At 44.7% G+C, this 144,179-nt stretch overlaps 1 protein-coding gene across 1 annotated transcript; it reads right to left on the reverse strand.

Moving 5' to 3' along the window:
* Nucleotides 1–11,087: 11,087 nt before the first annotated feature.
* Nucleotides 11,088–104,332, reverse strand: LMX1B (LIM homeobox transcription factor 1 beta). Its single transcript, XM_015879497.3, has 8 exons — nucleotides 104,194–104,332; nucleotides 103,790–103,976; nucleotides 18,889–19,121; nucleotides 15,751–15,929; nucleotides 14,971–15,048; nucleotides 14,508–14,574; nucleotides 13,459–13,620; nucleotides 11,088–11,725 (listed from the first exon to the last, which is right to left on the reverse strand). The coding sequence occupies exons 1-8, from the start codon at nucleotides 104,330–104,332 to the stop codon at nucleotides 11,568–11,570; spliced, it is 1,203 nt and encodes a 400-aa protein (XP_015734983.1). The 3' UTR covers nucleotides 11,088–11,567.
* Between the last annotated feature and the right edge of the window lie 39,847 nt (nucleotides 104,333–144,179).

Raw genomic sequence — 144,179 nt, forward strand, 5'->3', positions numbered from 1 at the left:
AACCTATTAGTGGCACATTAATTCCAGCTTTCCTTTTCATCCACTGATATGGAGGGTCAAGAAATCTTGCAGAAATTGCTCTCTTTAGGTGCGCAGGTTTCAGACACGGGCTGTGTCACCATTTGAAGCAGTTTTTTCCGATGCACCCCTGGAGCCGCCTGTTAGTAATCTATCTTCAAAGCCACTTTTGTTTCTCTCGACCTAATGTAGAGATCCCAGGGCTTCTCACTCATTATGCTAATGAAAAGAGGCGATTAGGTTATCCAGGTCTTTGTGGTTAATTCTGCTCAGTCACAAGTACTTTGCCTGCTTCAGTAAGCAGCAGACAGGCAGTGCTGTGTCCTGCAGGAGCACCATTGCCATCAGGAGTGTAATTACTCAGTCCTAAAGCAAAAAGTTTTCTCATAGCAGGAAGGTGTAGAGAAAGATAAAAAACTGTACGGGCTTAATGGGGAGCACTTTTGTGTGGAGCTTATCAGTGGATCCTTACTGACGTTATCTGACAGCACAGGTGTGAGGGAACCCACAGCTGATACAGGCTGTCTGATGGGCAATAACTCACTGTGCTTTGCTGGACACCAGTTCACTTGTTACAAGTTGAACAAATAAAGAAATTAAGAAAGCTTGATTAAGTAGTTTTGGTAATGAGGGAGGGGTGGTGAGGAGTTTAGGAGAGACCTGCATGTCTTTGCTGTCTGTTGGTGTGGGTAATAACCATTACACAACACCCACAGACACACTTCCTCCTGCAGAGAGAGTTCATGGTAATTAAGGAATGAGTGTGTTAAAAAAAAAAAAAAGGAGCATTTAATATTCCATGTTCCTCATTTTAATAACACAGACTTGTGTTGTGAAACATCCTCCTTAGAAAAGCATTAAAGATGGTGGCACATGTCCTCGGCTGCAGCAGGATGATCCCCATTGCCCATGAGCAGCTGAGGGAAATTCATGCCTAGAAGTGTCACAGCTTCTCTTTATGAATTCCAAAATGGTGTTTTTTAATACCAAAATCAGGCAGCAAAAAAGCTAGAAGTACTTTCTGAAAAACTTGTCTCAAGGCTGCCATAGTCCTGATATTCCCAGAAGGAAGTTGACTTCTTATGCAGGAAATAATATTTCAAGTAGAAAACAGTAAGAAAGCCTTCAGACCTTTTTACACTACCATGTATTAAAAAAACAGCTCAACTCTACCAAAACTATGAGAATTCTGAATAAGTCATTTATAAAGTAAAATATAACAGGATACAGACCAATTTTTGTTAAAAGAGGGAAGGACAAAGAAAAGCAAGAGATAATGAGGAAAATCTGTGTGTCCCTGACTGAAGACATTCGTTTGAGTGCTGCAGTCAGGCCTTCCAGCTCTGTTCACAGCTCCAATCGTGTCAGTCTTTGTGTCGCGATTATCTGCCAGTCATTTGAATACTTTTTCCTTTGGACATCACTTGACTACATCAGGGTCCAAGCAAACTCTCACTGTCTCTGATGCCAAGAATGGGGTTGGTGTTCACCACCAGTGACTCAGTGACCAGCTGGCACAGCTGGTGGGCAGGCCTGGTTTACATTGTGTTTTATGTCACCCTCCACTCAGTATTATTCTCTTTCCTCTCCAGGTTGGAGTGAAGCTCTGGTCATCAACAGTAAGCAACACATCTCACTTGTAATGTGATCTGCATAAGCTGTGATGCCAAAATGTTTGGGTGCAGCACAATGCACTGATGTGTTGGCCAGGATGAGTCCAATCTCAGCTACTGCCATAGAGAACAGCGAGATCCCAGTGAAAAGTGATGGACCAAGGGGACAACCACAATGGGTCTTTTCTGAACTTAAGTTCTTCTACAGCTACAACCAAAGGCAAGATTTCTCTTTATTCAAGAAATCCATATAATTCTCAAAATATGAGGGAAAAATATTTTGAGAATGCAAATGGCAGATGTCACTTTGATAAGTAGTACAAGTCAAATTCATTAGTGGTCTTTAAAAGAGAACTGCTTTGGTTTCCTGTCATAAGCAAACAAAGAAATTCTCTGTCACTTCTCTCATTTTAGAATATACATTAAGATTCTAGTTCTAATGTCCGTGTTCCTTTGACAGAAAATATACCCACAGTATCTTAACAGCAAAATCTGGTTTTCAGAAAGGAATAGTTATCTGAGAACATGAAAAAAAAAAAAAAAAAAAAAAAAAAAAAAGAGAGAGAGAAAAGAAAAGAAAAGAAAAGAAAAGAAAAGAAAAGAAAAGAAAAGAAAAGAAAAGAAAAGAAAAGAAAAGAAAAGAAAAGAAAGGAAAGGAAAGGAAAAGAAAAGAAAAGAAAAGAAAAGAAAAGAAAAGAAAAGAAAAGAAAAGAGAAAAGAAAAGGATCATTTTTAATGAGTAATTTGTTTATATTTGTTTCCAAATAAAGGAGAAGCAGGTTTACTATTTAATAGCATTTAATAGTTTATTTAGTATTTAATAGCATTTAATGCATCATCATTTCATACAGCGGGGTCATATTCACAACGATTCTTTTATGTTATTAAAATATTGATAAAACACTAAACATTCATTAGTTACACCAATTCCAAGTGCACAAAAGGATGAACAAATGTGTTTTCATTATGAGAGGTAATAATAATTAAGAGTGACAGCACCTTATCCACAGGATCTGCCTCCCAGCAGCAGTTTGGCTGATAAAAAAAAACAGAAGTTAAGATAAGGCAGCAATTATTAAGACAAATCTTTTGAAGGGCTGTTTGAACTCCTGTGTCCAGCAGATAATCTGATTTTACAAGGTGCTCCAAGGCGGGATAGGCTGTGGGAAGCAGTACCCAGGTGCAGGCCTTCAGCCCTTTGCACCGGCATTTTTACCTCTAGCCATTTCCTCGGTCTCTTCTTCTTTTGTTTGCTACAGCTGTGGCATATAAATCAGTCTTCATTTCGTCTCACTGACACCAAAGAGAAACACAACACAAACAATGCAGAACAGCAAGTCCCAAATGTATTAATCTTATATCTTTTTTTTCTCTTTCCCCCCTGATTCCTTTCACCTTTCTTTTGGGGAGGTTCAGAATGACTGTGGGCAACTCAGTAATTCTTTCTTCATAAATATTACATGCACGCAGAGCATGAATATCTGAGCAGTTAACTCTGACTTAGGTGAAACCAATTGCTAATGGCAAATCATTTTTCCTCAGTGCCATTCCACCAGTAACAAGCACGAGGGGGACAAGATGATGCAATTTAGAGGTGGACAGTAAAAGGGAAAGAAGGTTTAGACTGGGAACAAAGAAGGTTTACTGAAGGTTACTGATCAGTCCTTCCAGTTGAGTTCTGAGGTGGGAGTTTTAGCAGAAAGATACCTGTGTTCAGCAGCTATGTGGGTATTCTTAGCAATTAAATTAGCAGACACTGAAAAAAAAGACTGCTTATGGCCAATTTTTATCATGTCATTGAGCTGCTACATCTTGGTGTGCTATGCCCTGTGCAATGACGTACACTTCATGTGCCCTGGTGGCGCAATTGGTAGAAGTGCCGCTCTGCAGCACAGAGGCTCGAATCCCGGGGGTTGGACTTGATGATCTCTAAGGTCCCTTCCAACCCGCACGAGACTATTACTATTACTATTACTATTACTATTACTATTACTATTACTATTACTATTACTATTACTATTACTATTACTATTACTATTACAAACTGCAGTGGGAAAGAGCAGAAAGCTCTCTAACATCCTCCCCCTGCGGTGCACCATATCCCCAGTGGTAAAACAGTGTCTCACTGTGGGAAAGGACAGCGTGGCTTCCCTCTGCCCAGTCCTATTTCCCCCGTGCATTCCTTTCCTCTCATTGGTTCTTGCAGCCACGTGCTCACAGCACAAGGTGGATCAAGCAACTGTTCCAGTGGAAACCACTTACATTTTGATCCTTCATGGGATGGTTTTCAAGCCAAATGAACTCACACTGCTGCACATGGGCTGCAGAAGATGTGCTGAAAGACTGTGCCTGGCAGTGGGGGTGAGATCAGGGCTGCCCCTTTTAGTGATTTCAAGTCAGGTGTAAAAATGTGTCTACTGACTTTTAATAATGAATAAAAGTTGTGACTTTATGCTTGAGGCATAGAAAAGAGATGTAGTGTCTCCAGACAACAGGAATAGCAACTGGTAGTCAGTTGAATTTTACTGCTTACATTGTCCCAAAGACATCAGCATGTATTGGTCTCAGATTTGCCTTTATTGGGTGAATACTTTATAATCCATTGATAATAGTTATGTACACTTGTCTACTTTAGAATCTCCCTCCTCTCACTTCTGTTTTGCCTCAAGAAACAATCTTGTTGGATTGCTTTGAAACCACTGCAGTGCACACATTGCATTGTCAGGGCTTCTGCCCCACCAGCCCAATCCTGGGCACTGCTGCAGCTGCCTGGTTCAGGACCTGCCCTGGGGTGGGTTGTGCTCTGCAGATGATGCCCTCTGAGCTCCTGGGCTGGCCTGGCCATCCACAGTGTGTGTGTGGCACTCACAAGCCTTGCTCAGCCAAACAAGCCGACAAACTTTCACCTTTGGTAGAGGACCCGCTTCTCATTCCAGATAAAACTGCAGTTATTCACTCACTGAAAATACTGAGTGCCACATTAGCAGGAGTCTGTGAAGCAGGTGAAGAGAGGATCGCTCCTGAGGAATTCAAATGCAAATCGTACACCTTTGGACAGTTGTGTTGAGCCTCTCCCAGTCCACTGGCTGTGCTTCTGCCATTCTTCCCAGTGAATCTCGCAGATCACATGGATCTGCTGACTGCACAGGGCAACCTGGAGCCACCTGGGATGCTTAGGGACCCCACAGGTAGGTGGTATTGGACAGGGCTGTAGTACTGCTTTGGTCCCTGTGTGCTGCCTGCACATACCAGAAACAACTGGCAGCTGAGAGGGCTTTCTGAGTCCAAACATCAAGGATACTAACACTCTGTTTTCCAATATGAGCACTCTGTGGCAGGGACCAACAGAGCAGCACATTTCCTCTGCCAAGGAAGGACAGGAAAATGTTGTTTGAGTTGGCTTTATTTCCCCATGCTCAGCAAGCTTGAAGAGCAGAACCTGCTCAGGAGACAGTCCAAGAATACTGGGCAACAGTGAGCTGTCAGTTGGGTTTTCCTCATTCCCCTGAAGCTCTGTGCCTAACTGCCTTTCCAAGTCAGCAATACTGCTTACTTTTCACTTAAGGATAAATGGCATTGCTTAAGATAGCAAAAAATAACCACATGGCCATTTCTGTGACACATAACCAGAGCAAAAGAGGTTAAAAAACTTTGGCCCAGGCTCTCCAGCTGGGAGTTCTGGAGCTGATTCACTTTCCATACCTGTGTTTGCTCCACTTTGCTTCACTTTAAAGAATACATCTTTCAGAAAATGTTCTTTTCTCATACTTTCTGATGAAAATCTGGCAGTTTGGGTCATAAATTTTCAACTTGAGATGTTTTACTTTTATCTCTGGAAAACTGAGCATATTTTTTCTGTAGGTGAGAAACAGCACTTAATTGTAATTCTCAGCTTAAAAATAGTTTCAACATAAATCTTTGAAGGAAGCCTACTAACAGTGTCTAAGTTGCCTTACAACACAACTAGGCAGACAAGATCATATCACAGCTCTTTGGGCGATAATCCCATTTCTGGTTGTTGTCAGCAGCGAATGTGCTGTGTCAGGGCACAGGCACAGTGGGGTTCTCTGAGTAATCCTTCCCTCCATGGACCTCCAACCCCGGGAAGCAGCAGGACAGCTGGAGGCTTCACCCAGGGTACCATTAGTGGCAGCAAATAGCTCTTACCTCCGCAAGCTTATCTGACTCCTGGACATCCACTGAGGCTGCTGGTCTCCCCAGCAGGCAGCAGCAAGAACTAACTCAGCATTTCCCTGAAGCAGTTCATGAGACATCAGAAACACTGGCAATCCTCTACAGCTCTGCTACTCAGTGGATCAAGCAGGTGGCTCCACATCACCCAGCAAAAACCAACGCAGTGCCCGGCTGCAATGATCTCCTGCTTTTCTGGCCTGAGAGAACAGCGGTGCCATCCCATCCCCCAGTAGACAGAGAACACACTTTCAGTCGGCAACAGCAAAGAAAGAACTGCACTCTGAAAGAAACTCCTGCATTGTTTACAGGTTGCTTTTATTTACAAATATACTGAGGTGTAACCTCTCTCTTTTTTTCTTTTTCTGTTTTCGTTTCAGTGTCTTTGTGTGGGTGGGTGTGTGCACATGGGAGGAAGCAGAATGGTTGAGAAAGTCACGTCTTGTGGCTGCCAGGTCATGGTGGCAGAAAATAAAATCAGCAAAATGAAATTTAAAAACACTAATAAATAATTTAACAATGACAAGTCATTAAATAATAAGAAAACAACAACGATCTACATACATTATGGTAGCTTTTTACCAACACAGAAGGAAAGAAGGGGGAAGCTACTGCAAAAGGCAGATGGTTACGTATGGAAGAGCATATTCATATTTTTACAAGTTAAACAAATTGTAACAGACAGCTACAAAATACTACATTTTGATAACATAAATACAGAATATATAAATATACAAGTAATACAGCCATACATAGCTAAAAAATAGGGTGTTCACTTAAAAACAGAGTTCCCAATGCAAAATATCTGGCAGCCCCTTCACAGTCACTGCTGAACAGAACAACGGTGGCAGAACCAAGAGGACGTGGGCCATGTCCTTTAGGAAGGCAAATGACTGCCAGTTTATTGGGGCAGGCCTCAAGTGGGCAAGGCTGTGCCTAAGTCCCACCAAAGCCAACACCTTCTGTACTTGCCCAAAGGGAAGCACGTGCCTAAGGAGCCCCCTAGTGAGACAGATCCAAACCTGAAGACCTGGTACACTGCAGTGGGTGCAGCTGTTGTCTGCCTGGTGCCACCAGGTGAGGAGGAGGGCTGGCACCGAGATGGACCAGCACATGCAGGAGCACCACATCCATGGATGTGGGAAGCACATTGAGCATTTTGAGATTGTGTGCAGCACTGCCCTGAGCACTTCAGACTTGGAGTCCTGTGGCTCCTGCTCCCGCAGCTTTGTTGTGCTTTAGTGTACTCTCTTTCCTTTCACTTTTGTGGCAAAATTTGGGACCTGTAAGAGCTCTTTCCTTCCTCCTTGCTTCTGCTGTTAAGTTTTAGTAACTTTTTGGGGTGACCAGGATTACTGATTCAAAAAAGGCGCTCTCACAAACCCCAGCTTGCAGCTCCCTGGCAGCATGATGGAGAGCTGGGCTCCTGGGGCACCTGGGAGGCCTTGGGTGTGCCTCTGATCCCTAAGGTAGCTGAAGGGAGTTCTAAGCAGAGTGGGAAGAAGCAAGTGGGTTCACACCACCCCTGGAAAGGTATGCCAGCATGAAGAACCTTCCCCACACAACGATGGCACATTGAAACGGCTGTCAATAGAAGAGCACTGACCTCCTTAAAGGTCATGGGAGTATTCATCAGACACAGCTAAGGTAGGTCTGAAAAATCTACTCATCAGCCATCGTGAGACTGGAGTGAGTCGTGCCGTGGGCATGGTTAGCAGAGACTGAGCCAAGTGGTCTGGATGTTTTTAACAACAGATTTTAAAGAAGAAAATGAGATCAAAATTCTTGGGACGCTGTTTCAATCTCAGTGAGTGTGACCACTGTATTTTACTCACAACTGTAGTTCATGTTGTGACAGTGAAACAGATCTACTACCAGTCCCTAAGCACTCAGAACACAGGCTTTATTCCATAGTGCTTTGGAAAACAGGGGGCTGTGGAGAGCATGGTAGGAATTGTTCCCTTGACACACAGCCATGCAATGAAGCACACTGCCACCCAGCTGAGAGCCACTTGAGTTTGGTGACTACCCTGCTCAGAAACCACTTATGAATGCAGGAAAATCTGTGTGCTATCGTGGCTTTTAAAAACAGATCGGGTAATTGCACAGTAAAGACCTCTGAGGAAGATGTAGCATAGTGTATTCACTCTGATCTCACAGAGATCTTTTTTTAAGCATTATTGAGCAAACACTGAAACCTAATTAATCATCTTTCACTTAATTGCATCTTGTCACCACTTTAGCTTAACATGTATTCCTTGCTTAGCCAAAACAACATGATTGAAGCACTGTGAAGAGCTCACTTGATGCATTTGTATTAGAGAGAGGTTAATTTCCTAGGGAAAATGATCACTGTAAGGTGCATATAATAAACTGCTGTCGTGACCTCTAGCCTCCAAGCTCCCATATGTGCAATCATTGTTTGTGGTTTCCGTGGAAATTCCAGATGTTAAGAATTTTTGGCAAGGGTTTATCAACTTGACTCAGTATAAGATATTACTGTGATATGGCCCATTAAGCATTTCACTTTTACCTGATCAGTGACATTTCCCTTGCCAATAGAAGAGTAAAAGAAAAATCAAAAAGGTCAGAGGTTGCTGTATAATCCTTTACTGCGGGTCCCAGGTTAAAACTACAATGATCACAGTCCAGTCGGATAATTCATTCCACAAAAAAAAAAAAAAAAAAAGAAAAGAAAAGAAAAAAAAGTGACATTTATTTTGTTTTAATGAACTTTGGCCTTTGCCAGATATAATGGGTCTGCTGGAAACCTTCTGCTATGCATTCCTTTTCTTGACCAGCAGCAACCCACAGTGGCAAGGGAAGCATTATGCATGCCAGAGGGCTCAACTGTGTAGTGCGTGTGGCACCAGAGGTGGAAGAATACGGGAGAGTCAACAGCTGTGACACCATCACACAACACTGAGGGAAAAGTGATGGTATGTACAGATACACTGTAGTGAAAGAGAAAGAAAAGTTGGCAAACAGCCATCTAAGGAACAACAAAGGATTATGGCTTTTTCAGCTATCAAATGGGATATCTGATCCTTTTCTTAGAAATGGGTTGTATTTTCAATGTCCAGGACAGAAGCAGAGGTAGAGTTGGGACAATGCAGTTTTGCAGGTCACATTATAGCTCTCATACAAGTCTCTGTTTACATTAAAAATGCCATTTTGATTCTGCCAATAATGAGGGACAAAGCAAGATTTGTGTCTAGTTTATAAACCCAGTGTGTTTAAGATGGTGAAGATGTTTTTTTATGACTCTAAAGGAGCAGAGGAGGAGGATGGGGGAGAAAACATAATGACACCATTGAGATTGGTGGTTACAAATGTTTATAATGTACCATACAAGAAGTGCTTGCCTTCTGCCCTGCAAGCAGTACAGCTCACCTGAGTTCTTCATAAATATTTACTACCATGCAGAGTTAAAGGAAATTCTTTATTTTAATACAGAAGAAAAGGGAAGGATGGGTAAGAAAAGAAAATTCTTCCTATTTCAAAACACATCTTGGTGTTCATGGCCTTCAACTAAAAAGCCACGTCCCTATCGGAAAGTGAGAGAATGGTCACTAGCAAAAGCACAGGGGTGTAAAGGCCCCAACTCCTCAGAGAAATGAGATGGGCAGCTGCAGGGAGGGGAGCATCCTCCAGCACCTGTGTGGGGCCAAGGGATCCTTTGGGCGCTGGGAATTGAGTGAAAGGCAGATACGGGTATGGCTGCCATGCAGCAGCAGGAGGAGTCTATCTCCAGGTCTGTGCTTCACTGCCATACTGTATGCATGTAGTCTTCTCCCCCAGTGCTTGCCTCACCTCCATAGAGTGAAGCTGCATTAACTTATCTCAGAGATAAAAGTTTGCTTTCTTAATAAACCTCTAACACTCATATGAGGTCCACGTTTCCATTCTGGAGAGGAACATGAAGGTATTTGTTTCCTCAGGGCTAGCACCCAGTCCTTGCCATCCACTCGTCCTGGGCACACAGAGAACAGTTCTGCACCAGGAAGATGTGAGCAGCCTCAGCAGAGCTGCCCAGCAGGACAGAGGTGGATGCAGCAGGTGCTTTCTGCAGGGCATGCTGCCCCTCAGCCAGGGCCCCAGGAGCAACCTTGATACCGTGAGCATGCTGTGACCCTGGGAGGCTGCAGCTGTACCCCACTGCCAGTCCTCAGCCCAAAGTCACCCAGCACGCTGGACTTAGTTTTGGCTGTTACGGTCAATGCAGTAAAGGCATTTAGTTCAGAATGGGTCTATCCTGCCAATCTTTCCCCATGAGCTCTTACGGAACACACCCTGTAATTACTGATATTACCCTGGCAAATTCACCCCATGAAGTTTGCTCCGCTAAGAACCATGACTGTACTTGTCTGCCTCTCCATATTATAATTATCACCAGGCAATATTCATAACTATGCTATTATTATTTATGATATTTTATGCCCTATGAAAATCTATATGACATATGCTCAGACTTCAGAGTCTGAGATGATCAGACTTCAGCTGGGACATTCCCTTCATTTAAGCACTTCTTGTTCCTCCATTTGCACTTCTAGAAGGTTAGTTGGAGTATTTATTATAAATATAGGAGTCAGTGTGAAACCTGCAGGCATTCAATTTGACTCAATACATCCAAACCTCTCACTGTGATCTTTCCTACTTTTTTTCCCAGTTGGTGCACATTTCAGGACTTCTGATGGCTCAGGCTAGAACTATATACCATAGATTCTTGCTGAGGCAAGACAATTAACTAAAGGAGTGCTTAATTATTCCAGGTGGACAATGGAGTATAGCACATTTATGCCTCATGCAAAACATAAATAAACAGAACAGAATGAACAACACACCAGCCAATCATAGTCTAGACTTAAAATTTGGCACTGAAATACTTACAAACAAAAGTAAATGTTTTATTCTCACACTTCAGAAAAATTAAATAAAACTCTGTCTTGTAAGCACCTTTAGTTTCAATTATTTAAGATCAATACTAATCTAAACGCCTCTGTCCCTAACATGCATCTCATCTCCATGGTCATAGACCTTTCTTGTTACAAAATCACTGGCTTTCTCCACAAATATTACTGGTAACCAGTTTCCTCAGTACCATATGTATAAGGGCTATAAACTAATGAGCAGATCTAGGTTATGTAGAAAAAGTGTAGAAAGGAAACAAATGTTGAACGTCACATTTACATTAAATTCTCACAGTTCAAATGGCAATTTATCCACAACATAGTATGAATCATGCAGTAAGAAAAGGGAGGAATCTCCAGTTTCTTTGATTTATTTGTCATATGGTTGACTGATGTCAGTATCAGTGGCTTAAAAAAAATTTAAACATCCAAAAGAAAGGAAGAGAGAAAGGAGGAAAAGGTCTAACTTTCCGCAAAATCCATTTCCTTTACAACGAAGAGCTCAAACCAAACCAAACCAAAGGCTGCTGAAGAGCAGAGTCTTCTGTTCCTTTCATGCTTCTCTCTTGGTCTGGTGCAAGCTGGGAATCAAGGGTATGTGACTGATGGATATGTTTTGTTTATATATGCATGTATGTAGGTTGGTAGGTACTGACAGATGCACGTACATACATACATATATGCACACAAATGTAGTCTTCCTAAAAATGCTCTTTGCAGTCCAGAGGCAGCAGGAGTCACTGTGAAGGAAGAGCTGGGCAACATATGGCTGTAGAGTCTGCACTGGAAAAAGTCACTGGCTAAATACACGACGGCTGTTTGTTTTCGTTTATTTTCATGAGGCGAAATACGAGCTCTGCATAGAGTACAGCCTGTCAATGGGGTTTCCTACCCTAGCCTGCATGGAGTTAACTTCAGAAGAGGCAAGAAAACAGTCGCTCAAGCTAGTTAAAGAGGTATCACTGTCGATATCATGAAAAATGGAGTCGTTTCCTGCAAATGAAATGTATACATTAAGCTGTATTCTGTGCAGCCAGAGGACACAGTACACACGGATGCGATGCTTGTATATAGCACACTGCAGCAACAGGGAATGCTTCTGGTCTTGTTTTTGCATGTTAACGTAATCTGGCTCTAAGGGTCTGACCTATAAAAAGAAAGGCTAGAAACCAATCTTCAGAGTTCAGCTGGCAGCAATATCACTTAGAAATGCGGAAGCCTGCCAGTTTCTAATATATATGTCAGTCAACAGCAAGCCTTGGCTGATGATGTGAGCAAACAGTGTCAGGGGAGAAGAGGGCTCCTGGTGTCCCATGAGCTGTGACTGAGCACTTGTGGGGGCTTAGGGCAGGAACCATTGTGCCCACAGTGGGAAAAAGTGGCCTGAGCACCATAACCAGTAATGGGCTTGGTTTACACGTGAGGCAAAAGGGAGGCCGACAAGGGCAACTGGGCCCAGATGGAGGCCCAGTTTTCCTGTACTCAAATGAGCTATAGTTGTAAATATGCTTTCCTTTCAGAAAATTCCACACTTTGTGGGCCGGTTTGGAACACAGCACCATTTATTTCCCTTAGCAACTACAATTTCAGCTTATTTCGTATTTTAAGGTACCAGAAAGAGCTCTAGCTCGAGTAATGTGAGCTTTAGGAAAGTGTTACTCTGGTTTGTTTTCCTTACGCATTCATTTAAAATGGCTTTGTCTTAATTCCTGCATTGATTTTGGAACACACAACATGCCTCCAAAGGAGTTTTGCTTAGAAATTGCCAAGCACATTGTTAGCAACAAAATCACAAGTCATCTAATACTCATTTGCACTTCAAATATCCTCAGATCCCTACAGTATTTACCAAATTGCCTGGCAAGCACTGTGGTCTTGCCTCAGTGGAAAAAGCAGTCATACAGACCCAAGCCAGATTTCTTGTTAGTCTGTGCAATCCACGCTCATGACAGTCACGTGTTTGTGTAACTGCAATGAAGTGCTCCCAGTGAACACAAAAGAGTCTGATGTAAACAGGTCCCCTTTGTCTATGGCAAGGCCAATTATCACAGGCTGAGAAATCCTCTTAAATTTTATTTAAGTGCCACACTGCAATCGTTCAGAATTGATTATTAAGCATTTAATATGCTTGTGAAGCGTTTAGTGTACCTATTCACTTGATGCTGCATGGTAAGGAAAATGTAAAAGCAAACCATAATCTTGATTTTGGACAAAGAATATAATTATGCAGGAGCAATGTCCTGTGGTGACATATCTCTCGATAGCTCAAGAACAAATCCATGCATGTGATCTGAGGGATCTTTGAGAGGTGGTTACTTATTTTTGGATAAATGGATCACTTCTCTTTATTAGACCACTTTTCAAGGCACTATATTCCCAAAGCTTCTAGGAAAAAGGAAATACTTGTGAGGAAGGTAAAGAAATTGTGTCACTGTTTATTTTTAGTCTTGGACAGTGATTTAAAAAAGTGGAGCTGGAGAGATAATGTTGCTTTTCTTTATCATTTATCAAAACTATACTCTGTAGTAGTGTCCGGAGGCTGGGAAGAGCCCTCGTCTACCCTTCTATGTGTACATGAAAATACACATAAAACTGACCAGTAGAAACTCCTTTGTACAAATCCCGGAAAAATATTGTAACAGCAAGTAACTCCGTTGAACCTTTGGAGTGTGAACCAGCATACGAACCCTGCTATTTCTGATGCGGCAGAATGATGCATGCCTTACCATAAGGGTTCATGTGGTCGCCTGGCATTTGTGGAGGGGTCAGACCCTGCTGAAATGGGTCTGTGCCATAACTGCTTTGATCCATTGCTACAATCTGCTGCTGTGGTGGTGCAAGTGGTGTGTACGATGTCATCATCCCTTCCATTCGGTTAGACATTACTTCTGCAAAAGACACAGGAGGGCACCGTCACTGCTTAGCAACAGGAAGGCTGCAGATAGCACTGCTGGTGACATTACTGAGCATGAGAGCACAGTGAATACAGGTTGGTGTCCGTGCCTTCCATAGGTGCATTCCTAATCTTGTCTGAGACTACAACTAGTAAGGGCAAAGACCCATAACTCCTGGACCACATCCCCCACATCTGGGTGCTGCATCATATCTTCCCAAAATCTCCTTCTAACTGCTATAGCCCTTACATTCTCTAATGCCTGTTGGTGCCAGACTAATACTGCTAATGCAGCAACAGTATTGTAACCCTCTACACTGGAGCAGATGTCATGTGGAACAAACAATATGTTTCCTTAACAGCAGCCCCTCATGCAGCTCACAGATTACAATCCTAGGGTCATGACAGCTTTTCTGCCCTGCATCAGGAGAACTCGAGGCTGCAAAGTCTTGAGATGCTGCTCTTCAGCAGCAACCCTGAAAATGCCGGACATGTCCTGGCAACTCTGCCCAGGGCCTGGGGCACAGGAGAAGCTCCCCATGATACTGCTGAGTATGGTCCCCCCTCTTCATTAGAAAATAAAGCTAACTTGAAGATCTCTATAGAGTGAACCTCCTGGAGATTTCCTCCAGTGTAAGCTCCTCTGCACTGCAGATTTCTTCCAGGAAGGTACTAGCTTCTGTGTAAGCACCTTGATGGTCTGAGAAGAATCTGGGAAAACATACCACAGTCACTCAGACACAGCTTCCACAGGTGATGGTACATGTTTGTGAATAACCTGCATGGCTGTACTGAGACAGTATGTACCCATGTAGAAATGGCACTTTGAGAAAGCTTGTACATTCTTTCCCCCTTGCTCTGCTTCCATCACAGATCCCCTACCTTGCCCTAGTCGCTGAGAGTTTTGTTGCTCCTGCTGCTGCTGGTGCCTTCGTGCTAGTTTTTTCATCTGAGTAAAAGAGGAAGAACAGAACAATCTCATGGGTCTGAATGGAACCTTTTTTTTTTTCTTCCAAAATTCTCTGCAAACATCAAATCAATTAATATAGACCACTTACATTCATGCATACACCACTCTGGGTTCAGTTTCATTAATAAGCTTAAACATTTCTGTTTCCAGTTCCTATTTGCAAGCATAATTTACTCCCAGTGTTGTGGTGCTTAGAGGACATGAATTTAATGTTTGTGTTCTCGTATGGATGTAGGTAGAAGCTCATGCAGAATGTGCACGGTTCAGTCCCTTGGATCTTTGTGATATGTTCGACATCTTAGGGGGTGGGGAGAAGGGAGTCCCTGTTGCAGAACAATTTGTGTTTTACTTTTGAGAACCTGAGAAACAACCTACCTTTGCTCTTTGGTTTTGAAACCAAACCTGGACAACTCGCACACTGAGTCCCGTTTCAGCTGCTAGAGTTTCTCTGACCTAGAGGAGGAGATGTTTAAAGCTGTATTTTTTTTCCCCACATCTAGCAAGTTACATTCTGAGGAAGATATTTGCATTTACAATAAATACTGCAGAGCATTTACAATAAATACTGCATGCACAGAATTATTTTTTAAATTCCTCATATTTTTGCATGGTTTGTGCAAGTTCTGCCCTTCACATCACTCATTTCATAAATAATAAACAAATATTCTGAGCATTATAAAATGTTATTAATCATTTCATGATTTTTAGTTTACCAATAAACCAGTTCTGCATGAAAAACTGCACCTTTCCCTAGCTGCTATCAATGAGATAACACCATGATTAACTTTCTTTAAAAAAAAGGACTTGAAGGACAAGTGGTAGGACCAGGGCTGTGCATTCATCTCCCCAGAAAATGAGTCCTTCTGTGGTGCAAAGAAGGGCGTGAAGTCACTTTACCCAGGCTCTGAAAGTCCATGACTGTGTTTTACAACAAGCTAATATGGCGCTTCATAGGAATCAGTCACTGAGCTGTTCTACATAATCAAAAATGACACAGATTAGTGTCTTGGTCCTCAGACACTTTCTGGTTTCTGCATCCACCCCCAACTGCCTGCTGCAGCCCAGGAAGGGGCAGGGGCCCTTGTGACCTCAAGCTCTCACCCTGTGCACTACCTGGTGTGAGAACTGAATGTAGGTCCCTACTGAAGCACCTACCTTCCTACAGGGCTTGGAAGACACTTCAAAGGATGCTTTGAATGCTCGTCTCTGCTGCGTAGTGAGTATTGTCCTTGGTCGTTTAGGTCTCCTCGGGTCCTTCCCATCATCACTTCCTTTTCCTTGTGCTACCTGTCCTTTGGTGGGCTTAACATCTCCATCCTCATCATCACTTTTAACTGGTAAAACATTAACAAGATACAAAACTGTTTGTGTTCCACCAGGACAACCAGGTGTTTGAGAAGTTCTCTTCAGCTGCGAACACATCAACAGGTCAACTACTGTGTTTATCTGCAGACCTACATTTACTATGGGCAGGAGGAGACTATCTTAAATCCGTGTGTATGGCATAAATCAAATTCCACAAAAGTAGAAGAACACTTCTTTCTGCTTAATATATGAGGGCAAGGGACAGATCAGGGGATGTAAATTCAGAATATAATGCAGTATTCCCAGAAACTGGGCACAGAGAGTGTTGGTACCCTTCTACCATCATCTGATTCCCTCTGTGCTCACCTGCTGACACTACAGCAACCACACTGACTAACACGCCTTTACCTTCACAGAATAGCAGCATCTTTTCACTCTGCATTGGGTTCACAGAGGTGCCACCGTCCCCAAGGCTGAGGCAGCGAAACAGTGTGAGTGCAAATATTTCCAAATCCCTTAAAGTCTTTTTAGATAAATATAGTGTAGATTCCAGAAATTGTTCTATATATTTTGATGCTCTGGAGATAATATGAAATAAAGTCTTTTCCCTGTCACTTCGGTGTACTTTCTTTGTTCATTACAAGCTATCAATATGTGTATGCACAAATTAATCTTTCTTGGCAAAAACACAAATACATATGTGCTTATGTAAGTAGATTATTTGTATTTTGTACTGTTGGGCTATGAATATTCTTACAACCTGGTGATATTATGTGTGCTAGTAAATTGTACTGTGAAATTTCATTCTCAGTGGCAAACATGGAAAAGTAAGTCCGAATTCTGATATGAAAAACAGCTTTTCTATTCAGTATATTTCATTTCAACAGACTACCGGGTTGTTTTTTCCTACCAGAAAACATTAATGTACTATTCTAGGAACCTCAACCTTAAGAAACGCACTGCAATTTTGATATACTCAGAAATTACATTTGGGGAATTAACAAATTAGACTTTAATTCATTATTGGGTCTGATTATTATGCACCTAGCAATCTAATCACCTTTTACTTTAATAAGCATCTTTTGCCTAATGATTAAAGAGAAGTTCAGTCATTTTAATAACCATGACATTATTAACTTTCCAGCAAGTCATTTCTAAGGAAAGGTTAGTGAAGATTAGTATTGCTCATTGGAGAGTTACTTTTGTGTCCATTGGATAAATATTTGATTAGAGAAGGACACACACTCAGCCAGGGGTATGGGAGATCATTTGCTCTCATGCAGGCACTTAGGAGAAATGTGTTTTCAATGCATTTGAGAATGGGAGACAAAACATCTCATTTAATTTGTCAACTAGTTTTTCAGGTTCACGTCTGGCTAACAGAGAATAATGGAAAAAAAAAAAAAAAAAAAAAAAAAAGCACCTCCAGGAGTAAGAAACTCTCCCTTGTGCCAGTAGAAAATGAAATTGAAAGCAAGTTTGTTTTGTACTGCTTCGGCAGCTCACTGCCCAGTTGATCACAAAGTTCAAAACCCAGGAGTGAAGGAACATGCATCCATGCCAGACACAGCCCTTGGAGGCAGGCAGCTGGCAACAACCTCCAGTCCTGGCATGGCAAGCTCACACTCGCTGGTGGAAGAAGCAGAATCACCACGCTCAGCCTGTAGGGCTGGGCACAGCTCCGCTCTGTGCTTTTCAAAGGGGTTTGTTTGGATACAGACTGCAGCAGGTTGCTGAAGCTGGACTGGCAGAACAACACGCTGAAGGGCAAGTAGGAAACTCAGGCACCTCATGCAAATGCACAAACAGCCCAAACCCTGTGATATCGGGATTACAGAGCAAAGCATTCATACTCCTGCAAATACAGCAAGGCAGTAAATAATGAGAAATGGTCTGGTCCTGCACATCCTGCTGACACAGCAGTGACCTTTGTCTTGTTGCATTCCCGACACAAAAATATAAATTTGAGCATGTGGTGAATATGGCTCTTGGATTAGAGACAATTATAATAAAGACAATTACCGTGCCTATTTTCCCATAAACTACAGGCAAAGATCCAAGTTATTTGTCTGCTTAATGGAATGGTAATTGTTGATTTTCTTGGACATTTTCTTGGGAAATAAGTGAGCAATTATGATAACTGGCACCATAATGCACACACACAGTCTCTAGTCTTGGGCTCAACCAGAGCACACACACAAGAAGTTTCCAGTCTCAACGAGAGTACATGGCACAGAAAGGAGGAATGCTGTTCCTCCTGTTAGTGCCTGAGCCTGACAGGCAGCCCTCACTGTAGCTGTGGCCAGATGCTCTGGGTTTTGGACTGGGGAATCCAGACCCAGTGTGTGATCTTTTTATTGTGTACCATACTGTGCTCTCAGCCCCAGCCACACAGCAATCAGCTTTGCTCACTCTTTTCAAAACTTTCCCCTGGAGGTGGTGGGAGGACAGCAAGTGTTCATCCCTCCCATGTTGTGGTGATCTTGGGGAAGACACCCATCAGCTATCAGCTGGGAGAGCTCAAGGGCCTTCTTCAGAAGCTCTGCTTGTACAGCATAGTGACCTTCTACCTGTTTTTCTGGCTTGCTGTTGAAAGTATATGAGCACAAGATTCCCTGATATCAGGGCAAAAATATTTTAGGAGGAAAGAATGCCTGTGGAAAAGAGTAGGCTTTGAATGAGGTCTCAGGTAACAGAAGTCGGTCTGATTCACATGCTGTGATCTCACGGAAACACACAGCATTGACCCCTCAAGAACCTCCAGCATTTTTTCAACTATACTAAGACAGCAACAAATTAAGGAAAGGAACAAAGTCAGGAAGAACAACTGGCAGCAGGGATTTTTTGCTGTGTCTGCTAAGAGCTGTAACTGGATGAATGACAAATGCATATCGAGAAAGTGGATGTGTAAACAAATGTGCTTTTCTGTAAAAATGTTCTGCAAACTCTTCCAGCTTTTCCAGCTGGTTTAGGGGTGGGAATGCTCACCTGAGTCGGAATCGTCTGGGCTGACGGAGCTCAACAGGTCCTTCTCTTTTTCATAGTCACTTTTACAGAGCAACTGCCCTTCCTTAAGAACAAACTCATCCCCTTTTCTCAGCTGTCGCTCACAAACACAGCAACAGAAGCAGCTTAAGTGGTAAACGCACTCCAGGGCTCTCATCACAAATTCTGTTGGGGCAATTTTTTCCATGCAGCCACTGCACTTGGCAGCAAAAAGCCTGCAAGAAAGAGAGGCAGAAAAGTTAAAGGGAACATCAGATCCACACACTGCATGAATTTAAATACATCAAATGGTTTAATTTAGCTACAGATCAGATTGCCTCATAGTTTTGTAGATGGGGGACTTGCATTCTTAGTCTTGGAAATATCACAGTTTATTCAGATCAGCCATTTTGGACTGCAGATTCCCAAACTGCCCATGATGGATAAAAATATCAAGATTTGTTCTCATCCCACTACTTTGTTCCCCTTTAGGATAAGAAACATTACAGTGTTCCCAGAGTCTGGATAAGTTTCTTCAAAACCAAACTTATTTTAATTCATTTTTTCGAGGAAAGGCTGAGCTGGTCTTTTCTTTATGCGGGCACTTTGATTTCAGAATATATTTCATGAATCTGCCTTTCTGGTACTGCGTGTGTCTGAGGAGGTTATAACAAATGAACACAGAAACAAGTAAGGAATCACAGTGCTGTTGCTGAGCAGATGACACACATGTGCGATCACAAAAATGCAACCGATAAAGAGAGGAGTGAAATAGCATGGCTTTTCTTTGGACATTGTGCTATTCCAGAACAACCTGTTTCCAAAGTCAGTCCTGTGCATTTTAAACGGTATGAAACATCCTTTGGCAGAGACATGCAGTGATCCAATCTGCTAAATTACCACCATAATCACAGGCTCTACAATATACACTATATTCCAGCCTAGTTCTTATTAAACCTTTATAAACCCCTTCTTTCATACATCATTAATTTTCTAACATAAAATTAGAATGATATAGATTAATTTTATTTTGCTTTTCTAATGGCAACTGGGAATCTCCCTAAGTGAGCTTTTAGGAAGACGGCTGCTTCAAATAAAGATGAATAGCTAAGTTACATCCCTGTACCACACAGTGGATGCGGTAATTTGAAATTCAGTGGCTTTTATGGCAATGCATCAAAGCGCAAGGTGCATTAATATTTACATTCTTTCAATGAAATTAACACAACTGCAGTGATGCATTCACAGGAAAAAAGGAGATTCTACATTGGATGATGGTGTGTGATGATTTTTTGTTTTGTTTTCTTTTCATTCTCAGAATGATCACCTTGTTTATGAAAGGCAAATACAGGTAATTTTCGAACACTCAGGCTGTGGTACCTTCTGAGCCCTCCAAAGCCTCCATTTTGTCTGAGCTGAGAATATCCAGCAAAATGGCAGTCGGTGGCTCTTCAGCAAAGCAATGAAGTCACAAATAGGCAAGAGGGAAAAGAAAACGGGAAGACATTTGCATACTGCATGCAAAGAAAGGCAGACTGCCCGAGAACTTGTGTGGCTTTTATATCCCTACCTTTTGATCTGATAAAAGAAATCTACTGTAGTAACTATACTGATTTAGTGCATATCTTTGCACAACCAGAGATACAACACAACAGTTATGCATTGTACAAGTCTCAGAAGGAACACTGAGCAACTCCTTGTGTACACAATGGATTAAATTTATTAAAGGAAAACTGATGGTGTTCAGGACCAACAGCCACTGCTGATGAAAGGGCCACTTAATTTCATACTGTCTGCTGGGTCCACAACTTCTCTTTGTTGTTAGATGCAAACTTCAACAGCAAGAAGGAAATGTGATTTTACGTTCTGGCTACTAAGCATCACAAGAATACCACAATGCTTTAGCTAGCAACTTCCTATGCAGGAAATATTTCTATCTATGCACAATAGCATATCTCAAAGGATTAAAACACAATGGAAGAAAAAAAGAGCAAACAGATTTTAAGCACTTAAAAAAGTTGTTTCTGTTTAACTGCTTAAATCTATTTGACTCAGTTTAATTAAGCTTGTATCTTTTGTCTGAAGACTGTTGTGATGATGGAGCACTCTTAAAGAATCTGAAGATTAGCAAATCTGGTGTGAAGGCATCCGGCTCCCCTAACTGGCATCAGTTCATTTATACTGGTGTGACAGTTAACCTGTGCACGCTTCAGTAAAACTCAATGGAGGGCTATCAGGAGGGATGGGACAGACCCTACATGTGGTAGCTGCTCTGCTGGGCTGCAGATGTAACAGCCTGACCAGGAAACACTGCTGCATTTCTGTTTCTGCAGTCTCCAGGTTCCTGACTTCATCTGAATTTCAAATCAGTGCTACAAGCCTGAGAAATCTGAGAAAGAAATTCAGGAAAGCAACTGCAATCCTGCAGATACCGGCACTGATCTGTCTAAAACCCCTTGTGATACTGCTGTGATGATGATAAAACCCAGCGTTGCAGTCGGGCTGTTAATAAAAGTACTGCTGAAGGATCAGTGTACTTCGGAGGCTTTCATAGAAAGAGTTAATACAGGATGTCTGCTCCACCACTCCCCTCTGTAGGCATACCAGGGAGGCCAGGCTCTGAGAGACACTCAAAGAATAAGGGCTTTTTCTCTTTGAAAGAAGAACCTAGAAGAGATGCTGACTCTAAGAGACCGTGCATTAAGGCTTCCTGGACTAAACATTTCCTACTGCAAATTCACTGGAGCAGCACCAGCACTACATGGGCAGCACTGCAGGACTGTACACCAGGGCCAGGAGAGCCCAGGCAGAAAGGAGCAGGCAGAAACCTCCCAGCTTCCCCTCTGAGCCGAGCAGAAAGGGCAGCAACTTCTGTCGGAGGGCTGTGAGAGGCCAGACAGGGAAGGCCAATGCAGCTCTTCTGCAGAGAGTGCATCAGCAGCTTGATGTCTCTGAAGTTGGGGTTGGACTGACACTACAATAAATGGTGCACAACATTAGATAAGACAGCAGCTGTCTCCAGTTCTCTCCCAAGCAAACTGCAAAATCTGCCACTTTTGAATGAAAGTGCTAACACAAATGTAGCACTGTTTAGAAATGATTTTAAGGAGGAAGGCATATACTCCCCATCACATTTCCCAGCTGGAACACAACAATATTCTATTATCTTCTTATCCTTGTGCTACAGAGCGTATTGTTTATGTGACCTGTGTTTTCTATGTCATATTGCTTTATCACATGGCTTTTCTTCCTCCTTGTTCTCTAAATAAAAGATATCCAACATGTACATTGAGAACAGTTCACGTTATTTATCGGCAATTGACTGTTGCCAGGAAGATGGTTCCTTCACAGTAATGTTTCCAAAGACAGTCTTTTAGTTATAAAGAAATATATTATTGTCAGTGTACTATTAAATCATTCAAATTAAGGTGCATTTGTCTGACAATTCTGTGTTGCTTTCATATCCTTAATTGTCCCTTGTCAATCTATGAAAATCTCATAAACCTTGCTTGGGTACTCTCTGCATTATAGCAGGCACTCACACGTCTTACACTGTGTTGGATTTAATTCTGTGGTTATAAAATTTTCATTGCGCTTATCATTTAAAATGTTTATAGGTGTTTTTTAGCTTTCAGAATGTAACCCAGGGTTATGCACTTTTTTTGGGGGGAACAAGGCAGTCTCACAACAGGAAACCAAACTTGACAAATGACCAGACTTTGATATCTGTGACCTAAAATACTGCTCATTAGACTGTTCATTTTATAAATGAATGGTAATAAACCTGTTGAGAAGTGTAGGATAGCAAGAATACTTCACAGATCACCCATTTGTAGGTTTTAATCAAGGCACCACATTTGATGAGGAGCATGCAGATATCTACACAGAGACAAACACTCCGTCCCACTCAACCACATTTAAAGAAATATTTCTTTTGCTTTCTCTACATTTTGCAAATAATTTGCATAGCTATGACTTTTTACCCCCATGGCTGATTATCTCCAGCTCTCGTCAGTTAATGTCAAACCTCAAAATCCTTGGACTTGTTAAAATATGTGGAGAGTGGAAATCAAATGCCTTTATTAGAAGCCCCAGGAAATCTCTGACTCCTAAGCACAACGAAAACATTCCAAAGAAAATTGTTCAAAGCAGACAAAGGAGAAAAGCAGAACAAGAAACCTTGTTTTGAATCAGCGATTGCAAGAGTTTTATAAATAAATTCTGTTGCCTGGACTATTTTGAAAGACAACTCAATAACTTCAGAAGTTTTTAAGTGTGTTTGTCTCCATGCCTGAAACACTTTGGAGATTCAGCTGAGCTCAGGTTTGGAACAATGGCCTGTTTGTCCATTCAAGTATTTGTAATGGGGAAGTAAATTCACTGGGAAGTAAATTTACAGTACTAGATAACAAAAAAATATTCACCATTTTAAACTGGGCAAACTTACTAAAATAATTTTGCATTTATCGCAGGGGCAATGAAATACTAAGACATGTGGCTCCGTCTTTAAACAGTAGAGGAAAATGTTCACCAGCGGAAGAAGCCATAAAGATTTTATTTGTTAGGATATCCCTGTGAAGTCAGGCTGAATCAGTAATCCTTAGGAACAACCACAGTTACATGATCCATTGTGCCTTACTGCATGGGCACAACCATCTGGTGTTTAATATGTATCACTGATTTATTATCTCTTGCACAGCTATCTCGCCGTAAGCTTGACCCTGATATGTTCCCGAGAATCGCTGTTCTGCTGTTTACTCTTATAATGTCCTGACAACCCATGCTTTACCTTTCTATTACTCATCCAGGTTCTTCATTTCCTCTTGTTTGTGGACAAACATATTTTAATTGTTTTATTATAACTAATTTAATCTGTGCTGAGAGATCTCAACGTGCAGTGTGAAATTTGCTGTACACGTTAAGTGTGGTTCAAGAGGTTTCTTGTATAGGACTGATGTATAAAAATAGACTCATTCAGTCAGGTTGTTTATTTACTGGACCTCTGCTGCGAAGCAGTAAATAGGAAGTTATTAACCGTTATTTGATATATGCAAGAGGACAGATGTAGCTGTCTAACTATCAGAGACGTTAAAACATTTTCCTTTCTGTGTTATTCTGCCACTGTGTGTTGCAGTAAACCGCAGCAGATACCTTCATTTTCTTTATTTAATAACTAGGCAAAGATGGTGGTCACAAGCTTTTGTTAATAGCATAGGTAGAGCCTCAAGCTCTGATACGCTTCTTTCTGATAATAGCTGGTATATGACATCCCTATCGTGCCTATATATCCAGCTGGGAGTTCACTTGGCACTCGGAGAATAAAATATGTTAGAGACAAAGTAAAATGCATTATGCTTTTCACACAACTGAGTTTTATTAAGGAAAGAAATTAAATTACTAACAAATAACATCTGTTACTTCTTAGTCAGGAGAAATTTTGAAGCTTCTGTGATCTTTAGATGACACAGAATGGGGAAAACACTCTGCATTTTTTTCAACTATAGGACTTGAATGTTTTTGTAGCACCTTACAGCTCGCGGGTGCACATAAAAAAATGACAACCAACTTTCTTGGTTGCACTAAATCCTGAACATCCGAAAAATCTCACATGCACCACAGCAGAACAGAAATATCATTTTATGATTTGGAAAAGAAGAAACTAAAAGAAAAAAAAATAGAAACCAATCCATTTAAAATATTTTCCCTGCAGAAAAAGTAATTACGTAGTTTATTAAAGCCAATTTCATAGATGAAACTTCAGCAAAATAAAGCTAATTCCCTTTCACTGAGATGTAATAAAGCATGCACAAAAATTAAAAGTTTCTAGAAATAAAAAAGCAATATACACAGGGAAACTGAAACAAAAAAGCCCACCTTCTTCTAGTGGGAAGGCTAAGGAAGGCATTTATGAGCCTCCTGTCTGCAGGTACTGCGATAAGATTACTGACCACTAACAAACACTGCATTTAAAGATGTGGGCAAGTGGATTTCTGCTTTCAGATGTGGCATATCATGGCACCATGGTTATTCCCCATAAACACTTTACCCTCATGTCCATGAGGAGAGCTGTGGAGGTAACCCTACTGAGACAACACAGTCCCACCATGCTCACACCCGGAAGCCCATGGGAACTCGAGCTCCTGCTCACCAGGCTCCACTGCCTGACCCAGATGGTGAACTGTGGCATCCACACTACCAAATTAGCACCCCTTACTTGGGATTTCTTTCCTAGAGGAACTTCACAGAATTACACAATTGCAGGGGTTGAAAGGGACCTCAAGATAATGTCCAACCTCTCCGGCTAAATGAGGTACCCTACAGTATGGTACACAGGGAAGCATCCAGATGGGTCTTGAATCTCCACAGAATTTACATGAGGAAGGGGTCCCATTTGACTGACCTCAGCCTTCACGTGGCTGCTGAAGCTCCCTGCCTCACAACCCAGGCCCTGCCCCACAGCAGCACTGCACAGCCCCATATGGTGGGCCATATTCCCTCTGACAGCTCTGGGACTGAGCCCACAATTCTGAGACTAATGAAAAAGAGGCAACTGATTGCAAAGGCAAATCGCCAAAGTAGGGACAGAACGATGGGAAAAGTTACGTCTTCCTTTACTATAAAGTAAAACAAAAAATGTAAAGTACAGAGGAATTGCTCGCTTCAAGCAGAATGTGACAAAATGGATTCTTCTCTTTGCTTAATTTTCACCCCTTAATTGACCATTTTGTTTGACTGCCTTCCATCACTGCCACACAGCTCTGTTTTATAGCATGTTTCCTTACAATGCTTTGATGGAAAAATTTATGAAGAATCGAATTATTGCTGTTAGAAGGGAATTAAAACAATTTTTCATTTACAAAGTCACTGATATTGCTCTACTGTGCTCCACCTTTGGGAATCCAATTGCTTTTCCCAGCTACTCCCATTCCTCTTTATAGCACGGCAATTGCACTGTACAGATTATGGCTGCAATTTTCTCCTAATCTGTTCTGGAGAACAGAAACTGTTATAAAAGTTAAGGGCTCCAATTGAATTGATAAAGTCAGGATTGCAATTAAGAAGCCTAATGGATTAACAAAATACAATGATTTTGTTAGAATAATATTTTTAGGCAGCACAAACATTTGGGAAATAATGTTATTTTATCTATGAGTTTAACAACAAAAAAAGCTAAATGGGTTTCTGTTATGCTTTTTGTATAACTTTAAATTATATCAAAGTGCTATGAAAGCATAATAGGTTTGGGGAGTTTGTATTTCTGCTGGAACTCTGCTAAGCAAGTTCATTATGGGCAAGCAACATTTCCCCCATTTTTCTTTATTTGGATTCAATTTCAGTTACTTATACATATTACACTAAATCCATCTTTATGCACTACCTGTACAACCTCACTGATTTCCAAGCACACAAAATGGCTGATGCTGTGTACATGGAAGGCCTCATTTTGTAAACCAGATCTGTGAGAACTGCTTTCTTCAACATGTTGAATATTCACTAGTCTGATAAGAAGTCTTATCTTTCTTGTTCTCTAAGTGGCATACTGAATTTACAGTTGCCTTTGAATTTACATTGCCAGCAACACAGTGAAATTCTTCTAATGTAATTTTTGTATGAAAATTCACCCTAAAGGCTCCATAAGCAGGGAAATTGTACTGTTGGTGATTCACTGCTTTGGCCTTCACTTTTAAAGAAAAAAATAATCGTGTCAAAACAATTCAAATGTAATTTCTAAGTTATTTCTTGGCTGGCAAGAATGACTTAGGGAAAGAATTTATACAGGGCCTTTCCTTTCAACTGAGAGCATTAAGAGGAAGAAACGTTATTTGCCAGTATAAAACAAAATAACTTCCTGTGCCTGCCGCACTGATGCTGTACAAGAGCTTGTGCCCAAACCTATCAGCACAGCCAATTTAGAAACTGATTTGCAAGGGAAAGATACCTTAGTCCTGTGGTGTTAATGTCTTTACAGTGGGGGGTCTATTGCCAGCTTCTCCAAACTCATCAACACAATCTATTATTAATACCCAGAAAGGCTTTATAGTATCTTTATTGCACAAGGCAATGAAAGCTCCGTGGTGTAATCTGTTATCTATATTGCAAAAACATGTGAAATAAAACAAAACATAGACACTTCATAAACAAAATGTTTCATCTGTTACAACTCTCTGCCTCTCCTATATATAAAGCAGTAGGGTGCAGGAAAAGCATTCAGAGAGATTTGCTGTTAGATGTGGGAGTGCCTTCGTTTTAAATTTTATTTGTAATGTGACAAACTTTCATCTGAATGAAAATTTCTGCTTCTTTTGCTGAGATGAAAAAGTCTCTGCAGAATTAGGCTGTGTTTGATTTGGAGAGCAAAGGAGTTTAGGAGCAAAATGCAGCATCTAAAAATCTAAAAGAAAGCTCTTTGACACACAGCCATGAGCCAGTAAATGCAACTTCAGCATACAACTGTGGAGAGATGAAGACAGAAGCCGAGGCCCCCACAGAGGCAGGACCAGGTATTTATGTCAGGGGCATTGCCATGGCAGGAACTGAAGAATTTGTCTCTAGTAAACAGCAGCAAAAATAAGTGTCCACAGGCATTTCCCTGAAGGCAGCTTTTCCTTTGGGAATCATTCAAGATCAGAATTTGAGCAGAGAGCTGGATCTTCTGCTATTGATCTAAATATCTGTATTTGATATGAAAAGAGCAGAATTGTCCCGCACTTAGACTGTTGGAATAGACAGTATTAGAAATATCATTTAATAGCAAATAAGTAAACATACAGCTGATAAGATTTTGTTTTTAGTAGATCACAGCAGAAGTGAAACAGAGAAGGGGATGGAAAGGGCACAGTTTTGTTTAGTACTTGATCTATATGTGTTTGCAACACAGAAAGAATAAAAAAACCTTTAACACAAAGGCCTGTGTCTTATTTCCCAAATGGCCCTTCATTATTTGCCTGTAGAAAATAAATTGTTCTTTTGTAGCGTTTCTCTTTTCAGTCAGAGTGTCAACTATTATTTTTCTATTTCCTCTTTTTGTCACTTTGCATTATTTTTGGCGCTGTAATTCCCATTTGTTCCCACTCCTATCTTCCTCTCTCCTATTGTTCCATTTTTTAATCCCCAGTTTTACTCTTCTTCAGCTCTTTTTTGGCCCGCTCTCAGTAGGGTTTGAGAAAATACCCAGGCGTGACTCCCTGCTATAGCAACCACACCTCCCCAGGAAAGCCACAACAATCTCTTCGGGAGGAGGAAAGTCTTTCACAAGCTGGCAGCAAAAGTAAATCCTTCTTCAAGGAACAAGAAGGATTAGCGGAGAACAGTGGGCTGCAGACTTAACCCTACCCCTCATTTCTTTAGAGCACCAGTCACTCAGAACCCTGCTGTGATGTACAATTAAACAGAACTAAAAAAAGTCCTGAATGACACAAGAGCCGGATTGTGTAAAGGTTTAATTCCACTTTAATACCTTTCCAAGTTCAGAACTCAAAGATAGCAATTTAACCCAAGAATCCCCATCTGAGCATGAAAAGTTGCTGTTTGTCTTACAAAAGTCCCTAGTATATTCTGCTGTAAATCATGGTCTATTAGCTTGATCCTTAATGGATGAAAACTTATTTTTCGCCCAATCATCTCTACATAGTTTCTCTTTACCGCCATTCTCCCACAGATTTCACTCATCTGATATGGCAGATCAGCAAAAACATTCTCCTGGAGGCAATATTTTTTTTGAAAATAATAAATTAAAAACAAAAACAAAAGGACCAATGGAAAAGGACCACTGAGAAGAAAAAGAGAAACTCAAGACAGCCAAGGTGTGCCCAGAAATGCCTTAGAAATGATCATTTCTTCTCGTAGTATGGACTCCCTCTTATTAACATCGTGTCAATTACACATAATTAATATAATATTAAGATGAGAAACATGTAGCTCTTTTAACACAGGCATTTTTGAAGGCTCCAAATATCTGATTCATCTTCTTTATGTAAATACATGGATTTGACTAATTATTCTAGAATAAACAATAAATATACTTGCTCTCTAAGCTGAATTCTTAGGTTAACAGAGAATTATCAAAATCTGCTAACTTCTGTCAAAATACAGTCAATTGAGTCCTGCAGAGTTAGTTAGCTATCAGCATCTGCGTTTGTATTTGGGATTTGGTATACTAGACTGTCTAAACACACAGATAAAGAAAGAAGCAAGGCCCTGTGGCATGGCCAGACTCTTCTTTCACCTGGAACATTTGCACATGTTTTAAGTAATTCTAGCATTTATATATATCATGCAGGACACTGGCACACGTGTGAAAATGAAATCCCATTAGATACCAACAACATTATTAGGCATGCAAAGAGGATTACTTCCTTAAGCTCAGAGGACTGAAAGGCTCGTCTAAACATTTTATTAACATTTTCAGATTTTTTTTTTAATTAAATGAAAACTTGTACGTGCATTAAAGCTGGACAATATTGCTTAACTTTTGGTTATGTGTATGGATGTGCATTACGCACACACATTCATCCAGATTGGAAAAAATAGAGATGCCTTTTATAGAGAGAAGGGTCCAAAATCACCACCATCTTATACATCAATACCGTGTACTTTCCTTTGGTAAAAAAAGAGACTGAGAAAATCCTGCTCTGGTTGTACCGAACTTTTAGTAGAAGTAGAATTAAGTTTGCTCACCAGTAATTCTGAGGTTCTTAAGTTCATTTGCAAAAGACAAATACACAGGGGCTGCTACAAAAGTAAAGCCTCCTGTTTCATTATGTCAGCCTATGACATCAGAGGTAGATGTTGGTGAGACGGCAGTAGGGGCTGAACCGTCCAGCCAGTATTACATTAAATTGTGTTGCTGTGTGACAGATGGCAGCAGAGGAGCAGTCTGACAGAATGGCATGGAAGTGCGTATGGAGCAAAGGTGGAAAAAAGTTGCACCCACTGACATCCATTGGCACTCGCTGAACGTTTAATGGAGATCACACAGTGGATGTGAGCACAGTGAGGGGTGGGTGGTAGTTTCAGCAGCGGTGACAGCAACAGTGGATCATCTCTGGTGGTACAGATAAAGAATGTGGCATGGAAGCTGTTGTTCATTGCTGGAGAAAATACTCATGCTTATGACTGCTGAAAAAGAATGCTTCATAGCTGAGAATTTACTCTATGAAATTGGGCTATTGTGCTCTTTGTAATTTCCATTGAAATAAAGAGGAGGCATTACTTTCAGAGCAATCTGCACAAAATGATAAGCTGTGTATCAGTCTTTGCTTTGAATAGTGAAATGAAGAACCTCTTTGATACCAGCAGGAATAGCACTGGGACTTCATTCACAGATAAGAAGTCTTTAAAGATGTCTGGCTCCATTGAGGGTCTATCCAAAATCTATTTTCTACCGCTCCCTCAAAAAATCAACATTTAAAGTGTAGTCAGAAATCTGCCAGTTTGTTGTTGGAAGGAAAATGTTTCCTTTTTTGGATCTCTCACCAACACATCTCAAGTCACAAAACAGCTTGCACTGGGAATTTTGCTAATTCCATAGACAGCACTCCAGCACATAGCAGATATATGTTACCTGCTAATCACGGTGGGCAAGTCAGATGGTCAGATGGAAGGGGCATGACTGAATGACACATTTATTTTGTTCTCATTTCACTGACAATAGCTATTAAAATATTTAAGACTGCTTCTAGTACTGCACCAACCAGTCAGGAAACACAGGAGCTTGGGTGTACAAGTTAATGAAATATGGTTGGGTGAGCATAAGCTCTTCATTTAGACAATAACTGTTACTGCTGCAGTTTCTTTATGAAAGTCATAAACTCTCCAAAGAAAAGCAGGAGCTACTTTACCCTGATGGTCTTTGACTCTCTCTCACTACCTGCTGGCACAGTTAGAAAGTATGAACTGCCTTTGAACAGATTAGGACCAAGTTAAAGTGTGACGTCTTAAGCTTTCTCCACATGTTGCCAATGATTTCCAGCTAAAGATGTTACCCTCATCACTTCTGCCACAATGATAAGAATCTATAGCTCACTCACTTGAGGAGATAAAAGAGGTTTAGCTGGAAGCATAAAGTACTCTGACCTGCTAAGCTGAGTGGCTGGCTGTCCCAACCCAGCTGATTTTTAGTTCTACAAAGCACAAAATCCTTATCATTAGGGACTTAAGCTGCTTTTTATTTTGAGACAAAAAGAATACTGTTTATTGGCATCCAACTCAAACCAGCTGTAAACAGTTGCTTTGATGAAGCAGCAGCTACAACTTCAGTATGCCTGAAGGCACATACCCACTGTGTGTCAATCATTAAAGGAAGAATGTAAGGTGTATTCAGGGTCAAAAGAAGGCCAAGGGACATTTAAGACCTCAGGGATCCTGGATAGCCAGTTTGTTGTTTAGAACCTAAAGAAAATTTTAAAGTATTCTGCCGTAGGACCTTTATCTCAAGAGGAAATTCTGTGGCTCGGCCCAGCCACAAGATAACCCACAGAAACAACAGACTCACAGACTTGTAGTGTTAGGCTTTTTTCCCTAACATGACTGTGGAAGCAAAAGGAGGATTTGACAGAGGCTAAATGGTGAGAGAGTGCTATACTCATTATGTACTAAGGATCTGCAGTCTACACTGAGGACTTTGATAGCAGAAGTCCTGCTGGTTTCTATTTATACTGAGCCACAGACGTGCAGGGCACTTTAAATAATTTTAACTTTTATATTAACCCTTCCTGTAACTTTTTTCTTTCATGAAGAATGATTTTAATGACTGTGAGAACTATTAAGTCAGAGATGCCCAATTAACAATTTTGCTGTGAGAAGCATAAGGCTGTTAATTAAAATAATAATTATAATAAAAATATAACTTCCAGAACCAACAGCAATAGCTCTGTCATACACTTGTCTGTACAATTATAAATCCTCTCGTAATTAGATACATGCCAGGAAAAAGCCCAGACCTGAGGACAACTGTCTTAGAGTGCCCACACACCTCACAAATTCTGTCTGATAAACAGGAGGTCTTACGTGTAGACTTTGAAGAGTTCGTCGGTAGAAAGGAAATAGTCCCATTTTTGTCATACAGTTCACAGTGACAGTTCTTTTGTGCTTCCTGTAGAGAGCTAGTCCAGTTACACTACTTTAATCAGACTTGGATTAGGTCTCATGCAAACAAATGCACAAATGAAGGGTTTCTCTAATATCCCTGCTAGTTTACACCACATTTTAAGGTCTTTATTTGTACAATAATATCTACCAAACACTTTCAAAACACAGAAAATGTACAAATCCTGGCTCCAGAAATGTAAACTGAAGAGAAGGAAGCGGTAGTGGTTGACAGGTGAAGTGGCTCAGCTGTTGAAAAAAAGGCCACTTCTGACAGATTCCCCATAATGAAGTTCACACCATCTCCTAATGCACATTGCAACATTTACTCCTGCCAGCATGAAATTCTGTTTCCCATGAAGTCAGAGAAGAGATTTGCCTGAGAATGGGGGAATGGGAAAGGGCACACTCCATTGGAAAGTTCCCTGGTGGTGTCCTTCTTGAAGAACCCTCACAACAGACCAACTGAGAGGTTGCTTCCTGTTTTTAACCAACAGCTTGAAAGATGGAGCTGACTATAGAAGTTATGTACTGTTGGGGTTACAACAGCATTAAGGACGTGCTATGAGCCAGGATATGTCAGCAGAACACAGAGTAGGTAACAATTTGTAAGCTCTAAGCACAGACCTGCCACAATCCAACACAGCTATGATTCTTACTGGAATGAAAAAAATTGCCTGTATCTGGAAAGCAAAGCCATTGGTGACAACAGCAGCACCTGCAGCACCTAGTAGCAGCTATTCAAGAAAAGCAAACGACCCCTTTGTTTACTGGGAAAAAAGCTTTTCAGACCCAGATCAAAAGAGAATGTACAGCTCCAAAGCTCCTCGGGTTTCCTTGAAGAATCTGAAGTTTGTGTGTTGAGGGCCAGGTGATGTGAACAGCTCCAGGGCTGTTTAATTGTCAAGTGCCTGTTCTCTACACAGATGAGAGATTCCCAGTGCATTCCTAATTCTAATCGGTTGTAGTGTTTTCAAGCCATCTGAATAACTTCCACCCAAGAAGAGCAATAGAGAAGATCAGACACCCACTCTTTTATGTCAAAGTACAGCAAAAGATATTTCTGTGCCAAATGCCCATGTTCATAACAAGGATGAAATAACCCCATCTCCTGTAATAGCTGATTTTTGAAACACAGAATGCAAACTTTATACCAGTTCTTAAAATCAGATAAAGAACTTGTATTTCTCTCAGTGGTTTGTATTAGGCTCTAATGCCTGGAAGTCCGAAATGGTTTTGCATCACTGTATGATGCTGAGGCTGAGCTCCATCACCCTGTGACACAAAAGAGCTGTTCAGATGGGGCTCCTAACAGCTCTTAGCTGTGGGGTTCTTGCCCTTGGTGCCATCCCACCTTCAACTCCCCACAGGCTGCTGTCACCAGGAAGGAACACCAGTACACAACTGCCCCACTTCCCAGCCCCATGTATTAACACAGACAAAAATATGCAGCATTACAGCTGCTATTCTGAAACACTCAGAAGCACAGGGAAGGAAATGCACTGACTGCTCTTGGGGGGTAGCAGGGCCAGGGCAAGCAGACACCTCTCATGGAGAGCCAGTGCCTGTGGGGACCAGGAAAGATCCCCAACCCTTCACCAGCTTCAGGGCAGAGTGGTGTAGGCCTCACACACCTGTTCTCCCTAAGACTAAGCTGGACGAAGTCCCACCAGCTGATCCACATACTGTATGTGGAAATAATTACCAAGGGCCAACCTAAAGTGCCCTTCGTGGAAGATCCCCTCCTGCATGCCCAAATGATCTCTTCGTAACATTTAAGTAAAAAGTTCTCCGTCATGTCACGCAAATCCCAGTGCAGAAGCTCTCCATAACCCAGCGTCATGTTTCAGGTTCAGCCTCCTCAAGCAAGGCAATGTGTACAGAAGGGATATGTCTCAGCCAAGCAGGCAATGATGGGCTACATCCAAGTGGAGCTGAGGAAGGGCCTAAGATGGCATCCCCAGCAGCAGTAGCACCCTGGCAGGGGTCTACAAAGGAATAGAGCCCAGGGATCTCCTGCAGGACTCTGCCTGGTTGCACTAGGGACAAATCCAGCCCAGACAGCACCAGGCCTCTGCTTGGCACTGTGCTCCTGGCCCTGTGGCAGCGAACCACTGGCACAGACAGTTGGTGCCTCAACACTTTGCTCCTGCAGCACTGCCCAGGTCCCCTGATGTGTCTCCATTTGTAACCCTGCTTGTCGTGCGTGGCTGCCTGCCACTGGTGGTGTACCTCTCACTTCGGGAGCTGCATGACATTTCTAGCCAGCACAGTCATGGATAACCCAGCCCATGGCCCCCACTTTTAATAGCCAAGATTCAGCTACACAGCTAAGAAAGACAGAGGCCCCAAGCAAGCCCAAGGCTCAGCTGCCAGCCCAGAGGCTCTCTTCCACTGTCCCTAGAACCCTTCAGACCTCGTCCACAGAAACATTTCCTATTGCTATGCTGGTGCTCATCAGGCTTTCAGCTTCTGAACGTTCCTTCAATGCATCCGCTCCTCCTGGGTATGCTTCATACCACAGTAATTGCATATAATATTTTGGGTTTGTATGACAGCAAAAGACAGTAGAAAGTTTGCAGCACTGCTAGATTATACAGTGAAAAACACTTAAGTACACAGCATAAAAAATACATCTTTGCAATTTATTGTTAAGAAGTTTTCATGCATAAAGCCTCAACATTTTTTCCTTTTTAAAGAGACAGTACTTCATCGTTATTGTCACATTGATATTTTTATAGACCTACTCCAGTGATCTATAGGAAAAGCAAAGCAGACAGCTCTGTATTTATGGGTATATTTTAAAAGTCTCTTATATTTAACAACTGCATTTAGCTGTGTTAACTGCAAGTTGCAGTAATAAAGGCTCTGCACACACTGATGCTAAATTAAAAAAAGTTCTGCTGTTCAATAATACATAGATACTGGTTTTTCATTACTATTTAATATCATTTCCATTTAGTTTATAAATAATTGTAACTAGCTAATGAAACGAAATAAAACCTGCCTGCAACCCATTCCCTAGAGCAAACTAAACTCCTCTTTTTAAAGCTTCTTAATCACCGCCCAGTTCTTACAAAATTAGCATAGTAATGGGCTTTAAATTGAGCCTCTTTGTTTTTTAATTAAGCTCCCAGCAGGTAAAAATAAAACAGATTATTGAAGAATATGCCAACACTAATAGCCTGAAACTCTTCTGACAATTAAAAAGATCCCATGTTAACCCTTTTGAGGAATCCTACATGCTAATTAGTCATTCTGAAACCCAAATCCATCAATATTCCATCTCAAAACACTGCAGAGTTGAAATGGCAGAGCTGATCTGTACCGGCACAAACGACCGTTTCCAACCAAAAAGTGATGCGAAGCCCTTCACGGCGCCAGGGCTGCCCCGTGGGACAGCAATTACATAACCACAAGCGATCGCCTCACGGAGACTAATACTGCAGTTTCTATGCTGCAAATGTGTGGGGGTGCACCCACACAGCCTGAGCTGGGGAAAGCCATCGGATGATGATGCTTTGATGTCATCAGCCGAACCCCCACCGTGGGCTGAGTCTGCGCGGGCAGAAGAGCGTGGGGCAGACGGTGGGTGCAGGTGAAGAGAGAGTGGCACAGAGCCCGTCGGCACCTCTCTGCCCGGCACTGCTGGCGACCCGCGGCCCCGAGGACCCCCGCAGCCCCATCCCCGCACCTGCGGTGCCTCCACCTCACGGCCCTCTCCTCCGCCCCTGTTCCGAGCTCTTGGCTCTGCTACAGCTCGCTCTGATGCTCAGACAAAGAGCCCCTCTTTCACTCTTTTTAACTCCAGAGCTCAGTGTTTGATGATGCCTCCTTGGTGCCTCTGCTGCATTTTGTACAACAAAATTAACTGAATGCCAGAGTTAGCAGCCCTGGTCAGAGTTTCAGCCTCTGACGCTTATTTGAAGTGTCTGCCTAGCAGCCTGAATGCAGCGAGTATCCCAAACATGCCTGAAAGACAACTATTCTTTTCTGCTTAGCAACATCAAACTGCCCCAGAGGCAAAGGTAAATCTTCAGCAGAACCACGGCACGGACAGCAGCGATTCTCTGGGAAAATGTACCAGATATTGCTGGCAGCCTGGAAATGAGAACGGCGCAGTTTCATTGATTAGTTTTCTGTCAAATATTTGGAAATCGCTTTCTGAGTCCCACATTTTATTTTCAGTGTCTGATTCGAGCGCCAGTGTCAAGTGCTGGCTGCGATCTGCTTGCATCCAGCCAGGACCATTAATCCCTCACTTTCAGGAGCGCTGTGTCCATCCAGAAAAATGAAATCAACAACATGAAAAGACCATTCACTTCCAAGTGTGCTGATCACTTTGCGTCCTTCAGAGACTAGCAGTAAATGGTACCAAATGCTCCTGTGTGCTCTGAAAAAGCCTGCCAGGTCCTAAGCAGCTGCAGTAACTAGTGTCAGTTGCTGCTTTATATTTCACCCTACACTGTGAGGATCACAGTGATGGAATTAGGGACCAACAGACAATGTGATTGGATTTAAGGGCAGACTGCAGCCGTACTCACGCTGCCTTCTTTTGCTGAAGTGCTTAGGAGCCTGTGATATGTGTCTTAATGTTTCATTTTCAAAGATAAATGATGCTTCTTGTGTCTCTTAACTGATAGCAGATAATTTGGAGAAAGAAGGACATGGTTTACTTAAAATGGAATATAAATTCATTAGGCGAACACCATCGTTTGCCCTCTGTGCAGAGAAAAGCATTACAAACTTCACTGGGAGTCTCTGGACTGTGCCCTGACACAGATAAATATCACCAGCAGAATCACTCAGAACAACGTAAATCCATCACAACTGAATTAACTTCCCCTGCACTACCTGGGAATAGATCACACATAATTTATATCAGAACTAGAGGGGCTGGTCTGCAAGACGGACAAGATGACCGTTAAGATTTTCTTAGATGGGATCCTCATTCCTACAAACTCTTTTCTCATCACCTCTGCTGGACCTGATGAAGACAGTTTATGTGTACAGAAATGGTAATTCCTCCCAAGACTATTTCAATTACAGGGAACTGAAACTCTGGGAATGTATTTCTCCAAAGCAGAATGCCGCAACATTGAGAATAACCTTGCAACATTTTCAACACATCTGGCTGAGAACAGCTGGAGAAGCAGCACTCATGCAAATGTTTTATCTCTGTGCTTAAGGTTTGTGAGCTAATGCTGTGGCTCCAGGGAGCCTGGAGTGGACTCCAGCAACTCAGTGCGGCATTTTGCAAATTGCTGTAGAACTGACTTTTGAGGATGCAGAATCCACTGCAAGCAACTCACCTCCAACCACTTCATTCTGAAAACTTCCCAGGATACTGAGGATAACAATTCCCTTTGCCTATGAGATTTACTGTACAGATGTCAGGCTGGAAAGCATGCGCAGGTATATCTTGCATTACATATCCTGTGCAATGTTACTTGAAACAAGCTGCTCTATGAAACTGCTAGCATAACCATCTTAAAGATATACATTCATTCCAATGCATTGCAATGGCAAAATACAAGAGGAGCTGAGCACAATAGTGCATTTTAAAAGATTTCTCCCATCTTTGACTTTTTTTTTTTTTTTTTTACACACTACATGAACAATCCCTCTCCTACCACAGAACCACTGAAAATAGAGAAAAACTTTTCCCACGTTGAATCTTGGTTGGTTTTCAGCTGTGTCTGCAGATGGAACCACAATGAGCCTAGAAGCTTTTGCTCTGTGTGTACAGGCTGTTATCTCCACCAGCATCTGACCTTTTCCAAATGTGATTCAAGATGACCTTTTACTATTATTGCAGCAGTAAATGCATTTTTTTTTCCAAGGTATTCTCACTGGAGCATGCTTTACATTAGTAGTTGGGATGCATCTGAAAATCCAACTTCTCTGCTGTGTAAGGTTTATTAACACAGCTATCTCTATAGAGATGTACAATATCATATGAACCTTATATGAAATGAGCATTACCATCAACGCACCACTATCAAGCAGCACCTCTCAATGGGCAATGCAGCTGTCCAAACAATTCCTGTTTCACCTCGGTGGCATATAGGTACTTGTTTACTCTCTTCCAGCAGAATACACAGAGGTAATTCTTCTGGATTTCATCACTGTCCCTTGTTTTATGCTTTATATTCAACCTCTCAGGAAATCAGAGAAAGGTATTATTTCCTAACAAAAATATCTGTCATCTGATCGTTGCTGGCAGCTTCCACTATTTTTTTTTCCCCTCAAGTGAGTGCTTTTGTTTAATGTCCTTTTGGTGGGAGTGTATTTTATACTGGCAAAGTGCAATATGGAAGAATATCCAACTATCGCCTGCTGAAAGCTCACACCACCCTTTGTCTCACAACGAAGCTGGACTCAGTGGTTGCTCAACAGAAACAAATAAAAGGCTGCACGTGAATTTTCTGTTTGAGAGTCTCGACAGATGAAAATGTCAGTCCAGAATAAATGTTGCTGACCAAGGTAAGGGATTCCCCAGTAACTTGAAAGTTCATTCATCAGAAGCTACCAAACCCAAATAACAATAATAACACGAAAAGAACAGTGCTTGGGTCCTAACATCTGAACTCTAAAAAGATCACATGGAAAAGCATATCTGAAAGCAAATAAGATCAGAAATCAGAAAGCAGTGCCATAGACTTCATTTTTTTTTTCCCACTAAATCTTCCTTCCTGAATCTACAGGGTTCAGCAATAAATAAATACATAAGTGCAGCCCTGACCATTCCAGACCACAAATTCAGAAATGGTCACAAAATTCATTTCTTCAGTGCACATTTTTAATCCCATCCGGACTCTAGCTATGAAGCCTTTGTACCAACCATTGCCTCTCCCTTCACCTGGATAGCACTGGTGGGGATCCACTGTATCTCCTGTTCTGGACTGCTCCCACTCTTTGAGATGCATCCTTCAATGAGACGATACATCAGTCAAAGCGCAGCGTTGCAGTCTCATTTGGAATACAGGCATAGTTTTTTATTTCTGAACCCTGACAATGCACAACTGGAAGAAAGACTGCATGGCTTCAGTAGTTAATAGCAGAGCAGAAATGAGCATTTCCCAGAGGCTCTGGAATGATGCTGGAATTCAGACTATGCCAGTATCATCTGTAAAGGAGCTCCTGGATTGGTTAAGAAAAGTCCATATCCTTTTGTAAATAATTAGAGGGTTAATAGATCAACAGTGCACCTTTCCCAATGAGCCCTTATTGACAAACAGTATTGAATTTAAGAGTATAATGAAAGTCACCAACAATCCCAACAGCTATAAAACGGAATTGTTTGATTCTTACAGAGATGTCCTGGGATGACAATGACAGAAAACAAAAAGAATGACATTTAAAAGGGAAAGCACCTGATCTGATATTATGAAGATGCAAATAGCTCGATGCACGCCTGCAGATTTGCACTCTAACGCGAGTGCAAACCAGCTAATGACTTGCCAAGAGCTTCAATCATTTGTAGGTTCGTGATAAATTATGTAAAAGCTCATCAATATCTTTCAACAAAATCTTTTCTTGATAAGGCTAAAGCCCTGTTTAGTTTTGTTTTTTACATCATGTTAAAGACTAGGGCTATGAAGGCTACAAATGCAAAAAAGACACAAAGTGGTGACAGTGACTTCTTTAGTGGTAAAGGGATGCAGAAGTGAATCTCACATAGCTGCTGGTGTTAAATGCATGGCCTGGAGCAGGAAGATGATTTCAGTGCTCAGTGGCACAGCCTCCACTTACATGCATGCTGGAACACTTCTGCCATACTATAATTACATTGTACCAAGAAAGGTGAAATCACAAAATAGAGGGAAATATATATATATAACATATATATATATATATATTCTGTTCTGCCTCTTTGGGAGACAGCAGAGACCTGCCTGCTCAGTTCATGTGTGAAGGAATTATGCCCATACTGTCTGGAGGAAAACAGAAGCAGAGAGGAGAAAGAAGGGTATCAGTTATATTCTTCAGTCAGAGAACACCAACACTAATGTAGTATTTGTGTCCGGTTCACTGAACGCTGTATTCCATAACCAGGCCAGGCCAAGGAATTTTTTGTGATAGCAATTTTCTGCTTTCCTGTGTCATGCAGTGCCTAGCACAGCAAACCAGGATTGCTCGTGTAATAAACATGATCAATAGTACTGATTTAACCAAGCAGTCAGCATGGGAAAACTGAGGCTTAGGAAACAGAATTGCTACCCTTGAGTTTTGAAGAAGAACTTAGAGTTGACTGATGGAATGGACCAGCAGCTGTATAAAAGCCTGCTCCATTGGTTTCCTGGTGCAGAAATGCCAGCTTCGTTTCTGGTGCTCATCTGTAGCTCTGCCCCACTGACAGTTACAGACAGAGCAGCCCTATGGGTCCTCCTGTTTTTCTCATGAATTGTATAATGCATCTTTCATCATCAGTTGCCAAATGAAAGAAATGGTATAGGATAAGTATAGATGGAATAGAACACTCAGTTCAGAACAGACATTTAGCCCCAGGGTTTCTTTTGCTCCCACAGACACTTCACATATTCACATTTCACAGAGTGTATCAGTCAAAACTATCACCTAATTGCAGTAATGATCTCTCGGTTAAGAGCAAACTCTTGGCAAAGCTTCAAGCCCTAATCATGTCAACTGACTCCAACCACAAGAAAACAAGTACCTTTAAAGGTGTCATTTCTTATAGCATGACCATTACTGGCACCCCATGAAGCACACATGCCACATCTCTAAGTCCATCCTCCCGCTGACCCATACCAGCCCCTGGAATTCTGGTTAAGACAACCATACTCTGGACAGTTTCGTGGCTTTCACTTGGCAGCAACTCAGCACAGTTTTAAATCTGCAAGAAGTTTTGTACATCTGAAATGGATCAATTAGAAGTAGTAAAATACCTCCTATCTCAAGTCATTTTCTTCAGTGTTTCCCTATTTTTGAAGCAGTATTTTCCATTTAATTTTTGTCTGTCTTAAATGATCTGAAAGGAAAATAAGCTACAATGAATATTTTAATGAACTTGGCATTATGCAAATTGGGAAGTTTGGACTGAACTCTAAATTAGCTCTCAGCTCCTGGAGGACTGCTCATGTGATTTCCCACCTACTAAACACTGACCCTTGGCATTCTTCTGCTCTGGAGGAGCTGAATGCAATTCTTGACAGGCAGAGCTCACAAGGTAGGCTATGGCTTCAGAAGTCAGACTGGGAAGCAGACCTCCTTTGGCTGTCAATGCAACTGTTATATTTCTTTTTTTTTTTTTTTAATCTGTCATTGTTGGTGACAAAGAAAAGAAGAATGAACACTATGCAATTCCCACACTCCAAACAGTAATTCTGATTGATCTAACTGTAATGTTGTTATTTACTTTAGCAACTCTGCCAACTCATCTCACAAAATGATAGGAAAAAATCAATGATTAAAGTCATATTCAAATCACAAACTCAAAGACTTGCCTGCTCCTGCCATGCAATTCAGGAATGTGAGTTAGAGCACCTGAGTGTTAATACAGCCCTGCAGAAACCATCTAAACACATCTCTTGACCCAAAAGTGAAGCAAACTAAATAAGTATTCTTAAGGAACTCTTAAAAATTATGATTACTTACAGCACTCAACTTATCTGCAACTAACAAACATTCCAGGCCTGATGAATCTCCAACTCTTCTTTCTGTTACCTACCAGAATTAGAAGTACAATACACTTAATTTAAACCATATTTCTGGATGCTCTAAGTGTTTTAACAGAGCTGAAAGGCTTGTCATCTTGCAGAAAGCAATTCTATATCATTATTCTATCAAAATTCACAGGCTCTAACAAGCAAAGTGAAAAACAAATTATGAATATGTTCTTCCTAGCATGTACATTCCTCCTTTAACACATGCTTTCTGGAGCCTGTGGCAGACTTTCTACACAGCATGTTACAGAACAGCAAGATGTGTTTGCTACAGGTATGTAACTTAAAACTGTTTGTAAGAAACATCCTAAACTTGTCCCTTTTGGTAAATGTGACATCTTTACAGCATATGCTTAGTAAATGAAAGCCCTGGGAAAGGGAGGAAAGTCAGGATACCTCCCATATAACTGATTGTAAATTCTTGGGCACCAGGTTTATATTCTTAATAACCTACTAGTTAGACTTAGTGTGTCTGTTCCATCTAAGTCAATTTAAATGAGGTGTACCAGATACAGTACATAAAGTGTTTCATACTTGTGGAGATATGTTTAACTATTGTTTCTTTAGGAAAAATCTAATAGCTAGCTCCATTTAATCACTGTCAGATGTTCTTCATGTTGCAAGTGGTAACTTCCTTGACACAAACTGCTTTTAATCAGGAACCCCCAACATATCTCACATACATTTCAGACTGACTTTTGTGGCACATTAAAAAGTTTTTATAATATTTTTTGTCCTGTTACGGTGGTTTACTTTTTGCTTTATTAAGTACTGTAGGAAAAGCTCTGCAACGCAACTTTGCAAAAAGCCATGAATTCCATGGGGCTTCATAAAAATTAAAAAAGAAATGCAACCCCCACCTCCAGTAAAAGCTCTCTCCACACGTACTTGGAGTCTTGGTTAATAAAACCAATTTTGTCCAACTGGTGCAAAACCTAACCATGAGCCCGATGGAGTGTTACCATTCTCCTTGATCTAAAAGCTTGTTTGTAAACACATCTCAGCAGAGAACACACAGATGCAGCGCTGACAATACCAGCTTTCAAACTATGTTCTTTAACTTCTCTGACTCGAAAAAGGCAATCAGAGCTACCCCCCAGTGCGTGATTAAAAATACGCAGGGGATAATCTAGCCTCCGAAAAGCTGGAGAAAAGGTGGTGTCGAGACCGGTTTGAAGTGGCCTCCTTAATAGAAAAGGACGGTCCCTTTCTGTGTACATCATGATTTGCTTTGGGATTTCTGTTGTGCCCTGTAAGCCTACAGGATATTACAGCAGCTTTTGTGTCGCTGGTGACCCAGCTGTTCATTATTGAAAAATTCCACTGCTTGATGCTGAGGGCAGGAAGGCTGACCCCTCATCTTACGGACGTTACTATCTTTCAAAAGATACAGGATTAAAGGGTTGGGCAAAATCTGGAGGAAAGCTATGTCTGGTTTTCTGTGTTTTCGTTGTCTTTCACTATATTGGCCCAGAGAGGGATGTTTGTACAGGATTTAATTAGTTGGAATCAGGCTGAGATTATTGTTGAGACTATTTACTCAGCAAATCTCCAGTCTGAGCCGGAGCTCGAAATGAGTCTGAATAAGAAAATCGAGGAGTGCTCCGTCTTCCTGCTCATATTCTGTAATGAGCAGCAAGACGGGGTGTGAAGGGTCTGATCATGTGAGATACGAAGTGCCCTTCGTTCCCACTGGGATCAATACAGCATGGGGGGAACTATCATTATCTCACAATTGAGCCCTAATCAGTTATAAATAGCAAGTGAGAAGATCACAAAAGCCCCTGAGGTTTAAGAACCCTCACTGTATTCTCTTGGGAAGCACGGCTATAAAGCAAGTGCATGATACAGCACAAGAAGCAATAAAAGGCATTTCTTATCACTGCTGCAGTTGCGGTTGCAGGGATCCAGTCATTCTGTACAAATCAAGTCTTTATAATTAAAAAAGATTAGAAGTAGATTGTTTTCTTTTTACATATTTCTTTTATAAACTAAAGCATCAGTATTTGGATGTGAGATTTTGTCTTGGGTGGAAAAAGATGCATTACGCCTTCTAGATATATGTAAGGTAGCTGGAAGCAGAAGCTGGAGATACAGTCAACATGGAAGAAAGCAGGACACAAGGCTCTGCAGTAGGCCAGGAGCATCTCAGAGCTCACAGCATCTTCACAGCTGGGATTCCCCTGGCACAGGGAGGGAGGAGATGCAGGCATGACTTTCCCTGGGCCTTCGTGTCCAACACTCCTCAACAAAGCAAAACTCTGAGCTCTGTATTTCAAGAGGAGATAGTACCTCTTGGGAAGACCCGTGAAGGTCAATGAGCTGCTGTTCATACTTGTGCAGGGTAATACAGGTGCTTCAGCCACAATGTGTAAACACAGAGATACCAATGTATTTTCTGGGGTTCTGAAGAGAGCAGAAGTGGTTCCTCCATCAGCCCTTCTCACAGTGCTCCTGCAAGCATTCAGGTACAAAGCAACCTCAGTACACTCAGTTATCAGGTGTACTTCATTGTAGAAGGATCCCTACCAATATCATGACTGGCCATTTGTAGAAACAGCTGATCATTGTCTGCTGTATTAGAGAAGGCACTGAGATTGCTGAAAGAAGAAAACAGCACAAACCTCATCAAAGAACTACTCCTTTGATTTATTAGGCTTGAAATCCTGATGATGACCCAGAACCAGCTGCCAGGATCTCGCATCTCAAACACTAGATAAACCCAACTATATCACTGCAGCTGAGAATGCACAGAAATCCAAAGATTTCTACCATGTAGGAAGATTTTTAAGGTGAAATGGCGGTTCTGTCGGTTGCACTCATTACTATGGCATTAACCTGGGCCTGCCTGTGAGAAGAGAGGAACATCCCAGTTCTGCAGATGTTACCAATCCTGAGGCTGCTCGCTGCAGTGGGGCAACAATCCTTCCTGGAGGCACGAGGCCCCGTGCTGCCTGGCTGCGCTCCTCAGTCCAAATAAGATTGTTTTAAAGTCACACGCACCAGACTGAAGAGTAACAGACACAGAGAAAGCAAATATTCGAGTTCCAGCGGGTCCTCCCTGGTTGGACCCCAGTGACTGCCTGCTCCAAAAGACAAAATGCTGTGACCCTAGCACACAGTAAAATGCATCCAGCACACTGAGCATCCCTTCAGCTACTGAAAAATTAAAGCAAGAAGGGGGAGGAAATTTAAGTGTAGCTCTTGAATTCTAACTTTGATTTATGGATTTGTTTTGGTTCTGAGTGAACTGGCATTGACTAAAAGACTTGTTGTCAGCAAGCATGCTATCAGCATTTTTCCTTTAAGGACACACAATCTAAAGTAAAAGAATAAAGACAGACCAAGATTGATGTTGTAGTTTTTGTTCGCATGTTTTGGGTTGTTGGGTTTTTTTTGCAGTTTCCTAGTAATGGTGTATTAATAAGCTCTGCAAGCTGTGGGAGCATGACTTTGCAGGCAGGTTTGCCTGGAAAGGCGGCAGAGGGACCTCTGCAGTGCTGGAGTGAGGTCCTGCAGCAGAGCAGGGCATAAGGGTCTCCTGTCCACCCTGCAGCTGCTGTGCAGTGCTGGGAACATCCCCAGACCTTTGCCAACTGTTCTCAACATGTCTGGCAGCTCACAGAGCCTAAGGAAATGGATGCAACATTTATATTACATGGTTACATTATCTGCTTGCTGAAACCATGGCCTCCTTGTGCACTCAGACTCTTCTTCCTTAAGAATGGAAGAGAATTTGAATAGATTCGAGTCTGAATAACAGTGAGATGCAGCAGACAATGAACCAAAAAACCTCTTTCAAACATTTTAATAGTGATCCTGCATGCAATGGCAGTTATGAATTCTCCCTGAAATACACTGTAAGCTTTCACAATTATTATGTTTTTCTGAAAGTTGGGGGTCTTTGTTGTTATTGTTGCTTTGTTTTTTCTTCTATCAGAAATGCAGATTATAGAGGCAGAGCTGCAGGGCGCAGCTCACACACAGACCCTGCTCTGCTGCCAGCCCTGCCCTGATGCTGGAGTAACTGCTTTACCCAATGACTTCCTGTGCTATTCAAAAAGTACAAGCATGTAAAACACTTTGTGTATGTGAGGAAACTTAACCTCTTCACAGAGAAAAAAATGTACATATTCTCCAAAGTATAAGTTAAGAAATTAATTATGAAGGTTTCTTTTTTTATTCAAGTAGCGGGGGGAAAAAAAAAAAAAAACACGATGATTTTGAACAAGGTAAAGCTCTGTGTAGAATGGCTCATTTAAAATAACCGTGCCACAGAGGTTCACCTATGTCCGAGCTGCAGTGAAATTCAAACCCTTCTGTTTCAGAACTCTGAGACACAAAGGAGCACAGCAGGAACAAAGCACAGATTGTGAGCCGCCGCTGGGCCACGCTCACAGGTACTGGCGAGATGCAGGACCACAGGAAAGAGCATTAAAGGCAGTTTGGGGCTTGAGTGTGTGTGGGACATGGGGTTAGCATGCTTTGGTAGACACAGGTCAAGCACAGGCACAGCACTTCCCCAAGGGAAAATAGTTTTTTGAATCCTTTCCTCTTGATGCAAACAAGACACCACCAAGCATCCTCGCTGCATGATGGCTGTGACTACTGCAATGATGGTACAGACCAGCAGGTGAGAGCCCCCTGTGCCAGCCCTTAGTCCTGGGACCTGCCAGCACCCCGTCCCTGCCAGCACCAGACCTTGTCCCAGAACAGGGGGCCTCGTGAAAGGGATGGGTGAAGGAAGAGCTGCACTGGCAGCCCTGCCTCACACAGCAGCTCTGGGCTGAGGGGTATCTTCCCCTGCACCAGTAGGTGCACCCAGCACAACGCATCTGTCCCCACAGTGCTGTGTGTGCAGTGCCCACACACCCTGTGGAGCAGAATGCAGTCCACCTGCTCAGCGCTGGGGCTGCCTGCTTATTCATCAGGTGAGCAGAAAAGATCTGCAGCAAACACTCATTTGTCCCGCTTTGCAGCCACACTTGCTCTTTTGTTGAGGTGACACATGTAGGAACAGGGCATAAAATGACAGATAAAGTGCAAACGCTGCAAGTGTCGCGCTGTGCTTTGGGAGCTCAGCAGGGCTGCGCACGGCAGCACGCAGCGCTCATGGCAGCCGGCAGCTAATGAAAGCCCTTCCTCCTCTTTTTTCCCCCCTTTTCTCTCTTCTTTCTTTTCACAAATACCAAACAGGCGGTTAAAAAGCCCTGATCTGATAGCATCGTCCAAGCTGTGTTGTACCTTGAGAAAATCAACATCCAAGCTGTTGACAGTGTGATTTCCCTATCGGCTCATCCTGCCATGAAGAGCAAGCAGGGCCAACATTTTTGGTGATTTATAAAGAAAACTGTTTTCACAGACAGAACATGAAAGACGCAAGCTCTAGATTACTACTAAGATTAGCATGCAAAAATGTATTTGAATTTCTGATCAGCAGGAGGCTTCAAAGGGACCAAGTGCAGATTAGCAGGTGTTATGTGAAAAAAGAGAGCTTTTGTGCTACAAAGTTGCACTAGCAAAACAAATATGTCTTTCACTTTGAAGAGCTGGGGAGGAATTTGTGGCCACTGCCATGGAAACTCAACAGGCCCTACTCTACAAAGCCAGATTTTGGAGACAGAAGTGCTGTTATGTCTGTATGCAGCTGAACACAACCTGTCCCTATCAGAAGGCTGGTGGGGAAAGTAAAGTTACAACGTGACGTGATTGCAACACCTTTGTTTATTTCTGCTGAACTTCCATTATCTGAAAAAGTGAACTGCATGGCAAGCATTTGCCTTCAATAATGGAGCCTCCAAAATTACAGAAATTCAAAGAAAGAATTCAGTTTCAGAGAATCAGAATTTAGTTATAGAGGACTTTGGCTGCCACTAACATTGAGCTCAGTTTTCAAGGCTGACAGTCTCACCCCAAAATTGTGCACAATTAATCTTCAGTTATGTATCTTTTTCTGCTTCTTTTTTCCATCATCCAGTCTCTGCACCATAACTAAATGGTGCTCACACAAATCACCAGGCCCAGATAAGTTAGAAATGTTCACAATAAACTCAAAGAGACTGTGCTCAAACACTTACAAACCTACTTCCTTGCACCCTCCAAACCCAGTGCTCTGCTCTGATGTTCAAAGTAAACATGGGTGAATGCCAGAGCCCCTCAGGTATATTCTCCATCCTCAGCTATCATATGCAGCCTAAGTGTTCTCAGAGTGGACAGAAGACAAAGCCTCCTTCCAGGACAAGGAGGAATAGAATGGCAGCACAGTGGGCTAACAGCAAGAGGTGGTGAGAAAGACCCCTCTTGAGGGACAACAACAGTAGGACAAGAGGCTCACAAACTGCAGAACTTCCCAGGGGAGCTTCTCTTGTAAGCACCTGTCTGCCTTTCGCTGCCCAGTGTACCTGGTGCAGGCTGCAGACATTGTTTTATAAACAGAATGTGTCCATGATAATCCAGTTAGTCCACCACTAACTCATCCCCGTCAGCCCACTTAAAACACACAATTAATTAACTGATGCCAAGATATTACGCTAAAGGTCATAGTATCTCACATATTTCCTCATAAAGTTCAGCTTTTGCTTACCAAACAGTCTGATGGAATCCATTATGGGATTTACGACTGGGAGCCTGCTTGAAAACTGATGGTGTTCGGGGCAAGACCAACTGTGAAAACCACAAAGCCCCCAGTGCTGGAGCCGTGTTGCCTCCTTCCCCAGGAGGGCACAAAGCTCTAAGCCCACACAACCCACTTTCTGTGCTCACACCTTCCACTATACATGAAAGCACAGGCTGAATGCTGCTGATGTTCCATTCCTGCTTGGGGAGAGCACAAGAAACCTGACATCTGATATTGCCTTATACTTACAGGTGAGAGTAGTGAGTGCCTGGTGCTCCCACAAGTGAAATTTCGAGTGCCTCAAATGGGGTGCAAAATATAAAAGAAACAAAGTTTTCAAAGACTTGAAAAGACAGACTTAAGAAACCCCTCCAGGGCCAAAGGGTCAGCAGGGGACCAAAGCCAGCGCTCCTGTCTGCTATACTTGTGTTTCAAGAGTTAGATGAGGCTGCCTCCAGGCACCCTCTAAAGTGAAGTCAAGATTCTGTGCAATTCTCCTACAGAAGGATTTTACTTTACAGACTCCCTGAGGACTTTCTGGCTTGGGAGTTTTGGCGGTGGAGGTTTGTGAGGACAGCTACTAGGGCAGCTCTACTTAAAAGCAGCGATCCTAGAAAGCCCTGGACAGAAGGGATCCTGGCACCATTTCAGACGTGAGGCAGAGTTTATGCTGCTCTCATAAAACCGATCCGTGCTGGTTTCCTACTGTCTCAGATAAGAAGTGGTAGAAGAGACACTCCTTAGACACAGTGGTTTGTTTTTTTTTCATTAGGTTCTTTTTTTTTCCCCCCTCCTATTGAAAATATAAATTGTTTTTAAAAAAACCCACACCACAAAACACACCAGTGTCAGAGTGAGAGAGCTCTGTTAAACATACAAAAATGCTCTACTGAATTAAAGTAAGAAAATGTTCTGTAGAGGGTGGGAGCAGCAGCAGACATCAGATACCAGCTACCAGCGAACAGCAACAGTACAACAAAAGTCACTTGGTGTACTTGCTAGAACACATATTTGCTGCCTTAGATCTCATTTTTAACTTCCACAACTACTTGTGCAGGAATACAGACTTCCTTTCCAGCTTGACTTACCTTAGCCTACTTCATTCATATTTCAAAGTATGCATTTTGCCCCCAAGAAATCTGGCAAAAAAACGAAAGTGCTGTCCTTTTCTACTTGTTGGATACTTATGAAAAGACTCACAGTATTAAAAGCTAAGGAACTGGTTCCACAGAATTCCACTGAGATAAAGCACACCATTTGCTGTAGATATTGCCTGAATTTCAGTATCATTTGTATTCAGTTTAGAGGAAGCAAAAGCTTTTGTTTTTAAACACTAACTGGTCACATGCTTGGATACACAAAGTAAAAGGCAAACAGCACTTTTAAGTTTAAAACACCAAAAAAATGCTTTCAAATAATAACCCTTGAAGCACATTTCTTACAGGACAAGCAGTTGCAAATTAATCACTTAGAAACATTTTTGTAAGTTAGCAAGCTAAGATTTTCATCTTCCTCCACATCATGAATTTCTGAAGCCACTCCTTCAAGCGTAAGCACGAACCATACAAACACACTGCTTATCTATGTACAATAAAAGCGAAATGCAGCCTCTGCATTTATAGCATCTACATTCCTAGCACAGAAATATTTAAATCCATACTTAATTCTAAGATAGATATCACGTAAGAAAGATAATCAATTCAAAAGCAAAGATTGTAATTTTAAAGTATGGATTGGAAATGGCTGGGAAAATTATCCTGAACAGATGATGAAGGAAATTTTACGATACAGATCTAGAAGTTGAGGGAACAACTTCCAGTCAAATGCCAAGGGTTTACATTGTTAGTTATGTAAAACAGCAGAAGACAAGGCAGCTGAGTCTGTAATTCACAAAACCCTGATGAGTGTGGTCAACCTCCTGAAAGCTATAATTTATTATCAGAAATGTCACGCCTACACAATAGTCTTATTGTTGATTCATTAGGTAATTTCCCTTGAAGACCAGCTGTTTCTAGTGTGGTAGGATGAATAATGAGGAAGATATTCAATGTTCAGGGTACAAATGACAGACATAAGGAGGTTCTAACACCACCAGCATCCCACTGCCTACGGCACTAGCTCTGTGCTAGAGGGTAAAGGTCCTACACCTCCCACTTGCATAGAAAACCTCCCAGGTGTCAAATTTGCTCAGAGGGCAGGTTGCTGTGCAATACCTTCAATAGAATCAGGAGACCCATGTGATATGGCCAAGCAGGCCTTGGGCTCATTGTCACCTCCTATTTCCATTGACGTGCCCTGAGGGCAGACACTTTCTCCTCCCAGCAGACTCCATTTATTCCCAGGTGCTCCGGGGAGCGTTTTGCCACCAGTGTAGCTTGCAAAAGACAGCCCTGGTGGCTGTGCTCTAGGCAAGCTTTTATCCTGCTTTCCAGAGGTGCCTCTTTTTTAACCTTAAGCTAAATACAATCTCGGTAATAATTATTAAACTGTAATTTACTACAGCTAGTAGTACTATCTGCTAGTTTTGTCGTTGTTTTATTTTATTTTAAACAAATACATTATTCCTCCCTCAAATGATCCCTGTGAGGTCTAAATCTTCATCACGTAAGTAGCCCTGCAATTAAAGTGAGTTAAATTCACCAATAAGCAGACAAGCACCATGTGCTGTATGGTTGGTGTTCATTATGCTCAGTACATTAATGCTACCAGTTTGTCAAGTCTTTTCATGTTACAGCCACTTAAACTGCATTAACCAAGGAAAAAAAAAGAAAAACTTGTCTGAAGCTGATGATTTGCTCAGCCCTTTTAAGTGAATCCCAAATGCAACAATCAGGTGGAGCCGCTTCTTTACTTTTCAGAAAATATTTATTTGCAAACACAAATGCATACTGAGTGTCAGAGGCAAAGCTCCGACACGGCACCTGATCAGAATCGCTGCTGCTTTTGTTGTTGCTGAAGGCTGCAGCAGGATGGGAGTCTGGAAGATGATGGTCCCTCCTCTGGTAGATTCAATATAATACGGCGCTGGTACTCACGGGCTGACAAAAGGCACAACACTCTCATTTAAATGTAAAAAAAATAAAATAAAAAAATTGAAAACAGTTTGCCTAGTGCTTGCTTAAGCTCTAAAATGGCTGAAGAATAATTCAGATTTTAATAATCCGTCATTTACAATTGTTCCTATTCCTGCTACACTTCCCCTTGATTGCAATTAACTTAACACTTCTAAATAGGCTCATCTCTTTGAAAAGCTAGAAGAAATCCAGCCAGTAAATATTCCTTAAATATTTTTTCCTTAGTAAGGTATGCCTACATAGCACTCTGCTAATGGTACATAAAACATACAGCTGATTTTCCAGCAAAATTCTATCCTACAACAAATAATCCAGTAAATATCTAGTAAGGAAATCTTCAGAGTGCTGCTGTTGAGATAAAAATCAAACTATGGTCTTCACCTACTTACAGAAGGTAAGTAGGTACTACTACAGAAAAGGCAGTGTGCTAACAGCCTGGAATTACAGGTGGCAGATGAGCCGACTTTGTAGCATGTCAGCACTGCACTACAGTTCAATAACTCCGCATCCTCACACCTCAGCACACACGTTCTCCTCCCCCACAGTAACAACATCAGTAATTCTGTTGCTTTTAAACTGTACCCTTACAGGCTTTAACTGAAAGCAAATCAGAATATTTTTGCCATCTGAAGAAAAGGAGTGTGAGGACACTTTTTTTCCCCCATAACAAAGAGGAATAATGGTCTCTAACACAACTGCCATAGCTGACAGGCAGAACCATTGCCCACCCCTGCAGGTCATGGGGACCGTGGGCCTCACCAGGCAGCTCTGAGTAAACTTTCCTCCACACCTGAAGCCCGTCAATGTTAAGAATAGATTTCAAGTGTCATTAAGATATCTGCATAATTCACGTCCTAATCCTGCTTTCCTTAGGAGAATTTTAAATGTGAAGCTGCTCCATGTCTAAATGAAGGTATAGCAGAGGGACTTGTTCTAGGTTTAGACTGCTAGAACTCCACCTGTTTCTTTCCTTTAGTTAGCCTCCTTAAATGTGAATTCCAGTCCTGGTTTCCTGAAGCCATGTCAGGAACACAGCAGCTCTGCCACACAGGAAAGCACAGCCACTGTGGTATGGACTGTGGGCTCACATCTGCTGCCTCCCCACACCCAAGGAGGATGAGGAAGGGGCTGTGGACATCGGTCACTCTCTGAAGCTGCTCGCAAACTAAAATCCTGCTGTGGCTGTGATTTAATTTTGCTTCATTCTGTCAAAGAAAGCACAGCTTGGGCATTTGTGATTATGGATAATCCAGCTGTTGGCATCTGGCTGCACTTGTCAGAAGTCTCAGAGCTGAAGCACCTCTCTTGTACTGTTAAGCTCCCTCCCATGAGTTACACCATTTGCTGACACAAGATCAGTAATGCTTAAAAACTAGTCCTTTCCCCTTGGCCATTTCGCTAAGCAGTCCATCTGCTGACTTCTGGGAGGAGACTGCACTGTGTTTCCAAAGCAGCAGACCCATTCCTATTTTCTGGCCCACCAGATTTTCAGGGTCAAATGATTGGCACAATTCCTCCATAAAGAAAATATATAAACTGTGCCCTACTATGGAAAATTCAGTCTGCAGAGGTGCTTTTTGCAATTAACAAAATCTTGTCCGCAGCACAGTTTTAGAATCTGATTATCGTTCTACATTTATCTTACGCAAAGTGGCTGACATATAACTGCAAAATAATGTGATAAAAACCATTTATAATGCCAGCTTATTCCAGGTCTTTCTCCCTAACTAGTTATGACAAGGTAATAATGCTGGTTATGCATTTGTCTGACTTTAAATTGGTTACTTATAGCCATGATGGATGAGGGGAAAGATCACCTTATTCTGAAAAGAAGCTCTTGATTTCTGATCTCATTTTTGCAGATAATGAATTATATCTAATTAGTAGGTTCCAAATCTAATCAGGAGGGAGAAATGTTGACCCAGACAAAGCAAAAGAGGGAGAGAAGGTTTCCTTCTATGGTTTGGTTTGGTTTGTTTATCTCAAACACCCCATCAATATAGCGTTGAGTAGAGGTGAGCACACTGGATAAAGATGGAACATTCTGAACGTTCACTGTTTCAACAGTTTAATAAAATTCATCCCCACAGATGTATTTTTTTCCACTGAGAATATAAACTGCTTATTCACCACTACTGCTGCTCTGTTGTATTTTTTCAGGAACAGGACGAGTAATTACTGTCATCAGTGCAAGCAAATCAGACCACGAGTGAGATAAATCAGTCTCGATGAAATGTTACAAAACGGAGTCAAGAAAAAATTCAAGCCGAATTTTTAATAAACAAACAATTTTTTGAAAACATCCAGGAGGAAAATTTCTAATAATCATATTTTGCTCTTATCCATAACTGCAGTTTTCCGTAGTAGGGCCAGAAGGTTAAAGGGAACCCACATACAGAAGTGCTGACCTGGATGTCAGTCAGTCAGCTGGACAGTGAGTGACACCAACTCTTGAGGTGCTGCAGCTGCTGCCAAAATAAATCCTTTTTAAAAGCAAAATCCTAAATAGATCTTAAACGTTACGAAATATTCCTAAAATTTTGATCCATTCTACTTAACTACAATTTAAACAACCCTTAAATCTACCAAATAGCTTAGTCTTAAAAGGACATCACTTCCTAATCCTTATTTACGGCCCGGAGATCCGTCCCCGGCCGCAGAACGCTCAGGCTGATGTAATTACGGAGCACCAGCTCTGCGCTGCTCTGCCCGCACCTCCCGCCCCTGCAGCCCGTGCACAGGTGGAGCTGCGGTGTGTAACGATGTCTGCAGCAGCAGCTTTTCCTAAAATGAAATGGTACTGGGAAAACGTGAGGGAGCGCAGAGCCGAGCCCGGCGATACTGCAAGGCGAAGCGCTCGGGCCGCGGTGCTGACCCGAACGGCCCCGACCCGTCCGTTCCGCACGCTCGGGGCGGCTCTCGCCAGGCAGAGGGCAGCCTGGGGCCTCACCTGGAACCCGCAGCTGTGCCTCCTGGAGATGAGCTTCCCCGCTTCTCCCGGAGCCTTTTGCTGAGTGTATAAAGCAATCCCCAGAGGGTTCTGAGCATTAACAACCACGGCTCCCTAAGCCCGAGGAAAGGCGAGCGACAAAAGGCATGCAAGATGCGGCTCCAGCACACAGCAGGGCTCGCGCTGTGCCTGCAGTGATGCCCCGGAGCAATACGGCATCGGCTTGCAGGGATCCGAACATGTGAGAAAACAGAGCCGTGGCAGTGATTTCCCATTCATTATAACCAAACTTTTCTGCAGCAAAAGGGAGATGCGACCAGAGGCCCTAAAGCACAGTGGGCTGTTTGACATTCCTGCTCCTGTGTGGTGACACTGTGGGTGCAGAGGAGCTCTCAGGAAGACAAACACTGTGTGCAGCCTGTGAGGATGGCTGAAAGCTGCTGAGCAATTTCTGCACTTCCAGAAGTGAGTGGAATTTTGTGTGGACTATTAGAAGTGAAATCATCAGCTGCGCCAGTCACTACGTGACTCTTGCTTCAATCATAATTCGAGTCTTTTCAGTGCATGGCACCCTGCATTCAAATCACCATCCATCCCAAGGATGTTCTGTCCAACTAGAAATCAGCTTCATGCAGTCAAACTCAATGCAAGAGACACTTAAAAATCCTAATGTCTGCAGATGGAGTGCAGGACTGAATGAACAGGAGTCTGCCTAGCGTCCTCCTTCATACTGCTTTTAACCACTGCCTTTAATGGTGGTTGCAGGGCAGGACAAATCTTTTCCAGGCCTATTCAGTTTGTTCATAGGTGTATTCTGATAGTTTTCCAAAGTTGTTTTCCAAAGCAAGTATGTTAGTACTAAAAGACTGGGTGATTTGCCTGCAGATTTCCCCCACTTTGTAAGACCTCCCAATCGTTCTAATGCTAAGGCCTCAGAAGTGTCCAGTGCTGAACTGCATTTACTCAAAGAATCACTAAGGTTGGAAAAGACCACTAAGATCATCTAGTCCAACCACCATGCCACTTTGTCTTCTGCAGCTTAACACAGGTAGAGGCTTTTTTATTAGCTGTGTAGATACACCATGGCTTGTCAAGCACTTTAAGTCCCAGCATATAAAACACGACAAAGGAACGCTTACAATTTATAAGCACATATTCTACAGCCATGGCAGATAAGCTGTCATTTACTGTACTAAAATAGCCAAACAAATGGCTTACAGACCATTGCAGCTTCATGGATAAAGCAACAAAAGCTCTCCTGTTATGAACCTTAATTTTGTATGTGTGCTGCAAAAGCTATTGTTGGCTTAAATCTGTCTGTACAAAGCCTCAGCCATGGGTACTTTCTCAAGCATCTGAAAAGTACAGCGAGATAGCCATAACAAGCTTTGTTGGGTTAAAATGGATATTCTGAAAAGAAAAAAAGAAAAGCTCTGACAAAGTCTCTGGCAGATGATGATCTCTGCAGTTCCATCCTTTGCTTTCCTCAGTTACTTTGATAATTGCTAGACAAAATGAGTACTCCTCCAAGAAAGAGGATTCAAGCAACCTTGGTGTCAGAGCTTGAATGGATATTTTCTTTCTAAAGAATAAGTTAAATATAGGCAAATCTAGTCCCTTCTCTTTTGGGGTGTTAAATTCTACTTAATGCTCCTTTGCAAAAACAGCGATTTTATCTCAAAGCTTCTGCACTTTTTATTCAGTTCTCTCAGCAGCTGGCTATTCCAATGCTACATGTTCTGACAGAAGTTTCCTAATGCTTAAAACCAACTTCAGGCCTAGAACTATTTTAGCTGTGAACCCAGTTCCACCACCACTTTCTGAAGCACTGCTACACCAGAAGTTACCTTGGTATCGGCAAAGGCACCTGACCGCTCTTGATCTTAAGTCCAGATACTGCTGGCCTCGAGCTGCTGGAGATCAGGCATCTTTGGGATACACAGAGTTTGGGTTGGTGCTGTGTGGAGCCAGGGGATGGTCTTAATGATCCTTGTGGGTCCCTCTGACTTGAGATATTCTATGATCGTAATTAAACTGAAGAAATGTCAGGACAAAGGAATTCCAGCTACGTTGTTAGGAGCGCTCAGTGTTTTGTTTTAAATAAAAATAAGTATGCTTTAAAAGTTTATCAAGCTTTTAACACTTATTTTTGGTAATACGCATAAAACGTCTGGAACCCAATAATGATGGCAAGGCTGCCCGTGTGCTCCTAGGTATTAGGTTTGCATAGTTCACCCTGTTACAGAGGACTGCGAACATTTAGTGTGCAATACCAGTTTAGGAAGAGTCGCGTTTGCTCACCAGGCAGACTAGTAAAATGATGGATTAATAGGACTACATCTTTCATCTAATGAGGTTAAGTGACCAGTTGCAACTATGCTTGTTTCTCAGGCAATACCAGTTTCATGGAGCTCATTTTTAAAGCCAGACAATTCCGTTTCGTCTATTTATCTATTTATTTATGCATTTCCAAAATCACCGCAATATTTACTCTCTGTTATTAAACTCCATGTGTCAGGCACTAATGGCCTGTAATTATCTTTGAAACTGAATTTGATGTTGTAAAGCTACACAGTGTAGACAAGAACCTTAATGACGAATGTCAGTGCCAGGGCTGCTGGGAAGATTTCATCATGCGAAACACCATTCTGCCTCTGCAGTTTACTTAGAAAACACACCTGCCATGCAGAGCATAGGAAAACAGCAAGCGTTGCTTCCAAACTAGACCAGACCAACCCCCAAATACCCCAAGCCTCTCCGTTAATGAATTTCAAACTGCCCTGATAAAATAATGTAGAAAAGAAAAATTACTGTTAACAATGCTTATCATCACAACTCGTACTCAGCTGCCTACAAAGACATATTGCAACACTTTCTTATTCAGCAAAATAATTTACAACACAGTTCGACAAAATTAGCATAAATTCAGATGTCTGTGAGTGGTATTTCCTTTGTTCTCCTCAAGTTTGGCCAAAACAGCTTGTTCTATGTCATTCTTTTTGTGAACAAATGGCTGAGAGCTATCGTTGCCAATTCCCCATTATTTCCCTTTGCCCTTACTCATTCTGTCTTCATAGAGAACAGAAACCCCCCTAGCAGCAGGAGCACGCTGTCATTAATTCAGTTACCCAGGGAATTTCACACCTTTGCCAGGCCCTCTACGCTTCTCATTTCACTGCAACCTAATCTCAAATGGATGCAGAAAACTGTGAAGAAGGGCAGCTCAAGCTGAAGGCAGCAATTAAATGATAATTAGGGCTTTACTTCGTCTTGTGATTGATAGAGGCTTACTGGGCCCAAACTGCATCTTGTCATACACTAATAGGCTAGACAAGATACTCCACTCGAGTCTGAAGGATTTTGTCTTATCTCAAGAGAGATAATCTACTCAACAAGTAATCTCCTGCCTGTGGTAAAGCAATGCTGTATTTACGAGGCCAGTATTCTTTATGGTTCAGCTCTGAATGTGCCCTAGGACTTCTGCGAGGAGCAGTGGAGGCTGCAGCTTTCCTTTTGCATTTTCAGGCATTCAGGCATCTCTCCCAGTTCAACCAGGAAAGGTGAATCAGCTGATGTGTCCTGCAGCATTCCTCCGGCACAGATGTGCAAAAGCCATCGCCTCAGAGTCTCAAAGGAAAAACAAATTGAGCTGTTTTTAATCTTTACTATTCCTGAGAAAAATTAACCACATTAGAAAGATCAAATCCAGCCAAACACGAAGTGGGCAGAAGCTGAGGAGAATACACTGCCATGCATCGTCCGGGGCCACACCGTATTCTGTGCTGGCTCCAAGTCTGCATACTCCACTGTATCATTTGGGCCTTCGTAGGCCCAATTACTTATTATAAACAATTCAGTTTATCTTTATCAGAATCATTATCTAAATTGGCTACATGACACACACTGTTTTCCTAACTGCACTCTTGGGAAAATCTGCTATAAAATCAGTGATTTTGTACTTTGTAATTATCCCTATATGGGCTATAAAGCATTACACTTGTGTTTAAAATAGGTATAAGCTAGCATTTTCCAATGCTCATAATGGAACATTAATTTGACCTCAGAAAATAAAATACAGCAAAATATTTGGTGCAGTCAATTCAAACAGTTTTTGCAGCAGCCATAGCACATCTGCTGATCCGATTCCAAAAGCAGGTAACTTGTTTGTGATGCACTTGATTTTTATAATAAAGTTTTGCTCTCTTGCTTGATTTTTTTTTTTTTTCTCTGGGTGAGGCAAAGATGACTCAAGGTCGTGTCAAGTGAAACATGGCCCTAGTTGGCATCGTCGTCTAGAAATGAGGTGTCAACAATAACAGCTAACAGGATTGTACTCCCAGTGTCATTAATTTTCTCTTTCCAGTATCCTCCACATTTCCTGTTGTAAAAATGCTGGCCAATTTTTCCCTGTTGCTGACTTTTGTTTTCCTTACTGTTTTGAGAAATTCCTCCTTCCTCAGAATTTCTAAAGCCATTTCACACTGTGCCAAGCCAGCAGCTCTCCCCATGATTAAAACAAAACACTTTAGTTCTAAAGAGCAAAGACCTAACCTCCCATCTTGCACAACATGAGGTGTCCCCAGCCTCCCTTTTTAGCTGATTCTGCTTGCTTGACGTACTTTCAGAAGTTCAGTAACTAGCAGTGGAGGGGTCATGTTTGCCCTCAAGTTGCTGCTTTTCATGCTTGACATGTTTTTCTACTGTCCGGTCCCTTAGCTGCTGCAGGGTCACAAGGATGGAGAAAAAGGGTGGGGGTTACAGAAAGGGTATTGTATTACACAAACCCCAAAAGGTTTTGGTTACAGAATGTATATTGTCCATGCCTATTGGGCTTGTGGAGAAGTATCAAGTTCACCACATTCTCATTTGGAGACTTTGATCCTTTTTGTTAAAAAGAAGCTGCTTAGAATTACACTGCAGAGCAAAGAAATGAATCAGTTGTACTCACTCACCCAGCACTAAGGAATGCCAATATTTCTGTTAGCCAGCCCAATCCTAGGGAGATTTACCCAGCTGCACAGAGGCTGGAAGGAGCTTAAGTCTATCAACACAACCACAAGCTTTCCCCTCCTTTCAGAAAGGTCCAAGAACCTTTTATGTTGCCTGACTTTCAATGATGCAGAACCCCTTCACACCACTCTAGAAATGCATGAAATGCCACGCTGCTTTCAAGAATTTTTCGTCTCCTTTCGAATCTCCATCTATAGCTAAGGTAGCAATGGGAACCAGAAGCACGTGGCTTCAAGATCTCCTCTCCCTTGTCTACCAGCGATCACTCAGGCATTCCTGCTTGTGCAGGACATCAGATACAAATTTCTATGGAATCACCAGGACAGCAGTAGCCATGGTGTAGACAAGGCCCTCAGAAGATGTTGTAATACAAATAATGGTAGGAATGACAGAAACTGTTTTTTTCTTTTGCTGTGTAATGCATTTAATTGCTTAATGAGTGGGATCCTGGCTCCCAATTAGTCTAATGCTGCAGGTCAACTCCTAATTCAAAGGACAGTTTTTTGCCAATACAAAATAAAACTACATCATCTAACATAAGATGAAGTGTATTAATGCTTCTACTTTTACTGCTTTAGCTCAGGTGACTCACATAGGACCAATTAAATAACCAAAGATTGGCTGCCTAGAAAAAATGCCAACATCTATTGGCAACCCTTTTCTCAACCCCCCATGTATTCCTCCTTTGCCAGCAGCAGCCACTACAGCAAAGCAGGCCGGGGAAACAAAAGGAAAGCTGATGATCTCTAAAGTCTTTTCCCTCTGGGTTCCCCAACCAGGACACTCACCTGAACTTGACTGAAGAGTTACAGTCACCTGGTAGGGCCTTCTGTTTAGTGACCATAAAATAAGCTTTTTTGCATTCTTTACTGCAAAAGCACACAACACTGGGGAGAGCTCAGGGAAGCAGCCACAGCAGAAATCCAAACAGCTCCTCCATGCCGCAGCTATTCTGTGGGAAGTGTTGCTCCTTGTGAATGGGGTCAAAAGGGACCCAGGAAGGCATAACGAAGTGTTAGCTGATTTTTCAAGGGGCTCTGTTTTGTTGCATTAGCAATTTTCTACAGCATTAAGCAGTTTCATGGTGCATTGTACTGTGTTGTCTGAAATGGCGTACAGACTTTCTTCAGGCCAGATTTGTGGAAAGATGCAAGTCCTTAAATACAATGATGGGCAAAGACAATAGTAAGAAAATACCAGCGACTCAATGTAAATTTCCTAATGCAACAGAACTGATCCTCCTGCAGCCTCACCAGGAGCCCTGCTTCACTGAGCTGTTGTATTACAGTATCTGAGAAAGAGTCCACATCCATATTAATCTCTACCTCTATCTGCTTAACTCTCATTCCCTCCTTCCTTTTCCCTCCCTCCCTAACACCCTACATTTCTTCCGATATTAATTCTTTCCTCTTTTCCTCCATTCCTGTCCTCTCTTAACAATCTCACTTCTTTATTTGTTTTCTCAGAGAAAATTTCTAGTGATAAGACCAATCAGCGTAGCAATCCCAGAACAGCAGAGATAGATTTGGGGTCAACAAAAGTCTCTTCACACAATAAGCGTAGTATATGAATTTCAGTCATTGTTTTCAGTGTAATTTTAACCCCATCTCAGCCAAAATGCATGAAAGATAGTCACATTCATTAAAAAAAATAAAATAAAATAAAATAAAATAATAATAATAATAATAATAAATCCAAACGTTAAACGCAGAGAAAATGAAAACATTACCAAAGGTGATACATCACCTGTATGCCACCAGTAGTACTCTCGGCTTTTAAGAAACAGGCCGTGCCATATCAGTTCTTGCACTGATGAAATACAACACACAGCTAATAAGTGAAATGGTAAATATGCACAGTGCATCTGGGCTCCCCTAAAAGATAGAGAGCGTCACCTCAGTACAGAGGAACTCCACTGCACCTGTCCTATCCTCTTTTTACAGGTCATGGGGGAGAATGTGGAAGCTTCTGCAGCATGATGGGAAAGACGAATATTGCTCAATGTTGGGGTGTACATTCATGACATGTCTAATAGTAATAAAAGTAATAGTAATTTCATTGCTGTTTGAGTTCCAGTGGCTGAAACCAGCTGGAATAAAAGTTTTTGCAAAACACTTTATAGAGTTTGTCATTGCCAGTCTCTCCTTTTTATTTACTGGCATAGTCCTAAAATTAGAGTCAGCTCATATTGGGAGAGTAGAAAAGCACAATGACAAAAAAGCAGTTTTAAAAATATCTATTTCAGAATGTCCAGTCCTGCTTATTTCATGATTATTAGAAATTATAGTTGGATATCTGTCACAAGAACATTTCTCTTTAACTATTAAACCTGACTTTACAGATCAAGCTTTACAAGGTGTAGCAGAAATGCTAAGTCGTGGCCTGAAGCAATGATGGAGCACCTGGTGGGAAGGCACGGTCAGCCCAGGGAGCTCAGGTGCATGCAGTACACTGAGTGACTGGACAGGCTGGAGCCAGGTTCCTGAACTCAAACTGATTTCACATAAGGAAACCTACCTCATACCTGCTGGATACAGCCCTTCGGACTTAGAGCAGGAAAGAGGAGGAACTCTGTGTTCCAGAGAACTGTGGAGTAACTAACATCAGAGCTCTAAAGCACCATGTCACAGTGACATTAAGCTGCCGACCTGTGCAAAACATTGGACGTAGCATCCAGCGCTGTGCTGAGAGCACAAAGCAGAGTGATGCTCCTGGAAGCTGTGATGATGGTAAGCTCCACTGTGCCTCCCACAGCTGAACTCCACAGGGTGTGGCCTGTGCCCCAGCTGCTTTCTGGGATAAGTCTTGGACATAAACCATCCTTCTCCTTTGGAAAGGAGCCTAGGCACCAAGCGGGAGATGGAGCCATACAGCAAAGGCGCAGCAGGAACATGCTCCTGGACACACAGAGTGCTCCAGCTCAGCAGTATCCCCAAGGTCTGCATGGGAGCAGTCAAGGGTGGAAGCCAGCCTTGCACCACTGAGCTACCAAGTGTACACTGTGCTCAGGACTGAACTGTATGAGTGTTTTTACTGCATTCGGTGTTTTCTGCTGAAATGTTCAATCAGTCCTCTGGGTGCACTTTCTCAGGCCTTATCCATCCTACTAATCTGTTATAATGCTGAGGAAGCAAATGTGCTTATACAGCTGACTGTCTTCTCACAGCAAACTGCTGTGCATTCAATTACATTGGCTAACATCCTCTGAACTCCAAACTAGGTGGGTGAAAGCAATCGGGAAGGCTCAGATTAAACAGTAACAAAGCTTTATGTTGTTTCTGGGCTGTCATGTCCTAGGTACTGAAAACTGAACTTTACTTAATATTCATATAGTTGCTGTTTCTCTCACTCTCCATAAGAGGTGGGATTTTTCTGCACCTAAAGGTAATATCTCCATTTCTTATCATCTTGTAGAGAACAACTTGACTATAAATTGAATTAAACAAAACCAAACGTCCATTGTGGAGAAGACTGTCCTTATTGCTAATCCACATACAGCCTTACCATGTGACAATTTTAATAGGCAGCTTACCCTTCCCAGCAAGATAAAGTTTGAATAAAAATACATTCAAAAGGATAGAAAAGTACAACATGAATAAAGAGCTGTTCACTGGAAACAGTCCCAGATAGAAATCCCTGGAAATGTCATCATGCACTGTTTGTAGATACAGCTGTACCCATATCTCTAAATTACAAATGATAATGAGGTGTAAAGATTTTATCAGATACCTAGCCTCCTTGAAAGGCCTTTGTGTGTTGACTGGTGTAGTCTCATATTAGGTGGTAGGAATTTTGTTTTCTTTTCTAAGTGGAACATCAGATTACACAGGTCTTATTTCACTGCTGATTGCAGTCGTCCACTTAACATCTTGACAGATATTCAAGAATGGAGCAAGGCTGGTGGCGCTGCCGAGTGAGGCGTGCATTCATCTATCATCTGCTAACAGAGCACTTGGAGGGCCAGCCCTGATGTCATTATCCTGCCTCTCCCCACAACTTGGTGGTAGTTTTTAATTTCTGCTAACTAGGTTTGTCAACCACTTTGTGACAGAATGTGAGCTTTAGATCCCAGAAACAAAAACATCAGCTGAAAACCTTCGACCTGACTTTCTCACAGGCCAGAGCTTGAATAATACAGTAGGTTTGTTTTTTTAATATAGATTTGTTGGAGAAATGGCTGTGTGATGCTTTGTCCTGCTTCCAGTGACTGCTGCTCTTGTATGCTGCACTGTTATTTTTGCTGCAGGACTCCAGGTGCCTCCATGCAGCCTCTGCAGGCACTGATCACTCAAACCCACTGCAATCCAACAGCACTGCCTGTCACTATGGTACAAAATGAGTGTCCTGCGAGATACAAGGACCCCAAGGAAGATAATGTGGTAGTTAAGAGTCTCTCCTCTACATGACCACTATTGTTTTTACCATCTAACACGTTCAGAGAAAATACATTTTAGGGAACATCACCTTTGCAAAGATCTGTTAATAACAGAAAGAACTGTGAGATGACTTACAAATACAATCAGTGCCTTTTGCTGTTACCAAACACAGTTCAAGTAGTAACATCAATGCAGCCACGTTCCAGAGAGGCACTGAGAACCTGTGGGTGGGAATGAATCACATCCAAAAAGCAAAATGGTCCATCGATCAGTGTGACCACTGAAGGGCTTTGTCACAGGGCTGGTTACTCTGTACCCATTCATTAGTGACTTTGGCACCTCATTCAGTCTCATTTATGACTTCTTATTTTTCTACTTGCTTACATTAGAAGAGGAACTCTCTTGAAACTCTTTAATGTTCTGAAGCTCACAAACCACAAAGCATGCTCTATTTCTGGCAGCCGGTAAGATTTATTGCACCGACTGGCCTTGTGTTCACACCTCTGTTGACAGACAGAAACAAACTCTTCAGCATTCAAGAAACAGAATCGTTGCTTGCCAGCATGTAACTGCACGGTTTGACTTTTACTGGACATTGTAGGAGAGTAAGGTTTCTCAAAAACCATTGTCTGTAAAACAGACCTTAACAAGAAGCAGCGAGACTTGAAGCTATCTGTATAAGTGAAATGGCTGTTGTTCTGCCCGTGTGTTTTCATGTACCACGCAGTGGAAAAACACATTTGCTTCTATTTGAGGAACACTCAGTAAAATCATTAAAAGCCATGGATGAAACCATATAACCAGATTTGTTTCCTTGTCCCACTATGCTTGACATAACAAAGGGCATATTCTTAATATAAATAGATCACGCTTGCACAACACTATTCTAAATAAATCTGGAGCTAATGTAGTTTATGAGATACACTGAGAAGGTTAAATTGTTTCTGACTAGGTGGTTAATTAAAGGATTTATTTTGCAATTGCAGAGGACCCATAACTCATGAGTTACTGCACAATAAAAGTGTTGTAGATGTGTAAAATAACACCATGATTAACTCCCCCAAGCCACCCCGGCCCATGCAGTTCTGCGCACCCCTTCTTATCACCAACAGCCCAAATCCAACAGCCAAGAACTCCCACCAAACTGCAGCTTGGGTGCCTCCATTCTTATTTTTTATTTCTTTGGTTTATGGCAGGGATGGTGTGGTGTTCACAGGTTTGCAGCTGAGTAAGTGGTTGGCTCAGGGCTTCCCCCACCCAAAGAAAAAGAATGTGCAAAGGATTAATGACGAAGTAAAAGTGATATGGAATAGAAAAGAGGAACCAGTCCAGTCAGACTTCTCAGAGATGGTCCTCATTCTGTTCCTCAGTCAAAGGACTCCTGGGGATCTCCGAGCTCTGCAGCAAAGCCTCCAGCAGAAGACAGCACATTTGTATTTTATTTGTCAAGGTCCAGCATTTGCTTCACCATTTCCTCACAGCAATCTTAGCATTGAATGGAAAGTGACAAAGAGGAAGTGTTGGAAAAATAGGACACAGATTTCCTTTTAGTTAAAACTCTGATTGTTTTGGTCCATATTAAAAAAAAAAAATAATTTTCCTATATATTTAGTCCTCTAAAATCCATGCCATCCAGCTACCAGCATTAATGATGTTAGGGTGAATTATAAAGAGAAATCAAATTTTCCATAGCATTTGAACGCCATTAAAATGCCAAACAATAAACTACCAGACTGCAAATTAGATCAGTGGAAATATCAAACACATTGCGGTATAAAATCCATAATTGCATTTAGCGCTTTAGCTCCCAGGGGACAGGCTGCTAAAGATCATCACCGTGCCACATATGAGAAGCTATTGACAGAACGATAAAAATCGACAGGCTAACCAAATAAACACTGCAGGCTTCATTAAATATTCAGCAAGTGAAATTTGACTATCATGTGCCTTTTTCCCCGCTAGATGCGTCCTGCTGCAGCGCTCAGACTTCTTTCTGTGACAGCAATATGTGGCGCCGTGCCCTGCAGGCCTGAGCAGCGCAGGGCGAGGGGACGCGGTCAGTGCCGTCAGGTACAGCGCCATCAATAAGCGCGCTGTGGCTCAGACAGGGTTATTATTCTTCGGAATACATTATTAGCCTTGGCCCCAGGAATATCTGGCTCCAAAGACTTTAATTAGAGAAAGTGTAACATCCACCAAAGTTAAACACTTCCTGAAACAGGGACATCTCATCCCTCATGAGATGCTCCTTTAAGAAACTCAGCACTACAACTCCTCTTCCTCCTACTTGACTGTGCGGTCCTGCACAGCCTGGGAAGGACAGGCCAAGCTGCATAAGGCTTGGCAATGCTCAAACGAGCACACGTATTTACAGAGCTGTAGAGCACGCTGATCAAGCTACCCACTCTAAATCACAGCCTATCAGGACCACAAAGTGCTGCTGGGCCCGGCCCTGGGGTGCTCCTCCTCTGCATGGCTCTGACCCGAGAGAAACACAGTTAGCTTTATACAGCTCTGGCTTTTACACTGCATAAAGAGATGCAAAGCAAATGAGCATCCCTGACAGAAGACAGGATGGTGTTAATTCTGTATTTCATTAACCAGTTATTTGTTGTTACTCTCTCGGATTACCTGCTGTCAGGATAGGAGCAATTGTGGGTAATACAGCCACTCTCTTGGGGAGCGATGGGCAAAGTGAAGCCGTAGGAGTCTGGCACAGGTGGAGGGGCACAGAACAATGCAGTGTACTTTGGAAGAAAAAAAACTAAGAAAGCGTAAATCCTGAGGAGTTCTGGCTCCTGCATGAGGACAATACTGAATGGACCTGACCTGAAAAAAATGAGCAACAGAGATTTGGGACAGAGCACGAGTAGCTGAATCTTTCTATTGAAAATATTTGGGGGTTGTGTTTGTTTTTAATTATAACACACATTTTAAATTCTGGAAATTGCTCCTGATATCCTCTCAAGATCCATTTTAGTCCGTTTGCATGATGATGTTTGTGGAGTGGCATGGATACTGCTACAACAGGAAAAAACAACAGAAAGAAGGCATGTTTCCTCTCTCTGTTCCTACAGGCCTTGAGACTGAAATTAGAGCAAATAAAATGTATAATGCATGCTCTGGAAGCACCCAATAGGGTTATAAGCAGCCATTCCCTCTTCATGGAGAAAAAGTTTATGTAAATGACTGATGACAGTGTTATTGTGTGAGGAATATCAATGGAGTAATTACAGTTACATAGCTTGCTGCTGCTCTGCTGCTCTAAGCCTGTGTTAATTTTTCACACCACTCCCCTGGGAAAGATCTCAGTGTGCTCCTAAGAGCAGAGCTAATAATCGGAGCTCTGAGCCACTGCCGCTGAAACTAGCCCCAAGGTCTTTCTGAGCAGACTGCTAAACACTGACTGTCTCCCCAGAGAGAAGAGAACAGAGATAAAATGATTAAAAACTGCCAAATTGGACTGGCAATCACTTGGCCATACTGTCAGCCCAAGACAAGACAAATCTCAGTTATTTTTTCTTTTGTGAGCTGGAAAACTAGGATAGCACAAAGCAGCGTGGCTGCAAATGGAGCAGCAGCCTACCCACATTTCAGGTCCTCACAAGCATTGTGTCAACATCTGCAGACACAAATGATGTGTCAGTGATTGTGTTTAACACCAACACAAATCAAGAATCTGAGAAAACCAATTTCTATTTAGGCCTACTGGGACCTCTATTATTATGAGTCAACTCCACTTGTTTGATCCCAAGAATAATTTTAGGACTGAGCAGATCACAGACTTGATAACTGCATCTCACTCTATAGGAACAGTCCCCTGAGATTAAGTTCTGCTGGTACTATTTGGCCCAAAATTTTAGACAACTTACGTACTCTGGTCAGCTCTGCAGAGTGAAAGATTGTACAAGGATTAAGCATCAAGATACATCCTGAACCTCATCCAATCTGAAGAGCAGAAAATGTCTGACTAAAAAGTCAGCAGAGGTGTCTGCAGCCTCAGCTGTGTGAGCAGCTTGAAAGCATCCCAAAGCCACATCTGATGAGCAGCAAAACAAGGAACCACTTCCTACTGGGCTGGAAGAAATACTCCAAATCAAAACAGAAAAGCACACCACGATCAGCCTAACAGATAGCAGGTGACAACCACAGCAAAGCAGGTGTGCAACATTGCTTTAAGCTGCTTCAAAAAGGAGCATCAACATTTCCTGACACTGGTACATAGAAATATAACAGCCCAAAACAACCATGGACAATCTCACTGACCTGATACACAGCTTTGGTTTGCAGCCCCTGCACTAGCTGCAACTCCTGCGTGCATCTGGCCAAAATCAATGTTGACATATCTCCATTGATGTAACTAGACAGAAGGACAGCAACCACAGATCCCTTCTACCTTCCAATGACAGCATTTTTAGCCTTAATAAATTGCATTAAATCATAGGTGTGGGAATCAGCATTCATGTGACCACCTAACCAAGCCCTGGACTGAACTCCTAATTGTAAAGCGGCTCATGTATAGAAATAGAAAAACAACAAACATTCTCAGTCTGAAGCCAGGGCTGTCTGATTCCATCCTATCTGTCCACAGAAAGGAGATGACCCAGGGGCTTCCCTTGTTCCATTGCCCTTCTCCCCACCATAGTTTTTCCCCAAGCATTTATCTTTAAGCCCATTACCTTCAGAAGGGGAAGAAATCTGGCAGGACTGAACACTGGCAGCTGGCTGGGACAAAGCTGGGCTGCAGGAGGCAACTTGCTCTGATAAATCCTCAAGTGTTTTCACCAATACATCCACTGCCACGTCTGCTTCCCTACTACGTCATTTACAGGACAACTACCAGAAGCCTCCAACAGAATTCCACAGGAAGGAAGATGATCATCTCAGCTCAAACTGCTTCTTTCTAGGACTGATACAATCTTCCCTGTGTTAGATTGCCTGGGCACTGATGCCTGTCTGGGGACTGCAGCACTCACATCTTACAAAATAATGGAGCCCACCTTTTATGGGATACCTTGCCAGCCTAAAAGCCCTGCCTGGAAACTGTGCACAATACCAGCTTCCTTGAGTAGGCAATGGGCAAGAGAGAATGGGTTTGGTCCTAACAGAGATCTGGCTGTAGGAAACAGGCTGTAGGAAACAGGCTTTGAGAACCTACACCTGAAGAAGAGATTGACGGATAGAGGGAAACAAAGCAATCACAAGACAAATTTCACTGTGTTTTCATCTCACAACAGCTTCGGTGTTAGCGATTTTGCTTTCAGCTCTGCATCACAGACGGAGTGGGCAGAAAGCAGATTAGCAACAAACCAACAGTTTTACAGAAGGAAGGTCTGTGGTGAGTCCTGCCCCACTCTGTCCAGCAAAGGGAGGCAGAAAGACACCAGCAGAGCCATGCCCTGCGGGCTGCCCTGTCACTCTGAAGCCTTGTGATGAAACACAGACCCATGAATTAGCAGTGTGCATTGCTAAACTCCAAGTGCAGTCTCTCCAACATGAAAGCTGGGGCTGGACCTCGAACAAGTGAATGAACTAAATCTACGTCTAGAGTAGAGTATACTGCAACTATTTAATAAGTTTTAATATATTTAACAGATACCTCATTTAAGCTGACTCCTTCTGATGTGTCTCAGTGCCTTGTCTGACGTGTCCCACAGGCCTGCCCCAGCTCACCCAGGCTGTGCTGAAAAGCCCTGCCCACTTCTTTAAATGCTACGGCTTTTGTATTTCAAGAGAGTAAGACAACCAGAATCCTTTCCCATTTCAAACCTAGTCTCATATGGAAAAAGAGCAGAACCAGGCAAAACCCAGAGCTCTGCCAAGTCCCAGTCATTACTTTTGATTATCTATCAGTTAGAACTGATGTTTCCTGCCTGTAGGAGAAGATGTTAAGGCACCCAAACAAAATTCAGGAATTATATGACTGCATCTACAACCCTTTTTCAGTCAGCTAAGCACACGAATATACACCTACACAAATTACTCAGTAAAGGGTTGACATGGGCATATGTTTGCAGGCTGAGATGAATTCCTAGAGCCCCCTCCTCTCTGTGTTTGTGCAGTGGGAACTGTTACAGCTGTTACAGCGTGGGTTCAGCATGGCCGGTTTCCACACATCCCTCACCTCACATCTTCAGCCACACACAGAGGTCATCTTTCCAGGTGCACCTTTCCTTCTGCAGTGAAAACAACATGGGTTCTGTTTACTGTATTTGTTTTCTCATTTCCAATCGGAAACAAATTCCACCAGGATCTGAATTTGCACACCAAGTACACCTTTTTCGCATACTAAATATTATCTATACATGATATGCACTTATCACACACTTAAAGGACATCCTTATGAGCAGAAAGTCACAATGTAAACAGAAAAACAACTTTCTATTTCAGTTACTATAGCCCCAGATGCTTTCTCTGTTCTGCAACACTCCAGACATATATGATTAAAAAGAACATACCAGGTACTACAACTATTAAACTGTTAGATACAATTTACAATGGCAATAATCCACTTGTCGTTGGCCTTTGCTAAAGCTAACCAGAAGTTTGTCAGATATTTAACAGCACATGAAGCAAACTGAGCTTGTGACTTCTCAGCTATTTCTTACACTCGCTTGCTTTTGTTTGCTCAAGTTCATAAAAATGTGAGGCTCGCAGGTATGGTGTGTTTTATTTGTAGAACTGTTCCATTCTGCAGCAGGGTCTGCACTGCAGCCCCCCATCCATCCCACTTAGCCCCCTGCATGCGGTCACCAGACTGAACCTTGCGGGCATGGCCACCAAGACCTGGCCTCACAGAGCAGAACAGGGAGTTGTATTCACTTTGGTAGAGACATTTGAGAAAGGAAATTTGTGGGTGTGCATTCACTGAGAGCAATAAGATCTGAAGGATTTTTCTCAAGGTCTACAACAAGAGCAAGGCACTGCACCTGGGTCGGGGCAATCCACGTATGTTTAAGGACTGGGAGAAGAGCTCACTGACAGCAGCCCTGTGGGGGACTGGAGGTTCTGATGGATGGAAAGCTGACATGAGCCAGCAGTGCATGTGCAGCCCTGAATGACAGCAGCATCCTGCATCAGTAGTAAGGTGCCAGTTGGGTGAGGGAGGGGATTGTCCCCCTTTGCTCTGCCTCACCTGAAGTTCTGCAGCCAGGCCTGGAGCCTCCAGTACATGAGGGATGTGGAGATGCTGGATTAGGCCAGAGGAGGGCCATGGGGAAGCCCAGAGGGCTGCAACACCTCTCCTATGAGGAAAGGCTTTGTTTGAGGGAGGCTTTGTTTAGCTTGGAGAAGAGAAGGCCTACATGTATTGTCCCTTCCAATACATGAAGGGAACATATAAACAGTAAGGAGTATGACTTTTTACACAGCCTGATAATGACAGGACAAGGGGAGCAGTTGTAAAACTAAAAGAGGTGAGACATAAGCTGGATGTGGAAGAAATTCTTTACCCAAAGCTCTGAGGCCCTGACACTGCTGCCACAACAGCAGCAGATGCCCCATCTCGCTGGAGGTGCTCAAGGCCATGGTTGGGGACCTGGGCAGCCTGAGCTGGTGGGGGGCAACAAATGGTGGCAGGGGAGGACTGGGGGACCTTTGGTTCCCTTTAAACCCAACCATTCTGTGATTCTATGGCCTAGGCTGCCCTACCCATCACAAATAATGTGTTGCCTTGGTGAATGTGTATCTTTCCCACAAAGCTGAAACAGTTCAAGCATATGACAGCATATATAAAGTTATATTTGCATCCCCAGAGGGGCAAGTATTAGAAAAGGCACACAAGTCAGCCGCCCCATCTCAGAGCCCCCATAGCAAGACACTGCTTTGGACAGAATCAGACAGGGGTGAGAACAAGACAAAGCCCAGATGTTTTCTCGTTGCAAATCCCTGCGCTCAGTTTGTTACCTGCCAACTTCGGCTGCATTCACACAGAATTTAGCCCAGAACTTCCTGGCAGTTTCAGCTTAACAGCAGATCCTTGGGCTAGTAATTCTATCAGATGAGAAGACTAGTTTACAAAATGCCTCAACTTTCAGAATTTATATCTGGAAAGCTGATAATTTAGGGCTTGACACCACGTGCAAGTCTTGCCTGAGCAAGAATCCCAGGGAGAGAGTCTGCGTGGTGTAATCATTTCCTGCTGTGAGGGCACAGTGTCTGGATCAAGGCTTGCAGCCGACACGCTTCTGCCTGACATCAGGCTACATCAGCTGCCTCTCCATGCCATCAACGTGATCCTTCAGTCATTCCCCATCATCCAACTTTCTCTTTAAGTGGCACAAGTATCATTGTATGAGCTTTTTTTCCTTCTTCTTTTTGCTTTGGTTCTCAGAGGAATAAATAGTGAGGTGCAGATTTTACTATGCTAATGAAATAAGAGCACTACAGCCCTCTGAAGCATGCAAGCCAAAGTCTGAGGGCAGTGCTAAAAACTTCTCCCACAGGAAAAACAGATACAAGGCTGGCTTTGAGAGTGGGCGTCTTCTACACTAACCACCGCATTGTCAGAAAACCACAGCTGTCCACCACATGAGCAAACTCCAATGCAATTGTGCAGGGGTGTGCTGACAGTACAGTGCCCACAATGCAGCGCGCCCAGCGTGCTCCACTGCAGCAGGGAAAAGCTCTGCGCTGCTCTGTGCCCACAGCCTCTCACTGTGAAAAGAGCAGCACTCCCAAGGACAGAGTGCAAACTGGGTAGCTGTTCTACAGAGAGCTTTCCTGTCTGCCTCCCCAAATTGATCACTGAGGTACAGAAGCACCTCTTCAGTTTACTCTTTTCTTTTTAAAACACAGGAAGTTCTTTTTTTTCCCATCCCACTTCTTTTCGATTCTCCTCTGTGCAGCACTCCATCCCTGCACACCTTGCAGCACGCCATAAATACTTCCTTGCAGTGTAAAACACCAGCTGTGTGGTTCCAGGGGGATGGCCTGTCCCCGGGGATGTCGTGCCAAACCTCCCTCTGGATCAGCTGTTTGCCCTCTCATATTCTTACTGTATAAAGGAAACAGCTTAAATGTTTCAAGGAGAGGGGAAAAAAAAAAAAAAAAAAAAAGGAGAAGGGGGAGCCCACAGATCATTATTGAAATTAGTTTAGTAAACAATAATCATAGCAATAGTTAATAAGCACAGCTTTTATGGGTTAAGTAGGAAATTAGATCCGCTGCTCCATTACTATTTTGAGTGAGAAAGCAATGATGCCTTTAATTATGCATAGTCTGCTTTATTTGAACAGTGTTGGCTGTTGCGAGGGAAATAATCAATGTAAACGCCTCCTGAGGTCGCTCCTGAGGCAGACGTGAAATGAACTAAGTGAGCAGAGCAGTGTGTATAATCATATCAAGCAAATCCCCAGGTACCAGCTCTAGAATCACACATACATATGATTTATACACTCTCAACAACTCAACACTGACACCCCGAGCCATTCTAACACCAGACCTTGCACATTGCTTTGAATTGTATCTGCACATGACAAGTCACATTTTTTGAAGTTGGAATTAATTCTGTGCATTTTAAAATGAAGAAATTTGACGTGGAATTCAGCAGAAATCCCACTCAGCTACAGATCATGGGAGAATCTCTGTAAAACAGCTCCTGTTCCAGGGCTTCGGAGCAAAACTCCCACCATCAATTTTTCAGACTGAAGATAATCTTCAGTAGAACCTCAGTGTGAGGAGAAGTTTAGAACCAAACCATTCCCTGGCGAGAGATAAAAGCTGAGTGGCGTCAGACTGATTCTTATGATTTCTATATTGCTATACTGTTTGTCCAATAAGCAAGTTTTGACCTGAAATTGTTTATGCAGCAATCCAACTTTAAATAAATAAAAGTTTGAGAGTTTAAGTGAATATTTGAAGTACGAATCTTTCTTTTTAGGGTGAACTGGCAGACACAAATCAGAACCAGGAAGGAGATACCACCCAAACCAGGACCCTCTGACATTATTTAACCTGATCACCCTTCAGTAACTTGTGTACTGCGGTGGTGCTGCAGCCCACCTTTGTCTGTGTATTTTATGGCTGTGAGAAGACTTCGCTGCAAATTACAATTCAGAGAATCTCCAAGAAACTGCAGTGCACGAAATTCAGCCGTGGAATCACTTCACTGGAGTTTCTTCCAGCTCCACTAGGAAGGAATTTGCTCCAGTATTCCTCAAAAACGGACAAATCCTTTCCTTACGCCCCGCTGCATCAGCACGAGGGACCGCTGAACGCACCCGGACAGCCCATCCGCCACAGACACGGGGACGGCATGAGCGCCGCGCCCGGCAGAGCCCGGAGCCGCTCCGCCACCCTGCGGCGGGCATCGCTGCCGGGGCCGCTGCCCGCACTGCCGCGAGTCCGCACCGGCGTCACTGCCGCGGGAAGGTCAGATCCGGGCTGATCTACATCCCTGGGAACCGAACTGCTTCGGTTTGTACGCTGTAAATCATACCTGCCAGGGAAATAATCCTGCCACTCCCCTGCACAGAGCCCGAGCCCGTGATGGATCTAGCCACGAGACCCAGGTATCCCAGCTCAACACATCCATCACGCATTGGAGATGGCACACAAGTCCTCTGCAGAACCATTTTTTATAGCCACTTGCTGCAAGAACTCTTTCCATTAACCCCGATGAGCTCATTTGCTCCTGACACATCTGACGCAAGTGTGAGAAGGTGATGTCGCACCTGTGACATCATCTGTATCACCATGGAGACAGAACATCCTCAGCTACAGAGGACCTTCCTGAAATTCAGATTTCTGTAGAGCTGGAAGCATACACAAGTGCTGCTCTGAACACAGAGGTTGAAAACATGCGAAGAAACACAGCAGGATCTATAGCTGTGTATAAGTTCTCCTTCTGAACAGCAAAAGGCTATTTTGGAGATAGGCCAGGCCAACCTGCCATAGGATGCTGGATGATGGTGTGTAGGAGGGTCTGCACCACACCACCTGTACCTGGCACCAGGTGCTTACTACGTGCAGGAGCTTATGTGCTTCCTGACCAACTACTAGCTGTGCAAAGCAAAGTCTTCTGCCCTGTTAAATATTCTGCTCTGGTAATTGCACTCCACACAGTTCAGAAACTCTGCTGAACTACAACATTTAAGTTTTATTTTTCCAGAATAAAATTCCTAGGCCATCCCTGCAAGGCCTTCTGTTCTGAAGCAGAGAGAGTTGAAAAGGTATCTGCTCACAGCCAAACTACCATTGTTTGCTGAGCAGTTTTCTGACGTTTCATTGCTGCTAGCGGAGATGCCATACCATCGGTACAAAGTTTTTCAGTACACATTTGGATGTTTGTGCATAGACATCTGTTCCCCACTCCAAATGTAAGATTTCTGCAGGTCCCATATCCATGTGTTAAAGAGAGTTTGATCTTTCACAGAGACGTGCACCGGCGTGAACTTCACCCTAAGGAGTTAAATCAGCTTTTGCTATGGAAACTCACATGATAAAAATAGATCCTCCTGCTCCAAAGGATTTGTACTGTGCATGATTTAAGGGGGCTTATTGAGCTATTCCGTGCAGTTTGTTTTGTTGCACAGAAAACATTTATCAAAAATTTCTTTCTTTCACCAAGATTCGCTTGAATAGGTTCTGCTGTACTGGCCATGTTAAGAGAAAACATTACCATCTCTTCCAAATGAAAACAGCAAGCTTGTGCTTCTCAACATTTTGGCTAAAAATAAAAGTTCTATTTAGTAATAGCATATGGTGGTCTATAATTATTATACATAATCCTCCAACCTGTCCCTAGGCATTAGTTACCATAAATCTCTAACAGTGAGTCTGAATAGTTATCCAGGATAGTGAAGAGTATTTCAGGTGACTTCAGATTTTTCAATTTCACAAGCAGAACAGAGAGCACCAAAATACAGTAAGAAAACCTACCAAAGAATGTATGCTATTAGTTACTTGTCCCCTGACCCTCCCACATCTGACTATTCAATGTTCTTCAAATCAAAGTGATTTGATGTTAAGTCTAGAAAAAAATATATTCAGCACCATGATTCCTAAGCAGAAACAGAATGCAATATCCTTAAGAATATATGTATATAAATGTTTTGGACATATGAAGAGAAATTGCAAGTACAAAAGCACATCCAGTCAGCACAGCCCTGGAATAGAGTGACCAGCATCAGTCCCAAGCGGAGATCAAGGCAGTGGCACAGAAGCTACACCTCACTAGCTGACTACGTGACATTGAATGCTGATCATATAATCTTTCTGAATAAGAGCTATAATATTCCCAAATCCTGACCTCTCACTTTACCCCTTTATAAAACATAGAGTACATAAAACAATACACAAAGTGTGAGCACCAGTGAAAACGATGCATCTCCTTGCTGCAATGCTCCAGCATGCCTGCCCAAAGTGCTGTAACAATGGGCTTTGTCAGCATGAGCAACCACAGAATGTTGAGATGCTCCAGGAGCTTTGAATAGGTTCCTATGCCACACACACAGCTGGAAGGACCTGAAATTCTTGCCCCTGCCTTGTAATAATAATAGGGGCAGAGGAGAACAAGGTTTCCAGCCCCAGGTACTCTCTGAAGCCAGCCCGTCTGCAGGACGGTGTGTCACAGGCAGTGGCAGCCCTCCACCTGTTTTTCCACACTGCCCAATTGCAAAGCAGGCATTCCCACAAATTTATCTGTAGGCAGAACTTGGGGGATCATTCAGCCATACACACAAACATCTGCACACACTCACATTTTCCAGCCTCTTAAAGAAAATAAATTGCATGAACGTCATGCATATTTTAAGCTTAAACCCTGGGGGATTTTCAGACCAAAAATGCCTTAACCCAAAAACTTTGTGTTTTCCTTGCTCTCAGAAACTCAGAAGAATTCATATACAAACGATGACAAATACTTCATTCAAAGAGACAGTTACTCCCCGAGCAGAGGGAATAGGGCCAGCTCAAGTAGTTAGAAGGGCTGCATGCAGCTAGCCCCTCTGCTTCAAGACCACAGGAATTGTTTATCACTGAGACTCTCCCAGGCTAATTGAAACCAGCCTTGACTTTTGAACCTGCCAGCACTAAAGAAATTTTAAGTGTTTTCTCCTACTGAGATTTAGCCTATGGGACTGCTCATTGCTCACCCCACAGTCATTTTCAGTTCATTTTATTTCTACCTTGAATTAATCCTTACTCCAAAAGATGCTTTAAGCAGTTCTCCAGTAAAATACTCCATTTATAGGATGAAAAATGGTGAGACTATGTTGCATACTTCTAAGGGAAATGATGCTAAACAAATTTGAATACATACAATAAGGACTTCCATTATAAAACTGTTTCAACAGTATCTTTGCGGTCTACATTTAATAAATGTAACTTAGTGACATTTGCAAGGTACAGTGCACTCACTCAGGATTTTTACAAGCTCTTGGAAGCAGAAATTTGTGCAGAGAATTGGAAAGAGAGGCCAGCTCAATCTTGAGATTCTTTTAACATTTACAGAAACTAGCCTGATCAAACATTGGCATCTACAAGCAGATTTCCCTCCACATCAACGTGGAATGATTTTTTATTTGGGTGCCAAAATAACAGGACACAAATGCATGACATCTGCCTACAACAAAACATGTTGAAAAATATCACAACCATGACAGACTGCTGCTAACATGCAATCCACAGCATTATCTCTGATGGAGATACTGATATAGGTCACGCCACCAGGTCCTGGCAGGCTGACATCCCAAGCTCTCTTCTAGGTCTCCTAATCCCCCCAGGACACTACTCAGCGCATCACAGATTAAGTCAGGACAAGCAGGCAGGCAGCAGCACATTTATCTTCTCTGCAAATATCAGCTCCAGAAAAGATTCCACAGATAAGACAAGTTCATTCAAATTCATTCATCTGAGAATAGAAACCTGAGCCAAAACTAACACACATTTTATGCTTATTTACAGACCACCAGAGACTAAAGGACTCACCAAGGAGTTTACAGGTATCTTCTCTGCAACAGTTAGGGAGATGTCACAGATTCATTTTCCTGGGAGGTTTCATTGCTCACCAGCCTCAAATTTAAACTCCTTCCCAGGACTCATGCTCTTCTCTGGTTCTGCCCACATCCTTAGTCACACTCTGGAACTAACCTTCAGCTGTGGAGCAGCAAGGAGGATGCTCTAAGCCTGCTGGTGTCTGGACAGACAATCTGTCCTGTTACAGTAGTAACCAAACTACTGCTAGCCTGCAGGCTCTAAAAAACGATTGCACAATCTCAAAAAGGGTAATAAAAAAATAAATAAATAAGTTCCTGAGCTCACTTCAATCACCTACAAAAGAAAGGACTGACCCTGACCCAACCCTCTCCTTCCTACTATCCACCTTTCTTCAAGCTTGTCTCTTCCATGTACAGATCCAGTTGTCCAAGAACCTCATGGAAAAGAACATGGAACTGCTATGCTTCTCCTTGTGGGAAGGACATGGGGAAATAAACAGAATGCAGCAGACATCAGTCATGCTGCTTGCACATAACTAGATGAAATTTGACTCTGGAAACTCTAAACGTTGAGATGTAACCATGAACATTAGGAGTTTGAGAGGACTGCATGTGTTTGAACCCTGTATGTCCTAAGCCTCAGCAGTGAGTGCTGGAGCAGGAGCTGTGCTGGACAGAACACTGCCCAGGGATGCAGCTGAGGCACACAAGGTTGACCACATGGAAGCATGGCTAAGGGTGTGCTGCTGGCACACCAGGCCCTGCTCACCGCTCTCACAGACATTAGTACAAACATTCCAACATACCAATGGCTGTTCCCTGGTCACCTCACCAAAACTTCTCCTAACAGGCTGCTGGTTCTGCTGCCCTTTATCAGCAGGAGTAACAACTTCTAAGAGCTCTGCAGGCCACGGTACCAGTACTCTCTACACATGCCAATACTTTAAAACGATGGGCACTCCCTCTTGACAGGATACAGGAATGCTTGGGGGCTTTGGATAAGCTCCTGGAGCTGGAACAGCCATGTCAGCACGGCACTGTGCCCAGGCTGAGAAATGCGGGGGTGTAGGAGTCAAGTTCACCTGGAAGTGGGACAGGGGGTGAAACGACTTGGGAAATGCTGACAGAGGCTACCTGACACTCAGCTTATCCTGAGGAAGCCACAGGAATGCCTTCACGCTCAGTATCACACAGAATCAGCCTAGCAGGCTCACACGTGCATGCTCATTCTTCCCCTGGGACCGGAACACCCATCACCCCACATGTGGCAGCAGTTCCAGTGCCAGCACTGATGCACCTTGAGCTTGCATGAGGCCAACCTGCCCAACCACCTCCTCACAGCCTCATGTCTTCAGCCCTTACGAAGGGCAGAGCTTCACAGCTCCAGCCATGCTGTAGAATTCGCTCACCTGCAGCCAGAAGGTGACTGCAGGCAGCCCCACCTGGACACTCATGCAGACCCACTCCAGCAGGCACAGGAGTCACCAGTAGAGCCTGAGCACAGCCAGTGCCACCTGCAGGGACAGCACATCCAAGGCACTGCACTCATGGTGAGCAGTGGGTGTGGAGCTCAGCCAGGCACCCAGCGTGCCCAGCTGCCGCAGGAGGAGAGAAGCACAACCAACTCCTCGTTTGGCAGTGCTTTAAGAGAAAGTTTTGGCTGCCTCTGCATTCTGTGAGAAACTTGATCTTGTCAGCGTGCTAGGCGTGCTCAGCAGCCTACCACATCGACCCCGCAGGGGTGGAGGAGCACCCCCCTTTCCAGGACCCCATTGCAGGCATAAGCAGAGATCCAGGCAGGACAGGCACCTTAAGTCCCCCCGGGTGGGCTAGGAGAACATGCTGCCGTGTGGCTGCTTCACTCCTTGGGGTCAGCCCAGGCTCTGGCCCAAGCTACTGCCTCCACTTGGACCCAATGTGAGATTTGACCCTCTCACACACAGCAGGGTGATTTTGCCCCATTATTCCTCTTGAACAAACTGTTTTCTTGGTATGTGCAGAAGGCCCAGGGCCTGCCCAGCACAACATCCCAGACCACGTGCCACCATTGCCACCAAACCAGCCCTGTGTGTTCCATCCTTTGCTGGAGCAGAGGGACTGCTCTGAGCTCCATTTCTGATGCTTCTGAAGCTCTTCAATGACTCAACTAAATCCCTGCTAGAAAATGAGAGATATAAAACTATTTTTTATTCATTTAAAACAATCACATGTGTTAATTATAATTACTAAAAAACCAAAAAACAACAACAAGAACAACAAAAAAAAACACACCTCTGTATTTATACTTAATAGCAGCATCTTTATTGGGGGCCTGAGAGTCCACACTCATCTGATGGCCTTTTCCAGAAGGGCTGTGCTAGATAAAGTCACATGAACTTTATGCAGTCTTTGCCCTGCTTCAGTGAAACTACTGCAGACATGCACTGCTGTGAGGGAAAAAAATATCAGCTGTAAAAATGTGAAGTTATGAATCTAGCTCTATAAAGTTCCACATAACACAAACCAAATTCAAAGAGCAGGCAAGAAAATATCTTCTAAAAATTCTTGCCTTTTTAAACCCATTTTCTTCCAGTCTGTGTGCCTCTAGTTGGCAGCCAGCTTAGTACTGCTCCCTACTGTCAGTGCTACTACAAACAGGAATTTACAGCCTTCCCTCCATTCAAAAATCATCACAGAGCAAATTACTAAGTAATAACATATCTGTTGAAGTGCATCCTTTCTACTGGTCAGAGGGCTCTGCATTCACTGTAGGTAATCATAGCTGCGTACATCTTTTTCACTTCTCTACCTCATCAGAATTCTGTTGTTTTTGTTGTGGTTTTTGTTTGTTTACTTGCTTTAAATGCACACTCTGCTTCCTAAGCCAACAGTTGCTCTGTTATCTGCCCTCAGCCACAGCAGGCTGCTTCCATGCACTGCCTTGGACCAGGACCCTGATTACTAAATGCACATCATGAAATTCACTTCAAAGAAAAGAACAAGAGTAAATTCATTTTTTGTTTTTCACTAGCATGTGTATAAGCAAAGCTTATTCAACAGAGTGTTTCAGAAAGGATATGCAAAAGCATAATTTTATAACAAAAAGCCAAGGTTAATGTTTCTCACACTTTTCTGCACAGAACGCAGCAAGTTCTGCACAGTGAAGGAACACCCCAGGCCTAGGAAAACCAAATGATGTGCTACAGCATTATGGCCAGAGCAGTGCACTCACATCTGCCTGCTGGAAGTCTCCATGATATGGGAAGATGTGCACAAACCCCTTCTGAGAGGAAGATTCAGCTATTTTCCACTTCTTGGCACAGCAGATGGTTAAATCTTACACTGTCCTCTGCCTACATGGACTTCTGTGCATCAACTAATAACAGCAATGCACCTTTTAGATAGGAAGCAGAGGATCCAGGTTTTTTTTTCCACAGCAGGCAGGGCAGTTAAACAGTGACCCAACCCTCCTTACCAGCCCTAGCAGGAGCACTACAATGCCTGGTACTGCGTGGCACAGACATAGGCAGTGAGCAGAGCCTTTGTGGCAGCCCCAGCCTTTTAATGGGACACCCGTTCACACATTATTCCACAGATCCACCTAAAACTCTTTCCCCTCCACATTTCCAATCCACGGAAGTTTTGGGACAGCTTTTATTACAGCATGTGCTAAGGCCTCAAATGTAAAACAACATTTTGAAAAGGCAGCATCTGTCTCTGCAGGCAGGAAAACCCTTCTGTTACCACATTGAACTGTTACACATAGCAAGAGATTCGGCTCAAGCCATAAACTCTTGATCTTCCCTCGAAGGTCTCTACTTTCACTTATCAGCCTGACATCTCACAGTGGGGCCACCTGAGCAGACCGCAGGGCTGGCTCCAGGGCCCGCAGGCTGCACACAGACCTCCAAGAGAACACGGGCAGACGGAGGTGGCTGGCTCCCTGGGACCCTCCAGCACAGTTCAAAGTGACATGTTTCAAACAGTCCTTTCCTCCGTACCCCATTGCCTTCAAAGCACAAACAGCTTTGTAGCCTGGAGAATGTGAAGCATTCACTTGAGGATGCACTGCAGTTGCTTTTAGCTGAGCACAGCTCTGCAGAGCCACTGCTATCCCACACGTTTCCAGGATTTTTCCTGAAGGTGTTTAAAGCTGATGCCCTCGTGCTCACCATTCTTTGATTTTCGCCATCTCACTCCTGCCAGATCCCTGCAGTTCTGTCGGAGCTCACATGCAAAGAATTTTAAGCAAAAATGCAGTAACCCCAAAATTAAAAACAAAACAAAACAAAACAAAACCTCCCCTGCAATTGGATTCTGAAGCTCGACAAAACTTCTCTGAAGTAGAAAATGAGTTAACACATAATTAGGGGTTTTCCCAAAGAGACTGAATAATTTATGGAAAGTTACTGACATGTTTCTGACATGTTTAGTCCAGTTACGCCTTTGTACAATATTAGTCTGTGACATCACAGCATTAAAATACAATGTTTTCAAAAGAAAAATCAGTTATTGTGAAGCCAACGGCATAGAAGCTCCAGAAAGTGCTAAACTTAGAGCATTTTCCTAAATCATTATTTTATAAAAGGAAAAGAAAAACATTCCTGGCTGCGTGCAATGTGTGCTGAAGTTACAGGATCCCACTTGTAACAACTTTCCTTCCCCCTGTCACAGCTGAAATTAACTGCACTCACAAGGAGGCAAATGAACAGAACCAGAGCACTCTGCCTCCGTCATTTAGCAATTTGTTACCAAAATCGTTCACTGAGCAAAGACCTGCCTCGCCAGTGGTGGAAAAGAGTAACTCCAGCTCAGAATGAATGAGCTTTCTGCACTGATAAATGGATTAATGGAGCTCATACTTTGCAGAGAGCTGTAAAAAACAAAACACAACTGTACTTAAAGAGAGGGTGCTTCTTTCTATGTGAAGATACAGACACTGTTTATCTAATGGTTGGAAAGTTTACAAGAAAACAGCAAACTTCGTGCTGTGGTTGTTGAACTGAAGCAGTACTTTACTAGAACCAGGTTTTTTCGGTAATTCTGCGGTTGTAACAACTATTTTCTTTACATACTACTATAGAAAAGGGACTCTTTTCAACTTAATTGAAGACACTATCAAGAGTAAATATACTGGGGCTTTTAATAAAAACAGTATGAGGAGAACATTCAAAGCTAAATAATCAGAAGCAATTTGTGTTCATGAGCAGAATTATGTGTCATTTTTTTCCCTTGCAATGCTCTGTACTGGATCAGTTTTGAGACTGTGGCAAACTTTAAACCTATCTTAAAATAATGAACAGCAGTGAGGGTTGAAGATAGTTTGAAAAATACTCTGGAAAGAGAAAACATATGCCACAGAGTGTGGTGCAAAAGTCATATTTCATGCATGACTTTAGAGAATGTTAATAAGGATTAGAACCATACTTCAGCAGAATAACAATCAGTCAAAGAAGCGTAATTAATTTTTCCTTAGATCTCTACTAGACAAAAATACAGGAGAGATAGCATTGTTGCCTGTGGATTTCACTATGGCTAGGAAATATAGCCTTTAAATACGCACCGTAATCATACACTAGAACTGGAGTGTAGTACATGACTCATTTGCTTTATAGTTGTTGGTTTTATAATATCATGAATCCAAAAATATTTTAAACTTCAATTTTTTCCTTTGGCCAATAAATATGATTAAGATAATACATTCAAAAACATATGTAAGCTGTGTATGCGGGACATATGGAAAGCAGATGTGTTCTTCATTTACATATGACCTAAAAAAAAAAAAAATCAGCTGATTACCAGAGATGATACTTAGTGAAGCTGGTTTAGGCCTCAGAAGCACTGTTGCTCAGTACCATTTTCAAGCAGGCATTTTGCTTCTCTCCTGTCTGAAACCCCCTGATTTCAATGCTGCAGATACTGTATCCTTGGAACAGCAGCTGTACTGCTTCTCACAAAACAGTCCAGAAATGGAAAACTAAGATCATTTGTTTCTAAATAAAAATGTTATTGACAACTTCAAATATTAAAGTGTATGTTCCAGCACATGTTTACAAAACTTGAGCTCTGCCCTTGCTTATGCTCTTTCATCCATAATGACAATAAAGGCCACACTCCATTATAAGCCCAACAGTGAATACCAAAATCAAATGGTAAAGCTGTACCAGTCTCACTGGTGCAAAAGTCATGCTGGAGTGATGATCACTTTTTTTCCAAAATCAGAAATGAGCAGAGAGATTTTGTTAATTATACCCCTTCACGGTAGAGGATCTCTAAGCACCACAGTTTCATTTTACATCTTCTGGCTACACCTAGTAAGAAAATGTTAACATATAAAAGAAGTAATGAACAGCTTTGTTGAAGAGGCTCCTCTGTTACATCATACAACCAGGAAGGTACGTTACCATGTTAGCCAGTGGCAGCACAAGAAGTCAAGACTGGATGCAAAGAAATACTGGATTCCTAAGCATTCATAAAACAAAAAGCAGTTTCTGGTCTTTTTCTGAGAAGAGATGGTTCAAACTGCAGGGGAGGCCGTCAGAGTACAAGGCAGCTTTTCCAAAACATAAAGCTAATTGAACACAACATTTGTAAATGAAGACACTTCCCCAGGCAGAGACTTGTCACTGTCCCAGGCTCTGATTTCTGCCAGGTTCCAGAGTGGCAGCACTGCAGGGAATGCAGCAGTTGAGCCCTAATGCAGCCCTGCTCTGCTGCTGCTCTGTGCACTGCACGGCTGCCCCAAAGCCAGGCTCTGTGCTGGGCAGGCAGCAGCTCCAGCCGCTCCTCACAACCCCTCCTCACCTTCTTTCCCAGCATGCAGCAGACATAAAGATCCTCCCTCTAAATAAATAAATAAATAAATAAATAAGTAACCCACTTTCCTCCTCCATCCACTCCATCCAACATGTAACCCAGGATTTAGTTGTGCAGTGCAGCAGTGGCTCCACAGCCCTGCAAAGCGAGCCCACCCACAGTCTACTGCTCGGCCTGTGCTGCTCCTCCAGCCCTGGGGTTCCCTCAGCACACAGCCAAGCAGCAGGGCTGCTCCTGCTGCTAGCCAGCCATTAAGCCTCCAGCCCAGCACTCACAGAGGCTGTTTCCCCAACTTGGACTCCACAGCTCACATCACTCTCCTGTTACTCATATATGTGTATATGTTATCTATATAATGATACACTGTTTTCACAGCACAGCTGAGATGTAAAATCCCAACTAATCTCTACTACTGAGATACTGTGAGATACTCTGCCAGGTCCCAGCCACACGCCAGGGCTGGAGCTGAGCATTTGGTGCTGCCTGTGATTTCCCTCCACTTCTGCAAGCAGAGCCTGCACAGCAGCAGTACACAGGCAGAAGAGGCCCTACTGCTGAGATGGGATCCTGAACAATTCCTCCTCCACCATCCCTCCACCAGTATTTTTCCTTCCCTGTCCCAGAATCTGTCCTTCCAGGAAATCTGTCTGTATCACACAAGGCAACAGGACATGCAGTTATTGTTGGACTCTTGTCCAAAAACTGTTCCTCTGCTGGCTCTCCTCCTGCTGCAGCTCAACCCCCACCACATCCAGGGAGCGCAGCACACACAGCCGAGCTCTGCTGGGGGTAGTGGGACACCCACAGCACAGTCCTTAACAGACTCCTGAAGAACGACAAACCCACCTCACTTCTCAGAGCTATCCGATACAGTGAATAGAGATTGTTCCATAACAAATCCTAAAAATGCAATCCTGTGAGGTGAGACATCATGGAAAAGGAAGAAGGACTGCAAAAAAGAACCCAGCCTGTAGACTGTTGGGGGCCTTCCCCTGTCATCATCAGCGACCTCCTGATCTGAAACATCTGCATTGTCTTACAGCGGTCATCAAGACCCACTGTCCCTCTGAACTCCAAATGTTTCCCTTCTCTGCTGTTCAATGCCTCCCTGGGTCACAGGCCCTCGCACACAAATCATTTCAGCCTTTGGAGGGGGCTGAGAGGCTCTGAAATTCAATCCCAGAAAGTTTTTTTTTCTTTTTTCTTTTTTTTCCAAAAGTTATTTTTCTTTCAATGAGAATGCCTTAGCATTGAGTGCTTCTTATGCAGCACCACCTCCTCAGCCTCCCGCGGGTGGACTGCCATCCCTGTTAGCTGACCCACTGGCTCAGGGAGCGGAATGGATCTGGTGGGTGTTGCGCAGGGCCTGCTGCCAGATGCATCTCTGATGAGTGTAGAAATGCTGCACTGTTTCCTTGCAGAGTAGACATGTTAGTTCTTACTAAATAGCATCCAAGCTGGAACCTTCACTGGCTGAGCTACTGGCTTGTATGCACAGATACAAGGAGCAGCAAAGAGCCACAACATTTCATATTAAATCCATGAGATAAATGGGATCTCACATGGCTTTCTGAAGTATTCACATCCTACTAATCACTACTTTGATTTGCAGTTAGCATTTCTGTTATGTTTAAATATTCCTGATTCTCTGAAGTTAGTCTTCAGAGCAAAAACTCTGTTTTACCTTCCCTTGTCCCTAGGCACGCTCTGATATCACACTGGCTGCTGCGATTCAGCTATTAGCTAACTGACCTTAAAAGTCTGCAGATGTTCTACAGGCACCCCTTCTCACTGATCACCTGAATATTTAAAGTGGTTTTCAGCTCACTACATCCAGTAGTTTCCTTACTGTAGAGACTGCCACAAAACTGATACAGCTTTCAAGATGTGAGGGGAGCTATATTTAAAGAAAACATGTTTTGCTGAAGTAAAGCATTGCTACTTTCCAGACTGCTTCACTTGCTGTTCTCTCTTAAGCAATGCAGTATGCATTTTCACTTGCTTGCATGTGAAACAAACAAATCTGGAGGAAGCAGCAGTACACTCTTCCGTGCACATCAGACGTGGGAATTTTTCCATCCTGATGCCTTGTGCTGCCCAGGTCCTCAGAAGACATGGGAAATGGTGCGCCTCAGCAAGGAGAGCACCCTGGACAGGCCCCAGCCTGCAGGAACCCTGGGCAGGTCGCTTTGGAAAGGACTTTGATATCTGCTGAAGTGAAGTGCCACGGGAGGTGCAGACATTTCCCATGCATCAGATGTGTGCTCAGCCTGGGGAGCGTGAGGTCACCAGGAGACTGGCTGGGGGGAAAGGGGAATTCCTGAAAGAAAATTTCTTAAAACACTTAATTAGCACTGACTTCTCACACCTAAACTTATTTTACAAGTGCATTAAGATGAGGAGTACAGAAGAGCCGGACACACCTTTAAAAGTTAGAACTGGTGGGTACTACTGAATAAACTACCTTGTAGTAAACCAGTTGGAGTATCTCTACCAGCAGTTCCAGGCTAGATGAAAATAAAGAAAATCATAACAATTTCTTGTTCTCTTGGTTTTAATTACAGCTTTAAAAAATTAAATAAATAAAAACAAGAAAAAAAATAATTAGCCTATACCTCAGAATACAGCATTCTTTTAAAACTTCCCTGACTTCTGGTTCAAGAATTGCAGCAACCAGTATAAACTCCACAAATCCACTGAGGAGGCAACTCTTCAAATACCTGTGGTTTCCCACATTTTCCAAGTAAAACAGAAAGATTTATAGTTTCTCATGTTAAATCTGAGAGGCTAAACTTTGAGAGACATACTTGCCCACCTGCTGCATGTGTATTAGTTCTAGCTGAAGAGAAGTCAATAAAAATGAAGAAAGAAGAATTTGCAGAGCTGGTTGCAGTAATAAGATTTGTTTCAGAGCATCTGATCTTCAGACTAACAGACTTCCAAACAGTTGGACAAGTAAATAAAGCACCACAGGGAACCGCTAGTTGAAATAGGTTACTGCAGAGATGCACACAAAGGAATTCCTACAACTCAGAAAGGGCTGGAGCTATGAAACTCATAACACCAGCTATTGAGATGCATTGTTGACTTCTACAACACTTAGGAGTGAATTCCATAGGTATCCACGCCCAGAGGACTACACAGAATTCTGTTCTCAGCTTTGGACAAATATTAAACCCCTTAACAATTACCACTGAACAACACTATTTTGCACTTCAATTTGATCCCACACTTAGATGTTTGATTTTAGTTCCATTTTCCCCTTTCTCTGAAAGTAAAGTATAAAGAAGTTGATACATGCTTTGACATAGCCTTACACATGCAAAGGAAAAGGAAATGTTGTCTCAAAATGTTTTTTCTTTCTTTAGAGAAATAAATAAATAAATAAATAAAATTAAACACAAAGAGTTCACCTATGAATGCTCCTACTGTCCTGGGATTTTTCTGCACCATATATCCATCTCCTCCTGGAATTAGGAAGGATGGAAGTAGAACAGCAAATGCAAGACATTCACAGCAGCGCAGAACACAATGCACCAAACCTATATAATAATCACAGATTAGAGCAAGCAGGGTAGGATGTGTAATACAGTAGGCAGGAGTTTCCTGTTCTGACTGAGCAAAGCGCAGTCAGAGAACAAAGCCAGAGATGTCCCATGTTCATCTAGCTACAAGGGGGTGGAGGTGACACTGTTGTAAGGTGCCATCTGATCAGGACTTCTTTTCTGTGCTTGACATGAATAAGGGGATTAGGATAGCAAGTTTCCGTGAGCTCACTCTATAGGACAAAAGGCCCTGAGATTTAGTGTCACACTGCCTGACAAAAGTACAGGAGGCTGTCAATCAAGGGCTGCTAGGTACTTGTGTTGGTGACATAATCTTATTAGAAGATAAACCAGTGAAATCCTTTTCATGATGAAAAGTTACTTTTAATTGCTCCTTTCCTTTTCTTCTCTTGCTCTTGTTCATTTGTCCATTTAACTTTATTAATGTTAGCTATTACAAGAATATAATGGGGCAAAGATGTGAGCCATCTACACTACAGCAATACTCACAGCAAATGAGTAACTGAGGGTCCAAAAGAATGGTAGCATCAGCAGAAACAGCATCAGTTGTGATCTTTTAAGCGTAAGGTCAGAAGTTACTGAATTAATTGGCAAGTGTACACACGTACGAGGACAGAGTTAAATATTTATGTCAGTAGCTTTAATACAAAAATAAGCTGGCAAAAAGACTGAAAGACTGGAAAGCTTGGGCTCTGTGCAACAAAGAAAGGGGAACATTTAATATTCTTCTAAAGGAGTAAAGCCATATTAGCCTTAGACATATGTATGTTTCTCTCAGCAATTACAGGTTTGTTTCTTTTTGATTTCTGAAAGACAACAGATGCTGGCAGAGTGAATCACCTTGCACTGCCCCGTAGTAACCATGGAGAAACAAAGCAGTGCCTGGAGTGTTGACCCAGGAGCTCAGCTTGATGCCAGGACCCACACTGGGAGAAGAATAGACCTGGCCTACACTCACAAGCTGCATGGAAGCTCTCTCAAACCTGAGAAGAAGCACGTGAAGTTTGCATGGTGCTGCCATGAGGAACGGGAGAGAGAGAGGTTGCTCAGCATCCAGCCCTGGTGCCATGGATGTGACACTGCTGTCTCTGGGCATCGTGCAACTGGAACCTACGCAGCCAGCAGCAACTGTGTGAGTGCAGCCACATCCATCTCAACCACATGAAGCACAGCCCCCAGTCATCGTAGGACTGATATCCTCACCTGTGGTCCCTCAAACATCCCAGGACAGCCCAAACATCACTCTGTGCCCCCTGCAGCCACTGAACATGAAACAGGTTGTATGGCTGGCAAGGCAGCATGCTGCATGTCCTTCTCCTCTCCTATCATAGTAACTGATGAAACTGGGTAAAAGGAACCAGTTATAAATGCAAGACTGCAGCCCAAGCTAGTAGCCATGCTTCTCAAAACAGTTTTCTAAATCACCACCTAATTGTCACAATTGATGCACTACAAACATATTCTTTGAAAACTGCTGGTGTCATTTCAGTATCACAGAGTCTCACTAAAATAAGTTTCACACAAAGCACCTGAGTGTGCACATTAGCTAAATAATTTAGGTCTGCAAATGTGAACTGCGCAAAAAAGAAATGAATTCCATTCATTTCACACATACTGTTCCTTATTTCATCCAAATGCCTGTCCAATCAGGAACAAAGTAGCATTTGAAGCCAAAATGCTTTGAGAAATTAAACATGTAATTCTCTCCCATAACTCAGATCATCTTAAAGAAAACAAAGCCTTTGGAGTTCTTTAAGAAAACCATATTCATATTTAAAGACCAGCAAAAAATCCTGACAAGGGCCCTAATATCTTGCATTATCAGTGACAATCTGCATGAAAATCTTTAGGGAGAAATATAGAGTGATAGAAGAACAGAAAAAAAAAAAAAAAAAGAGTTAACATTGTTTAAATGGCGGTACTTGATTACTTAGTGAAAAGACAACTGTTAGATCACTGGGCTGCCAAACCATGCTGACGTTTCACAAACACTTTGCTAGTGTAAATCTAACTCTAGCTTTTGGGAATACAATTTCAAAGCACTGTAAGATATTACAAATCAACTACCTGACTTTATCCCCACCTCCCCCAAAAAGAAAAAAAAAAAAAAAGCTTTTATATTAAGGACATTTACAAAATCTTTTAAAATGCTTGAAATATCATAAAAGATTTTATCACGTTCAATATCTGCAAGCTCAATGTTAAACACCAAAATCCCCATTAAATAAGTTCAGAAAACTTGCTCACAAATATTTTCTACAAGTTATTTGCTACGCATTCAAATTTCTATCACATTTTCTTCTGAAATCAACAGAAGATGCGGAACCAGATTAGGCTCAAGCTCAGCTCTACAGCATAGTGGTACTGGTCATCTTGATGTGAAACGCTGCACTTTGTAGGCTAATCAGTGGAACAGAACCAACACAAAGGAACATTTAAAAGATTTCAGATCAGCCACCAGAATGAGGACAATGGTGACCTAAATGCAGAAATTTATTTTTACTGATCAAACTTAAGCAAATCCATGAAAGCATTAGGAAGTGCTGTCAACTATAGCTTGAAACCTAAGAAAGTAGTCATTCAAAGCACAGTAGGCCCTTATAAACAGTTAATCCACGCAGCTGCAGTAGTTAAAGCAAACACACTACCCTTCACTGCACCATCAATTACACCTTCCCAGAAAAAAAAAATTACACAAACTTTGTAGGATTTTTCAGAGAGAAGATGGATTCTTTTGGAGACTTGAGGTCACAACTGGGCTGTTTAAAGTATATTATTAACAAATAAACATTTATTGCAAAAAAAAACCCTATAGGCCTTTGGGGAGGAAAATTGTGTTATTTTTGGCATCAAATGACAGAAGCCATTTATGACATGAATGGCTATCACCAACAGACTGATGAAATAGCAAATGTCTCCCACTTAACTTCCCCAGGCTTCCTGAATAAACTTTTTCAAACACTTTTTTTTCTTCTGAAATGGCAATAAACTCCGTGTAACTTTGGTTTTCTCTCTGTTCCAGTTATTTCAAGAACCATTGCTGGAAAGGGTTGAAGGTACTTCCAGATGGAAGCTGAAGACTCCCCAAAGGCTGGTAAGGTGATGAAAATCACATTGTTAGGGTCTGGGGCTACTCGCTGCCCTTGTTTGTGTGCACTCCTGCCTGAGTGACAACTTGCAACCGGCTTTCAAATGGCTGGGTGAAAAAAGCTGAGGTTTAATTGTGGCATCCAACAAACTGAATGAATGAATGTTATAGCTCTTGTCATTGAATGTATCCGCTACACACCCAAACAACCCCTGCCAAAATATGAACTTATTTTGAAGTTAAAAAAGCCACAATTGGAACAGGCTTCAATTATGCTAGACAACCAATATCCATAGGACGTGCAAGAAACAAAGACAACCCACTTGCCTTGAGCTTGTTTTACATCCCTTCTGTAACACCATCATCAGCTTGGTGAGCTCAATGCCATGCAGTTCCCATTGCCCATGGCAGCCCAGCGCTGCCCACAGCCTGGGACCAGGCACTGTCATGGCCATGACCATCTGCCTCAAGCAGGAGCAGCAGTGGATGGGAGGAAGCTGCTCTGAGCAAAGTTGCTCTCCCTGTAATTGCCCTGGAATCACTGGGGATTCTCCCACATAAAATTAATGCAGGCGCCATCAAGGCTAATTTACTCCACACCCACAATGCCATGCTGGGGAACTGGCCCAGGCAGGGAGGCTGAGGACAGAGCTGGCAGGAGCTGCCCGCCACACCAGCACCACCTCCACCTGTACTGCTCATCAGAATGGGCCCCTGGCAGCAGGCAGAGTCCTTGCAATGGCCAGTGTGCAGCTGGAGCTGGGAAGGCAGGGAGCCCACAGCCATGAGACACCCTGCATGCACCCCACGTACACTCTACATGCATTCCTCTGGGCTGTGGCAGCTGGCAGTGTGCTCAGCACCATCCCAGTGACCCTGTTAAGGGCGTAGCTGCTCACTGCAGCCTTCTGTTCCCATGGGCTGACTCATTGTGTGCTGCAGATCCAACCACAAAGCCTAGCAGGTTCAAACCAACGATACCAAGCAGTGATAACATCACTGCAGCATTTCACATTCCATTTACTCCCTCAAACATTTCTACTCTGTTTGTAATTTTGCAACATTTTATATACTGTTCTTAATAATAACCCATCCTTTGTACTATGCATACTTCCATCCATACAAAACCAGAGCATTACTTGTCTTTTCACGAACTCATACGCACAAACCAAAGTGCACATGCAGGACATGGTCCTATCTGGTACAAGAGTGAGTACTCACGCAAACACCAACACAAGTGTAAGTAGCACATGGATACAACACTGCTCATATCACTCCTTCGTGACTTTTTAAGGAGAAACATGCAGGCAGTTTCCTTGCAGCCCAGGAACATCTTGTTAAATGAAGTGCCAGTGTAAGCAATTTCACTCATATGTGCATAAACAAAAGTGAGAATGCATCCTTGTGATGGTTCTGCACATTGTGCTCAGAGGAAAGTGACTCCTCAGCACAGCAGCATTACTGCCACTGCAGCCACACTGGGAGCAGGGACTGCAGCTGCCTAGAGCCTCACACTGCCTCAGAGCCATATGCCAAGGTGCCCCCCCTCATATCTCCTGCCTGGCTCAGGCCAGCCTCACCTGGCAAACAGAACACAGGCAGCAGGCCCAAGCCCCAGGGAGAGCTCTGCACACCAGTGGGACTCTCAGTAGCATGGTACAGTAGGGCCTGCTGCTCCCAGGCCTGCGCCAGTGATGGTTTGTAGCCCAGCCTGTGCTCCTGGGCTAGCAGCTGCAGCAAAGCCCTGACACCAGGCCTGGGGCCTCACACCTTTCCATCCCTAGTTGCGGGCACACATTCTGCAGGACTCTTCTGGGGACATTCCTCCATATGGCTTCAGCCTACTGAGTCTTCCTTAATCACCTCTAGCTATAAAGCATAGAGCTTAAGCATCGTAACCTGAAAGCTAGATAAGACCGTCTGAAAACTTAGGGAGGTGCATACATTCTTCTGATGTTGAGCCTGTGTGATTGTTTGCAGGTAACAAAAAACAGACCAACGTGTAATACAGCCATGATCAACAGAACCACTCCAGAACTTTTTTTTGCTGTTCCTTCTCTCTTTCTTCTTCCTCTGTAAGTCTGGATTCTAATCGCTAACAATTAGAGACTGAAGCACTAGAAATACAGTACATGTACTTTCTTAGTGAGTTGTCCTAATGCCACATAACGCAACAGTAAGTGCAGCAACAACAGTGTTGTAGCAAAGCCATAGGTTGCAGCAAGCAAGGATATGTTCAAATACAACAACCATGGACACAAATAATCTAAAGAAGCTGCTTACCTTCAGAAGACCTCAGGTACACGAGCATCTCCACCAAAACACCTTTTGCCTGCACTGCCAGCCCTTAAATGAGATCTGGGCAGAGGTGGATCCTGGCTGCATCACTTCTGGTCACTCAGGCACACTGCGTACACCTGAACACCCCTGGTCTGGCCCTGCCTTTCCACTGGGTGCTCAATCACTGCTTCAAGCTGTGACTGAGCATTTCTGCTGCAGCTGTAAACACAGAGACAACTGCCAGCATGCACAGGAACATGGAGCAAGGAATTGGAGCTTATTTTTGTCAAGATGTTTGGTGAAGACAGAGATGAGTCCCAATGCCTTGCAGCCAGCACCGTCGCCTAACTCAGGGCTCGCCACTGCCCTCACTGGCTACAGTAGGAGCTGAGCTATGGACTCACTCCACGTACAAACATTTCACTGTCCATGAGGTCCATACTAGGACCCAGCTCAGAGCCAACTCACAATTTAATTGGACATACTTCGGGCTGTTTAGACCTACAGGAAGCCTGTCCCTAAAAGCTTCAGTGAGCAGCTATACCAAGTTCTTTCCAGACATTTGCTGTCAGGAAACCTGACCCTGCATGACCCTGCAAGCCGCTGCAGGCAGGGCCATTGGCTCCCATCGTGCTGCTCACTGAGCCTTGACTGAGGATTTGCCAGCCCAGACCCCTGCTGGAGCTGAGGGATGGGCAACAGCCATAGCCCAGAACAGGGAGCAGCTCTAGGAGCATCTGCTGGCTTCAGCCTGAGCTGCAGCCCACCACCCTGCAGCACCACGGCTGTTCTCCAAGGCCCACAGATAGGTGCTGACTTGAGCCTGCATGTTCAAGCCTTCGTGGAGAGGAAATTCAGCCTGCAAGCTCAGACAATTAATACCCACGTAGGGGAGAAGGATCAGTTTCATTTCACAGAAAGTCAGATGCCAGACATCCCAGCGGCCACACAGACGCTGGGGGCTACTGACCCATATGCAGCAGGAGGACAGACCAGGCAACAAAGACCCCAACTGCTGGAAGCATACAAAGTGAGGACAGGGCTGTGTGCCTGCCCAGTTGCAGAGTGGGACCCCATGCAGTGGGAGCACCCTTCACTCCCCCCGGCTCTCCACCCTCCAGCAGTCCCTGCAATCAGCCCTTCTGTGACTCCTGACCATGTGGAATGTTCCTGTGAGGCTCACAAGGCCGGGACGTGGGCCTGTTCCCGGCAACGATCAGCCACAGTACTAAGGGCACAGCAACACTTAAATAAATAAATGGAGGGCTGCTTCAGTAGAGGTTGCTTAATGCTGAACACTGCGTACAAAGAAATGTCTGCTGAAGATCATGAACATTTATGGATGGTGCTGGGCTACCAAGCTACCACATGCGGCTGTACCCTGCTGCACCAAAGGTTCCCCCAGCCAGAGGCTGCCTGCAGTCATTTCAGTGTTTTGTTTTGTGGTTTTGGGTTTTTTTTTTCCATTTTGTGACTCACTCTGTTTCCTGGTTTTCTACAGTGCTTTCTTGGGATTTTCTAATAAACATGTTCTGTACAATACAGAACTAAATGGTCACCTCATCTCACGTGCATTATCTCAGCAAACAGACAACCCTCTATGAAATTACAATGAAGCTAAGAGAAAATTAGAAATCAGATTTCTAATGGGAAGTTGCAAGAACAGGTTCTATCAAGTGATAGAAAAATGGCAGCTGTATGTCAAAGGATAGGACCCCACAGGCTGAAAACAGCCATTCCATGCAACAGCTTCCAATGACACTGCAGTCTTTCTCACTCCCAGGTTCTGGTGGGTACCACCACAGCCCCACAGTGCTTCCAGTGACCCTGGCTCCACTGGACCAGCATACGCTATCCCAGCCACATTGCTCACATCCTTCTGTAGGAAACGTGCTTTCCTACCAATATACAAGGAATGCACAAGTGTTAAATTTGTAAGGAGAAACTACTGTGAGGGCAGTGATGCTTGTCAGTCTGATAGAATAATGTGAGTAATCACTAGTTGTAATAAATGCTTTAAAACACTATTAGTCATTGGTTCTGAAAATCTGCTTACTTCCTATCATAATAACAACCTATAATAAAAGTAACAAGTATGAAAAAGAGTATGGGTGTAGACTGTTATGTAAAGACCTTTATGTTTTGTTTTTTTTAATCAGTGAATGCTGATTCAGGTTACGCTAAGAAGCGAACACATGAGAGCAAACTTCCTAACAGCTACCAGGAGGATTTGGTCCTCAGCATGTGCACATAAATTCTATTAGCTCTTACTGGGAGAGTGCATGTGCACACTTGTACATTATAAATAATACACTGATTGCAGTAAAATCAAGAGCCAGACTCTATCCTTTGATGAGAGAGGATAGCTCTCATTGAAGTCAATAGGAACTGCATGTTCACAAGTTCATGTCAACATTTGCAAAGGAAATTTTTTTGCATATTAAAAATAATATGTCGTATGTTTTGGAAGCAAAGCAATGACCTCTCTCACAAGTGTTCTCCGTAAACATTCTGGCTTGTTACAATGTATAAACCCTCACCAAGTTCCTAAGAAAAAAGCTATTCCTTCTTTATGTTGATATTAAATGGCATTTAATCAATTCACACTGTAGCAGTTATGTTGTATCTATAATGAAGATGACTGTAAAATTTCAAAACCAACAAAATAACACACTGAAATTAATTGTTTTAACACAAATTCCTTTAACACAACCTTGCAAATGTCTACTTGTTTAGCAGCCCACGGCAAACAGCCTTTTTAAAAGAGAGTAAAATTCCCTCCATCCAGCCTGAGCATCGCTGTATGAAGCACACAGACAGGTCTGAGGTGGGCTGGTAGATTTCCATCTCAGTCCTGAAAAGTTGTAACAGATTTTGGATTCCTCTAGTAACACAGACTGAACACTTTATTTTCTATAGGCAGGGTAGACTTAACATTGCATACAAGTTGCCTCATTTTAAGGGCTTTCCTTCTACATAAACTCTATTAAAATTGCATAATTTTCCATGCGTGATGTTTTCTACTAATAAGGTGCATTTGGAATCCAGTAAAGTGCAGTGGCATTACATATATACCATGTGTGTGTTGGCTGTATAAAAGGAGAAAATCCTTAATGGCAATTTATTTGGTAACAACCAGAGCCTATTTGCTGAGAACTGCCAGGATTCTGTTCCTGTCTCCTCCTCACATCACTGTAGCAATGATGACCTGCCCGGACATTCATAACATCACTGATGCCATGGTTGGCTCTGATCTCAGGACTGTGTCAGCCAAAGCGATTACACAAGTTTGTCAAGATACATTCAAAGCAATTGCAGGCACACCAAAGGGTAACACAAAAGAGAGACAGTATTTCATTAGAGGAATATCATTCTAGCCAAAGCAAGTTCATGAATTTAAAGTAAATTTTAAAATTTTGGTATATATAAAAAACAAATATTGAAGATCTGCCTCAATTTCAACTTGAATTTAACAGAGTATCCAGAAACAGTGAATAATTTACCTGAGCAAGGCAAGCGAGACTGAGGTCTAAATCAACGTGTGTGTTATAAACAGCAAAGAAAATCATATTTAAAACCAAAAGTCATCTTGTTCTAACTTAAAGGTTTTGTTCCCCTGTGCCCTGTATTCTTAAACTCAGAAGTCTAACCTGATTTTTTAAATTTCTTTTACACTAGATATTAATTTATTCATGTTTTGTTTTATTGTACTTAGTCATTAAAGGAAAAAAAGTGGAGCATCTTTCCCTAAATGTTACCAGTGCTGTTAAAAGTTCTCACTGCAACATCATCTTATTCTGTTTTTACAATACCTTCATGTAGAAAACACTTCTATTTTCTAAAAAACAAACAAACAAACAAAACAAAAAAAAAAACACAACAGATGTAATATTTTCTATCAAGAAAAAATCATTCCTCAGTGGCACAGGTGTATATTCGACAATCGTTCCCGGCTCACTTGATATGTTTATTCCAACTCAGTTAAAGAAAGGAAAATTCTGCTCTTCATAGCACCCATCTAACTGCAGTGTAACTCCTCTTGTTTCAGAACCTGGCTGCCTGCAGCTAAGCCCGCAGGGTTCACACCACACTGCTGCTGTACACCCAACCAAACTCTTTGTTTCAGAACAAATGTGGGGGTTGGATATTTTTTAATGAACAAGACAGTGTCGTTTCACAATGAGTCAATCTTTGCCTTCTGAGTAATGCAGCCATCCCCAAATCATGCCAAAACACCTTTCTGCCACACAAACCATCCAAGAGCAATACATGGTTTGTTTACCTTTACTGGAGATTGCTGCACCACTCACTCCACAGCTTTATTTATTTACTTGCTTGCATTCTTACTTCACTGAAGCAAAAATCAGGCTTATAAACAAAAGAAAATCCCTGGTTTTTTGTTTGTTTGTTTTCTGCAAGTTTGTCTTCTGACCTGAAATGTCCTTTTTAAAGGGTACCATAGTGTTCTTATGAAATATCCATTTCACTGCTGTTTAAAATTCATAGCTGTTGTCAATCTGCACTTTATGCAACTCATCAAATACACATCATCAGTTCAAGCAGTAGAAAACTGCTCTCCGACATTATCACAAAATATTACCATTATGAACCACATTCTTCCAAAACTGCCAATAGTATGACGCAGCACGAGAAGCATTGTGCAAAGCAGATACAATGTGGGCTTGCCTGCTCTTCAGCATAGCAATGATAAGCAAAAAGAAGTAATTCAGCAGCCCTCTCTTCCCCGTTACCCCACTGAGTTCCAGCAGCAGTCTATGTGCTTCTTTACGGCAGGGCACTGGGCTGTGTGGGCTCTGAGCATGTGTCTGTGTGCCCAACTGCACGGCAAGGGCAGCACGTTTGGCTTTATGGATTTTCTTACATTGAAGGCCCCATCCTCGTTCGGGTGCACTCCAACCTCCTGCTGCCTTGCACTGTGAGCATGTGGGGAACTTGAGCTCACGTCCAATAATTACTTAATCTGCTGCATTCTTCATGCCAGCAGGAGGAGGTATTAAACAAAACGAAATCAATTCTTGTTACAAGAGGAACAGGAGTGAAGAAAAGCAGGGTGAGTATAAATCTCACTTTTATGAATTCTGCCTGAAATGACAAACAAAAATTACAGCTGCATGACGAAAAAGCACTCCTTTTTCTTCTGAAAATTTGTTTCCACCTATCTGACTATGGTACGCAGCCTCTGCCACCACCTTTCAAGCTCACAATAGCAGTAAGCATTTCAACGCATTTCTATTTTGTAGCCTGCTCCGCAGCAGAGGAAGAGATGTATAAGTTTACAATTAAAATACATTAATAAAATAATTAGTCTAAAAATTTATATTATAATTGAGCTATTATATCACAGTATATTATTGATAATTGAAAACGTGTAATGGATGTCTTTGAATTAGCTCAGTAGTTTAGGCCAAAAAATAATGGATGCAGTTTCTTAAGAGGAAAAAGAGCACTCCTGTTCGTTTTATACTAGTGAAGAAATTTCAGTAGTGTATATCATATGTATTAGTTATTTTTTCTAAGCTTGAAAGTATTATAAATTAGACTCTTATTAATATAATTGCATATTGCCTACATTGCAAAATGATCCTCCCTATCATTTTCTACCGCAGATAAAACTATACATTACCATTGCAATTATTTTGTCTAGTGAGGTTACCATGCTTGTCGAAGGAAACAAAATGTCTTCCCAGACTCTTAAGACATGTTCCACTCCAGATCTCTGTGACACTTCTTCACCTTAACTCCCAACCCAGCTCTGCTTTCTGCCAGTTCTGTCGCTCTGAGGCTGCTTCCAAACCTGCACAGTTATCTTCTCTGCAGCCCCTGTCCGTGTCCACAAGGAGATGGATTCTTGCTGACACCATGGGGACCCCAGGGGGCTCTGCCTGAACTCCTGCAATTTTGCTTACGTCATCTGCACAAACAACAGTTACGTTTCCTCAGCGCTCCTGCTTTTGGAATTGTTTGGAGGTGATACTAAAGCCCATTCTTACAGACGTTAAACCTGGGCAATGCGTCCAACAATGCAGGGCTGTTTGCATTTTCAGAGGGAAAAAAAAAAAAAAAAAAAAAAAAAAAGCCATAGTATTTCACTTTTAAAAGCATTTTTAGTGGATGACATAACTTTAATCATTGCTGTACGTCCTGAGCATGTGCCTATGTTATTCCTCGTTTGTAAGTTCCAGTCTAACCTAACGCTATCGCACAATCACACACAGGGAGCACTGCCAGCCCAGCACAGCAGGCACACAGAGCTGAGCAGGACAGCACCGCACTGATTAACAGGGAAAGAAAAAAACAAAGGAAAACTGAAAACAAATCAAATCTTCCTGTTAACACACAGTATTGCCCATTCTGCACGAAGCAGGACTTGAAAGCTCGAGTCACTTCTTACGCCTTGAATTCTGCCTACATTCCACAGCCTGCTCTCATGGCAGAAATGCTTTCCCTCTCTCTTTCCCTCCCTTTCTGTCTGTCTCTCTCTTTGGAAGAAAAATAACCTCCATGAAAATTAGAAACATTTATTAATAGGAAGCTTTTGTCTTCTTTCGAATATAAAACACAGCGGAATCAGGAAGCATCGCTCTCAGTATTAAGCTCGTGAAAAAATTCACAAAATCTGGGGGAGTTAACACTGACACAGCTACAAGGTTTCACAGCACTTTGTTTCCTTCCTGCAAGGTACAAGCTGCTCCGCACTGCTCTGACACAGAAAGTAGAGACACGGGCAAGGAAGGACTGAAAGATGAAGAATGGCACAAATAGGTACCAGAAATATACTGCAAGTACTTCTTTGGTAGCATCCAATAATGATGCTAAAACAGTGCCTGACACGTAGTTAAGAATCTAGCAAAAATCTACATACTTCTCTTTCCCACTCTAAGCAAAACTTAAAATGTGTTAATGAAAAATGATGAAATATGAAGTGAGATGGCTCATTATTCTGTTCCCTAAATAAATGACCGCCTTTACAGCCTTTATTTTTAGAGAATTCTAGAATAAGAATATGGATCTTTCTCAAAATTATATTTATTTTGCATAGATATAAAAATGTAACCTGAGATGGTTATTGTTCATGGCATAGATACATTTAAATGTCAGGAGTAACTGGGGCGAATTGTTTCGTAACAAGGAGCAGTGAGAAGAAAACAAAGCAGAATCACAAAAAATAGAGAAAAAAGGAAGATACAAATGGAAAAGAAATGTAATATTAATATTAATGTTTTACAGCAGGATGCACTATAATGAGTGATACAACGAATAAACTCATTTCAGCAAATAACCTCAGTCTAACTACGTAAAACACCTATTTTTGAGAAGCGTTCATTCTAAAGGTTTCAATTTATCAGGAAAAAAAAAAAAAAAAACTTCTATAGAAAAAGTTGCAAATGTAAGGTTCCAAATGGGCACCAATCCTGCAGTTTGGCAAAGGTCTCATTAAAATCAAAGCAATTTTGTTTGACTCAGGTTTGCAAGAGTCTGCCCTCCTGGTGCCGTTGTTCTGCTCTGTATTTTTCCCTAAAAGCCCTGCAATCAAAGGTATTGCATCCAGCTAAATATTACATCTTAGCAGAGTAAACACTTCGTATGAGATCAACAGACCAGTATGTACTTTTCAAGAAAAAACGTTGAATTGCACTGTTATGAAAACAGCATAGAACGCACACACAGCAAAATGCAGCTTCTACTGATAGACCGACGGTATTTTTGTGATCAATTAGATTTATCAGGCACCTCTGACTGCTTCAAACTGTGCTTGGGCCACTAAGCCATCCTCCCCCCCCCCGCCCCCAGGTTTACTCCAACATTCCAAGCACAGTGGTAGCATCAGACAGCCAACATTTTTTATTAAAAAAAAAAAAAAAAAAGATAAATATTTGTAGCCTCCCCCCTAATGCCAAATGCCCTCATCCCAGGATGGGCAGGAATTGTTCCTGATCCAGTGAAAGGTTTAAGGTCTGATATCTGACCCATCAGAAGCTTGCTTTCATTAGAAAGACGAGACAGCAGCTTTCCAAAGATACGCACACAGCACTTGATTATAGTCCTGGGAGTTCTGGAGAAATCTGACCTTTAAATTACATTACTACATACAGAAAATCTATTTAAAGTACATTTCAGCAACTAAGATATTTCAGTAATCTTTACTCTCCTGTTTTTTCCAGAGATCTCTAAACAGGACGCAATAACAGAAAACACCTGACGTTACTGAAACTGCTCTTCTGGACCGACACTGTCCCAGCTCTGCACCCCCAGCACCGGGCAGCTCTGTGAGCAGGAGCTGCTGCTGCACTCCTCCTCCGCACCGACAAAACCCATTGCCTGCATCGTGCCGCAGTGGAAGCAACCCGCGTGTCTTTATGGCTCTTTTGTACTTCAGCTATCGCAAAAGATGGTTTCTCTACGTCTAAAACACGGCAGACAGGGAAAGCACACAAGCAATGTCATTGCAGCCTCAGGTTTGTTCTTTCGGGCTAGTAAAATTTCAGAGAAAACAAATGTGGATACACTGTGTCTCCCCTCCCCTTTCCATGAGCTCCTTCTGCTGTCAGTCCTTAGGGGCACACACAGCAGGCCACCATGTAATGCCACACTAGGTGCTGGGATGCAACAAAGGCCAACATGTTGATATCTTTTTATTGCTCGTCAGCCTGCTTACCCCGCTTACCCCTAAATAATTGGACCCCTTTGATAACACAGAATTTTCTGAAGAAGTTACATTTCTATTTGCAGTCAAGGAAGTTTCTCTCCCCCCAGAGTATCACTCCTACCACCTTGCTTTTTGACTTGCAAAGTGCTTTCCTTAACTTTACAAAAAATAAGGATAGGACAGAAGTGATACGTTTAGAAGCATAAATATTTATCTTGCTAAATAACGCCCTTTGTTTGTGTGTATGTTTTTCAGGTAAACTAACATCTACTTTGAATTCCTTCTCAGTTCAGAAAAGTTCCTACAATAACATTGCCTACATAGGCAGAAGTTTCATTCACTCCCCAGTAGAGCCACTGTAGTGTGTTTTATTTTGCGTAGAAGTCAAATACAAAGTATATGGAGACGTGTCCCTAATAACAGCCTGAGCAAACACAAATATTGCTAAAGCCTCAGCCCCACAATGGCAGGACTGCAGCAGAGCAGCGGAGAACTCTGGTTTACTTTCATGTGAAGTACCCAGGCCCGTGGAAGATTCTTTAATAGCATGCTGGTAAGGGCTGCAGTATGAAATAACACGTTTTGTTGTAATTCCTAAACAGGGGGACATTTATCTGGGCCATTTATACAAGAGTTATAACCCTAACAATATTTATACTCAGCATGTCATGTTAGCATTTACTACCAGTTTCCATGGAGATGGATTTTCATGCTGTAGCTATGAAATGCACATTGTTGCCACTAAGCCACTTCAGGCCTTTCTGGAAGCCTGCTGAATGCCTGACAAAAGTTGATGCAAACCAATAGTTGTTGTTCTTTGTTTGTTGCCAGACTTCTAGCAGAGCCATATTATGTTCTAGTGATTGAAGTGCCCATGTTCGCCCCCCTCCCGGTACAAAAAGGATCCTCAATTTCGGTGACAAGCATGAAGTGGGCTTCTGCAGGGGAGGACAAACACCACGCAGGGCCGGAGCTCTGTCTCCGCACAAGGACACGGCACGGCAGGAGGCCGCTTTCCCGACAAAGCCTGACATTTTGGGGACAAAGTGTAAATAAAATAAAGCGCGGGGAGCTCCCGGGCCCGTGAGGAAGGAGGCAGCGCCGGGCTCCTCCTGCCCCGCCCGGCCGCGGTGCCACGGCCGGCGCCAGCCCCTGCGGGCACGGCCCCGTTCACCTCCACGTACCCCCGCGCGGCTCCGCGCCCTCTCCCCCTCCGCCGGGCAGATGCGCCCCTACGGCCCCGCGCGGTCACCTCGGAGCTCGCCGCCCGCACGCGGCTCCTCCGGGCTCCTCCCGGCCGGGTCGGCGCCCGGGCGCGGCGAGAGGGACGTGGCTCCCGGGGCCGTCACCACGCAGCGCCGGCGCCGCGGGCGGCTACGGGACGGGTCTCGGCCTCGGGCGGACGGAGCCCGCCAGCCCGGCTCCCCGTGACGGTGCCCCCGAAGGTCGCGCGCGGACACAGCCGGACGGGCCGCCCCCTCCGACGGCACCGCGGAGCGTAACGGGTCCAAACGCGAGGACGTTTGGACTCGGCGTTATTTCAGCGCAACGCTCGTTTCCAGGCGGCCGCTCCGCCCCGGCGCTGGGGTCTCCGCCGCCCTCGGCAGCCCCGGACGCTGCCCCGTTCCTGCGGCGCTTTGGGCGTCCGCACGGCCCGCGGCTCGGAGGCGGCTCGGAGCCTCGCGGCGCTCCTCCGGGCCGGGCCGGGCCGTGCCGCCGAGCCGCGCCGAACCGAGCCGGTCCGGGCCGCGCCGGGCGCACGGTGCTCTTACTGTTGGTAGTCCTGTTTGCAGTAGAGCTTTCGGTCCCGGAAGTAGCAGCTGGTGGTGAGGGCTTGCTGACACACCGCGCACTGCAAACACTCCTCGTGCCAGGAGGACTCGTTCACCCTCATGAGAAAGCGATCCGAGATGGGCCTCTGGCAGCCTTCGCACACGGCCTGGTGCGGGCACTCCGACCCTGTGAACGGCAAAGCGCGGCGTGAGGCGGCGGAACGGCCCCCGGCCCCGAGCTTGGCGGCACCGCGCGGAGCGGCCGCTCCCGGCTCCTGCCCCGAAGTGTCACTCGCCGTCCCGCGCCCGCAGCCCGCGCTCAGCCCCGCACGGCGCAGCCCGGGACGGCGCGGAACCGCGGAGCGGCCGCTCTGGGACACGGCCGAGGAGCGAGCGGGACTCACCCAGTAACACTCCGAGCGTGGCCGGACCCGAGCGCAGCGGGTGATCTTCCATCTTGATGCCGTCCAGCATCTTGGCGCAGTCCGTCGGGCCGCGCGGGAAGCACCTCTCCAAGGACTCGGGGCCCGAGGCGATGTCCATATGGGGCGGCGGCGCGGGGGAGCTGGGGACCGCGCACCCCGCGTCGGGCCGAGCGCGGGGCGCTGCGCTGCCAGGAGGAGGGAGCGCTTTTACTTTTATCTGGGAGACATGAGGCGCGCTTCCTGCCGGCGGCTCCAGAGACGGGGGGCAGAGGAACGAGCCGGCGCCGTGCCCATGGGGCGGCCGCGCTACACGGGCGCGCACATCGCCGCGCACGCAGCGCGGGACGGCCGCGGTGTCACCTGCTCCCGGCAGCGCCGAGCCCCACGCCCGCAGGAGGGCCCTCCCGGGGCCGGGCCGGGCGGAGCGGTGGGGCCGGGCGGCGGCGGGGCTTCCCGGCGCTCCGCAGCCCCTGTGCCATGCGGCGTCCCGAGGAGCCGCGCCGTTTAGAGCAGGGGCCGCGGCGGAGGAACACACCCCCCGGCGCCTCACCCCTCCTCAAACTTGCTGACATTTGAACTCCATTGGTGCGCGCGGTATCGCTGCGCCGCGGTGATCCGTCTCCTCGACGTCAAATAGTGCCCTGGCCCCGGTGGGCCCCCGCAGCCCCCGAAGCGCGGCGGCACCCGGGGCGCGGGGCGGGCGAGCTTCGTGCACCCCGGGGCGGCCCGGCCCGCCTCGCCTCTGCTCCGGCCGCGGGGCGCAGACCGGGTGCGGAGCCGGAGTGGGGCCCCGGGCTGGGGACCGGGGACCGGGAGGAGAGAGCGCGGCAGCCGAGGAGGGCGGCGGAGCGGCGTCCGCAGCCCCGAGCCTCAGCTCCGCCGCGTCCGGCCGGGCGGCAGCCGAGAGCCGGCGACGCGGCCCGACGGCGGCTCCTGGCTCCTGCCCAGCGGTACGTAGCTGCGCCGCTTCACCCCGCTTCTGACGGCCCCCGGCCGGGCACGGGCAGGTGGCGGCGGGGCCCGACCACAACGGGCGGCCCTCGAGCGGTAGCCGCCGGGGCCGCGCCCGATCCCCGAGCTGGCACCTGGCGGGGCCGCAGTCGCCTCGCCGCTGCCGCCTGGGTCCGCTCCAGCCCGGAGCCGAGAGCTGCTCCCGGCTCGGAGCTCCCGGCGGCCCACGGAGGGGCCCCGGTCCGAGGGAGAACCCGGCTGCCCCTCGTCCTCCCGGCGGCACCGATTTGGGCTGGGGGTGGCGGAGCGGCCCGCGCTGAGCCCGGGACGGCTCCTTGAGCCCTTCGTACATAATACTTCGTGCCGAAGGCTTCAAATGTGCTGGGCTTTTTCGTACTCTTAAATGCAAAAGTACTGAAACGCGTAGATGCTCCGTGTTTCTATACACAAAGCGTATATATGCATGTGAAAAATCAACAACAACCAGATTTTAATATATCGCGCTCTTCTATTTTCTCGTTCGGAACCGATCCACGAATAGCGAAACACGGCGATCTCCGTACGTGGGACAAAGATCTCCCGAGCTCCCGGGGGTCGCGCTTTCCTTTCGTTTTTGTTTCACCGCTGATACTGTTAAAATTTCAATCTAAGGAAATAAAAATCTGGAAAGGATTCCGCGCCGGGTTCTTAACGTGACCCGCGCTGTGCTGTGACCCCGCTGAAGGAAGAGAGTTTATTTTGTAATGCTCCCCAAATGTTGATATTTAATAAGCAGGACAAGTGTTAACCTGAATTACTTAATGCGTCTTTTTCTGGGTCTTAAGATAAAGCCTCTTTCTGCCAGTGCAGAAACAGCTCTGAGTGAAATTCGTGATTTAGTCAAATATTTTGGGAAGGATTTTAAGTGATAGAGCCTATTTTATTTTTGTTTGGGACATTATAAATCTGAAAACCTTTGTAGCTAATGCTGAAAAAATAATATACGATTATTCAATTCTGAGATCAAGATAAAAGCTGCTTAAATTTCAGACTTCAATCGGAGGAGAGAAAAGCATCTCATGTACATTAATTTTCTGTGTTACCTCCTTATTTTCCTGTAAGGATTCAGTTTCTCCACCACATTGGGCTTTCCCCGATCTATCTCCTACGATTACGAGGACAGTCGGAGCCCTTCTTTCCTCTCTGCAACAGTTCTCGTAAATTCTCATTTTAAAAATACACATGTATAGAAATAATTTAAAGGGAAAAAAAAGAAAAAAAAAAGAAAAAGAAAAAAAAAAGGACCAACAAAAAAACAAAAACAAAACGAAAATAGCGGAGCGATCTTGCGGCCGGGCCGTGAGGAGCGGAGCGGGAACTCAGCATCCTCGCACCCCCGGGATCCATTCCATCTTTGTTCTTGGGCTTTTACTCACAAAAATCGCCCTAAAGATGGGTCCCCTCGCGCCGGGTGCTCCCATCCCCGCCCGCTGCCCCGAGAGCCATTCGCTGAGGTGTTACCTTCGGTTTCTAAAGTGCTTTTAACGAAAAAAAAAAAACAACCAAAAACAATTAAAACACCCACGCGCAAAACCATCACAGAAATAAACTCAAGCCGAGCCCCGCAGCCCCACCTCCCGCGGCTTGCTTCTAATTCGGCATTTATTTGCAAGACAAATCTTTTTGTTTTGAGGTGTTTTGTTTTAATTTGGAGAGCGCGGCGGCCAAACACCGCTCCGTGTTTCCCGAACGAGACGGCAGAGCGGAGCGAAGCGGTGCAGGGCTGCGGCCACCACGAGAGCTCCACGGCCGCCGCAGTCCCGCGCGAATCGCCGCTCCGGGCCGCAGTGGGTCCTCGTGCGGGACCGCTCCGCCCGGTGCCGTGCGCCCGTTCGGGACGGCGTGGGGCCCCGCGTTACTCGAAGGGACGGAGGCAGAGGAGCTCCGCGATTTCTCTGCCTTAAGCGCGAGGTCCCCGCGCTGCTGTGCGGACGTCCGCGCGTTCCGGAGCGTGCGGCCCGTCCGTGTTTCGCGTGTTCCGCTGAGTTCCCGGCTGGGGGCGGGTAGGCGAGCTGCCCCGGGGACTCGGGGTGATCCGCGTGGGACAGGAGTTGGCTGCGCCGGCAGCGCGGGCGGTCTCGCGAGCGGCGGTCGTGGGCCCCGGCTGCGGCTGAGCTTCCCGCGGCCGCTGGAGGCGACGATCGCCCCACGGCCCGAACCGGCCCGGCCCGGCCCGGCTCGGCCCGGCCCCGAGCGGAGCCTGCCCTCTGCCGGCGCGCGGAGGCACGGCCGGGGGCGCCGCGGGAGTTGCGGGGTCGGGAGCGGACCGGGGTCAGCCGGGGCGAGGCGAGCTCGGGTCTCCTGGGGCCGGCGGGCGCTATCCCGGGACTGCCCCGTGCGGAGCTGCCCGCGCCGCTCGTCCCCGACCCGGGCACCGCCGCCTCCCGACCTCAGCCGGCGTTGCCACAGCCGTGCGGCGCCGGGACGCTGATGGGGCCGGGGGGTTCAGCGGCTTTGTTTTTTCCTTCCCTCGCAGCGGCGTTGCGCGCCCCGCACGGCCTCGGCATCGACCATCGCTGCGCGGGGAGCAGACCGCTGCGGGGCGGCTCGGCTCGGGCATCGACAGCAGCTGCTGCCCGGGCGCCGACAGCGGTGCAGCCCGCGGAGTTCCCCGAGCCGCCCCGTCGGGCCCTACAGCTCTGAGCCGCTCTGCCGTCCGCCCTCCGTTCCGCACCGCACTGCGAAGCCACTCGCAGCGGCTGGCGGGTGCGCCCGACGCTGACGGATGTAGCCCGCGCTGCCTCCCTCGGAAGGATAAATGTAAGCGAGCCGCAAAGTGTAGTTACTGCTAACAATGACAATAAATTACCGGGCTGCCGCTCTGTGGCACAAACAAATGATCTCCGCGCACAACGCGGTGCCTCCCCGCGCCTCGAAGCCACCCCTCCCCGGGACTCGGTCAGCAGCCCCGGCAGCAGGTGGGGGAAAGGGGGAAGGGGGGAAAGGGGCGGCGGGGAAGCTTGGTGCCCGTAGGGCATGGGGAAAGGGTCCGGGGCCAGCGCCCCGCGGGATGTCAGAGGGCCCCACCCGGGGGCCCCGGGAGCCGTCGGCAGAGCGCGGTCCGAGCCGCGCAGTGGGGAAGACGGAGAGCGCCGCGCCGCCGCTTTAATTAAGCGGGATGTCTTTGATATAGGCAGCCCGATGCTATCTCTGTTGTTCCCTTCTCGGCAGCTTTTGGGTAGGAAAATTGCTGAGGAAGCGGCATCGCACAGGGCCGCACAGATCCAGATCGCCCTGGGCGGCTCCCGGTGCGTGCGAGTGCGCGGCGCGCTGGGAGTTCTAGCCCCGCCGAGGTGCGGTGCGCGCTGTGTGTATTTTCGGGGGGCCTGGAGGAACGAGAGTCAATTTACCATGATTAAAGGCACAAGCAAGAAGGCGCCACGCATTTGCATGCGCCTTCATCTTTTTTAAGTGGATTTTTGAGGGCAGCGTGGCAGACAGAGCCGGGCCCCGTGTCCTCTTCCCGCCGGCGGAGCGCCTCCCGCATTGCTGAACGCCGGCAGGCCTCGGACCCTCCTCCCGCCCGAAGGAGCGGCGGCCCCGGGGCCCGTCGGGGCGGTCCCGGCTCGGCACGGAGCCGCTCCGCCGCCCTCTCTCCCCGCCGGCGTGGGCACGGATCCGCGGGAGGCGCCAAGACAGCCCCACACGATCGGCCCGGTCCGGCGACAGGCGCGGCCCCGCGCTGCTCTCCCCACGCCGCAAGCAGGCGGCTCGCCCGGCGCCGGAACCTCCGGGACGGGGTTTACCCGCGAATGGGGCCGCGTATGGGGCATCTGGGCCTCTTCCGACCCGGCCTCGAAGTCCCCCAGTCATCCCCGGCTCGTGGGGATCCGCATCCCGCGCCCCTCTGCCCCGGGCGCTGTCCTACGCTGAGCAAGGGCTATCGTGTCTGGCCCGGCGCCGGGCAGGGACTGATCTCGGAGCCCAGAGGCAGAGACGGCGGAAAACGTGCCCGAGTCCCCACGCGTACTCCCGGCTCTGTTCCCAGCTCTCATCACACCGAGCCGGACCCCGAACTCGTCCCGGTCGATCTTCTCTCCCGCCATCAATCCGTTCTCGCAGTCCCGGGTACCCTGCGCTAGCGGGCGGGGACAGAGCGGGAGCCATGGGGCCCGACGGGACGGGCTGGGCCCGGCTGGCAGCGGCGTGGCGCGCACATGTGGTCCGGCGGCGCCCGGTGCCAGGTGCAGGGCTGGGGGCAGAGTTTACCGCCGAGTTCTGATGGCTCCGCGCGTTTCCCAGCCCGGGGGAGGGCGGGGATCCTTTTCCCAGTTCAGGGCAAATACCTTCATTTCACTGGGAAATTTAACCTCTCCTTGGAGTTGGATCCATTATACGGGTTTAATATCCGCTCTTTTACAGCTCAGCGTTGTAAAGGCAGCAGCCAGGTCTGTGAACTCTGACATGTGCAGCCAGGGGAGTGGGGGGGACCTGCGGCGCGGGGCGCGCCTGGAGCGCAGCCTTTCATCTGCTGGGCCGCCGACCGGCGGGGGAGGTGGGGGACGGGGGCGGACGACCGCTGCCCCGGGGTTGCGGGACAGGTCCGAAGTGCCCGCGCTCCCCCTCGGGCCCTCGGCGCGGCCCCAGGAATTCCGTAGCCCAACGAAGATGGCCGTGCCGGGCCCGGTGGGCCCCTGCTTGGCGGGGCTCGGCAGGTGCCCGCGTAGCCGTGTGCGCATTGAGCCCAGCGCTGGGCGCGCTGCGGGAGCCGTCTGTCTCGAATGCTCCGCAGCCGTCGGTCACCGACGAGGTAGTGACCGCACGGTTACCAGCCGTGACACGCTCCGCAGAGCCGCACCGCTGGGAATCGCGCTAGAAGCCCGGCGGGGCGCGCCGCGCTGCGTAAGAAGGCCGAGGTGCCCCGCAGCCTCAAGAAGGAAAGAGTGTATCCCGAATCTTCCGCTTTTATTTTCCCCGCAGATCGGCAGGTGCGTGGGGCTGCCCGGGAGGGGGCGCGGGACCAGCAATGCCCGCGAACCGGGCCGAGCCGAGACGTCCGGGCCTTGAGGAGCTGGGAGCCGCTGAGCCAGGACTGCCCCCGCGGGCAGCCCGCAGATCCGTACGTACGGTGCGTTCCGTCCGTACAGCGGTCCCCGCTCCGGCCCGGGCTGCAGGCTGCGCCGGGGGCTCCGACGGCTCGGCTCGGTCGGGATGTGTGGGCAGACGGCTCACGTGAAAGGACGGAGCTGCCCTCTCCTCTGCTTTGCGGACGCTCTGCGCGGTCACATCTATACCTTTAATCGATAAAGCTAATAAAAGCCCATTTTCAGGAGCAAACGAAATCCAACAAAGAGAAATCGTTTTCTGGCAGGGCTGGGCAGTCGCTCGTCTACTACTAATGTTTCCTGCCGCCTCGCCGACGGGCGCGCGGATCCCGACCGTCGTCGGACACTCTCTGCCCTTCAAGACGGGGCCACCACGGCCCCGCTGCCGTCCCCGGACTTCCCAAGAGCCGCGCACCTTCCGCGGGAAGCTGAGAGCGGAGCCCCGGCCGGTGCATTCCCGCAGCCCTCCGGGGGTTCCCAGCTCCGCGCCCGCGATTCACTGCCGAAGTTCGGCCCAGTGCTGCGCACGGCTTGAAGGGGCTGCCGTGGTGCTCCTTGTCTGACCGTTGCTTCTTAAAGTGAGAAATAGAAAATAAAGACCGAAACCAGGCAGAAAAAAAAGGAGAGGGCTTTGCGTACAAGATAGTATATCTTTTCACGTAAGATATTAACAGTTATCAACAAATGAAATCAGTAGGTGGTTTTGTTTCGTTACAAAGTAGGGGTCTTTCTGCTTTGGGTCGCCCGCACCAGCTTTGTAAATAGAAAACGATCACGTTAAATGGGGAGATATCAGAAACCTGCGATATCAGAAACTGTTCACCTCGGCAGCCTGAGAATTCCCCGGAATAGCAGAGCTGAGAGTTCCTTTCTGGTTTATATTAGTGATGATTGCAATGTCATTAAAGAATGCAGTGGTGGAAATATTTGCTTCGGGACTCCAAGCACACGCGGTACGACAAGAGGGAAGGAAATCACTCGAGTGTGTGTGTGCCACACAGAACGCAGCGAAACGCTAAAGCCAATATCCCAAATGGGGAGCGCTGCTCGCTCCGCGCCCCGCGCTGCAGAGCTGAGCTCTCGCGGAGCTGCTCCCGCTGCTCTCATTTCAGATGCAGTTCACTTACAGGCTCCCGTTTCCAGGCTCCGCGCCGCACAAGGCTGGCAGTTTGTCATGAAGAGCAGTTGCGTGATGTAATTCCACAACATGACATGTTCTCACCTGATGCCAACTGATCACTCTAAAGATGCACATGAAGCTGCAGGCTCTTCTGGCAGCGTTTTCTTGTCCTGTCTCTTTCCCTTGCATGTTTGCATGTATCTGACACGCTGCGTACTGGCAAGACGAGACTCGGAGCGGCCCTCGGAGGTCTTTATTAGAAGTCAGGGCTTCGATCACCCCGCACCGGTTAGGTGATTTTTAAAAGGGAACTGCCCGCACCGACCTGCTCTCTGTCCTCGTTCTGCCTTTAGTAAGCGGGAGCCGTGGGAGAACGCGGTGATTTTCAATCCGTTGTCAGTGAGCAGAGCGCTCACATTCCCAGATAAAGAGAATTAGTAAGTGCGCGTAAAGCCGCCAATGGCAGCTGATTGAAGAGTGAGCTCTTTGAAAGGTGTTTTCCTAAAAGAAATCCTCTGATCCCAGGGCTCAAAGGTTATCGTGAACAATGAACACTTTCACCTTTAGCCTCACTGAGACAATTGCAGATGAACAAATTTGACACGTCCCGCACTACAGGTTTGCTCCCCTCGTTATTTTAGGATTCTTATTTTTCGTACAAATGGAGCAGTGCATCGGATCTCTGATGGATTTCTTTCTTTCTTTCTTTCTTTCTTTCTTTCTTTCTTTCTTTCTTTCTTTCTTTCTTTCTTTCTTTCTTTCTTTCTTTCTTTCTTTCTTTCTTTCTTTCTTTCTTTCTTTCTTTCTTTCTTTTTCTTTTTTCTTTTTTCCCCCTTTTCTTTCTTTCTTTCTTTCCTTTCCTTCCTTCCTTGCTTCCTTTCTTTCTTCCTTTCCCTTTCTCTTTCTCTTTTCCTTTTCCTTTCCCCTTTCCTTTTTCCTTTTTCTTTTTCTTTTTCTTTTTCTTTTTCTTTTTCTTTTTCTTTTTCTTTTTCTTTTTCTTTTTCTTTTTCTTTTTCTTTTTCTTTTTCTTTTTCTCTCTCTTTTTCTCTCTCTTTTTTCCCCTTTAGATGTGTCTTTATCGGACACTTCAGTGTAGCTCTGTCTTTGGAAAACTGAGAACGAGCAGAGGTCAGTGGAGCCGTTTTGGCGTTTCAGAGCCGGAGATTTCCTGGAACCCCAAATATTGTGGAGTTCAATATTTGTGTGATAGCCGGGGTGTGTCCGTGGGGGTGGGGGGGAATCCCGTTGTATGATAACTGTGTAGCAGAACGCTCACATTCACCACAAATGTAGAGCACCCTTTTAACCTGCGTCAAAAAGGACTTAAAATTAGTGTATTGAAGCAGGGAACGGAGAACTTTAAGGCGACTTTTCCGTACAATCCCCGCAGACGCGATCGCGTTGGGTCGTGGTTCGCTTCACCTGCGGGTGCGGGCGGCAATGAACCGTCCCCACAGCGCCCATCCCGCACTTCTGAAGCAGTAACTTCCATAGGATGAGTTGTGATTTGCTCAGGAATTTGCCCACATGGAGGTAACCACCGTTTCAACCTCAGTGTTGTTGTAGGAAAGCTCGAATTAGGAGAGAAAAATCAAAATTAAAACCTCAGACCCAAGAAGCTTGTCACGTAAGCCAGTAGATAAAGGCATTTACATTTCTAATTCTGGATGACACGTTGTGCTTAAATGAATGGGATTATTACCCTCAGGTGGAAAAGAATCTTTCCGAAGAGTTTGAGCGCATTCCGAACGCTCCGGGCGGCCACTGCACCGGCTCTTCAACAGCCCCGAGCGCGGAGCGCGGAGCCCTCCAAGAGCCGCAGGGTTGGGGGACGGTGGGGGGACGAGAGCTCCTCGCTGCCCCCAGCACTGCCCGCCCCGTTCCCATTCCTGGCCTGCAGCAGCGGCACAACGAGCAGCGCCCGTGAGGGGCCGCGGGGATCCAACAGCGCAGCGGGGCTGCTGCTCCCAAACAGCAGCTCACGTGGGCGCCTTTTTACCATTGTCAGGGAATAAAACCATCGCTTATAAAAAAATGGGATAAGACTGAGAATATCTCTGTGTTGTTACACTTGTTTATTTATTTATTTTTAACATGACACTTATAAGATTACTCAGGAGGCCAATAGAGTGCATTAAAGGGACTCCCATGTCCTGTTTCCCTCAGCTGTAAAGCTGGGGAAGTGGCAGGATCAGGGCTCATACCCATTGTATCACATGGAGTAATTTCACAGCAGAGCACAAGGAGAGCATCAGTTTACCTCAATGAGTAGATTGCAAGTTGGTCCCACACTGAAGTGCATTCAACATTTGTGTTCCGGAGGTTTTTGTCCCATTGCTTTCTATGTTTGCAATTCCTCTCCTTGGCTTTGTGTGGAAAGGGATCACAATCAAAGATACTACGGAAAAGTGTGGTTGATTGGTAACATCTAGTAGTAGGAAGCACTGGAACAGACTGCCCAGGGAATGGTGTTCAAGAAGAGGTGGTGCTGCAGGGAATGGTTTAGTGGGAAGCACTGGTGATAGTTAAACAGCTGATCTGAGTGATCTTTTCCAGCTTTAATGATTTAATGATTCTATAAGATATTGATTTTGCTGTTTAAATATAAAACTGTAAACCTGTCTCAGTTTGAACTTTCAATCTTCCTTTGCCAGACAAAATGAAGAAAAGTTGTATGACATCAACATTTTGTTGGGAAATCTTTCATTGCCAATGAAGTCACTGCTCACTGAAGCAATCACTGTAATATTAAACTGTTCCTGGATTCAGCACCTGAGGATGGCTGTGAGGACATTAGGACCCTTCTGGAGGGGATGGTATTATTGTTTGCCGCATGCACGGTCTGGCTCCTGCCTCAGAACCCAGCAAAGAGATGGGCTGAAGCTGCCTGGGTTTAAATAACTGGGAAAGGGATGGGAAGGGGCGGGAGACAAGAGGTCAAAACGTGGTAAAGGTGCAAAGGAATTTTCAGGGAAACATTTTGTTACTTTTTATCAGGTGAAAGACAAACTAAGCAGTTGCTATTAGTGATCAAATAGAGCTTTCAGTGCTCTGAGATACACAGCTGAAGACATCATCTGCCCACCAGCAAGAATGTACACTCCTAAAATAGAATTACCTTAGAAAAACTCAAATTTTAATTTCAATTACAGTTGTTCTATGAAAGACAGATGTGAACTGTTATAGTGTTTAGAACGTGATTTAACAGAGAAAAAACAAATATTAATGAAATGTGTTTCACTGATGGGATTTGATTGGCATGCTGTATTAATTACAGGCCTTTCACCTCTGAAACTGCTGCTCTAATCCTGTTGGTGCTCAGGGAAAACAATTTAAGAGTTATTTATATATTCTAAAATGATACAGGCATCTTTAAGAAAAAAGAGGGCTGCATTACAGCATTGGTTTCACTATAGTGAAATACTCACAAAGGAGCTTCTGCCAACATACACACTGCAGGCACCATTCTACGATCCCAGTATACCTTGAATATCTACAGAGTTTTCTGCGTGCAAATAATGGCAGTTGGACCTTTAACGTGGAGTGAAAATTGAAATGGCAATCCAGCGCCTGCAGCACTGCCTGGCTGAGACCTGCAGATGGGCTTCTTTTTACCAGCAGGTGGAGACAAGAATGCTGACCAGAGTGCTTAAAATCAGTGAAAGGAAATCCATTTCCCCACCGCTAAAGAAGCTTGTTAAAAGTCCACCATGTATCTTTTAACACCATCACAAGAGCAGTTTAGAGATCTTAAACTGCTCTCTATTTTTATTCCTAGCTGCTAAAGCAGAGGGTACCATCTGGTGACATTTGTCTGCTTTCCTTTGCTGCCAGAAGTACCTTCTTAACCTCTGGAGTAAAACATTACTTCAGGGTGTGCACAGAGACAGAGAAAAGCCCAGTTTCTCTGCTGAACAACCCGTATGGAATTAATGCAGCACAAAAGAGAAGGAAAGGTGTATGTTTGGTGGCCCTGCTAGGCAGGGGGTTGGAACTACATGATCCTTGAGGTCCCTTCCAACCCGGGTCATTCTGTGATTCTGTGAAAGGACACCTCTGGCCACAGAGCCAGCACAAACATTGGCACTTGCACTCATGGATGGCCTGGTGCCCGAGTCAGATCCCTCCTGGCCATACAGGAATGCTCTGCCTCCCCCTGGCCTGGGATGCCCTGTGTCTGTGTGCACTCACAAGCACGGGCAGGGCAGCTCTCTCCTGTTTGCACCTTGAAAGAACGCATGGCTCTGCTGTGCTCTGCAGAGAATCTGCATGTTGAGGTGCATCTTAGGTGAACCAAAGTCCTTTATCCCATAAACATTCACCAAGCCAATAGACTGCACTACTGCCCAGTGAGGAAAGTGGGGCAGAAACAGCACAAACCCAGCAGTGACCACCCTCCCCTCCCCAGGCCAAAATTCAGCCCTTTCCCTGGTGCTGCTGTGGATCACCTCTCATGTCAGGGAGAGCCGCAGAGAGAGCGGTGGCTGCTGAGTAGAGCCACTGCTGAGAGAGGCCTGGGACATGGATCCACCAGCACCACCCACAGCCCCTTTGCTGAACAAACATCTGTTTACAGATGACAAGGATGTGCTTGCCCCTGTTGCAGAAACACTTGTTTAAAGCCCTATAATGTAATGTGTTACTTAGCCCCTGTGTCAAAATAGAAGTGCGATGAGCAAAACCACAGTAGGATAATATTTTGAATCATAAAACCAATGTTAGTCCCTCCCGCATGTCCAATGGCAGGGCATTTTATAGGATTTTATAGGATTTGGATGCAGCTCCTCTAGCCCATTAAAGTTTATTGTCCTTGAAAAAAATGGATGCGTTGCTGATGATAGAGACTTGGTGTTATACTGTCAATGCACATTTTATTTGATCAGTCTTAAATACAATTCAGACCTTCAGACTCCACACAGAGCTGGACTTTAGCCTTTTCCTGTAATTATTTGATGTCTCGTTAACTTTTTATGAGTATGTCTGTTTAAATAAGCTTATTTGATATGCTTTTATTTTGGCTGTTGCCTGCTGTATAGGATGGATGTACTTTTCTCTTTGTCTTTAAAAGATACAAATAAAAATCAAAGAAAAGCTAAACAATTGATCTGCAAGGGAAATCAATTCAAATGTAGTGCTTGTTTTGTTTAACAACAAAACAATTAAAATCAAATAGACCTGACAACACTATTTACGAGAATTTAATACTTACATGTTAAGTGTAGAACATTTGGATAATTACAACTGTAAAGCTCCAGTTACATTTGAGCACTGAAGATACAGACTGTTTGCAGTAAAGAGTTGTGAAATGGGCTGAAATTTTAAAGGGTTTTTTAAAAGCATCCTTTTACTCTACTTTTGTTTTTGCCTCATGTGTTCAGAGAAATTGAGCATTTGCATTCCACCCTATTTGCATCAGCAGGTTGGGTTTTTTTCAGCAGTCATCTCCAGCACAAGGATGAGAACCTGATAAGAATGGGGAATTCAGCTCAGCAGACACCACTGGGGAAGAACAAAAGGGAAGGACAAGTTTCTTCCTCCTTGGGTGTTACTCTTCCACCACCAGATTGCACACAACAAAAGGGCTCAATACATCTGCACAAGTAGATTCAGTAGGAACAATTCATTTAACCTCATAGATGAAATATTCTCCAAAATCTCCATAAAACATTTGTTTGTACCAAAAATAATCAGTAACAGTGTGAGAATTGTCACATGCCCTGTCACAACAAGGACATGCTTGCCAACCTTTGCCTCGAATTTCCCAGTCACTGAGTGATGCTGCCCTCATCACCTGTGATATGGCCTCAGGAAGGGAGAAAAGTAACAGCAGAGAAAGCTTACAGTAACAGGAGGTTATGGTCTTTCTGTATTTCTAAATTCAAAATGTTCCTGGTAAGATTTTAAGTTTCAGATGCTGAAAGTAAAACAAGTACAGAAACAATATGAACCACATCAAGCTACACCTTGCTTTGCTTTGTCATCATTCACCGCATGGCATGCAGAATGGCTCAGGGACATGCATGGAGGATATTCCTTGCTGACCACGGGAAGGCAGCACCATATGAAATGAACAGCACTTAAAAGAACAACTTTCATCAAGAGCTAAAAATAGCTTGAGACATCAAACAAGGAGGGATTCTTAGTTTCCTTGAATCATGGGCAGGATTTAACACTATCTCTTTTGTCCTTTACCATTTCAGCACCAATAACAGTGCCTTTAACAAACTGTAGTGAGATTCCCAGTGCCCTGCAGCTTCCAAGCTACAGACTGATGTGTGCCTAAGAGTAAGAAATCAGGGAAAGGAGGCAGAAGAGCTGTGTGGATGAGCAGGAGCTCATGAACAAACTCAAAGGGAAGAAGAAGGTCCAAGAAATGTGGAAAAAGGGCCTGTTCACTTGGGAAGAATATAGGAATGTTGTCAGGGCCTGTAGGGATGCAATGAGGAAGGCTGAAGCCCAGCAGGAATTTAATCTGGCAAAGGAGGTAAAAGATAACAAGAAAAGTTTTTTTACATATGTCAACAGTAATAGGAAAACTATGGAAAATGTGGGTGTGCTACTAAGTGAGGTAGGTGCCATGGTAATGGGATGCTGGGGAGGCAGGGATAATGAACGCCTTCTTTGATTCTGTCTTTACTACAAAGACTGCTGGCTGGGAATCTCAGGGCCTGGATGTAAGAGAGGGAGGCTGGGAACTGGAAAAGAAGAAGCTTATGAGCAGTTGGGCATCACAGTTCTTGGAGCTCAGCCATGCTTTTCTTGCTTTTAATCCCTGTAATGTCCGTATTGAGTCTCGCACACTGGTACTGTCTGCTCATTCTGGGTTCGTCTGATGTTTTCGTATGGTCAATATATAAAAAGAATAACACTGTTTTATAGGCACAGTCAAATTAAATCACCGTCCTGATGTTAGAAAAGGTTATCAGACATCAGAAAAGTTGACAGAGATGATGGATGACTTTGGAGTATATAAATTTGTGTGTGAGCATCTTCACCAATGCAAGTAGTATTAAGAATTTATAGCTTTGTATTCTTATACTCCAAGTCTTTTGAAACAAGGCTTTGCTGAGGATACTTTTTGCACAACACAGCTTGGTAAATTCTGCAGCCCAGGATTAGTTAATATTGAGTTACCATTCATCAACCTCAGTTGCTTCAGTTTGTTCAAACTGGATGTCTCCATTGCAAATACGTGCATTCTAAGAGGCTAACCCTCAGCTCTGCTATAGCTGCTGCTATTGCTCTCAATAACTTACCTTCTCCAGGGAGGCACTGTGACTGTCAGTGATGGTATCGATTCTGGATCTGCTGTCAACATCTACATCTTGAGTTTGTCATAGCAAGCTTTGAGATTCAAGGATTAAAAAAAAACAACAAAGCCCAGCTGAGTAACCTTGTTGGGCCCACTGATGGGGAATAGCTGCTTCAGTGCTCAGAATGCTACTATTGTCCTCAAAGATTGCTGTTCCCATCTTTCACTTCCCAGAAAAATAATACCACCGTCCCATTGCTATGCTCTGTATTCCTCACCCTGCAGGCTGGGCTGGCTACAAGTCTTTACTGTTCCAGAAGTCACTGTTTGCCACCGGTCACCGAGCCAGCAGATCTGCACAGAACTATTTCCTATGCTACTTTCAAAGCATCAAAAACGAAACGAGGCATTTGTTTTCCCAGTCAGGTCAAAGCAAGAGCTGAACCTGCACCACGGAAGGAGCATGCACTGCTCTTTCTTTTCTCCCTTAGCTCCATCTACTGTTCTTACAGCAGACTGCACGTAGCTACTGCGCTGCGCATACTAGGCGTGCTGTCTTCCATCAATAATGATTTCAGTGTTATTTCTTCAAGAGATTAGAAAAAAGTTCTATCAAGGGAAAGACAAGTGCTTATGTGTGTTTACCCTACGGGGTTTTACATCAAGTGAAACAAGCGTGAGGTGAGACTGATCACCCAGAGGAAAGTTAGCTTCGTACTGCTGAAAAGCATTTTGGAGCCAGTTCAATAATCCACCGTGAGACCACACATTGGAATTGTATTTATTTATGGAGCCAGTTGAAATGGAGCCTGTAAGGAGGAGCCTGAGATCAGAGACAAGATGCAGTTAAGATCTGAGGAAAGGCAGGTTTGTGGGCAGAAACAGCAAAGAGTGCACACGAGGCCAGGGCCAGCACCAAGCCCTTGGCCAGGCAGGATCCCCGCTGAGCTGAGTGTGCTGCTGTCGCTCGGTGGTTTGCCAGAGGGAGGTTTGTTGGCTCTAGCTCTGCATGATTCTCCTGTGATGCACATACAGGTCTGCTCTCACACTTTCTGGCACTGCCTTCCTCTTGACTCCTCTGAATTAATTCTCCTTTTTGCTAAGAACCTACACATGGATCCAGGGTGTGCCCCTCCCATGTGAACCAACCAAACCATGAAGGAATTTTACACTGTATTCATTAATATTAGATTATTGTTTGGTTGATCTGTGCTGCAGAATATTCTAACGATTTTTGCTAAGGGAAAAAAGGAATGTCAGACTGGAAAACCTGTCCTTGTTTAAACCTGAGCAAGCTTTGGGAGCAAAAGGATGAAGCTCTTACTGGATGGGGGGAGGGGAAAGAAAGGTTCAAAATCAGCCTTCTAAAATCCATTCAGCTGACTTAAAAATAGTGAGATCAGCAAGAAATGCTTGATTTTGACTCCTGCCCTTGCAGTACTAGCAGTCATAGAGCCCACTTTTAGCTGTAAGCATGGGGACCTGAGTCACACACAGTTGTTCTCAGGGCAAAGGGCTTTGAGCAGAAGCAGCCACTGGCAGCCACTTCCTCTTCTTCTGTCCCCTTCTCCAAGCAGTGGGCACATGCTCCAAGGTGAAACTTGCTCTACTTATGTTAAACTGATAGCACGAGTAGCAAAGTCTTTTCCCTTTTGGTTTAAATGAATCCTTGCCACTTAAGTTCATGTTTATTTTTATAGTATGGACTCTATGTCGTTTATTGCTCCCAAAGGGACTCCAAATACCATGATGGTTATGAGTGAACCTGGGAATATACTTCTGAATTACTTGTGATTTATTCTGCTTCTGACGCGCATAATAACGCAGCTCTTCCAAAGCTTGTTCAAGGCTTTTAATTATTAATTTCTGTACTTTGTGTCGCACCATGTGACAGTTATTGCTGCTATGGGTGGGAATTACTATGCCTGTGCTTGCTGGTAACAGCACTGTCACTGGGAACTTTACATTTCAGGCTAAACACTGGATAGATTTGGGATGGCTTGAACTTGTCCCTACTGATGATGTGTCATTTAAATGCAGGCCCTCTGCACCAAGGAGAGCAGGGCTGGAAGGGAGGGATAAGGCCAAAAGGAGACATGAAGACCCACATGACCCAGAAGCAGGGCTGTGCCCATGCTGCTGGGCAAACCAACCTGCAGCTCAGGGAGCCAATACCACTATTACTGGCACAGTTACTCATATTCAGAGATACCTGTTTAATAACTAAAGGCTATAGACCTGGCAATGGAAGATGTCATTCCTTGACTCCATAGACCTGAAGTTTTACATGCTAGCTGAAACACCAAAGGATACCCCCAGTTCCAAGCTGCTTCCACCCTGTACACACCCAGCATCAAAAGAGAGTGTTCCCCTGCATGTACCTTAGTCCTGCCATGCTCTCATTTTACCTCAGCCTTCTCCCACAAGCCCAATCCCTGCTCTCAAAGCCCATGGCTTTGTGTCTACAGCAGGCTCTGACAATGTGGGTGTGGATGTGACTGTCCCCCCATCACTATGCACAAAGCCCTTTGACCCGCTCCTTTCCAGCTGCACCTGTCTGCAGGACAGAGACACCTCCAGCTGCGGGGCTGCTCTGTTCTGCTGCAGGTCCTGGTGAACAGGTCCAGATCCTCCTTGCTCACAGCACACCTTCCAAATTGCCTCAGTCTTCAACATTACCTCTTACTAAAGATAAGAAAAAAAAGGATTCTACAAAGAACCAAATGTTCGGTTTCTGATGCTAGCAGACAACCAATTCTAATCCTACGTAACACTCTGAAAAAGTCAACAGATATAAATGGGTTTGTTGATTGAGCTTGTTGATTTCAGCATGCCCATTCCTCCGGTGGGGGAAGACTCTGGAACGTCTGAGGATGTTTTATGTTGGCACCCCAGTAAATGCCTGTGCTGCTGAGCAGCAAAGGACACTCATGCTCCTGCTGCAGTCTGTGCTGCACTCTGAGGTGAGGTGGGGCTCAGGGCTCTGCCCCATGCATGGTGTGGTTTGGGGACATTGGAGTGGGGGGCTCTGTGCCCAGCACTGTATGCCTGGGGGGGGCTGCAGGGCCGGGTCCATGCCTGGGACCCTCAGCCCCTCAGCAGGAGGAGACTGCCCTCCCTTCCTCCTCTGTTACTGAATCTGTTTAAACTAGGGGAGAGGGGTGAGGAAGTGAGACCTTTTGGAGAAGCCACATAGATGTTTGTTTTCCTTGGGGGTTTATATCAACATTGGTCTTGACATTTTGCCTCTTATTATGTGTGGCTCTTTAAAGGGTGAAATAATATTTTCTTTTGCTTGAGAAAAGGACAAAGTTCAGACAAAGCGCTCAACCCGAAATCGTTTTCTTCTTTCCCAACAGTTTACACATTGTTTACACCATGACTCAGTGCAGAGCCCCACTGCAAACAGAGGACCCTCGCAGCTGCTCACTGCAGAGCTTTGCGCCCTCCTGCACCATGGGCAACCTGGGCTGCTCCCAGCACGGAGCTCTGCTACTTCTCATCATTAGCAAAATACTCAGTGAAGTTTGCAAACACGGTTTTTGTCTCTGCCAACCTCATCTCCCTTCACCTGGCAAAAGTCCATTTACAGCACAGGCTACCCAGCACCAAAGCATCTGGCAGCATGTGGGTAGGGGGAATCTCATGTGAAGAGTTTTCACTCCATGTTTGAGCCATTGCTGTAAGGGCTGGGAGGGATGGCAGAAGTTCATGCCCAGCGGGCAGCAGGGCTTACACTGCAGTGATGGTACATCAGGGCTGATCTAACTTGTGGGACTCCTCACCTGCATCCCAAAGCAAGTGAATGTAAAACTCAGCTAAAATGCCTCTTGGAAAGCAAGGAGCACCATTTGAGCAGGAAATATCAGCAAAACACAGCACAGCTCAGACATGACTGAGAAGGAAACTGAGTGAATGGGAAATACACAACCAGGAGACAAAGGTGTGAGAATACCTTTGGTTTCAGAAAGCCACTCTCCTTTGGGTGCTGCTCCCCGTGGTCTGGAGCCCTTCAGTTCCTGCAGCCTGAGCAGGGGCAGCTGTATGTGTCAGAGTGAGGGCTACAGCCAGTTGCTGGGCCATCCCAGAGCAAAGCCAAGAGGGCCAAAACCTGAGCAAACCAAGTCTGGGGAACGCTGCTGCTGTGCTGAATGCTGCTGGTAAAATGCTCAGCTGTGTTATGAGCAAAAAGATCAGTTCCCTTTGCTAACCTGTAAACATAAATAGAATTGTGGGCTGATGGGCTGACTTTCCTCTGCCCCTCTGAATGTTCTATTGCAAAGGGCTCTTGGCACTGTTGGCAATGAGGAAAATGCTTTCCCAGCTGGCACTAAGAAGTGCAGATACACTGAGGGTTGAGCCTGAGAAGACCTTTTGCCCCTCCTATAGCTCTGCTGGCTGCAGACTAGGGCTCCGCATGGGCCAACATGCAGGAGCAGAACTCTGTGCTCCCCACTGCCCTTTGTGGGCAAATCCCTTCTTGTGAAAGGTGCCAGAATTTGGGTTTCATTACAGTTTAAAAGATAAATCTAATGTTTTAATTGCTCCATGCTAATTGCTATAGCCACAGAACATCGCATTATAAACAAATTACATTACTCATTTGCGGAATTATTTTACCCCGATATTTCATTATAACATGGTAAATCTGCATGGTGTGAAATCAAGTGAAAACAGACCCATGTAACAATCTGGTAGTAAAACAGGCTTTTTCCATAACTCCGCATTTTGAGCTCGGACATATTTTTTTTATTCAGTGTTCTTTTCAGGAATGTGATTCACAGAGAGCGATCGCCGCCACCGAGCGATGCAAACCCATCAAATACTCACCAACAAAAAGCCGGCAGAAGTTTCACAGCGTCACTCAGCCGCTGCAGGGAGGAACGCGCTCTGATGGCGCTGCACTCCCTGGCTGCGACGCGGTGAAGCGCTGCGCCCCAGCGGCTCCTGGGGATGCGACGCATTAACGTTACCCCGAACCAGCTGTTCAAATGCTGCAGGACACGCCGCGGACCTCTGACCCGCAGGTGAAGAGGGAATGAACGCAAATCATAATTCCCCAATTATGCGGGGGTGAAATTTGACACCGGAGTTAGTGCTCACCAATCAGGTTAACAAGTTAGCTGAAACTTTATCTTTCTGTACTTGAATTACTGGGAAATCGTCCTGCTGCCCTGATGGCGGAGATATGGACCGCCGCTGCCTTCGGGAGGGCGCAGGAACTGAGCGTGGGGCTGAGGGCACGGCTGTCCTCACCTGGGGCTGGCTGCAGCCTGCCACGTTCTGCCCCGCACGCGTGGACCAATATGGCCAAGAACCTCTACCCAGCACCACCTGGTTTGCTGGGCATTCCCTACAGGCAGTGAGAGCAGACTGCTGCAAAGCAAGCAGCTTAGAGGCTCTGCACCTCTGGAGCTCCACGTGGCTGCAGGTGAACCCAGAGGCCACTCTGGGAGCAGAACATGAGAGCTTTGCCCATGCAGCAGCATGAGGAGCACTGGCATGCACAGCATCTGCAGGGCCCACAGCCCAGTGGGTGCCGCAGCTGCAGCCTCTTACAGCACAGCAGCACTCTGGCTGAAGGCGATGCCTGTTTGAGCTCAAGGGCTCATGGTAATGATGTTGCCAGGGTAAGATTTATCCTCCCGTTTCATTCCACCAGCTGTCAAACCCGTTTGATTTTTCTCAAGCTTTGAGTGTAGCAGGAATTTAGCCAATAAACACAACTGATGATGATTTTCAGTTCAGCTTCCAGCATCTGCCATTCATAACGAAGCCTGATTAAAAATGTAAGAGGATTATTTTTAGTTTTAGGATGTGGCAGAGCTTCACTGTAAAACAGAGTGCGAGGCATGAATAATTAATTACAAAAAATTCAAGGTATATCAAACACCACAAAGCAAACATGCCAGCCCCCAGTGCCCTGCCTGGGTTGCGCTGTGCCCATGTGCAGCACCCTGTGAAGCCTTGTGCTTCCTCTGCAGCTCTTCCCTTTTCACTGCAGTTTCTGCTTTCTGTTGTGTCTTTCTGGCACTGAGCTGCAAATTTGTAACTCCCCGCCCTGTGAACAACTCTGCTTCAGCTTTGGAGCCTGGAAATCCCTCTCAGTACTGGGAAATGCAAGAGCAGCTCTCCAGGTGGTGGCAGGAGCAGACAGGGTTGCTGAAATTCAACTTTTCTTCCCTCTCACATCGCAGTGATCCTGAGCCAAGGGCTTCCCCTGTCCTGAGCAGGGCCCAGTGCAGCACAGCCCTCAACCCTGCACCACTTGATGGGCTGTGGCCCGCAGCAATGGGGCTGGTGGTGCTCTGACTGTCACCTTCTCAACTTCTAAAGAGTTGGTGTACAAAAAGCAGACAGTGAGGATTTGTTGTTGTAGGGATTCACATAATTTTAGTAACTTTATGAAACCACCCTCCTCTCTTAGAAGAAATTGAAATTGACAGGCCTGAATTGTCTGATAATAAATTTATCAATATGTTAATGATCATCAGCTTCTCTGTATAGTACTTGGCAAAATTACTACAGGTCTTCCTATTAGCTGGAACTGCTACCCATTTAGGGCTTGCTTTGAAATTTTATCTTTCCATCTTGTTTTCTGTTTCCTCTTTTTTTCTTTTTTCTTTTTTTTTTTTTTTTTCTTTCAGAGACCTCATCTGTTTGCCAGCATTCTCTGATCAACATCTCTCATGTGTTTCCTATTAAAGCTATGATGTGTCTAGCCATTTTACTTCTCCTGCCCTTTTAAGTGGTGTCAGTCTTTGTGCTTTGCTACCAGTTGCCTTTTATCTCTGCAGTCTCCAATTCTCTGCGCACATCATTACCTAACTCTCGAACCATCTTTTCCTTACTCGCTGTGACAAATCTCAGAGGCCTGTGGCAGGCCCTCTCCAGGATGTAGCTAACAACCCCCGGCCAGCTCACAGCAGAGGTGGTTTTCCACAAACAACCCAAACCTCCTCAATAATATGAGCCCAGTTCTGTCCATGGGTGCCTGCCCAGCCCCTCTCATGTTGGGCACTGCCTGAGCACCAAGTTCATCCAACCTTGAGCAGATCTCTGCTGGGTTGAGACACAGAAACTATTGCTCCCACCAACCTCAACCCTGGGGTAGCAGTGGGGCTCCCCCTGGCCCTGTCCTGCTCCCATATGCAGTGCTCAGGGGCAGCCTTGTGCATCGTGGGGCAAAGCATGCAGCTGAAGGATGGCACTGACCCTTCAGGCAGGCCTTGCTTAAAAAGCGGGTTTGGGGGAAAGGAATAATCTACCACTGTCCCGTACTGAACAGAGTGTTTCTTACTGCCTTGTGAGCTCTCTTTGAGCACAAAAATTTGTTTGAGGTCTGTTTTGGCCAGCCTGCGAGCATTCAGAATTATTTTATCCCAGGCTGTTCTCCTTCTGACTGTTTTCCTGCAAAGCATGCTATGTATGGCCACCTTAATGTCTGACTTATCTGCACTTCATGCTGCATTTAATCCAGAAGTGGATGTCACTGATGATGTACAGACAGCACCACAGAGCTGCACACAGCCTCAATCTGTAACCCGCTATGGGCTGCATTATCTTACGCTGTTACTAAGAATAACTCCCATGTATGTAAGCCCCCTGGGCTCCGCACCTCCCACCCACTGATGGGGACCATCTCCTCCCAGCAGTGGCAGTCCCACTGGTGGCCATCCCTGAGCTCACAGAGGGTTCTGTGGGACGTGCAGACAGAGTCACCAGAGGTGTCACTTGTGGACAGTGAATGTCCTTTTCCTAAAGAAAATTACAAAAAACCCATTCAGAACTGACATCTTCCACAACAAAATTAGTTTCATTTACAGTTTCTTCTGAAAAAAAAAAAAACAACCCCCAAAAAACCACCAAAACCAACACCAAAAACCCCCAAAGCATTTATGCTATTACCATTTTTCAGTAGTTCTGTTGCAAATGCAATGTCCAATCATAGAGAATGAAGACAAAACATTCAGCAAAAAAACCCCTGCCTGTAATTGTGCCCCATGGACATGAGCCAGGAGGATCCCAGCACAGATGACAGCTGATGAAAATCCTGCCCCACTTTGCACCCGATGGTGCCCATTTCCAGTCCCCACACCCATAGCTCATTGCTGCTGTGGGGAAACTGCAGGAGATCCCTCAGGGGATCTGCCAGACTGCAGAGAAGTGTCACATAACTTTGGGTTGGCAACAGATTATTGGTACGTTTCATTTTGGAAGTAAGACCTGCTCTCTCTGTAGCTGTACAGGGGAATTTCATCTCTGTAAATTGGTCACCACTGAGGCTGTCACCACTTGCCCTCACAGCAGCAGTGTTAGCGCTCATAGCACTCAGCAATACGCAGCTGCTCCTGTGTGGCTGGGAAGGGTCATTCCAAAGCTTCTGTCCCTGAAGGAGAGACACAGGAACAGATGAGCCCACGCAGCCCCACTCAGACCTGGGCTGCTCCCCATCCAGCAGAGAGCTGTGCAGAGCTGAGGCATCTTGGTGGCAACAGCTCCCGCAACATTCCCACCCCCAGGAGCCCACCCCTCCAGAAATCTCCTCTGAAAACACTCTAAACCACCACAGCAATGTAATGCCACCCAGCCCTTCTCATTAGTGTGCCAACCTCATTTTTGAAAGATACACAGAGAATTAAGAAATAACCAGAGTGAAAACAAAGCTGCTTCTGCTGTAGCTGAGAAGAAAACATTCATTTCTCCTTGAAAAACAAGTCCAAAAACAAAACAAAACAAAATACCCCAACACCACCACAAAGCTCTGTATTTGTGTAAGGATAAGAGTAAGTGGAGCAGGAGATGGATGGCCACTTTGCACAGATCTGTACTTGGTGGGCAAGTGTTCCGGGCTTCACCATGCACCTGTGTGTGCAAAGGCTCTGGTGTTCCTCACATTGCCATGGGAAGGGGGGAGCAGTGACACCAGCAGTGCTGAGAAATCACAAGACAGTCCTCATTTTTCAAGTGCAAAGTGAGTGATAATTTTTTAAGAATTCAGCTCTGCACACCAAAACAGAAAGGTGCTCTAACTTGGTTTTCCAAGGGGTATGAAAGGACTTCCTGCAGTGTGGTTCATTCAACTCACTTTTCATAAGCTAGTTTTCAACAACATCATCCAAAAGCCATTAGTTTCACTGTATGTATCATGCGGGGTTATTTAGTAGGTCAGAAGGAAAAATCTAAATGGACAGGTGCTTTAAATTATAAGACGGTAAAGGTGGTTAATAATAAAAATACTAGAAAACATTGGTAACTTTATTTCAGGCTTGAAGTGGGTTCTGTAAGCAATGGGCAAATGGCTTGGAGAAACACTGCGAGCTGTCAGAAGTGGTACATGCAGAGCACGCTCAGGAAATCAGGCTGCTCCCCAGAGATCAGAGCACTGCAAACGCTTCCCAGACATTATGCACCTTTTAAACTATTTATTTCCTTTTGGATGTTTGCACCGCGGGGACGATCAATTATATGAAGCAAATGTCCTGTATGTCTGAGACAGAGAAATCCCAAATCCGAAAGCTATGAGGCAGGGCGGGTGCATGCAGGTACACTGGGTGGAGCTGCCTCTGTGTTTCTGCATCTTTGGCCACACAGTGAGAGAGAAGAAGCAACAGGAGCTAACTGTGCTCTGCTTCTGCTGAGGCTGAGCACGAAGCACAAAGTCCTGGGGTGTGGTGGGGCTGTGACATGGGGTTCACATAGGGACAGCCATTCCCACACCACGCATGGGATTGCAGTCACTCAGAAACCACTACCAGCACCAGAGGGGCAGCTTGGAGAGGTATGGGCACAAGGCACATAAAAGCAGGGAGGATTTGACAGAGAGATGAAGATAATTTCATTATTTTCTGTTCAGGGCTACTTACTGACATGTCTTTTGAAAGACCACCACAACATCAGTGCTTGTAATGCAGTTGTATGTTCAGCATGCGAGAAAGGCAAGTCTGTTTTTTATACGCATTCCCCAGTGTCACCACATCTTATCTGATTCATTTGCTCAGAGATCAGTCTGGAATTATAAGAGGAGTCAACTGCTCTCTGGGATGCTGAATATTTCCTAATTATTCCAGGTTGGAAGCATGACAACAACCATAATGGAGGTGTTCCCACACCAGTAACTCCTGGCCAAATCTGGATTGTTCCTCTGCTCCTGAAGCTCAGGACACATGAAGACACACTGAGGCAATTGTGCCTACTCAGTGCACTGTGAACAGGAGCAAATGCAAGGCACCAAGGGCAAGGCTGGAGCTGGGACACAAGCACCCAGAGCAGCTCAGGGCAGGGCTGAGACTGCGTAGGAGCACTGTGCCCTGCCATACATGTGCCGGTGGGATGCTCTCTGTCTTCAAACGCAATTCCTTTCTGAAGCTGAAGGAAAGTTCTTTGTTTGTCTACAGTTTGCCCTGCTGCATCTGCAGGGAGGTTCCTGTCTTTAACTAGTTTGGCTGTTGCCCCAACCAGCCTGAACTATGCCCTTCATCCTTTCTAGACCTTGTTAGGATCTGACCTTGAGGTTGGGGAGAGAAGAAACACACAAACAACTGGAAATAAGAAGAGCACAAACCCTAATTTTTTACAGCCTCAGAAGCTCTGGAAATGTTGCCTGAGTTGATGACTAGCTGCAGCCACTAAGAGGACAGAACCATGGCATGAGCTGTTGAAAGCAAGGCTGCTTGCCCTGCACTCTGTTAGACCCTTATCCCGTGCAATCTGGACATGAGAGGTGCAGCCAGTGGAAATTCCAGTTTTTTTTCCCTCTTTTCTCTACATCTTCCCCATGCACATAGTTTACATGCCAGAGGATGAGCTCTGCCTGCGTGCTTTGCTGATTGCTTGGGTTGCAGACTCCTTACAGACACAAAAAGATTGAATAAAACATGTGCCGATGTGCCATGAAACCTAATGAATTAACTGCTGCAAGAACAGGTGGCATTCCTGAAGTTGGTGTGGAAAATGGACATATGTGTATGTTTCACTGTGGTATACAGCATGCCTCATGCCTTCTTCCTAACCAGAAACAATGGAAGAACTGATGGGGTGAACTGATTCATGCACTGTAGCATGCATACCACCATGCAGACAATGCGCACTCCAGAAATGGATACTGCATGCTGTCCAAAGAGCAGATCCACTCCATACCCCAGAAAGCAACATTATAATTCATTAGAGTGCCTCCAGTTTCTTCACTGTAGTGTCCCAGGTGTTCTGGTGGCGTTGGTAGATCTGCTAGAGATCAGAACTCAGTGTAATTGTGGGATGCTGAACATGGATGGCAATACAAAGTGCTGCAGTAAGATGAGAAGTAAATGTGCCATTGTTTTTCTATGGTTTTTGCATAGCACACACACTGCTGGAGCCAAACTTCACTTATTTTGTGCGTATTAGAAGCCTACAGAAAAGAACATGGTATGAAATACGTTGAGACAAGCAGAATTTGGCCTGAAATCTGGATTTCACATCTGAGGTTGTTAAAATCAAAGGAACATGTACAGCAAGACAGAAGCAGCCTCTTAACAGTGACTCAGACTTCCATTCTCATCAGCTGCCACGGTTGGTGGTGGTGGAAGGCTGCACCCTGACCCAGGGCTACGTTCACCAAGTTCGAAAGCAATGTTTCCTACCTCACTGGTTAGCACTGCAGACACCTTTCCTGCCCCAAGATTTCAAAATTCCTTAGAACAACTTCCAGCTACTTGTCTTTCTTCATCTAAATGTTGGAACATAAATCAGATCCAGAGAGTAATCATCAGATTAAAAGGAAAGAAAAGAGACCTTTTCTCCTGCTAAGAACTGAGGAAGGGGAAATCAAGGAAATATACAGTGGGAGGATGAAGTTTTCCTACTGCCTTTAAAGTGAGACTAATTCCAAATAGAGATTTTAGCATTAAAACCCCATGACAAAAACTCAAATTTGCATAAATATAACACATTCCTCTTCAAAAACGTAAAGTTCTGTGTGACGCTGGAGTTGTGCTCAGTGCCCTCAGATTTGGTTGTGTGCATCAAGCTGGAAATCAACACCAACATTTGAAAGCAGGATCCAGTGAAACCGGATTCAGAACCTCAGCACCTCCTGCATAGCACCAGCCCTCACAGCAGTCCCCCGCACAGCTCACCTGGGTTCCAGTTTCACTGCCAAAGTTCCACACAACTTTACAGGAATCTCAATTAAGTCACGAGTACATCCCTCGTGAAACACTACGCACAGTTCTTCTATATTCTGCCATTCCTATGCTTGTACCCACTGCCAAATCAAAGCATCCAGCAAGACTTCAATTATTTAAGAGCAAACGCACAGTAGATTCAATTAAAATTACTGACATGCTTTTTTTTTTTTTTTTTTTTTTTTTTTTTCTGTGTGTGTGTGTGTATGTATTATATTTACATTTGGAAGCAATTCAACCCAAATTCTAGCAAAGCCCCTCAGAGCATATTGAACTGATTTAAGGAGTTTGCATCCAAAAATTTGAAATTTAAACAATGAAAAAAAAAAAAAAAAGAGGTTAAAGGCGCATTAGTGGTTGTTTATAAATCATGCCCTCGAATGTTAAGAAAACACACTGCCTTCCTCATCAGCAGAAGGGAAACCAATGTGGAGTGGGTGCCCATACACAGCCAGGGGATGTGGGATGTGTCTGCCAGGCTCAGGGCAGTGACTGCAGCTGCCACCTCAAGGGGCAGAAATGGCTCTGCTGAGCCTCACTGTGCTCTGGGAGCAGCTGGGGGAGTGTTGAGAAAGACAGAATGTGTTCCTGATCTTTTTTTTAGGCTCTCACTTCAACTAGATGAGAGCAAGCTCCACCAAGACAGAGCCTGGGTCTGAGGGGAAAACATCAGCGCACCTGAGACACTATTTTTGTTTCCTTGCACGCACTTACAAAAAATAAAATAAAATAAGAAAGGGATTTGCTTTCATCTGTCTGAAAACAACAATTTCCTATGAAAGATCTTCAGCCCTGAGGGTGCTGTGGGTGTTTCTGCTTCTCCTCATCAATATTCTTTTGCCTGCACAAATGGAAAAAATTGGGGCAACCCTTAGGCTATTGATACTTCTCCAAATAAAACAAAAACCAACAGCACAAACCCACTGGTGACTACTGTGGATTGGGAATGGGAAATCCAGAGTCTCCTGTCTTCCCAGAACTGCTCCAGATTCAAAATCCCCTGAGGGAACTGGGCCCTGTTTTATAACCAGCACAAGAACTCATGACTTGGGAGGAGGTGGAGGCGCACACACAAAAGCCACCGAATGATGCGGTATGGAGAGAATTCACCCACAGGCTGCCAAGGGGAGGAAGCAAAGCACGGTCATGGAAGTGATGGCAAAGCTGCTCAGCAGCACATGGCAGATCACGGCTGTTCCTCCACACGGACACTGACCCTGCAGCTCCCTGGGATGCAGCTCCAAGCCCTCATGCCAGCACACACTGCTGCCTGGTAACTGCACTGGCTCCCAGCACTCAAATGCCAACAGCTGTCTCTGGGCTGCCAGGTGGCTGCTGCTGGGCTGTCAGCGTAACTGCAAGTAGGTTCCAAAAAGAACTTCCGGACCATTATGTGCCAAAAGCAGAGGGAGGTTGGGAGTAGAGGGTTCTTTTCCACAAAAGAGGCAGGAATATTTAGCCCTGAAGTAATAGAGCAGCAACACGCAAAGAGTGCAAATGTGGGTGCAGCAGGCAGAGGCTGCAGGAAGGTACACTTGCTGGTAGCTGCACTACCTGGGATGTCACCGAGCTGGGAGGAACAAATGGCATTTACTGAAAGGAAGATCTGATGCTCCTGAGACACAGAACTCCACTGTGTCAGTGCTTCAGGTGGCTGCTAGATTTTGCAGGCTGGAGGGGACAGACACCAACAACTTTGAGTTGTGTCACGTGGAATGAACAAACCGCTGCAAACTCCTCCAAGGAGCTCACTTTGCAGCTGACAATCCCTGCATGTCACTGCCCAAACTGACACCGCGCTGCTCCAGGCCCAGCCTGCAGCACAGTGACAGCCCCACACCTCACAGCCCACAGCTGTGACCCCACTGCTGCCATCGTGCTGTGGGGAACAGCATACACCATGGCGGTGCCTCACAGCCCTCACGCTCAGCCCTTTAATTTCTTCCCTCCTTCTTACTGTTATTTACAACCGCTCGAAGCACCTGGTGAGCCCTGTCTGTAAAAGCCTGGGTGCTTTTTGATCATGCCATGAATCTTTTCTTCATAGACTTCTCCTGGACCTACACAGCTTTCCCAGAGAGCTGTGCACACTTCCATTCTTTTTAAAGGAGGAATCCCAAGCGAGGATTACAGAGCTATAAAAGCGGAAGCCGGCTGCTTGGCAGAGCATTCCTTGAGATTTGCCAGCCTAAGTGCACAGATGTTTCTCAGATGGGTGAATTTGGAAATGAAGATCTACGTGGCATCTGTCAAGGGGTTATAGTGCTTCTGATCTGCGACAAACACTGCGCAGGATCCCTCTGTCCTGCCAGGCCAGCGCGGCGCACACAGAGCGACCCATCACTGACGCTAATCCTGAGTAATTTATTAATCTTCTTGGGCGCACTCATTTGTACCTCATAACTCTTTTGTCCATAATGAAAAATTATCCCTTGTTGCCGTTGTTCTCCCCGAACTGAGGAGAGCTGTCCCAGAGGCACCTGAGCGCTTTTTGGAGAGCGGACCACCCCTAACGGCATCCTCCGAACTGCGATGCAGAGCCCTCTAAGGGATTTGTTCCCGGAGCCGACCAGCAGGGAGGGAGCTCCTCAGCCTTCAGCCAGCCCCAAACGCGCCCCTTCCAGCAGCCCACACCGCGCCCTTCAAACTGCAACCAGCCCCAGTGCTGCCTGCACCCACTGCGGTGCTGCTCCTCACCCCAGCATTGCGGAGATGCCCGCAACGCGCCCGCTGGTGGACGCGCAGGGAGCGCAGGAACAGCTGCTCTGCACGGCGTGCAGCACCTCCTCCTCCCCGCCCAGCGTCCTGCATTTCAAGCACAACGGCAAAGCTTCTGCAGCTCCGCTCACTGCTGTACACAGAAGGAGTTCCTGCTGCAAGCAGGGGGCAAGGTCTGGATGGGGCAGAAGATGAAAAGGATGAATAAACACCAGAGCACATTTACTCATTGTGAATCCTGAACCATAATTCTTCACTTCGGAACGTACAATAAAAGCCTGACTGCAAAGTGCTTGCAGTTGGTGTAATATTCTTTAAATCATGAAAGAAAAAGAAAAGAATTAGGCTATAGGTTTCCAAAGAGTAATGAATAATGGATTGTCAGCCCCAGCTCAGACTCTTGCTAAAAATCATTCTAACTAATGTATTAACTCTTTCACTGCTACTGCAGATGAAAGCATCAGGGTCACGAGATGTGTCCACCCTGCCATCCTGCTCCAATTCACCCAGACACATCGTAGATGTCTGTCCAATCTAGTCGCCTTTCTGCGGGGCCAGTTTTCACATCCAAACCTGCTGAGGGCATTCACTAATTGCTCCATTATTGCAGAACATATAGGGAACTCACTTGCCTGCATGTAGCCTGCCAAATGTCAAAGGAAGGAGCGACAAAGAGTAGGAAAAGATTGCAGGTAACCCCTGGTAACACTGCCTGCATCCTGCAATGTGCCATTCTCCAGAGGGAGGGAGGGCCCTGAGCACCACTTCACATAGCAGAGGCTGCAGGCACCTCCTCCCAGCTTTGCACAGCTCACTTCCAGCACACACATGCAACAACACCAGCAAATACAGCAGGACATTTACTAAATATTACAGCAGCATAATGGCATCAATAAACTACATTTTCATGGACCACAAACATTTACAAACAGAATTTAGTGAGAAACAGACTGTCTAATACCAGCTGCCTTTGCTCTGCTCTGGTCTATGCTGCTTCGCAGCTGAAGAAAGCAAGTAATCCTCCGATGGCATTTATTTCTCATTTCAGTCTCTGTGTATACCGAACTGCAGACACTGGGCGTGCAGTAGCTCTGTGTTGCAGGGTGGGTGCAGCAGGAAGGTGTGCACTCACTGCTCCATGCAGCACGAGGCCCCCAGCTGGCTCTCATGGGGCTACACCTCCTACAGGGATGGCTGCACCATGAGCAATAGTTTCCAGCTCATTGTGTTAATTATAAAGAACTTCCTGATTTCTGCATATTGCAGTCTTAGAAGCAGTGGCTTGGTATGTCATTGAAGGCTGAACTGGTGCTGCTGGGCAACCTCACACCTCTCACCTGGTTCTCTAGCTGAGACCATCACCTGTGGTGGCACTACTCATGGTGCTTCCCAAAGGGAACACAATTACACTCTCTCACTGCTAGAAGTAAGGATCTTGGCATAGGGAGGAAGAACTCATTAACTGGGCAGAGTGACAAAACCTGACTTGTGCTGCAATTGCTCTCAGATGCTTTGCATTAGAGCAGCATCAGTAGTACGGCTGTCTGCTCCCAGTACCAGACGAGCTCCTCAGAGTAATAAAACAGTTCCCAACAACGTACCAAGTAGGAGAAAATACCTTCAAATCTCTGCTTAGAGGAAACTATGGAGAACACGTTGCAGAAGAACTCACGGATGACAGATCTGCTCTCAGAGGGTTCCCTGCATCCACTCTATGAGGTCATCACAGCACCATGATGCCACCTGGCTCCTGCTGTGCAGAGGGAGCCCAGGCATGGGCTGAGCATATCTGCCCTGCCCCATCCCACAGCGTTCACTGTGCACATTCCTAACCAACATGTAACCAGAAAGCTTCTGCTCCTTACCTGAAACTCTTCCTCCAAACACGTGACACCCACATGGACATTCCTCCATGCAGATGGAACCTCAGGACTAGAGTTGGAGAGGGACTTTGAGTGAGTTATGAGCAGTACAAAATAATTTCTCAGAATAAAATGTAAAAATCATGTAAATCAAAGACAAAACTGAGACCACCCAAAACAAAGATGTATGGAAATGTTCGGTTCATTGGCACTGAAGGTGAAGATTCTCTCTCCAGCAGGTTTACAGGTGGTGAGACCTGTGCACATTCAGGATCTGCCTCTCCTTCACCACCTTAGCAGCAGCTCTTTAATGAACCAGTTTCATTTTGCAGTGTGAAAGACCTGGCCACAGGCACAAAACTCCCTGGAACTGCATGGATGTGAACAGGAGCACCAGTGTGAGGCTTGAGGCTCCTGGTCCTCTTCCCTGCTCTGTGGAGCCCCCCCACCCTGCAGCCATTTCAACTTACTCATGGCAGGAGAAGTCTGATATCCAGGTACTGCTTCCCTGCCTCAGAGAGGGGTTTGGTGCAGCTGTGGATGGAGAGGGTGGGCAGGCCTTGAGCAAAGCACTGCTGAGACCTGGCACACTTCTCTCCAGTCTGCCTCTCTACACTAGACTTTAATTTTAATAGATGAATTCAAATGCAAACTGAATGCCCTGTGTCGTCGTGCAGTGACCCAGCCAGGTGAACCTTAAGGCGGTGGGTTAGCATGGTGCCCATGCAGCACTGCACTCAATAGTGGTGAAGACAGCTCTCCCGATTTGCACAGCTCAGTGGTGATGTTTCAGACTGGAAGCCCACAGCTTACACAGAATCCTTGGAACTTTGTGTATGCCCAGCCCCAGCTGAAAAAGTGCTCTGAAAAGCCCTGCTAATGTCAGCAGCTGATTGTGTAGATTCTAATCCATTCACATAGTTCCTGTCTGCTAATTTCTGAGTAACACATTGGTCATTCTTATTCATTGTGATGTTCATTGGTACCTGGGGAATTCGTTGCTAAACATATACAGGTTACCTGCGCTGCAGCTACTGTGAGAAACAGGCACTGCTGTCCTCAGTTATATATTTTACAGCTGTAATGACATCAGTAAAAAGCATTTTTGATTGGATTTAAAACTGAAAATCAAGGCAAAGCTTAGATGCTGCAGTTGCAAGGAACTGCTACAAATACCTTTGGCAGAACTGGATATTAAAACCTGTGAGTTTGTTTGGTCAGAGTAAAGCAATAAAGCACTATGTTCAATCACACTGGAATGCAACACTGCAGCAAGCAGGGGATGGCTCTGCACTGCCCCCTCCAACAGCTGCTTTACACGAACTTTTCAGCAAAAATACATGGAAGAAAAAGTAATCCTGATGCAGAGAATACACAAAAGAATATTGCAGAGAGTAAAAAAAACAATCATCGTGACACTTCAGCACGTATGACCAAAGAACAAGAGACCTGTTGCTGAGAGGCAAAGGGCAGCTGGGCTAAATTAGCTGAGCAAGTTTGAGTCTGGATAGTGTCATTAGGAGAAAAGCAGAACTATGCCATAAACTCTAATGAATGCATTAATGGATGGCTTGTGCCTCTCAAAAGGGGAAAAAACGGTTTAAATAAAGTTATTAACACAGCCCACCTGTGTTTGGCTCTTGGACTATGTTGTTTAAATAGCCCATTAACTCTTGGAGTAACTAATCTTGAAAGTGAATATAGCCTTTCTGAAGTAGACATTTAACTACATTCATATAATTCAATTAGATTGAGCATTCTTAGTCCAAAGCCAGTGTTCTCTGCTTTCATCTCTAATAATGGCACACAGACAAACTCTGTTAATATGGCGTTGAAAAAGAATTTCCATTTCTAACAGTAACTAAAAAAATAAGTCACCATTCTGAACCTAAAAATACAACACACAACTTACTTATGAGCTGACACTACAACAACAGTGCAGAACGTTAAGGTCATATTCAATGATGAAAACCGGTATCACAAGAGCAAGCTGAGTTTTATCCCTCTGCCTTAAACTCACAAGGGAGAATTTTATCATTTTAAAGCTGATACGGAGGTGAAATTTCTTTTCTGGGTAGCAGAGCTCGGAGCAGATCCCAGACAGAGCCAGGGGAAAAGGGGACAGAGGGAAGAAAAGCAATTCATGGCACAAACGGGTCCAGCCAGTTAATAAATAGTTAAAGCAAATTCATTAGGAATCAGGAATTTTATAGATTTAGTTAAAGGTTTCTTCCTATTTATGTCACTGAGAAATGATAAAATTCCTTTTATCACTCTACAACTTGTTAATGTTTTACCCCAGGACCACTTCATCTGTAATAAACATCTTAACAAAATATGCATCCCTAGGGAGGAACCGTTAATTTCCTTAAGGCCTCACACATGTAATAGGTTTTTATTGCATGCAGGTGCTTTGTGAAATTGCATCGACTTGCAATAAACGTCCAGTAAAGAGCAGGTAGCACCTCAAAGGGGCAGTGTTTGTGCACCTGTCTGCAGCCCTCCACACCACCCCAACCTCACAGAGCTGCGACAGACAGGTGTGGGGGATCCGCACCCAAAGACCTCCAACTCCTGTGTGCTCCATCACTTCAACACTGAGATATGGCAGTTCCTCCTTTTCTTTCACTGGAAGTTATCTGTGTAAGACTCAGTGTGGAATTACTGTATTTTATTAATGTGTTTAGAACTGAACACAAGGTCTAATAATTGTTATCAGTACTGATGGACCTGAGGCATTGCAGTGCTGTAGGAGCTCTGATTTTGAGACCTTAATATTTTTAAAAAACATTTGGACAAAGATGCATGCACAGATTTTACAGAATCTGACTGAAAAATGCTTTGCTTTTTTTTTTTTTTTTTTTTTTTTTTTTAAATTATTATTAGCACAGCAATTAAAGGGAAGGGATTTCAAGAGAACTCCAACGTAGCAGCACCGGGGCACACCCAGACTGCAGCATTCTTGTTTCTGGCTCTCCTCATTCTTCTGTGATGCTCACAATGCCCATCAGCATGGAGCTGCCCTCACCTGCAGGACAGCAGTGGGTAAATCTGAAGGAAAACACAGAGAATCAAAGGATGGATTTCTATATCACTGCTTGAGGCAAGAATGAATATTTTGCATCTCTGAGGAATTCCAAGTTTGCTTCAGAATTTATGGAAGTTCATCAATAGAGCATCTGCTCCCCAGCAAAGGGACAGCAGCGGGATAAATGGTCCTGGAGATCTCAGCACCCCAGATTGGAAAAGCCTTTGATTGAAGATGGGATCAAACACCTTGGTCTGAAACAGCCATGCTGTCATTTCCCGCGGCCCAGAAGCAGTTTGTTGAGGGGCAGCAGCACAGCCAGGCACCAACCCCTCTGCCATGTACCAAGAAAAGGCCTTCCAGAGCTCCTGGGACTCACAACAAACCTCGGTGCACTTAAAACCCATCCTAAAGTGCTTAGGAGAGATTTTTGACCTCTGCTGGGACCATCTCTAAGGGATCTTTTCCATTTTGTATTTATACTGTTACAGTTTTCAGTAACATACATGAAATTGTTATCTTTAATGCTCTGACTACTCCAGGATGGACAAGATATCATTTGCAGCACCATCTGAGAGATTTACTAACTCTGAAGTACTGAATAGTGCTGAAATATTTAAGCTCAGAAAAAGCCTGTGAGCATCTGAGGAGTTTGAGGTTTTGTTTTGCATTTAAATTAGAGCTACACCCACAATATTTGGCTGACACCTCCCAGATGGGCACAGCGTGTAAAAACCCACCGGGGACACCACCAAAATCACAGATAACAGCAAACATCACTGAACTCACTTCTGTAAGGTGGAACTAAAGTATGTACCTCATTGCCGAGCGAATAAAACTGTTCTTAACGCAGAGGGCAAAAAGAAATGTAGGCTCCCGTGTCCCTAAATGCTAAGCAGAGAACAAAAACGTTCCTGCTGAAAAAAAAAACCAACAAAACAAAAAACAAACAAACAAAAAAAAATCAAACAAACCGGAGAGCAAAGATTAAAACGTGAGTTGAGGAGAAACGCTCTACTAAGTGAAAAACAGCGCCGCGAAACGCAGCGTTGGAACGCGATGTGCTGCTGTGCGACCGCACCGCCCCGCACCGGGGGATGCACCGCCGCGCCGGGCAGCGCTCACAGCCGGAGCGGGGCGAGCAGCGCGGGCACGGCTGAGCAGGGAGGAAAGCGGAGGGAGCTGCGCTTCGACGGGCTCTTTCGGAGGGCAGCGCTGAGGCTCGAGGCTCACCCGCAGCGCGAGGCAATAAACGCTCCGAACGGAGCAGCGCTGCGGCTTTCGTCGGGCAGCGGACGGCTCCAGGGCTGCACCGCCCGGCCCAGAGCTATGAGCAGTCGGGTCGCTGTTACCCCAGCACGGGCACTACGCGATGCCACTCCAGTATTCGTCGTCTCTGAGTTCTGCTGTGCGCTGTCATCACTACTTTTCCCCTGAACATTTCCCCCGGAGAAGCCCAATACAACATCTTTGTTTTTCAATAGAGAAAAAAAAAAACAACCAACCAAACAACCCCACAACCCATCAGCTCCATCAACACAACGGCAAAAAACACCGGCAGGAGTTGGAGATGCAAATGTAATCAGGAAACATATGAGAAGATTCAGGAAGGTTCAAAAAGAATATGAGAAAGGAAATGTATAAAAAGTAAATAAAACACATTGTTTAAAAATGTTTCATATTAGACTTCCCCTATAAACCTTTTACTCTTTATTTTATAGATTTCATGCTATTCTAATCAACTTTATTTTTGTAACTTCACAACTGGAACTGCAAACCTTACAGCCTGTTTTCACATTTCTGTGTGCCTGTCACTCTTTTATTCCTCTCTAGATGGGGGAAAAGTCAAGTCAATGAAGTGAGCCAAAAAATTCTAATTTCAAAACTTTTATAGAAATTTCTCCTGAAAAAACTCAGGCACCACATCATGGAAAGATCATAAAGGTTTGGCGAAAACAGCTTTGACTCGCAGACAAATCAAAGCCCCAACAGTTTACTATCGCTTGTGAAGGGTACGTAAACTTGTAAAGGATATTAATGAAGGTGTAAACCCTTACTGAGGAAAACCAAATCTTTGCTGTAGAGGACTGGGTATTAAATAAAGCAAACACAACACCTCATCTGCCATGTTTTAAACCAGGACGTGAGAATTAGTGGAGCCGGGTAAGCTGAAAAACAATTTGGAGATGGAGGCCTGAGCTGCGGTCATCTGGATGACGGTCCTGTCTCATCTTTACAATCAAAGAGTTAACTCTGATGTCCCAGCACACAAATAAGTGAATGTGAGATAATTAGGAAACAAATTCTGCAAGCATCTTGAAAGGGGCTGGAGACCTTTGATCTTTATAGAAAAGAAAACATTACAATACAGTCTCGCTTTTGGGGTCTGCACACATTTTATACCAAGGCAGAGGATGGTATCTTTCTTAAAAATCAAGTCACACCTAATTCCATCATACCCTAATTATCTTAACTGATTTCATATGTCTAAAGGTATTTCACCAAAAGATTAGAGTAGAAAGAGGGACTGACAAAATAATTAAATATGCAATTTGCCAAGCTTGGGCAATATGGCTTTGAAATCACCTTTTCAGGAAGTTTTACAGCTTGTTCATTGACATATATATTGCAGCCTTCAGATTCTTATTTAAGCTCTTTTGATTACTTTAATGGATTAATACCTGAGTACCATCAATGTAAAGTCCAATACTCAAGCCTGTTTCTAATTTGCCAGAAGTTGCACTGGTTTCCTTTTGGTGTTATCATAAGGCAAGGAGAAAAAAAAAAAAAAAAAAAGAGGAATCCAACAAAAAAGCCCTACAAAAACACACAACCCAAACAACATCCAGCCCAGCAACCAAGGAAAGCTACTACCAAAGGACCAAAAAGCCCATCAAAAACCCAGCTACCTCAGCACAGAGGCATTTTCTCTTCCCAGATGTAGTATTCCCTCTCCCAAAGTAGCTCTATGAGAACAGATTTCCCCACACCTCTCACCCTCCTCAGTTCCATGAAGCGCCTTTGTGTTCTCTGAACTTTCAGTGCCATAACAGCTACACGGAACCATAACAACACGTGGGGCTGCAATATGGAATGCAAGAACTCCAATCCCTTTCAGATTTATTTTGGCCAAATGCTTGCCATGGATTTGTGTCTGCAGTGCACAGCAGCAATAGAGTGCACAAATAACAGAGTGCACGGCATCAGCACTCTGCAGCACGCAGGGTTGTGCCCAGCTGCAGCACAGCGACCAGGACAACAGCAGCAGCAGCCCCTGCACTGCTCCCAGCCGAACACGGGGAGAGCTTTCTTACACTCAGCAGCACCATTACTGCTCCCCTCTCCTGCTCCACATCTCTCATGACAGAAACTCTGTAGGAAAACATTCCTTCTAAAACCCATGACTCACTAATAGAAACCACAAAAGTGCCTAAGAGAGGTCAAAGCACAAGTTCTCCAACCAAGGCTCCGACCCAGCCAAGAGCTGATGTACAAAGAACAGCATGAGTACAGAGCGGTACATCCACAGGTTCTACTCAGAGCCCACGGGGAAGGAATTCCTGCACTGAGTGCAGCCCTGCGAGAGCTCCTCACTTCCACCTCCTGGAACAGCCCATGGTATGGAGCTTCACAGCATGATGAGAACTCCATCAAGAAGAATCATTGTCTTTGGCTTCTTTTACACAATTCTGTGCAGATATAGGCACACAGCTACACGTGAGTTTGGCCTTTAGATATTTAAACAGCCAGAATGACTTCTTCAGCCAGGTGAAACACAGCAGGAATGCTGTGAGCACTGAAGGGGATTCACACAGCAAGATGAATGTTTGCTTCTAGAAGAGTTCATAGATTTGAACATGGACACCCATAAGCATCACTACTCAAAAATAATGTAAGTACAAACCAAACACAAGCTATTGTACTGAGAGGGAAAAGGCAGCCAATCAAACATTAAGCAGTAGAACTTACCCCACCTTCACTAACCCACACAGCAACATTTCTGCTTTACCAACAATATTTCAACAACTCCCAGGAAAACAGCTCTCCCCCCCAGTACCCATTTGCTCAACCCTCTTAGGCTGTTCAGCTACCAGGCAGCTCGTCAACACCCGCAGAGCCAGGGCTCTCAGCCTACAGCAAACATCCACCTCCTCAATGCACTCCAAGCCTCACAGAACCAAGAAGCTAACCAAGCTTCAAATACTTAAATGGAAAAGAAAATCAAATTCAAACACACACAAGGCTCTGAACACCAGGAAGGGGAAAGGTCTTCGGCCATTTCCCCAGAAGCCAACACGCTTTCTTTAATGAAAAACAGGTTTTTTGAGATTTAACAAAACACTCTAACCCAAACCAGCACTGCCTTTGCCTCTTCCTGAAGAATTCCAGGCTAATTACAAAGTCACTTTTAAAGATGAAAAAATAGAACTGATACTCACGGTTTGTAAGAAAGCAGCAGCTCTAACACAGCCATCCCGCAAATGGCTGCTAATTGGCTCCACACCTGAAATAGATGAGGGCAAATGAACTATCCACCCTCCCACCCAGAGAACAGGTTTTTTTTTCAGTTTTCACTTAAAGAACCCAGCTTCACCACACGCAGCTGGTAGGTCTTGTGTGTGCTGGTACCACAGCCAGCAGCAATCCTGGCACGTCTGTCATGAGCAGGCCTGGTGCTCAGCGGTGTTCAGCTCTTCAGGTTCTTTTCTTGCTTGTTCTTTGAGGTTTTTTGTTTATTAATACATGTTATACTTTGAAGCCACCACAAATGATCCAGAACACAGAAGGACACCCGCTAGACATCAGCATGCGCTCTATGCTCCCAGTTCAGCTGGGGCCCACTGGTGCTGTGGCAGCCTCAGAGTGAGGGCTGAGGAACCTCTGGGTTCTGGTCTCTGCTCCCCAGCACGGGGTGGTGGGCACTGCCAGGAGAGTCTGTCTCTGTGCAGCACAGGGGAAGGAACAGGGCTGGGCAGGCAGGACAGGAGCAGTATTTCTTGGATGCTGAGGCATAATTTGGCAGTTGTTTGTCTATTGGTGCCTGTCAGGTTTCACTGAGTGACACAGGCTATGATTATAATGATTGGTAATGTCAGAAATGCTCCACGAGCTACAGCTCAGGAGATACCCTTAGACATAACTAACTGAAACACAACAGAGATGCACAATCCTTTCCATTAAAATCATGCACTCTATTTCAGGGTTAATTTACCTGTGTGTAAATGAGTCTTTGTATTCTCCTTGTCTGGTCATTGCTCTGTAGCAGTTTACCTAATTACTTTTCAGATACAACGAAGCTTGCCAAGATGAGGGTTTGTCCTGGCCAGGCCTTGGACCTGACTCACATGGCAGTAATGGTAATGCACCTTTAAGGCAAGTCGTGATCTTCTGTTGAACTACAAAAGTAACAACTGGTTTTCCTACTCTCATGGCTACTCTAATCTCATCAGCATCACTGTCTAAATCCTAAATATCCCTGCATCTGAAAAACCTCAAGGAAGTTTCTAGATAACGTGGCATGAAGCAAAAGACCCAGCAGAGTGGGCTCCCATTTCCCACTGCTTCTGTCTGAGCTGAGCTGGTACATCCCCTGACAGAAGAATGGTTTGGGAGTGAGATGGTGCAGAGAAGAGGTCCAGGGAGTCTCTGGTTCGGGGCCATTTCTTACTCACTCACTCACTCACTCACATATTTTGTGTCTTCTGCAGCCCTGGGAAACCTCTGAGATGCAGTGGTTGCCAAAAAGAATACAAATGTGTTGATAGGCAAATGAGCTTAACTTTCAA

This window comes from Coturnix japonica, chromosome 21, assembly GCF_054131305.1.
Source record: "Coturnix japonica strain WE chromosome 21, WE-NBRP24, whole genome shotgun sequence".
NCBI lineage: Eukaryota > Metazoa > Chordata > Aves > Galliformes > Phasianidae > Coturnix > Coturnix japonica.

Bases quoted from the DNA above. Each gene is read 5' to 3' on its own strand.
- LMX1B (XM_015879497.3), bottom strand. From the start codon at position 104,332: ATGGACATCGCCTCGGGCCCCGAGTCCTTGGAGAGGTGCTTCCCGCGC. The intron at 15,049-15,750 runs GTAGGTGCTTCA...CTCCTCCTCTAG, and splicing joins CTTCCAAGCCCTGTAGGAAG to GTCAGAGAAACTCTAGCAGC. The intron at 14,575-14,970 runs GTAGGTTGTTTC...TCTTTTACTCAG, and splicing joins TTCAAAACCAAAGAGCAAAG to ATGAAAAAACTAGCACGAAG.